Below are 144,179 nucleotides of genomic sequence, written 5' to 3' on the forward strand. Positions count from 1 at the left end.
TTGTGTTAATAGTTTCAAGAAAAATACAAGTTCCCTGGTCAACTCTGTATCAGATACAGTATCTTGCTACAAAAATCTACATTTTCCCACTTGAACACCTCTACTGAATAACACCAATATTGAATAATTGGTGCTGGTATTACTGCCTTTCCAGTCCTAGTTATTATTAATTCTCTATTACTTTACTATTAAGAAGGGAAAGCTGCTTCCAATGAATATCTTACAATAGCTTAAATAATTTAAATCCATTAAAAATTTTATAGCTTTATAATTATCACTTATAAATTAAGTGATGCAATTAGTGAGCAATATAAATAGTCTTACCCTCTACAGGTGCCAGCCCAAAGAAATTTGCATAGAGCAGAACATCATATGGTTTGTCACTAAGGCAGTTTTGAGCTGGTAACTCCTGCTAGGTGCTCCAGTGGTGCTGCAGGTAAACAGCTGGGTGTCAGCCTTTTTCCCCACTGTGCTGGGAAGTAATGTCTTCCTGGATGACCTTTCCTACCCTGAGGAAAATGTTCAAGATTTTGGACACTGGAAAGACTGAGGTTCATAGCCCTAACTGAATGAAGGCTGAGGTGATGTGTAAAACCTAGGAAAGAATTCAGTTAACTAGTGTGGGTGGCAAATTAATCTGAGAACTGTTGGTACAGGCTACTTGTGGATATTGGACTTTTCCTTTATTCTGTAGAGAGGCATTTGGTAGTCCCAGTGGATGGTCAGACAATAAAATACTGGGAATGCTGTGTGCCAGAGCACTTCTAAGTAAAGGAAGTGCTATTTTGAAAAAAATCCTTGCCTTAGAAGACTATACACACACACACACACACACACACACACACAGACACATGTATATATATATATATCCCAGATATCTCTCAGGGGAACAGTGATAGTGTGATAGTTTCTACAGCTAAACATTTTGCATCTTCTCTGTTCTCTTTGACTGAACTGATTTGATAATTTGTATTCTCTAGTAGTCACTGCCATGTGGAAAAGATCTGCTTCTACTGACATTTTTCTGCACATCAACCGTGAGAAATGGCAAGTGCTCCCTTGTCCGTGACAAGTGTTTTGATTTTGCTCAATTATTTGAGAGGACAAGAGGAGTAGGGTCTGAGGACTAAGACCATCCAAGTTACTTGGACAATCATTTTGGTTACTTGGACGTAACCAAGTTCAGCTTTCTTTTAGGCTTACAGTCAACTGGTCATTTCCAGAATTCCAGGCAGTTTGTATGGAGCTCTTCCAAGTCCAAAGCCCCTGCACTGAAGTCCTTTTTCGAATGACCTGTCATGTGACAACCCAAAGACAAGTGTACACTGCTTCTCGTCTCTCCAGGTGTGCCAGATCCAGCACACAGATTCCAGCAAAGTGCTGGAATTTGACCTGCCTTTGCTCTGATGCACCATGCAATATGGAGCACTATAGAGGGGGATCCCTGCTGAAAGAAGTGCACCAGCTTTTTGGCCCAGGCCTGTCCTGCATCTCCAGTCCAGCTGTAATTCCCTCTGAACAGAAACAAGTGTCTCACACATCTTCCCTGGTACACAGAGGCTATCACCTTGTCCTTTTCATTCCCTAAAGCAAAAAGTATGTATAATATGATTCTAGGGTTTAAACTGTAATTTTTGACATTTCACAGAGCATTAAAATGCCACATTTCTAAGCAGTAAGCAATAATTACATATTAAGGCAACATAGAGAATAGCTTTAATAATGTGCAAACATGTACCCATGGCAATGAATAGGAATTTTTAACTTTAATGGGTCAAATTGTGCAGCTGAAATCTCATCACAACTACATTTTGGCTGAAAAAATACACATTTGGATGAAAAATAGGCATTTGCTCTGGCCCCTTGAGGGCCAGGGAGCTCTGATGACGCCACTGGACTGATCATGTCTTAAAGCATTTGGATTGCTTGACAATTATTTTTCCATCACAGTAGTTTCTGGGTATATTTACAGTACAACTGCTGGAAACTTTTATTGAACATATGATAAGGGGTGAGTTACTTTCAGGTGATTTGGCTGTGAGGAAAATTTTTACTTTGCAAATTTAATTCAGATCTGCCCTGCTTGACTAGTTCACTATCACAAAGACAGCTGCTTACTATAGTTGTCTCAACTCCATTTGCATGTTTTGTCTGCTCAAGCAGTAGGTCTTTGGAAAAGCAAAGAAGGAAACAATGGATAGAGAGGGAAAATGTTCCAGCTGAAATTCAGATTTATTTTCCCACAACTCCTAAATCAGGGGCCTATCAATAAAGCATACAAAACATGTAACTACTTCTCTCTTGAGTTGTGCATAGCTTCAGACATTACCCATCTTTTGGACTGTCTGCTGCTTACTTTCAGGTCACCACACTTCTCCTCTGAACACTACATAATCCAAAGGCAGTTTTTTGGGGTTGCTACACTTTGAAAAAGACAAGTAGTTTTGTTTTATTTTGGTAGTGCACCTGGTTAATCTTAACTGTCTTCAGGGATTAAAATACAGCAGTCTCAATCTCTGGTGTGTCTGTAGGACATGTAGAAGACAGTCTGCTGTTTAATGAAAATCAAATGGAGATGGTTTAGCAGGTGTCATAGAGCATGGTTTTCCCAAGCTACTTGTTATCAGCAAAAACGCCTAGGCAGGAATGTTCTCACCCTTTCTTGAGCTGGGCCTTTTACTCAGATGTAAGCACCACAACAGGGTCCAGAGAGCACCAGAAAGGCAAAGCCTGCCTGCACCTCTCCTGAGACAGGACAGCATAGTGGTATGTGGCTTCTAAAGTTTTCAGTCAGATACCTTTGCCAATGCTTGCTTTTGGTGACTGTCAGCAGCCACACACAGCACTGCTTATGTCTTGCACACACCATCTCTCTTGCCATCTCACATGTTCACTCTGCTTTTTCGGGAACCACATGTGTTGTTGACACAAATTCTGTCTTTTCCAGCTGACAAACCCCCCTGCCAAGCACATTTTTTTAAAATTAAATAATGCTTGGTGGTGTATACAAGCAAACAATTACCCACACAAATTTGGTGCAAGCAAGTGTAAGACTACAGCAACAGAGCAGAGGAAGTTGGGTTTAATCATTAAAATGTGTCAAGTGCGGGTTCAGCAATTGTTTTTGTTCAACAAACCATGCTATATTATTGTGTGGTTAGCTTTTCTGGGCTATGGATTGAGCCTAAATCAAGCTTTAATAAAACACCCAGCTTTTGTGACAAAATGGAGGACCATCTCACTGTCACTACTCTCCCCCCTGCTCTGACCTTTTCTCGCAGATGAGGGCTGAATGACCTACCATTTTGAGACTTCACTGCGTTGCAGACACAGACAACACTGTATTGAGGACCAAATACAGTTATCAAGGAGGTTTTGTGTCTTCCCAAATACAGCAGCAAATAGGTTAAGGAAATTAAGTTTGGCCCTCCAGCTCTTGAGGTTGTTTTGCATTCTGTCACTTCAGATGCTTCTGCATGTACCATTCTCACCTGGTCCTACTACTTCACCCAGCTGCTGGCCATTGCAATCCGCTTGATTAACTTTTAGCTACAGCAGTGTTCCTGGGATTTTGATTATGACTTAATTCCCATGCAAAAAGTAAAACAAGGAAAAATTTACCCATGGTAATTTGAGAAGCAGTCCTGCATCTAAATGAAGTCATACCAATGCTGATGAAAGAGCACTTGAAACCAAAGGGTAACCAAATGCCTCAGGCCATTTCATCATCTGAGCTACACAGGAGTAAATATGAAAGGCCTCTGATGTCGATTAATAGGCATCACAGGTATGTAAATGATATCTCAATTTGGCATGCTATAACTTACTTGCTCTTAGATCTTAAAATACTCTAAAGTGTAACTTTATAACACAAGAAAACTGTTCTTAATTCCCTACAAATACTCCATGTAAATTTAAAATTAAGTTAATTGGAAAAGAAACCTTTTATAAAGAAAATAAATACTTTAAACTATATATTAAAGATCAGAGATTACTTGGGGGAAAAAAAAATCTTGCTTCAGGTTTCACTACAAATTAGAAATACTATCAGAAAAAACCCCAAAAATCTAAAACATGAGTTTCTGTTCTCATTTTTCCTACTCTGCACTAATGCCATCCTACAGCTTCCAGGCATCATAGTCTGGTTTACCAAAGCATGTGTGCCTTCACTTACTACTTCCTTGTGGTAACTCCAGTTCCTTCAAAAAGAATGGCAAACAAGGCTCCAAACTTTCAAAAATAACTGGCTAGAATTGTATGTTGGCAATTCAACTAATTTTTACAACCTCTAATATGCTGAACACAGGTTGTCTTATGCCCAAGGGCTTCATCCCTTTGTCTTTACTAGGGAAATCTTCCCCACTCTAGCCACACACAAGCTTATGGGCACAGCCTTGACAGCTCTCTAAACTCGCATGAAAAAGATTCTCAGTGTTTTGACAGCAGGTTTCCAAAACAAGGACTCTCCCCCCTAAAAGAGTTATTGAATTACACAACTCATAATCTGCAAGGCACCGTCCCCACACCCCACAGAGAAAAAAAAAAACAAACTGCAATAAGCAGGATGCTGCAGATAATTTTCTGAGATTGTGCTTTACCTATCTAGAAGTTGCTTATACACACATGCACAGATGGATTCACACTGAGACTTTACACGTCTCTTGGCCTTGTCACTGTCTGGCTGTAAGTTAATGGGTGTGAGAACAATGCCAGTATGTGCCATTTTAAGAACAGCCTTTTATGTAACCCAGATTAAAATTTAACTGGCCTGTTTCACTATTCAGTATGTGCAGCTTTTTCAATGGGATCTGATAAAGATCAGTTTTGCCAGAACTTGTTTTCATAGCACTTAAAAAAACAGCTTCCCTGCCACTGGCACTTGAAGCAAAACAAGCTGCATTTGAGAATGAAGTAACAAGTTTAGTATGGTTTTACATGTCCAATAACTATAAGGCCAAATAGAGGCTGGAATTATTTCCAGTACAGTGTCAGTTGCCAGTCTTGCTTTAGTTGCACTGTCACACTAGTTCACCTCCTAGTCCTGTAGGCTTTACTGGCCTGGCAACTGCAAATAGCTGTCAACTACTAAAGGATGCCTGAAGCAGCCTAAAAGTGTGACAGAGAACCTTACTCAGCTCCATCCTCGCATTATGGCCTCTTATCACTAAGGAAGTTCAGCTCTCCAAGCTGAAGTTGAGGAACTGGCGTGGGAGGAAACAGGAGAGCTGCAAAATCTTCATTTAAATTGTGGAGAAACAGATGATCAACCTTCAGTTCCGTTAAATTTCTTATCTTGTTTAAACATGTGCCTCTCACATACTGTCAAGAAAAGGTGAATTTATAGAAACTGGTAGGTAATGATATTCTGGGTGTGCTGCAAGTGCAAGCAAGCCTCAAAGACAGTCCATGCATCTCCTGATAACAGGCTGTCATTTCTGCAAGAAACAGTTCACTGGCTGAATGAGTTCACATATGCATCAGCCCAGTCCACTGGGAACTCTTGTGAGCCCGTATCGATGACAGCCAAGACTGAGGTGCTTGAAGTCCCCATTCCTAAGATGAAGCACACCTATAGCAAACAAGCCCCAATACAGTTGCACAGTTTGATATCAGTCTGTTTAACGTACTTCAGAAGCACGGCACAGGTGGTAGATGCCCTGAGCTGATTATGAATCTCTCCTTCAAGACAAAAATTTAGGACACATTACTCTAGGAGTTCAAGACCATCAAACTTCAGATTTTAGATCCTTGTGAAAAACTCTTAAGACATTATCACGGGAGGATGTGGCATTTGGTATAAAGCCCCTGTTAATAAATAACAGAAGAATTTGTGATTACTTTGAAGTTACTTTGAAACTGAATTGAGGAATGCAGTTTTTGGAGGAGACACAAAGTTCTTACCTCAAACTGCACCTACAGCACCATGCATACCTGTGGGTATTCCTCAAGACTGCCACAAAAAACTTTATGAATGTGCAAAACAAAATTACCTACGTGCATTAAGTACATAGTTTGCAAAGCGGACTGCAAAACCTATGAAAATGCACTGTAGATGCAGGCAGAAACCCATGCATTTCTCCTAAAACCTTTATGCCTTTCCTAACCCAGGTTCATATGGGACTTCTTGAAAGGCTATCAGCAAGGAAATCGAAGCAGTACCTTTATAGCTTTCATAGCAGAAATGAGAAAGATCAGTCCCTGCATTCTCATAGAGGTCATCAGTAAAGATTTCTTCAAGATCCTAAACTATACTTGAAAAAGTAAAAGTGATGAATAATTTTGCAAGGTACAAACTTAGAGACAGTGACAGACTTTTTATTCTCTCTGCAAATAAACTGAGGATTTTTTTGTTGCGTATTTTTGGAAAGCATAATATCCCTATAGATACTTTTAGAGGTGTTTTTATTTTAAAGCATTCATTTTGTGATGCCCAGTGTTGAACATTTTGTATTAAATGCATATTTTGTTGAAGCTTGTGGTTTTCAATAAAGTTCAAAAGCATTAAAGCCAGGGTCAGAATAGGGCAACTGTTGAACCTACTACTGTGTGGTTTTCTGTTTGGAAATATATCAGTGTAGGCATTTTAAATACACCAGAAGGTAAAATAACATTCACCTGACTGAATAATTTTCATTAGGCTGCTGATATGAGCTGAACACCAACAACAGGCTCCAGTGGTTGTTTGTTTTGGAGTGCTTGTGTTTGCTTACATCTCTGCAACCCATGCAGTTTGAGATTTACCTTGATTCTCTAGTGCTATCTAGTGGCTATTACTGAAAATTATTAATGTCTATGAAAGTAGCAAAATACAAGTCAGCTTTTGTCAATCGATCTAGGTCCTTCTTACAGGGTTTATGCATACATATGACTTCAAAGTATGCATATGGGGCTGTGCAGTAGAGCCAAATAGCCTCTCCCACAAAGCTTCAGCACCTGGAGCTCCCAGGCTAAGTGCACAAGCTGAAACCAGCCGCTGACTGCAGAAACACTTTGCTTGTTGGTTTTTTAATACAAGAGAAACACTCATGGAGCCATCTCCATGCCTATTTGTTCTTAAATAAGTGAGCACTTCCCCTTTCCTGCTACACCTTAATTTAACTTACCCCTCTCCTGTTAACTCAAGTCACTTTTGAATTGGATGTTCATACTATGGCAGTTCTAGCCCTCTTTCAAAACAGAGAAACTACATGGGCTGCCAGATGTCAGTAAATACCTTTGTCTCCTTGCTGCTGGCTGCCCAGCATTTCTGTTTGGTTCACCTCCTCCCTGACACTTAGAATGAAACCAACACAGTTCAGGTTGCCACTTCTGGCTTGATCAGAGATTTGTTAGTTTGGCCAACAGATTCAAGGTTTACACTCAAGTGAGAGTCCAAAATACATGTACATTGAGTTCAAGCCACCAGTAAAGTAAAACTGAGTATAATTCCTGTATATAAAAGGAACAATTCTATGAATGTGAGGTCTTCCACATGGGCCTAAACAGAGGGCTTCTCTGAGTGATGAACTGTGAAGTGTATTCATACTTGTTGAGGTGATTTTAGCCCCAGAAACATAGCATCAATATCCCAGACCCAAACATTTCTCAGCTTCAAATAGGACTTCATTGTCCTGAAAGCAGAACCTGGAATGTGTTCCATTGTTAAACTTACCGGACTAACAGAAAAGATGTACATTCACCTTAGAAAAAGGTTCACTGGAAATCACAAAATCACAAAGAAGAAACAGATAATGCCTCTGCTGCAGTTTTTTTCTGACATTAAATAGAGATTCATTCCCTTTCTAAAAAACCTTTGAGAACATATATATATTAAATAGGATTAGACTACCAATTTAAATTTCTTCTGTAAGGAAAAAACCCCAAACATATGTGGTAGGAAATATCTGCAGGCCAGTAGTTAGCACTTACACAGTACTATTCCCAGATCTACACATGCACACACGTGCACGAGCACACACAGAGCCTTTGACATCCTCCCCTCACACATAATTTCCTCCCCCTCCCACCCCAGCCCAGTGCACACACTCCAATCAAAAGAAATGGGAGCAGGAGAAGTGCCGACAACAATGGTTTGGCTGCTGGCATAATAGCGTGCTTTGAACAGACTCAGAGTGGAAAGTAGAGAACATATTGCAGCAAACAAACTGTTAATGAGCTATTTCTACTAAATGTTAATATTCCATAAATCTGCACTTAAAGCAAAGGTGTATTCTTTTTCTTCCTGCTCTAGCAACTACAATAGAAGAAAAGCTTTTTTTCAGAGGGAGACAGTATACACAGAATTCTGATGGTCAGGTTCAATTGGAAACAAACAAAAGCCCAGTTGTTCCTAGGAAGATAAGGGACAGATTGAAGAGACCATGCTCAGTCACAATAGGAAAATCAGCTCAGATCAGGAGGTTCCTACCTTGTCTTCAGCAATTCTCCTTCCTGCCCAGATTTGTCCTTATTGCAAAGGTTTCGTTAATTTAGCAAAAAGGCAATCACTATTGTCATTCAGTGTTGTGAAAGAGGCTGTAAAACTCTTATCATGAGAGTGTGTCCATAAACATTTTTGTGAAATAATCAACATACATATTTAGTTAGAACAACCTCTAGGTCTACATTAACAATAAATTCAAGTGCAGTACTTTTCCTTATGTATATGCTTAAAAAGGGTATGAAGTAAATATATTATGAGGTAAATATGAATACTGGCATTTTTACCCTTCTGGTCTCGGTGACAGTAACAAAGGTTAATGCTTTTCCCATATGACAATCTTTTACTATCACCTATCCTCAGTGGTCTATCACAAACAGGAATTCCAGTGAACATCTGCTGCCTTAACAGTTAGGACTGTATTGAGGGCTGGCTATCTATCTGTCTGTCTATCTATCTATCTATCTATCTATCTATCTATCTATCTATCTATCTATCTCTCTCTCTCTCTCTCTATCTCTCTCTCTATCTCTCTATCTCTCTATCTCTCTATCTCTCTCATTTGCAATACTGGTCTTTCTGCTTTCAACAGACATATTCAAATTTAACAGCAAGTAATGAATATATTTTTTTCAGTCAAAACTGTATATGTTTTTGACAGTTTTTGATAAATATTCCCCTAAAAAGAGAGTACAGCTTATTACCTATTAACTACCCAAGGTGCTGCTCCCAAAGCTTTTGTAAAATTCCCAATAATATGAAACCTTGAACTGTTGGACACAGTGGCTTTGGCATCCCTGTGATGACAAGGCATTTCAATGTTACAGCCTGAAAAGACCCTTCATGTGCCTCAGCTTAGGTGCCTGTGTGAGGTGCCCAAACTAGAAACTTCATTACCTCTAACTGGTGTGCAGTAGTGGAAACCCGATAATGCATCATTTAAATGTACCCATGCCCTCAGTTCTCTGAGCCCTGGTATCATTCTGTGGCTGCAGACAGTGAGGAGCATGAACAAAACACTATGACAACGCACCAAACTGACACTCTTGTTGAACAGTGCTGCACAGAACTCAAAAAGTCAACTGACATCCCACAAAAATACTCGAGAAGAGCACTCACTCTCTTTTAGGTATAACATCTACCTTGGTCAGTCAAAGCATAGTTTTAATTAAACTGAATTCACTTAATGAAGTGCAATCGTAACTAATAAAATACCAAAGGCTGAAATACCAGAAAATACTAACAAGTGTTAACAAATTCAAAGCCTCTCCTTTTAAACAAAAAGCTGTCTCTTGTCTGCCTATGGACAAACTGGACATCTAATTGCAAGCACTTAAAAAATCCGTGTAGTACTGGCAGTCACAAAAACAACTTACCTGTTTTTATATTTGATTCCAACACTCCTTTGATGTAATAAAAAAATATTTGTTATGTAATTTATGCATTTAAGCCACCTATATGAAGATCAAAAACAATGGACTGAACAGAAAGTAGTCTGAAGTGAAATAGTAAGTGAAAACCTGCTTGGCTCACTTTCATAAACCAACTTGCTGCTGTAACTAAAGAAAAAAATCTTCAGTTGCAAACTAATTAATTTAGTTTGGAAAATTCTGTTGTTTTCAGCTCAGGTATATGCAGCTTTTAGAATTAATATCTTACCAGAATTTAATCTCCTTTCTACTGAGACATGAGAAGCAGTATGTACATTTTTTCCACCCATTTCAAACAATCATTTTCACAGAGTAGAAAGCTTAGGAAGATTTTATGTCAGGAGAATAAGAACACAGGAACCTCAATCTACTTGGGCATAATTTTCTACTAGGTGTATTCTTCTCAAGTGTTTGAATTGGATCTTCTTACCTGTCATGGTTGCCACTTCCAAGAATACAGGTGGCCAAACTTCACAAGTAAATGCATTACCCTGCAACACCGGCTACGGACTAAAACACATTATATTAAAGATCTACACGTCTGTTGAGAAGCATGCATGATGAGGACTAAAACACATTATATTAAAGATCTACACGTCTGTTGAGAAGCATGCATGATGACCAGTTACAAAAGAAAAATCCACACTGCAGGTATTGAATATTTTCCTGTATTCAAAACAGGAAAATACTGTTTACTATTAAAAATATTTACCATTTTAATAAAATTTGTAAAGAATGTGAAAACTTTATTTTAAGTAGCTTCAGTTGGAGCTTAAAAGAGAAGTGCCCTCTACACAGAAATATTTTAGATGCTTCAAACTATTTGTTTTAAAAAGCAAGAAAAAGTGTGTGTAGAAATCTTACAAATGCCCCTTTCCCGTGTCACTCCCATCTTCAGGCAAGGCTTTCTTTGCAAATCACTATTAAATGACCTAAGTACTTCCACATTACTTGCAAGTGTCTGTCACCAAAACAAAACATTCTGACGCTTAACAACAAGGATGACACTCTCTTCTTCTTCTAGGTCTGTAGAATATAGAGTTTCTTTTTTTCCTTATAAAAAAAGACTGAATAGATTGAAGGAAAGGGGATCAGCAATAGCTATTAAATTCCAACCCTTCTCTCAGCTGAGAATTAACAATACTACTGCTACCATAAAGCTAACCCAGAAATAAAATCTAACAGAAGAATGAACAGAAAAGCAGCCATGCCAACAATACCTCCTCACTGTCAAGAAATGAAATATGTGCATTCCTATGAATCAGCTTTGTTCAGACCCATACTTTCAAAAAGTGACAGTCCCTTTCATTAATACCACTCTAAAATTAAAGTTTTTCATTAATACCACTCTGATTACCTCTCAGCAATACATAGTTGAGAGTTAAAAAAAGGGCTGGATATCTGCCCAGACAATGGGATGGAGCCTTTAAGATGCCAGACCCTTCCAAACCTGTAACATGGTAAAATGGAAAAAATGTAACCAAAACCATAAAACTCGGCAGAACTGCCCCACAGCACCTTAGAGGACTCACTCCTGTGACTGGAAAGTTGCATTGAAAACAAAATGATACAGAAAACCAAACATCCTAAGCCTGAAAAGTCTATTACTACATGGTCTAGTGCATGGCAGCCACTAAATAGTGGTCATGCAACAATTTCCTGGCAAGGGGCTTGGGGGAGAGCCTGTTCTCTGAGCCCCAAGCTCCATGGCCCACTATTTTTGTCCCTCATGGCAGATCCCATGCCTGAAGGAATGGTTTTTTTAACAATAATTAACGCTCTGTTACAAAAAAGCAAGACAGCTTCACAGTTTCATGAATTTGCTAAGAGTTTGCACGTGAAGATAACATCTTTAAAAAAAATCAATTTTGAGAAGACGCTTTAAGGTTTACATCAAGAGTAATGCCTTTTTTCAACTATTAAATTGTTTTGAAATAATCTTTTGCAACAGAATGAATAATGCAAGCATGCTATTATAAAGCAACTAGTAACAAATCCAGCACTTCACTTCATCAAGACAGTTTGAAATTTATTAATTTAAATCCCCCATTGTGACACAAGAGCAGTAACAAAATAGCTGTACACTACTTCTGTTACAAATATAGATACTATTTAAAGTGACTTTACATACTCTAACATAGGCATTTCTCACTCTATGCAAGGAATAAGTACAAAAGCAATTCAATAACAGTAGCATCCAGCAATGGTACCATCTAGTTTACTGCATCTTAGCCTACCACAATGTAACTACTAGAATAGGTAAAAAGACAAAGGGTGGGTTTTTTTGTTAATTCACTTACACATAGGTATCAATTTGTTAATACTATTTGACAGACATGCCTAATACTGCTTTTGTGACCCACTAAAATGAATGCCAGTCTTTTGTATTATCCCCTAATAATAGCCTGACCATTGCCTGCATTTTCAGTTCATATTTCTTGTAAATGGTAGTTGAAATAACGGCCTTCTTGCAAAAATTCCATTTTTGCTAATTAACACAAAGCATCCTCCTGCTAAATATCATACTAGTTTGACAGGTGTCTTCCTCTCTCAAAAGACTCAGCTAAATCTTTCTGCAGGAAAATAAATCAAGGGAGAAGCATGCTTTATCTGTCAGATACCTAAGAGCATGGCAGGCAAGGGCAAGCAGGTTACAATCAGCTAAGTGTTTCATTGAGTGCAGTTTTTAGATAAAGTTTAGGTAACGAGAAAGTGATGCATTTATTGACCATGCTGCTGATCAAAGAAAGCTCCACAGTTGCACTGTACTTACTAGATGCTTTTATCCGTGCCTCTAAAATTAATATCCCCAAAATAATAGTTGTAGCTGTCAAAGCTCCTCTTCTGCTTATTACTGATGCAAAACCTCACTACTGTCTTACTACTCACCTCCACTGTGAGGCATTTTCAGGTCTTTACCCAACCTGAACCCATCACTCCTGGCTGTATGCCTCCTCAGTTCAAGGAGGACTCTACCTTTGCTGCTAGTGATAATGGCAGCAACACCATTAATGTCAATTCCTTCCACACTGGCAATATCCAGACATCCGCTGGCAGCTAAGCAGAGCTGCTCTGAGAGTTTTGTTCAAGGCTCTGAAGCAAACAGCTTGCAGAAATATCTGCACTGACCCTGTACATGGTGTTGCACATTGGAAGAGGACAACCTTTGCTTACAGACACTTCATATCAGAAAATTTGTTTTCACCCATAAGGACTATAAAATATTCCTACTTTAAAAATATAGTTCTTCTAATACTGCAGTTGCTGGGCATTCTCAATCACCAGGAAGTTTCCACTAGTAACGGATTTTTCAGCCCTGAGCACAAGTCCCACAAAACCCACAAACAAAACAAACAAACAAAAAACAAAACCATCATCACCACTACCAACAGACCCCCCTGACACCAAAATAATGAAACCTTCAAACCTAAGCCAAGTGAAACACAGCGTTCTTTTTTTTTTTTTTTTCAGATACACCATGACTTATAAAAATTTAAACACACAAAAAGACAAGCAAAAAAATCCACCCAGGTCACCAAACTAGTTTCTCCTATTGAGCATTGTGAAATAATATGGTCATTGGACAGTCTGGGTTGAAAGGAACCTTAAAAATTGTCTAGTTCCAAAGAACCATCTAGTCTATTAACCATCTGCCTCCAGACTACATACATTTCCCCTTATCTCCCAAATCTCTGATTTAGTAATATTTTCTTTCTTCAATAAACTTATTCCTGTTTTCTGCCTACTGCTACCCCTGCAACCTCCATGCTGACTTGGTGAATTTATCATTTTTCCAACATTATTTAAATATGCAGCCTCTGCTTCTCAACTTTCTTGTGTGGTTATTAATGGCAACATTTTTTTTTTGTGGTGAATTACTAATAGGAAAAATATCCATGTGTTTTCATTGTCAACATAATTTCATTCCAGTGGTTTGACAGGAAGAGAAGTACTTCTAATGTATACAAAACAATGGTTAAATGTTATTTTTCTTCAGTGTTGTAACACAGTCCTGTGAAGCTGAAAGAGCAAGAAGACTATCCAAACATTTCCATTTCTTTACTATGTGGAAAGTAAACAATATTGTCTTATTGACCCAAGCCTGTCAGGCAGCCAGTTCATGACAACACAGTCAAAGTGACTGTTCCTTTGGTCCTTTTCAGAATAGCAACTGCTTCCTCGTGAGTCACCCCTTCTAAACTCTGCCCATTCACAGCAATGATTTGGTCTCCCCTCTTGAGGCGTCCGTCTTCTGCTGCTGCACCCTGGAATGATAAAACAAGTAACTGCAGACTCACACATTTCTTTTTCTCCCTGACACACAGTCCTGAAAACAGTCCTGCAACATTTTTCTTTTTCAGGGATACGGACAAAACCAATTGCTGAGAAGACTGCCAATTTTGCAATACACTCTGCCCAGTCTAAGTTCCACATGTAGAAATTGGAACTACATGATTGTTTGGTTCCCTCAACCCTGTTTTTCCAGTTAGTGTAAGATTAAAACCCTAGTATTATAAAAGTAACATTTTCAAGACCTGAGAACTTTTCACCAAATAGTGCAAAAAGACAGCTTTATAGTTTGATATACCTTAAAAATTTAGCATTCGTGATTCCAGTTTTCTCTGACTCTTTGTTGTTTCCTAGAGCCATCCAAATTACCAAATCCAGGTCAGCATCTGAACTTCTCTGAAGGTCCAGTCTGAGTTCAATAAAACACTTTCGTCTACTACCTGAAGTAAACATACTCTAAATATAAGGCAAGGGAGCTTTTCTTCCTAAGTATTACACAATTCAAGTCGCTACAGGCGGACAAGACTCTGCTGATAGGTTGAATCATGTATATTTGGATATTCTCAATCTTTTGAAGACTACAGCCATCAAATGCTGCAAGCACATTTTGATCAGCCTTTGCACTAAAGAGGGAAAGCTGTGAGAAACTGTAACAATCTTTTGACTGCAAAACCAGGACAAGATTTACAATAACTGCAGTGAACTAATAAATAGATTGATTGGACAAATTTCCACCTACCTTTGCAAACACTGTCTTCACATAAATGGGTAAGTCTCCATGGGGACTGCCATAGCCACCCACAATACTGAAGCCAAGGCCATCTGGTCCTCTGTCCAGAGTAATGGTCTTGTACTGAGGAGGTCTAAGAAAAAGGAAAAGAGTATTTTGTCTGAACTTCGGATTTAACACATATAATATTCAACAAAAAACATTACTCCTTCTAAGCTAACCAATATATTTTTCTTTCCACTACAACTACAAATAATTTTGTTATAAAGAACTGGCTATTGCAGTTAATGTAAAACTCTGTAAACTACCTAATGCCCACATTATTATAAGAAAGCAGCTATTTCAATACACAGCTCAGGGCATAGTTATGGCTGCTATGTGCCACTAATAGTGGTTACTAGTGAACTAGAGAATTATTACCAGTATCTCCAGATTCCCTAACATCTACTTTAAAAAGCCTGTAAAGCCTAAAGTAAGCTCAAATAGCTTATGCTATTAAGGTTGAATTGCTTCTCTCCTAATAGACGACTGTGTATTTGTATATATGTGTTTATTATATAGATCATTTATAGGTGTATTTCCACACATATATTTTGATAGTAACAAATTTTGGAATTCTACTTTTCAAAGTAGGTATGTGTGGCTAAAGAATACTTCTTCTCTTTCCCTTTTCCTAAAAGAAAGAATGCCTCAGATTTATGACAGAGTTTGACACAAAACTTGTTTACATAATGCACTTTGCAGAATACCAGAAGCAGTATACCTTGTGTACCAGAAACATCTGACACTCCTGATTGCACAGCACTAGAGAGCACAATACAGAAACACAGATACAACAGTGGAAAAAGAATTTCTGGGCATATCAATTAATCCTAGCTACCCAGCCTCAGTGAAACAATAGAGGCTGTAGAAGAAATCAGATCACACAAGTCTACAGAGAGTCAAAAAAATTTGCATCACAGCAAATTTCATCATGAAAAACACAGAAGAGGACCTATGGCCCACAGGTCTTATGTATACCAAACATGTTAATCATGATTAAGCCAAAAATGCCACCCACTATTAGGTAGATTTGTAAGGTTTATAGGTTGATTATCATCCAAAGTAACAGGCTACAGAGGCTGTACATTCTATAGTTACTGACCCTAAATCATCCTGAAAAATGCCAGTTGAAGTTAGGCCTGAAAACGAAAGACTGGGCGTAGGTGGATCCTGCTGCTGACCAGTTATGACACTCACTTCTCCTCCAGCTACAACCTAGGAATAGACGTTGGAAATCAGTGGCATAAGAATGCTGACACTAAAATAGTTCAATGTAGCAGCTGGCAAAACAGTACTCAGAAAATATTCAAAATGTCACTGAGGATTTTTTACCTGCAACTCAATAGTGCCTGAAGCATTTTTTAAGATATTAACAGCTTGGGAATGAGTCATGCCCTCAGTAGATGTTCCACAGATGCTAACAATCCTGTCCCCAACCTACAGAAGAAAATGTAGAAAATCTAACTTAGTTACATAGATTTATTTGTCACTTTCAACAACAGCAGAACTACAAATGGCCCAGTATGAAGGCACGTAATTCAACATTAGAATTAGCAAATTACACTGGTTTAGTGTAATCAGTGTAAAATGTACTGATGCTTTACAGAACTGATCCTAAAACTGTAGAAATATATGTTAAAAAAAAGAGATGCATTTTGCATGTCACCTAAAGACAGGCAGACTGATGTAGCAAATTATCATCAGAGATTCTGTCTGACTTCATCTTGAAATAACATTTTCTAAGAAACCTGAGCCAGGTTTTGGTGCAGACTGGATACAGCATGCATTTAAGTACAGCTTAAAAATCTTTAACTCAGAGCCTAAAATGTACTCTCTCTATCCTAAGCATAGAAAACACAAGAGATAAAACAGACTGCACACCTACATTTGCAGGAACGATCACTACACTCAGCAATGGCACTTGTTTATAGAATGCATGCTTCTGAACCACTTTCTATGCTTTTAACTTTCACAAGCTGACAAACTCTAAGATCCAAGACTGCTTTAGGACCCCCTTTCTTAAGTTAGCACATGTCAGCAATTACACTTTCCCATGCCACCAATCTGAGTTCCTTTTTCATCAATCCAAACAGCAAGAATTCTTTGCACAGCCAGAAGCACTTATGACTGTATCACTGAACTGCTAGTTTACTGCCTGTCTAGAGTAATCACATTACCCATGCAATCTTTACAGCCTTCTTAATAATTAACTTACTCTTAATTTCTGAGTCTGAGCTGCAACTCCATTCGGGTGCATCATGGCAATAAATATAGGAACATCTCCAAGAGGACTTCCTACACCTCCAGCAATGCTCACGCCCAGTGAATCTGTAGGGTTCTGTTACAGTAATGAAAAAAAGATTAATTTTTCTGGAAAGAAAAACACAGAGAACGGCAGGCTTACCTCAAAAGATGGCTAAACTCCCTATTTTATGAAGATTAGAATTCCTGTGTCAAGCCAGTTTTTAAGCTTACACACTTTGCATTACATCAAGAAAGCAGAGAGACCAGAATGGATATTTCTTTCTCTCAGTGGTAGGAGAAAATTTGCTGATTTAGTTGTGTGTTTTATCATAACCAAACTAAATAATTACAGAATTCAGCACCTGACTCTTAATGTCAGCACAGAGGTTTGAGTAAGGAAAACCAACGAGATGGCATTGCTGTCCTTAGTACTGTCTATATGAATATCCTGTTATGAATCTCCTGAAGACTAGAATTAATCTTTATGCTCCCCCTAGTGCCCAAATGATGAAGGATGAAACCAGCTGCCTACCCCTGTACCACACCCAAATACCTCACTGGAAAAATTGCTATTGCAAACTGCTATTTGCAGATTCTACTATTAAAAGAATGACTGAATACAATCCATGTAATCAAGTGAACTAGATGCCAACCAAAAACATATAAATATTTTGGAAAAAAAGATGCAGTCTGTGACTAAGCACACATGCATAATGAAGGTGACTGAAGTTCACACTTGAAAATCTGGCAGCTGTCATGCAAGAACCTACTAATTAAAAATATGTGTGAAGAAAAATATCAAATATCAAAAAACAGTCTTCCAACTTTGGTACAATTCCCCTGACTTTACCACAACAGAATCTGCACTTAACTCAATCTGGTAACAATAAAACTAGGTCCCAGTATCTCTTCCTTCATTTACTTTCAACACAACTCACAAAACATGATACCATAAGTCACACTACTTTACATAAAAATATAGGCAGTGCAGATTGTACAGTCCCAAACTGAAAAGACAGACAAATTAATGTCCTGTTCCTTTCCTAAAACAATGAATAGGCCTAGACTTACAGCATGCTGTAAAGACACCTATTAAAAACATCTACAACCTATTCCTGATATGTGCCACTGCATGCTACAACTTACCTTTTTTATTTCAACTGTTCTTAGTCCCTGTATTTCAGGAGCTGCTGTCAAATGAATTAAGATAAATTAAAAAAACAGTTAAACAAGCATTCCTAGAAAACCTTTTTAATAAAGTCATACAAATCACTATGATGATTCTTTCTGCTTGTTTGTTATATACATTTTAATCTGATTTTTATAGTGACCATCATTACAATAATTGGATTGAAATACTTCTAGAATAGATGAAAGAATCAATAATTTTCTCCGTTTAAATAATTTTTGGAATAAGACTGCTAAGCTCAAATGGAATAGAAAAACCCATTATTTTCTAGCAATACTATGATCAGAAATAACTTTGTTCTAAATTTAAGCATCACATAGTTATAACATAACTACAACAGAAAGATCTTGGCTACCAGTTCACATGTATAAAATACTGAAAGCACCAAAAAACTCTACAACTTACTGGTATGCCTCTTCAGGCCACTTTCAAAGACCTCAGGTGCACCAGACCCAGACACTGGGAAACTGAAGGATGAGAGACTTCCACTTCCTTCACTGACCTACACACAATGTTAGAGTGGGATTAGAGACAAGCTTCACTGACCCAGGTACTAAAAGTAAAACTGTAACTCACTGTATTAATTTTATTTTCTGCAGTATTTTATTTTTTTTTGTGTCCAGTTAAAACTGAGTCAGAGAACAACACAAATTTTTTTGGTCACTGCAGATAGCTCTTTTCTGAAGCATCATTGGGTCAAGAGAGATTGTACTTCTACAACCCCATGCAAATCTTTGAAGCGCTTCTTCTGAGGGCCAACAAGGTCCTGGTATTTGCACCTTCTATCACCTTATAGAGATCTTCTACTGCAAGTTAGCTACAAGTACCACAGTAAGGACAGAATACAAAAGACAGATATCAGTACGTCCTCATGTGGGCTCTCAAATGTTCAGCTACTGCATCAGCTGCAGCTAAAATTAGGCTCTCCACTCAACTTGACCTGCACAATTTCCAGGATGATTTTCACTACACTTGAAGGGCAAGTAAAGGAACAACATGGTTCCCAGTAAGAATAGTCCACTGACTGTGACACACTTTTCAAAACATTCAACATTGTGAACTTCATCTTAGAATAAGATCAGCCAGAGTCTGCACGTTTTCAAACTATTTAGCAATACTTATTCTGAAGATAGCCTAAAATGTCAGTCCTATCTAAACTACTCACTTAAATTTTAATTATGTCTTAAAACTATTTATATTTAATACATGATAATTTTCATCCCCAGTTCACAATCAAGGGAAGCTATTAAGGTAATTTGTGAGCTTTCAGAACCATAGTTCCTACTGGATAGAATCACAGTACAAGCTGTTATACCATAGAAGATGCTTTCAAATACAGAAATTGATTTGAGATTGTAACAACTCACCATCAGACCAACAATAAAATAAAGAGAAGTCTGACGGAAAGTGCACATGTTTCCTGCTTCTGGCAGGCAAGATTACAGTAAGGACATGCAAGGAATGGAGAAATTCCCTATGCTTACTGAAGCAAAACTCCACTGCATGCCAACTACTCAGACGAGTTTAAAGTTGATTCTAACTTCTTCTGGTATTAATGAGAACTGGAGTTCTCCATGCTTCCAAGCTGGAGTCTGGAGCAAAGTCATTTCTGGATTATATTTTTCGCTGGATCGTGTCTATAACAGATACAATTTGCTAAACTGAACATAAAATGGCTACTGAAGAGCTGCAAAATTTTTCCATCTCGGATCTTGCATGTAAAAAATAATTGTCATAATAAAACAGATCTTTCTATTTAACATTATTCTTTATTTTATTCTTTATTCTTTAATTATTTATTATCTTTACTCTTTCATTATTTAACATTATTTCTCCTAAATTAACCAGTTTTATAGTTACAGTTTTATAGTTACATACCTGGCTGCTCTGGGATGTTCTCCTTTCAGAGTGAAATGGCCCAGCTTTTATTCTTCCAACCTCTAGTCTTACTGTACCTAAGGAACACTAAAGAAACAGTTACCTGTAACATATCTCTCCTCTTTACAAGAGTAAAAACTACAATATTTAAGTGACTTTCTAGAAAGTCGAGGAAGAAAAAAAAACACATGGACAGGTGGAAAAAAAACCCCATGGACTAGCAATCCTGAAATGAGTGCTTTGCAGACAGAGTTCATGGCAGGACCAGTGACACACACAAAGCACACCAAGGTACTCAATAACAAGCACTGTATTTTTTAATACTGGATTAATCAGTATTACAACGCAGAGATGAAAATCACACAAGAGGAATAATTCTATTACATTGCACTTAATAAGGAATAGCTTCTGAACTGAAATGTCAACATATAATTTTTACAATAAAAAGTAAAACCATTGCATCAAAGTCTTAATCATTGTTTATCTTAATATGACTGAGAACATGGTAATTGAACTGGAAGTTACTCATCTCTCTCTAACTTTTGAAATTATCTGTTACTCTGGATAGACACCAATATAACAAAGAAATTTTGGGCAGAAAATTTCCTAAATATCTATAGTTTAAGTGAATTTTCTGCCTGCATCTGACTCCCAGCAATAAGCTGGGTGATATGGATTGATTACACATCGGAAGTCCTTTCACTAGCCTTTAAGATCTTAACTACTCTATTGAGTATTCACACATCTACATAAATGCATGGCTCAGAAGAAAACTCACCCTTCAATTAAATATTTCAAATCAGGACATTATTTTGAAAAAACAGAAAAGTTGTTACCACAAGGCTAAGAAAATGAGACTTTCAACATAATACAAGTAGTGTCAAGAGAAGACGTCGATCTGCAATGTATTAATAAAGAAATTTCAGTTTTGCTGCTATTTTGATTTTTTTCTTTCACTGGGAAGTTGTAAGAGGAAACTTCTGCATTCAATTAATTTAATAATACATGAGGTTGCCTTTATTTGCCATGATTTAACTTTATTACCCTAAAAGTGATTCATGCATTTGTCAGAAAAATCCATAGTACTAGGCCAATATATCAAAACCAACCAGACATATCCATTCAAACAAAGTTTCAATACCTCATATCCTGTTGCTATTCTCTTAGGAATGACACTAAAAAAGATTTATTACTAAATTGCTTTTTATTTTATAAATAATGTTGATTTCTCAATGTCCTGGAAAAGACCTGATCAAAGCTCAGGCAAAACCATTCTTCTCCGCTTGTATGAATTTAGTCACATTAAACCATATGGACAACTCTTATTCAAAGTGGAAAATGGAGGAAATATGTACCTAAAATTACCACATCCTCACGAATACACAAACCCGCAAATGAGATTTTAGAATTGTGTAAAACTAGGAGCTAATACTTTCCAATGGGACTCCTGAATAAATCAATTCACATTTAGTTTTACTACACCTTTCTCCCTCTTCCTAAATTCTCCCATTTGATAGATCCAGTAAGTTTAGTGAGAGGAAAAGCTGATAGTTTTTTTACATACTTTAGGGGATACTTCAAAAGAAACACTGCAAGAACAGACAGAATTCTCAGACCGATGACACATTCTATTTGTATCATTCTACTTAAAATACACAGGAATTTTCCAAAGATTATGAAATAATTTTCTAGCAAAATACATTTTAGGTAGTTCACGACAATTCACTCTAGATCCTACCCTCACGAATGAAAACCTAATGGACAGCTGAACAGGAAACAGTGACTGCCTACATGTGAGTGACCATGTTTTATTCCACTTACACTACGTGAATGAAACAATTATTAACAATAATATGTCTAAGGAATTTTAAAAGCCCATTCCTCAGGGCTATGACAATTAACTACAAGTACTACTACTGACCAATGATGAAGTACTTAAAACTTGAATATATGAATGGTAAGTGGAATCAATTATATACTTCAAAATGCTTGTCAAAATGAAACAAATTTCCCACACATAAAGGCATTTTTATTCAGAGGAGAGGTACAGCATGTGAAGAAGAAATGCTGTGTTCTTAAATAAAAATCTATCGTGTAAGAAAGGCAAAGTACTATAACCAAATAAGAGTACACTAACAAGTTCAGTGTCACAACATAGATCCTGTTCCGGCATTCTCACTAATGGACGCAGACTGAAAATACAGAAGTTCTCATACCTCACTTTCTGACCATTGCTCTCCCCTAGGACCCCTGCTCCCCAATAAATCCAAAATCTCAAGGACCAGCTCAAGATCTGAAAAAATATACCTTTGAATCTGAGTGTTAAGAAGCATGACCATGTGCCTATGTATCCAAGAGACAGCTACAACTAGCAACCGGTAATTTTTTTCCAGTGAAACAAGTTTTCCACTGAAAATGTTGACTCAGTGGAATCCTTACCATGCAGCATGTCTCAAAACTCTGGACTGACAAACAGACAAGATGGTTAACCAGCTGGATTTCTTGGCAGACTACAGGAAATATTGTAAATCTGACTTCATTCTGATTTGCAAATAGAGGAAGGACATCCGAAAAAAAATTATCAAGAATAGGTTGGCTCCAAGAGCTGCAGGTAGTTACTTCAGCAAACTCTGAGAAAGCAGTTTCTTACACCAAAAGCTTGGTAACTGAAAAATGCATTGTAGAATTTAATGGATGTAAGGTGGTACAAAACAAACACAATAAATAAAAAAGATTCATGTCTCCTAGTAGACCAAGTTATTCAGAGCCCCATCCAACGTGGTCTTGTACACTTACAGCGACGGGGCATCCACAGCTCCTCTGGACATTCTATTCCAGTGCCTCACCATCCTCGTTTCATCTCCCTCCTCATTTCTTTCATTAAAGAATTTAGGCCTAACAACTAATTAAACTTACTCTTTTGGTGTAAAACCGTTTCCTCTTGTCCTGTCACTACAGGGCCTTGTAAATAAGCTATGAAAGTAGTCATTTCTAGCGCAACTACTCTGCTGAATTCTCCATCATTCAAAGTCAGTTCTGCATATCTTTCTGAAAATGCAAAACAGTTAACCAGCTATCAGTGTGTTCGACAGAACACAGTGTTTTCAGCTGTTCTAGGAAATTATATTCTATAAAGGTCGTCTATCAGCCCCTTGTTCATTAATATATGACTTTCTGCATCACCACTACTCCCAGTTTTATCAGGCAAAGTATCAAAATCTGAGTGCTCTAGATTTCAGGAAGCTTAAAGATGGATCCCCAAGTCATCTCACTGACATCTCAGTAACAGTCTCATCTCAGTCTAAATAAAGTTAAAGCTTTCACAAAACCTGAATCTCAGTTTTTCACTCTTATCCATCTTCTCTTTTCCCCAGTACCTTTAGCAAAGCTGCAACAGCCTCCTGGTTAGCATTTCGGACATCTTCTCCATTCACTGTCAATATCTGGTCTCCTTGCATCAATCTCCCATCTGTATCTGCTATTCCTCCTTTGACGATGTCTGACACAAACACACCTGTGTCATTTCTGCAAGTACACACATGAATTTTATATTAAAGTATTGTTTGATGGCAATGATTATGGCTTGCTATTGGGAACACAAATAAACATTGTCTCATTTTTCTCTTGAATAACACTGGCTTAGTTCCTCCAGGGAAGACTGGTTAGCTTAAGCACAAAAACAAGATGCATGGCCTTCAAGCCCACAGGATTCTGAGCACCAAACCACAATGAAACATGATAAGCAAGTTCCAGACACTGAATCTCCAGGTACATTACATACCTCTTCCCAACAATACTCAGCCCAAGGCCTTTACCAGGCTTCTTCTGGAGCTCTATATTCAGCACATCATACATGTCTTCTTCCTTGTACTGGGCTTCATCTCTGTACACAGTCAGGCGAACTTTTTGGGGTGTCTGACGAAGGACATTAATGGCCTCATCATGTGTGGCATTCCTGAGGTCAATTCCATTCACCTGCAATGAAAGTGTACAATGGCAAATCATGCAGCACCTTCCAGCAGACAAATACAAAAGGCTTAGCCAGCAATGAAAACAAAAACAACCAAAGAAATCACCATGCCTCTAGTATCTGATCACCAGCCCACAGTCGTCCGTCTTTAGATGCTGCTCCTTCTTCATATACCTCATGGATAATGATTGCTCCCTGACAACAAAAACAACATCAAAATTTCATGTTGAAAGAACAGCCACCATTTTGAACCAAAAGTAACTGAAAATTGCTACTATAATTCATCAGGTAAAAAGTCATGGAATGAAAGTCAGATGTATGATGAAAAATGACTAAAATATTTATGAAGCTCATTTTTACCTTTAATTTTAGAAAGGGTTTTTTCTTGGTTTTGTTTCTTTTGTGTCTTTCTATAAATACTTTAGAAACAAATGACAAAAAATCTCTTCTATCAGACTTTATTTTCATTACTGTTATTTCACATGAGTGACACATATTTTTCCAACCAACCAGCAAAGTGTCTGCTCCTCCAACAATGCTCAGACCAAGACCAGTCCTTCCTTTGGAGATATCAATGGTTGTTTCACATCCAGGAATGATGGGACAAGTAGCTGGGTCAGAGGTTAACATGGCTGGAGTTGAAGACCTGCTTGTGTCTAAAACAACAATGAAACACCCTGGTTACAGTAACAGCATTTTTCAGAGTTCACTGTCAGCTGTATAGTAGTAACTGAACACCTGATCCACAGAGAATGATGCTCCCAATTCTCCCTCCTCAGAGAAATACTATCCTGTAGTTTTATTTGCCATGCCTCCTGTAGTTTTTATGCCTTCAAGTACTTGGATTATAGTCCTGACAGCCAAGGCAGATATTCTACACAGCATACTCTATTTAGGATAGAACTTAATTTAAACATCTATATGATGAGTGCATTACTTGAATTATTATTAACTTTGAAATGTCTTGCTTAACCAATGACTATCATCCATCAGAAACATCTTGATTCTCCACTCTGAAGGAGAAGAGCCAAATGTGGCTAGTCATAAATGGCAAGACATTCTCAACCATCCTTTTTTTTTTGCAAAAATTGACATGACTTTTCTCCCTCACCTAAAGGAATGCCTTTCACTTAGTTCTAGACAACCATGGCAGAGACACCTGCTGCATAACTGAGATGGAGGAGAAAATCTTTCATCCTCCTGCCTCTACAACAGGAAGCCAAGAGGTAGGTCTTCAGTATGGGGGCACAATGCTTTATTTATACATACATGAGTATGTAATCTGGAAATACCAGAAAATGCAGGAGACAACTCAGTGCACACAAAAAGGGAAAACTTACAAGCTGGGTCTTTGTTTTTATGTTACAACCCCAGTTGTAATAGACACACATAGGTATACACAAGGAAATACACACATAGGAATACACAAGGAAAACAATACTTTTGACTGCTTCTGGTTCTGGTGAGCTGGAAGTTGGGACAGCTGCTGCAAGTTGCATATTCCTCTTCTCTGCTGGGACAGTGCTGGGAAGGGCTGGTGCTGTGGTCAGGTTATCTGTCTCTGCTGGGTTGATTGTAAGCCTCACCACAGATTTGGATGTCTTCAGGAGACCAATAAACTGAATGATAAAGAGAAAAGCCTATGAAAACTGTAACTGGATTGTTCAGTTGCAAACCAAAAATAAAGTAGAGTAACAGTTCTGCAAACTAGAGCTACTTGTCACAATCTTGCAGGTTTTCTCATAAGGAACAAACACAAATATTGATGTTTTTTCTAAGAAAACTTTTTCCATGAAACTTTGCCAAACTACAGTAGATGACAAAATGGCAGTCTTTCAACTGTTTCTCTAGATAAAATACTGTATTGTATAGCAATCATGGGAGAAACAGAAGTGTTGCCTTTTAATGCTGGGTGGAGCCCAATTCTGATCTCACAGAAGTCAATGCCGAAATATCTAGTGAACTAAAGAAATGTTCAACTGTCATTCTGGAAGAAAAACCTGAAAATACTACCTGAACTATGGAAGGGAGAGATAGACACCAAGGTGTAAGGGAAAATCTAGTTCAAAGAGATACTGAAGACCCTCCAAAATCAATTGCCATCTTACAGAACAGACACCAAATCCTCTTGAGACTTTACATTTCAGTAGAGATATTTTCAGAAATTACTTACTCAATCTCTGTTCTTACAAAGCTTATCTACCCCTACCTCCTTACAGGCAACTTCACTATTTCTTACTTATTTACTGCCTCAGAGATAGCAGCACACCAAAGAGTAAGATTGATGCTCTCCTAATTGCCCTTTAACAAACAGAAATAATCTGCTCATGCCTAAAGAATCACTTTTCTTGGTAGCAAGGTGGGTGCAAGAAAAACAGCCTCCTTGATTTACTACAGAACACAAATTGAGTTTGCAGAGCTAGAAGCTAGAAATAAATCTTGTTATTTAGGAATGGAGATATTTTTCTACAAAGGTTTGAAATACCATGCTTGGAATATAATGAGACTGTTACTACAGACAGTTCCCATGGATAAGCACAGTTTATGACTTGATTTACCACTGAAACAACTCACTCATGCAAATTTACACATATTAGTTTTACTGGTTCTAACACCTTTAAAGTGGACTAGCTATGCAGAGTCATTACTGAGCAATAATTCATGGCTTTTATCACACTACTAAGTCTCTCAGTCATCAGATCTGAACTACAGGGAAAATAAAATCACATTCGAAGCAGAGATAGGAGGATTCATGTAGTGCATTAATGTAAAATAACAGCTGAGCTATAAATTTATTAGGCTTTAGCTTATTTCGCAGTAGTTTTCTTTTCCAGACAGTGCCTGCAGATCTTTGATTTTTTTAGTCAGGTTTGAAAATTAAGTATAGTCATGAGAACCTCACTAATTTAAGACACAATCACCTCCTACATTAAGCAGTGTGCTTTCTGTAACACTCCTGACACTTTAGAAGCACCTTTTCAACAGGATATCCCACAACAATTTCATCATCCACTGCCAGAATCACATCTCCAACTTTTATACGTCCATCCTGGAAAAACATTAAAAAAAAATATGAACTATGAATGCTACTCCAAAAAACATTCTTCATTCCCTTATTAGATTTTAAATGTATCTCACACCTTTGCAGCTGCACCATGATCTGTTAAGCTTTTAATAACTACTCCATTAGTTGTGTCTTCTTCACTAATGGCAATTCCAAAGCCTCCTTGATCCTGGGGCAAACAGAAAATGCAAATGGTTAAATACTGTGACATCAAAATGTTAGAATACAATCACTAAAGACTAGTGAAGCCTGCTGATATATCAAGTCTGAGGTTCCACAATGCACCAATATTTTTGTTTTAAACAATTTCTGGAATAGGTTCTGCCAAACAAACAGTATACCGACTACCAAGATAAATCTGAAATACTTCTAAATTCAAATCCATTCCTTTGAAATCTACAAGGTAAACTGTTATTCACTTTTTACCTTGAACAATTAAGGCATTGATTTCACCTGAGGAACCATCAGTAGAGATGGTTATAAGAAGTTGGGCAAATAGAACAAAAGAATACTTCTTCCAGAGACACAAAGCAATTAGCAAATCAAAAACAATCTTTCTGTGAGGAAAACTTTGAGATCCATTCCCAAACAGGAAGAGTAGATCTCTAGAAATCTCTTTTCCAGCTTCTAGTAACTGAGAGTCTGTTTGCTGTAAGAGGGACAGCACTACAAAATTGAATGGCTATTGACTGATGTAAATTAAGTACATACCTTAGGAAGTTCCACATACTGAATGTTTTTACATGAACTTAAGTCAGAAAATGCACTCGGGTTTGCAACACTGATGTCAATCTAAGAGAAAAATAAAATGCAGCTGTAAGTGACTATATCCAACATTTTGCACTAAAACAAAGTAGTGCGCAAATATTTAAAGCGAGTCTGCTCATTTTCTAGTTCCACCTAAGCTTCTAAAACTCTATTGATGGGAATATTAGACTTACTTCATAGTATGGAAGAATATAAAATGAAACAAAATTTATGACAGCTGTATTAAATTTAGCAACTTTACTAAAATCTCACTTGTTTTTCTATGAGTTTCCTTTTCTTTTACTGTATTTTCTAAGCAGACAGAATCCTCCTCAATCCAGAACAATGTTAGTATTTTGGTCAAATAAGAAAAACAAATATTTACTTTACCTCTTGATGTCGAAGTGTCCCTGAAGTACACTGTGAAGCCTCTACTGACTTTGCAGGGCAAACAGCCATCTGATTTACTGCATCCTTGTTTCTGCAATATATTCAGTTAAAGGATGTAATAAGAAGGTAATAGTACTGCCCCATATTTCTTAGGACAAGTTTAAGTCCGGTTCTTAATTTCTCGCACTCACAGTACAAATATCAAAACAGAAAACTACAAGACATATTTAACAAGTAGTAAGATTGTCTTCAAAAGTACATCTATGTTACCAAAATTAAAAATAACAAACGCTATGTGCAACGTGAGCACATTAAAAATTAAACCCTTTCAGCCAAATCTTTAACCAGAACTTACCTGATAAAGATTACTTTAACTTTAGATGGCGCGCATTTGATTATTGAAGAAGCATTCTGATGAGTCCTTCCATAAAGGATTTGGCCATTAATCTAGATAAGGAAAAGCAGCAATTATTTATCAAAATACTTTAATTCCTTACACTTAAACTAATTTTTTAGCCTTAAAAAAATCCGTATCACTGACTAAACAGCAACTGTATAAAAATAAGAGTTATGTTATATCTTACTTTCACTCCCTTTTTTCAGTAAAAATATTCACCATGGTTTGACTTCAGACTAACACTTTCACAGTGCTAAAAATGTCATTCTCTGAGTTATATTGGGTTGACCTGGCACATGATCTATTTTCACTTGCCATTGATCACTTCATGACTGATGAGGTGATTAAGCAGGGCCATGGGAAATTCTAACCATAACAAATAAATGAATTGCTTACATCCTGCAATGAGATTGCTATTCTTTATTGAATCTCGGGCACTTCAAATCCCTGAGCCAGGCACTTTATACACAGAAGTCTGAACACTGGTACATTTAGCAGAGTTCTAAACAAGATTTGAGGAAGAGGGAAGGGGATGTACTAAGGAGGCTTCTTCTCATAAAGTGAAGAGGTTGATAATCCAGCTTAAGTGCCTCTACACCAATATGGGCAGCATGGGTAACAAGCAAGAGGAAATGAAACCTGTTCCTCAATTGCACCAGAATCATGCAATTCAAATCTAGCTAGACTCATAGATACCTAGTGGGATGAATCACACAACTGGAACATTTCAATGCAGGGCTACAACCTTCTCAGAAGAAAGAGGCTGGGAAGAAGGGGCAGCTCAGGAGCTTGTGGGTAAAAATTAAGGACAGCATCAGTGAGGGACACCTTGTGGCTGGGGTCTACCACAGAGTGCCTGATATCTGCAAGTCTGTTGACTTCTTGCTTGAGATACAGAAATCATCATGCTTGCATGCTTTCATCCTGATGGGGGATTTCAACCACCTGCATGTCTGCTGGGAAAGTGGTACAGCTGACTGCAAGCAATCCAGAAGACTGCTGGAGTGCTCTGAGGACAACTTTCTGGTCCCGGTATTGGCCAAACCAACCAGAGAGGCAGTGTTACTGGACCTGGTGCTCACCAGTGCAGATGACCTTGTTAGAAAGATTGAAATGGAGGCAGCCTTGGCTGTGGTGACCATGCCCTGCTTAAATTACTGATCGCAAGGAACATGGGCTTAGAAAAAAGGCAGAGTCAGAATTGACTCTTATCTTTAGAATAATGGACTTCCATCTGTTAAAAGAATTAGTGGATGAGATTCCCTTAGAAACTGTCCTTAGGGACAGAGGACTCACCAGCGCTAGTAGCTTTTTGAGGATTCTCCATCCCCATGTGTAAGAAATCAACTTAGGCAAGCTGGAAACCAACATGGCTAAACAAGGATCTGCTCCTCAAATTAAGGAGTAAGAAAGAAATGAATGGCCAGTGGAACTAGGGACAGATGATCTGGGAAGAGTACATAGATATGGTTTGGATGGGTTTAGAGATGGGTTTAGGAATATTAAGGCACAGAAGAAAGAGGCTTTGGCAAGGGATGCGAAGACAAATCAGAAGGGGTTCTGTAAGCAGAAGTCAGAAAAGAAAGACAAAGGAGACTGTACCTGCCTAACGATTAAGAATGGACAGTTGGTGACAATGGATATGGAGAAGGGTGAGGAACTCCTATAGTTCTTCACCTCAGTCTTCAATGACAGTCTGGCTTCTAACATCTCTCAAGTTACTGAACCTCTAGGTGGAGGTTGGGAGAAGCAAAGTCTCTCCCACTGTAAGCAAAAAAAGCAAGTTGAGACCACTTGATGAAACTGAATACAAGTCAATGGGGTTTGAGGATCTGCAATCCAAGTTCCTGAGGGAACTGCCTGACGTAGTTGCCAAGGCACTCTCCATCCTACTTAAGAAGTCAGAGAGGTCAGATAAAGTCCCCAGTGACTAGAAAAAAGAAAATATCACTCATTTCTTGAAAGTGGAGAAAGGAACCTCCAGGAAACCACGGACCATTGAGCCCCATCTCTGTACCTGGAAACATCCTGAAGCAGATCCTCATGGAAGCAATGTTAAGGCACATAGAAGACAAGGAGATGATCTCAGCCAGCACAGCCAGTGACACCTGCTTAATCCTCTACAAGGCCTTTGACAAAGGTCCACACAATGTCCCTATCTTCAAATTAGAGAGATTTGAAGGGTAGACTATTTGGTGGATAACGAACTGGCTGGATGGAGGCAGTCACAGAGTTGTGAACAATGGCTTTGTGTCCAGCTGGAGGCTTGTGACAAGTCAGGACTCTGTGCTGGATGGGCTCTTTAATATCTTTACCAATGAAACAGATTAAGAGATCAAGTACACCCTCATCAGATTTGCAGATGACATGAAGATGAGTGGTGTAGCTGACACAATACAAAGATGGGGTGCCATCTGGAGAGACCTAGCCACACTTGTCAAATGGACCTGTGGGAATCTCATGAGGTGCAACAAGTCCAATTACAATTGGGTTGGGACAATCCAAAAGAAGAGTATGGACTGGGAAGGCCAATGTCATCCTGGGCTGCATCCAAAGAGTTGTGACTAGAAGGTCAAGGAATCTGTACTCTGCCCACGTGAGACCCCACCTCAAGTACTGCATCCAGTTATGGAGTTCTTAGCACAAGAAAGATGTGGATCTGTCAGTGCAGCTCCACAGGAGGGCCAGGAATATCATCAGAGGGCGGAGCACCTGTCCTGTCAAGATAGGCTGAGAGAGTTGTGGTTGTTTAGCCTGGAGAAGAGAAAACTCTGGAGATACATTACTGCAGCCTTTCAGAACTTAAAAGGGGCTTAGAAGAAAGAGGAAGAGTAACTTTTTATGCAGCGTGATAGGGTTATGACAAAGGACAATGGTTTTCAACTGAAAGAAGGAAGTTTTAGATTAGATGTCAGGAAAAAACTCTTTACCCAGACAATAGTGAGGTCCTGGAACAGGTTGCCCAGAGAAGCTGTGGATGCTCCACCCCTGGAAGTGTTCAAGGCCAGACTGAATGGGACCAGAGCAACTTGATCTCATGGCTGGCAATTCAGGCCATTGAGGAAAACTTGCAAGTAGACGACCCTTAAGGTCCCTTCCAACCCAAGCCATTCTAGACTCTACACTTGTTATCTGAAGATGTGACCTGGCAATCTCTTTTCCATTTGGTAGAACAGATTAGTCACTGTAACACCTTGAAATGTCTACAATTCAGACAGGAGATGAGCTATCAGTGTGAATTTGCAGATTAAGGCCATTATCTGTTTCCATTTTATTAGTTGCATTTTTTTCCTGAAAAAATGAAAAAAAATGTCTCAGTGCTGAAGTTAACTGAAGAAAAGAGAAATTATTGAAATGGGACAGTCTGGACCTACACAAAGGGAAAGTAATAAAATGTATATAGGTAGCACTAACAGAAGCAAAGACACAGCAAAGCAACAGATGCAAGACACTGTACTGTGGGATGAGCATAACACCAACCACCTCCTATGCAGGGTGCGTGCATCAGACACGGTTACAGGGATTCCAAGTCCTGTCCCTTACACTGGAGTTCACAACCCAAATGCAGCACTCCCTCCGGTGTTTGCCGTATGAAAAATACATGGTCAGGCTGCCAAGTGGGGGGGGATGGGACATGGCCCTCAATGTTGGCCCTATATTCCCAAGCAGCTGACAAACAACTACTTGGGAATATAGGGAGCAAGCTCAGATGTCTCCTCTCAGAAGAGGTTGACGCAATTTCTTAGGAGCAGTCTGCAAGTTTATAGCGTGGACAGTACCCAAGAAATCACAAGATGATAGCTTCAGACAGACATGTGTCAACATGTTTTCAGAATATTCCACCTCTTTCACTTTCGGATTTTAAAAACAGATGCTTCAAGTGAACTGTCTCACAATACTGGAATCTGAAACAAAGTTCCCTCCATTAGACTTGGTCCACAGCGCCAAAAATCTCTTAATTTTTTTTATAGTCTGCAAATTTCAGCCAATGTTATTTACTTTCTCAATGTCTCCCTAAGCTGTTCCCACCATTCCCACTCTGTACCACTTTGCCAGTACATCCCCAAACACTTCCACATAGAGCTTTGAAGTTACACAAAGCAATTCGGTGAGGGTAATGTTACCTACTGCTATTAGAAAGAATGGGAAAAGCTATAGTAGAGAATGCATCTCCGAGTACCATCAACTGGGCTGTGGGAATATAGAAACAAATTATGCTCACACATGTACTTGAAATGTTAGTTGCATGTTTAGTGGTTCAGTCACTCTACTCCACTAGAAAACAGCACCCAAACATATAATGAGTTAGAAGTTTATAATAAAAATAGATCTGTTCCTGTTCCCCCATTTTAATTTCCACATTCCGTGTTACACAATATAAAAATATTCTGCTATTATCACACTTCTAGTAAACAGGGAAGTAATTAGAAAGTCTAGAATACTGCACAGATGGATTGGAGGACTTCAATATTTTTAATGGCCTGCAATTCACTGCCATTCCATACAGCTCAGTAACTCAGAAACAGCTGTCGTCCCACATTTCTATTCAACACACCTTCATTCATAATTGCAGAATCTTCTGAGCTGGAAGGGACCCACATGGATCATTGAGTCCAACTCTTAAGTGAATGGGGCATACAGGGATCTAACCCATAACTTGGTGTAATTATAACCAGGAAAAAATCCACTACACCTATTTGGCATAGATCAAAAGGAAAATCTTATAGCATAGTGATATGAACTTGGATAAACTTGGGATTTCAAAGTCTACTGAAAAACTTACGCATTTCAGCAAGAATCTGGTATTTGAAGTCAGTACATTTGGGCTTCAGTACATATTGCAAAAACTCACCTCCAGCAACTCATCTGCAATCTGCAACCTGCCATCTTTTCCAGCTGCTCCATTTGGATCAATTCCCACTATAAAGACACTCATCCTGGATCGGTCTTTGTTACCAGCAAGACTAAGTCCCAGACCTGTCTTTCCTTTTTCCAGCTCAATCATGTGTAGCTCCCCTGGTAGATTTCCATAGCGCTGCACGATCTTTTCTAAATGTAGAAGTGTAGGGTTAGATTTACATTAGAAAGTTTCACAAGTTACCTAGAATCAAGATCAGTGCTCAGTGTGCAGTATCTGAAGAAGTAGCCCAAAATGGATGATAAATTTTCAGTGTAAAGGACACACTCTTTTAAACTAAGCCTTAGGTGATTTATAATAATATTTCTAGCTTCTTGTTTTCCTTATACCTTCAGAAAATATTTTAAGTTTTCTTTAAAAAAATTCATACACAACGGAAGTAATCTTCTCTCCAGTAACACTTTCAGGTAATATATACTACCATATTGATCACTGCCAAACTGTTACCTGTAGTACACTGAAATTCTTCAAGTCGTCCTACATTGAACTGGAACCAGGGACAAAATCTTTTTTTTTTTTTCTACATGCATCTGACCAAGCACAACTAAAATAGCAACCTTAGCACCCAAACCACAATGCACATGAGAAAGAAACAGTTCAAACTGGATGCCCCCAGACCTGTGTCTTTTACAGTACAATTTTAATACTTAGCATTTAAAATATTATCACAGGAAAAACTTACTCCAGCTGTAACTGTACTCATCCTCCTTCTCCACATCTTCTGGGACTCTGATAGAAGATGACTGTGCAACATCAGAGCTCATTCCTGAAAATGTTGAAGGAGGGGGCAGAGGCAAGTTACAAAGCGAAGTCTTTTCTGGCTCCGTATCAGACTGACCAAATGCCTGTGGAGAATAAGAAAAATGAAATGGTAAAGAAGACGCAGACTCTCTGTAGGGCAAACTAGTACACAAAAATGTCAAAATGGCAATGACTATGGCTTCAAAGTTTCAATACCAAGCAGCTGAAACTCTAAATTAATAACAGCGCACAGAAAGGCAGAGAGATCAAAGACAGAAACAAACACCAGGCAAGGTAAGAAAAAAACATCACTCCAAAATGTATCTGGAAGCAAACAACTCACAGTAAAAGCCCAATTCAGTAAAGTTTTATGTGCCACTTCATGTTTCAGAAAAAGCCTCTAACAAAGACTCAAGTGCTTTTGTTTTAATGCCAGATTTGTAAAAGATTTATAACCAATTTTAAGAGTCATCACATATAATTTCCTCCCACCATATGCTTAGGAAGCCAAATATGAGGAAAGAGAAAGCAAAAAAAAAAACAAACTGGGAACTTTCAAAAATACCTACAGGAAAAAAACCGCAATTGGCATATTAACAGAAAGGAGTGTTAAAAACCAAAATTAAACAGAAGAAATCCATAGTGACTGGATCTTTTCAGTCTCATTTACTAGTTTCTTATAAGCTGCACAGACAAGATCAAATAAATGAGGATACAGGTTAAATCACAAGAGACAGATACTTGATGTGTTCTATTCATATTCACACAAAGTTAAGAGGTATAAACACACTACTACTGCAATATAATGGTTAAATGCCCAAATCCACAGCCTTGAAAGCTTCCATTCAAGACAGATTTCTTGAGGAATATAGACTCTGATAAGGAATTTCGCTATGAGAAATTTGTATAATTTTTCCTTGCTTAAAGTAAACATGCAAGCAAGAAACCTCTCTCTGAATATCATCAGTCTTTACTTATGTACGCCCAAGAGACCTTGATACTTGGCAGATCAGCTACTGAAGTAAACAAGAATATTAAATAAAAACCAAGTTTTTACAGCACTCAAGTTTTCAGGTGTGTTGCCCTCACTTCATAACCCTATTCTCATAATTTCAATTCTCACTACTTTCATCATAAAATTTGAACACAGTACATCCGATTGTGCCTTTAGGTGGCAAAATCACTTAGGTAATAATCTCTTCATCAGAGGCAACAGTGAAATGAATAACAACATACACCTTGAAAAACTTCATCAGTTTTCAAATTGAAGGTGTTGAGAAACCTGGGAAGTTACCAGTTTAGTTTATTTTGAAATTTAAGAAAGGTCCCATGTCTAAACAAAAATTACTTATCTTCACTCTTAACTCCAAAAGATAAAGATATTGAAAATGCCATATTTCAGGTCTCTCATTCTGCTTCTGCTTGAGAAAGAAGAAAGGGGTTCCTTTCATTTAGGAACTTCTTAGAGAAACTTAACTAAGAAGTCACTAAATCTCAAAAGTGTGGGAAGTGACCCCAAAGCAAATAATTTATCTAAGACAATGTCATCCTCCTAAGATGATACCTAACATTCCTAAGCTGAAGCAACAAAATTCTAGCACAGACATTGTCACCTACCAGAATCAGAGAACAATAGAAACACTGCCTAGTAACATTAAATGTTATTTTTCACAATCAAAAATTCATGTGTGCACAAAAAGAAAAGTTGGTAATACCTCCACATTGAGAAGGGGTAAAAGGGAGAATTCTAGAAAAATTCATTTTTCAGAGATCTTTCTAGAGTTTTACTAAAGCTAAATAATATCCTGGGAAAATGAGGAAACATGGTGTCACAGTGGGTTTACCCTGTCTGAAGGCTAGGTGCCCACCAAAGCTGCTCTATCACTTCCTTCTTCAGCTGGACAAAGGAGAAAAAATATTACGAAAGTCACCCCCCAAAGCCTCCCCAACTACCATTATCTTGCAACACAAATCCAGTACCAGTGTGAGATCAAACCAGATCAGCAAACTTTAGTTTTTATATTTTAAAACCAAAATTAATATTTTACTTTAGAGGTACTGTTTGTAAGTGACAGTGTCGAAGAAAAGCTAAACTTAATGAAACCAAAAAAGGAGCAATATATTGGTGTAAAGGATCTCTGGAAGACTTGCAAGGTGTGGATGTAGGGCTACATCCTGACAGATTAGCACTTATTAACTGCTGCCACCATAATATGACTGACCAAAAAAAAGCATCTTTTTGTACCATTGTGAATGTATAACAACATAACATAATCTAAACATTTTTGAGGTTTAAGAAAATGCTGAAATGAAAGTAAAAGCAAAGGTCCCTTGTAGGAGAGTAAAAACTGCGCTACAATGCCATTTGGGGGAATGGAACATGTCCTACCTGCAGAACTCAGCCTGACACATTTGAACAGCCAAAAGCAGAAGCCAGTTCCCACAGTTTACACACACATAAGACTTTTGCTCCCTGAATCGGGCAACACACAGAAACCTAAAAGGCTTTAACTCATGAAATACTTTCAGTGTGCCACACCACAGTATTTCATTTAAAATGCAAAGCACCCAACAGCTGCCGAACCCATTTAGCTACCAGGGCCACTCTGATCACAGCCAAGCAAATACTGAAAATTGCAGCAAGTCTGGAACTTGAAAAGATGAAGGCACAGGCAGAAAAAGAAGCAGTAGTCCAGAAGTTATCACAGTCCATGTACAAATGTACAGCACACATACAGTAGGACCAACTGATGGGAATTAAGACAAACCTTGAATGGTGTGGGAGCAAAAGGGTTAGTTGGGGAACAACGGAAGGTAACCCTAACTGGATTCGATACCTCCTACAGTAACAGAAAACAGCAATCCACATGTTATAGCATCTTTGGATATACACATTAATATTAACCAATATCTTATTTTCAATTACGGATTCATTTTGCTAACTGCAACAACTTTATTAACTTTATTTATAAATGGACAAAAGTATTTGAGGGGTTACTAAGGACGCTGATTCATCAAAGTTTCTCACTACACATGAACCTGAGTTCAGAAAAGGAGAGATGACAAAAGGCCATTCTTAGATCAACGCTAAGAAAGGAATTATGCATAAACTACAGGATCATCAGGTTTTCTCTTAAAATGCATGCAATGTTTTTTCAGAAATACTTTTAAAAATATAGAAAACATAAGTCATCATTTACGTTACATGTCTACTCCCTTTCCTCAGAACTGTAACAAACACAAAAAGATATTTCAAAACACACATGCAATTACACACCACATATCATAAGTGTTTGTTGCACATGCAATATTTTCAACAACATGAGAAAATAGACAAAGGGCACAATCACTTGCAAGATGCAAAACCAGCTATAAATTATTTTATTAAATCAAAAATGCATGCATATTAGGATAAAGTATTTTATTAGAGATAATGCTGTTCCTATCGTGAATTACATGCAGTAAGTATGCACTAGCCACAAAAAAAAGAGTCTAACTTTTTTTTTATTTCCAAAGACTTCAGCATCCTAATCATGGTGCATGAAAAGAATTTTCAAGAAGCAGAGGGAAAATATTTTCATGAAGCATCATTAAAAAAAACCTGCAAGTTTGGTGGTTTTTTAATGCAAAAATAAAAGAGAAATATCAAAGCTGGAATGTTATAACCACAAAAAACCAAAAAGAAGTACACAGCAGCAAAAGACCTTACACTGATGAGTTACACTTAGATATTTTAAAATATACATCAGGGACTGATCTTAAAATTGCAAACCTATTCCTTCGGTAGCTCTGAATAGATCAGCTTTAGTGGTTATGATTAATGGAGCTGGCATTTTTTAACTTCTCCATAACTTTTCTATGTAAATGCATGTCTGTGTCTTTAAATTCACTACATAGAGTTCTCAAGCTCATCAGCACAGCACATAACTCAAACTAGTATAAAAGAATTTAAATGCAGAGAGACACCAATGGGAAAAAAGCACACACAGGATGTTTGGTGAGTGAAAAGATAGTGTGTCATCATCCAACCTTAGCAGTGTTGAACTGAGAAGAATCAGCAAATGGGTTAGTGCTGCTGAAGACAGCTGGCCTACTGAAAACACTGTTCTGCAGAAAAGGCAGGGAAGGGTTCTAAAAGGAAAGCATAATAGAAACTAAGCAAAAAAAAAAAGTTTTAAACCAACCCTTTTTAATCATGAACCAAAACATATTCATTTTGTTGTCTGGGCTAACCGAACAAGGTCCAAGTTCTGCACTTGCCAAAGATATGTGAAATTGGGCAAAAGTGTATTTGCCCTGTTTTTCTGATGCTCTCTCAGCAGGCTAATCCTCACACCTGTTCTAGACCATGAAGTACATCAAGTGCAGAATTACGCTGCATTTATGTGCTGTTGCTGTGATATTTGAAATTTTTTTCCAAACATATGGGACACTCTTACACATTAATTAATTGTGGATTTCTGGGTTAGGATTAACACAAATATCTGTAATAATGCAATAGCTTTAGTCTTATTTTGAAAACCGCAGATTCTCATAATTTGATTTAACTTCTGTGGTAATACATTCACTGTTTATTTTGTAAAAGTGAGGGCTTAGTAATATTAGGCATCACTAAGCAGATTTCATATCTAATAATAAATTTCACAGAACACTTTGTATATGCACATATGCATGTGTAACTGCCTGAATTTATAGTTTCTTGAAACAAAATACTCCGGTCTTCCCCTGAAGCAAGGTACTCTCTCATTACTATTTACCAGAAAAAGAGTTTACACATTTAGACCAGATAAAAGGATATAATTTGACCATTTATATTCCTTATGCAGTTTTTGTACTGTATTCTGAGATCAGAATCTGCTTAATAAGGAGGAAACAGCTTTGATTTCACATCGTATGTTAGAAATATACTGTATATACTTAGAAGTAATTTCTACACTGGCTGTATCCATCTGGCAATTACCTGTAAGTCTAAGGGCTGTAAATTTAACACTGCTGGAAAATAGTACAGACAGGAATGTGAAAACCTTCCAGGATCATTCCTGAGTGATCATACCAGGATCATACCAAGAGTAATTTAATCAAAAGTTACAGTGCTATTTAAAAAAATTCTTAAAGCATTTGTTTTTTTAAATGCTCCTGAAAATAGTAAACACATCCCTAAACATTTCTTTTCAAATACCATGTTGCAAAAAAGTAATTCCATTTGGTAAGACAGCAAATGTCTTGGCTCTACTGTATCTTCAGCAGTGACAAAGTAATGCCATGAATGACCAAGGTTTCTTTACTGGCAAGTCATTCAAAGTCAACAGGCTGTTTCCCTAGGGTATAATATTTTCTGTATATGTGATCCCCATTTGATTTTTAATACTATAAAGAAAGGTTTGTGAAAAGTAAATTGTTACTGTAATCACCCTATTACACTTTAAAATTACATGTCCTCTGCATAGAAATTTAAAATACATCTTGTTGAAATTGTAGGCAATTAAAATAAGTATCACAAACACTTCATATATCAACAGTACAATCCTAGTAAAACAACAAAAGTTCGGCTACAGTCATTCAAATTCTTGCCTTTTTAATTTTGTCATGATGTCCTAAAATACTAGCCCTAATACTAATCCATGCAACAGCATTGTATTAATATGAACTGACTATTATGATAAAATATGGGGCATTTGAATTTGCCTGAACAGTTCAGTTTAGCATACTTTTTGTGCAGTCTAGGACAAGAGAAGCAAATGCTAAATAAAGGGAGTTCTCTGTTTAACTATCTTTTAAAATTCAAAACACAGCCTAATGTAACAGGATGTTTTCTTTCCGTTATTACCTTTTTTCAACTAACTTCCATTCAGAATTTTATCCATGTGTCCAAGATGCTAAGTTATCAGAAACTAGCTAGCATTTCAAACAGCATAATGCTGTAACACTACTATGGGACCATAATCACAGTGATACATTGTTTCTTACTTGGAAATACACAGAGGGCTATAGGTATGAAACACAGACTTGATGGGTAACTCGCCATTAACAAAACTATCACAATCTTTTCACAGGCCACTTGCATTATTCAGGCTGTTCTGGAGTACACACAGGCTCTCTCTTAACTACTAAACCTTGCATGAAACAAAACAGAAGAACTGGACTCCTTAACCACATGCCACTTAAAACCAACTGCCTGGTTAAATACACAGTGGTACCATAATAATTATAGCTCATGTGTGCAGGCAGCTAGCTATGTGGGTGACTGGACACGAACGAAAGCAGGAAATTCTTATAATGTAGCAGGATCTTACTAAGTACAAATGCAAGCTTCAAAACATGAAAATAATAAACATAATGCCATTTATGATGATCACAACACAATGTATGAGTACAGGAAGAGCATTTGCAATGTTTCTGCTTACAGAGAAACAAGAGTTTGTTAGTACAGTCAAGAAATAACCAACAAGCTTAATTTGAAAATAAAGAATAAAGAACTACAATCAAAAATAGCAAAGGAACATTCTCAAAATAAAAGTAGTGATATAGTAATGGCATCATTTCCATCCCAAATCAGCCTAAACACTCAGTAGCTGCAATTCTGTTCACATCACAGCAAATACAAAAGCATTACTTTAGTAGTTTGGGTGTCAATAATCAACATTCAACAGAGCTTTTGCATGCAACTTTACCTTAGATGACTGACGATAAAATGGGTTAGTAGTTTTCTGCCCACAGGGAGCAGAAGCTGAAGAAGGGCTATAAAGAGACTCTGGCTGGGGAACAAGAGTTATGAGACAACTAGTAAATAAACATGCAGCTTACACAGACTCTAAAAAGAGGAAGTTTAGTTTCTAGTGATGCAAGCAATTTATATTAAAGCACTGTAGTTTTTTTCTGCAATGTCCATGCAGCTTAGTGACGGAAAACTTCCGTGTACTTCTAGGTCCTTTCATTAATGTCCACAGAATTTTTTAACAGGTGCTGTATTTCTGCATGCGCTCCTCAGACATGCTGTCAATCTCTAACAGATGGTTTTAATTAGACTCCTACTCTGCCCCCCAACAAATTATCTTTCTTGAGGCTTTTCAAAATAGTTTGAGGACGGCGTGCTGGAGGGTATTTCCAAATCCAAATCGATTTCATTCTAAATGGAAATAATACTTAAATCAAATCTTTGTTCCTAAAATAGTTGAGATGGCACTTTCAGGATTAAATATCCCATTCCCAAATACCACCATCTTGAACATTTGCTTCATCTATTACTATGTATTACATCTCTTTTCACATTCTTTATGCTTACCCTTGGTCTGCTTATAATGCTCTGTACCATAAAGACTACAGGATTGCCTGCCTTCCGTATGGCTTCCACAGCTTGTTCGTGGCTGGCATCTCTGAGGTCAATTCCATCCACCTGTAATTGGAAGGCCTCATCTTAACATTGCAAGAAGCTACAAGAGTCATGAGTCAATTCTGAGTTTTGGTTAGGAAACTTTGACTAAAACCAGACCAACCCTCTGTTTTTAATGGACTTTTCTACAGATTTGGCCTGAGGTCCTTCAAACACAGGTTTGGGATTTCCAAGAGCACGAATAGAACATCAAATAAATATTCTCTTATTCCTCTGTTTTAAAAATGTTTTCCAACATTTTTAGTTGACACTCCGTAAGTTTTCCCACAAGCAATGTAACAGAAGAGAGATGATAATCTGAAGAGAGTAGGAGTGTTTACCAAATACTGCTTCTGCAAATCCCACCTTAAGAAAAAATGATTACCCAGGACTTTATGAGACTTTAAAACTGAAACTTGTTAGGTGCTGAAAAGCCTTTCATACAGTGTACTTTTTTCTTTTACCTTCTTTTTTTTTGTTTTTTTCTAAAGCAAGATAAGATTAACTTTAGCTACGAGACACTTTCTTCAGAAGTTAAATTTTTAGAGCTGGAAAGCTTTCTGTCTTCCAGAAGAATGCATGCACACACAGGATGGCTAAGGACAAATTTGCACCTGGTTGTTTTTTTTTTTCATGTCCGTATATGTATGGGTGTGTAAAACATTTTGTCCGGTTATCCAAGTAAGAACAATGTTATGGTGAGGTTAGCATCAGTAAAGTATTGTCACAATGACCACAATAAAAGCTAGAAGCTAACACAAAAAAGTTATTTGTTAGTGGCAATTCTAGCACACAAACTTATATGATGAGGATTACCCTGAAAACTTTTCAATAGTCTAACTCTACCTTAAACTTTATCATCCAATGCAAATAAGAGAGCACAAAAACAATCTGAGAAAAATTCTAAACCTGTGAGGAACTGAACAAAAACAATAATGCTCTCCAACTTCCCATGTCTGAAAAACTGTATGCACTGCAGAGATGGAGGTTTACATATGCCACAACTTAAGAAACTGAAACCGCTCATTCAGAAACAGTCACATTAACATAACATTTTGTTTTCACTCACCCATTCCAGTTTCTGCAAGCATCACTCTCAGAGACAATTGCACTCACAAAAATCCAGTTATTCCGGTGAAATGAATGTTTTTAACTTTGTGGCCTTCAAGCAAAATTCCACCTCCCAACTTCTTATACACTGCAAACTGTTCCTGTTATAGAAAGTACCACCTATACTAAGGTATTATTTCCTCAATATCAGTACTGTAGCTAACAGCAAACTGCAGTTTTAGTACCACCATTAGTCAAGCCCAGTGTGAGCCAGAATTACCAACTCCATCACTCTGCTTGTAGGGCTTCTTACTGATGGACAGTCAGCTAAGGACATTCAGTAGGGTTACATGGAGGCAGTTTCTATTAGCCTGACACTGGAGACAGGGCAATGTCTGACAGGAAAGATCTGTTCCCTTCAGTATGTTCATTCTGCAGTATCTTTAAGCGACAAAAGCAGAAGTGGCTGCATGAGCACAGGACTAGCGAAGTAGAAGAGAAATGAAGATAAATTCTACCCTGCAATACCACTGGCTACATTATACTGAGGAATGGGCAAAATGTTCTTCATGTCTCAAGTATCAAACACAGATTTCTTCATGTCAGGAGAAAAAAAGTGCCTCCCTTTACTCTTGCACAAGATGCATAAGAACTATTTCAATCAGTTAAGACTTCTGATGGAAATATTCCTGGCATTCATTTTACATGGTTTGCACTGGCTGTTTCTATTGCTACCCAGTGAAAAGGTGCAAAAGGTGAAAAATCTTTTCGTTTCACCAAACTTAAGCTTTTTCCTACACATGCTGGTTTTCAAATAGGCAAGTCAAACTGCTGGCTTTGTAGACCCCTGCTCACACAGTCAGTCATATGTTTCACATTGAATATTCAACTTAACAGGCAGTTGTTTGTACACAAACATCAGCAGATGGTACTACAGTCTGTGTGGTTCAAGTGGTATCAGCTGCGGCAATTGCACAGCTGTCAGCCCACCATACATCCATCTCAGTGACTCCTGAGATGCTGGGGGAATTGCAACAAAAGGCATTCAGATGGTACCTCTACAATCCGATCTCCAGTTTTCAGTGTTCCATTTTTGCCAGCTGGGCTGTCTTCCAGGATGTGTTTGATAAAAATCCCTCTCATCACTTCTCCATTGCTGAGGCGGCTTCCCATCCCTCGTCCTCCAACAATGCTGATGCCCAATGACTTGCTAGGCTCTCTCCAGAGTTCAACCCTTTTGCGATAAAAAAAGGACCAATCTAAATTAAAATCTGTTGTCATTATGACAAAGACGCACACTGAAGACACCTGGATTTGCACAATTATTGTGAAAAATTCTTTTGAAAAATTATTTGAAAATAACTCTTCCTTGCAAAGTTTTGTCTTTCAGTGGAAGTTATCTACTAGTTGATCAGAAATTCTGTAACTGAGTCTAGTATTAGTCAGCATGTTTTGAGTTCTAATAGAAACTTTGAATCTTTCTCTTCTTCTTTTTTGACTTGATCCCTGCAAGTCAGCTTGGAATAAGTAGAGATAAATTACTATGACAATCAAGACACTTATAGACTGCAGGGATTTAGCCCAATGGCAGTAAAAGTCAATCATTAATTACTCCAGCAATGCACAACATACATAAGTGCAGCAGTTCCGTTGTTTTTTACTTTTCTCAAAATATGTTTTGGAATTTTTGAATTTCAGATAACATTTTATAATGTGCAAAATCTGCACTTACTTTCTGGGCTGGTTCCAGTTACTTAAAGCTGCATTTTGAAGTTCACTTTCTTCTCCCTCCCCCTCTTCACGTTCTGGAAGCTCTGGAAGTTCCCTGATGACAAACACAATCATGCAATTGATTTCTAAACAATCCACATAATCACTAGATTTTTCTGAAAAATTTCATATATTGAGTAACCCTGACAGTTTCAGAATTTGTACATTGGATTCAGGTAAGGAACTTCTTTTTCTGATGTCTTTTAGAATACATACGGTGTTCAGGGATTCCCTATCCACTTCTTATCTGCAATGAAGTTTCTATCCACAACACAAAACAACGAAGTGCAATTTGGAACTACAACCAAAACAAAGCTAAAGGGAATTTACTGTTTTCAAAATGGAAGAAATTACAACAGCAGCATTCAACTAAATTTACTGCTTTTGGAGATAAATTGCGAAAATCCAATTATTAATCTCTTTGAAAGTTTGGACAGTAACTGCAATGAATTTTTGAAACTGAAGGAAAAGAATGACACAACTTATTCTTTCCAGTTATGTTCCGGAATAACCATTGATACCAAAGTCTTACGTTGGAAGCACTTCAGTATTTGTGGCAATCCATAAATCTGATTGCATAGTATTTAAGAGAAATCTAGGATAAGAAAGAACTCAATCTCCTTTTTGGACAGATCAAACAGACTTGTAAAAATACTTAACAATTTGCTAGTCAAAACAAAAAACTCTATTTTTAATAGCTTTTTACTGTTTTTGCTGCCGGTCTGAAGAAAATAATCCATCTTTCACCCCTTCTAAAATAAAGTTTATACTTCCAAAATGTGCAAGGTGTATGGAAAGCGAGCTATTTGGGAGAAAGCTGCATGCCTTTCGACTCACCTGACAATATGTGAAGGAAAAAGTTCAAGTGGCACTGTTCCCTCTGTCTGTTGTCCCAGACTGACCCTGTACTCGTCTAAATTTTCTGCTGGCACATATGTAATACTGCAATAAAATGGGACATGATTAAACTACCATAGGGAACGCCAGTCCTCCCTTGAGTGGGTGTGAGTTATGGATATGAGGAAGCCACTCAAGACTAGTTTGTCTGACTTCAAAGCAACAGTGCTGGTATGCAGGGAATAAGCACTCACACAAATCCTTTGCAACTTTCAACAAGTATACATCTATAGTCAAATTATGTAGCTGAACAGCACATAATTTTTTCTAATTAAAGTAAATGGTGCTTGAACAGTGACAGTAACAAGAGACAATCCAGCTTTATTCAAAACATAGATTCCCCATGCAAAGAGAAACATTGAAGGATCTGTGAGGTTTGAGGCACAATTATCACCCTTAATGACTGCTGAAAATGTTTCTGAAAGTTGGCCTGTAGGAGGTTTTGTGCTTTTATGGGTGGTTTTGTATTTATTTTAGATTTCTATGCTTTTGGTGAAGAATGCTTCATAGGTTTGGACATAAAAATGTGTTACAGCACACCACCTATGCCACAGGGACCAACTCCCTGCTCAACTCCTTCCCTCAGATCTTCATGCACTTCTAACCAGTTTAGAATAGTCAGACAGTTGTGCTTCATCAGAAAAATGGTGTACAGACTCCACTTGATGTTTGAATGACAGAAACAGTCCAATAAACTGAGGACAGTGAAACAAAGAGGGGAAAAAAGATTAAGACATGGAGAATATTTCTTGAAAAGCTTCCATCTGGCAGGCAAAAGGATACCACAGTACCTTGCACAATATAAGCACCGCTACTTAGGTAGCCCTCCTTTAATGATGCTTTGAGTTCTAAAAAACTACAGCTTAGCTATCATACTAAAGTCTATCAAGAAGTAAGGCTGATGGAAAAATGGCAGGAAAAATGTCTGTTTTGCTATACATCACATTGTTCAAAGAAAAAAATAACATAATTGTCGCAGACATCTTTTATGAAAAATCCTTTCCTTAGGATTTTTCCTCCTGAGAAGTTTAGAGGCCTCAGGAACAAAATGTAAACATTGATTATTTGCTGCTGTGGAATGCAATAGGTGGATCTTTGATTGACTCATGCTGGATGCTTGTAATTAATGGCCAATCACAGCCCAGCTGGCTCGGACAGAGAGTTGAGCCACAAACTTTTGTTATCATTCCTTCCTATTCCTTCCTATTCTTAGCTAACCTTCTGATTAAATCCTTTTTTCTTTTCTTTTAGTATAGTTTTAATGTAATATATATAATAAAATAATAAATCAAGCCTTCTGAAACACCAAGTCAGATCCTCATCTCTTCCCTCATCCAAGAACCCCTGTGAACACCATCACACATATTTCCCCATAGAAGAGACAGGGCTAAATCAAAAATAAAAGGCCTTGGCCACTTCACGAGGATATGTAAGCTGCTGGGAAGAGATCCTTTCAAGTCTGAGGCTTTCATATGGAGCTGTCTCTTGTCCATCATTCCTGAGTGATGCCATCTTTGTCACACCCTGATTACCACTGATTCCCCCATGTCAGTAGTTTTCTGCTGAATACATCAAGCTTCAGAACAAATGCAAATAAAATTTTATCTGACTAATGCCGTCAGTCTAAAACACTACCAAAAACTATTATAAGGGTCACCTTAATTTGTCCATCTGTGTATGTGTCCAAGCATGTTCCCTACCTTCTCTCACACTTACCGTATCTAGAAAAGTGAAAAGAAGTGTCTAGGGTGCTGAACAGAAGGAACTTCCTAGTTCTTTTAATGGAAATTTCTAAAACCATATAATCCATATAAATCTCCCTGTTCTGCATTGGCCTTTTTTCAAACATGTAAGTAAGTCTTACTCCACCTGACACAACATATTTTCATTTTGGAGTGCTGAGAAATTAACATACACTTTGAAACAAACTTTAAGCACTACTGGCTTTCCTGAGGGCATTCTAGCACTGCAAAATGCTAAAGACATGCAGCATCTATTCTGCGAAGACCCAGCAGTAAAACAGGAAGAAGTAAGAGAGAAAAGAATTTTGGAGAATAATGACTAATATTTCTCAGCCATCTCCAACTCCAAGTGCACTGAGCTACAGCAAACTACTAGTATTACGCTTACAAAACTCTCATGGGTCAGATGCAGCAGCTTCACCCAACGGGTCCACAAGAATACCTTGCCTCTACAAAAACTCTAAGACCTCTAAGATACATTTCAATGTAAGAAAATGTAACATTTGTTCAGTTATATTCATCACTTATAAAAATAAGTAGGAAATAATGTAGCTACAGAAAGATACAGTAAAGAAACCAGAACTTCTGGCTAGAACACCTGGACAATCTCCTTTGTGCTAAACTGAAGCAGGAAGCCATAAGTATGAAAAGGAGAATGGGACAGTCCTACCAAGGAAATAGGTTATCCCAGATTCAGCCTGAATATATATAGCAGAGTGAGATCTCTGATAGTACAGTGGCCATTATATATCAACTCTTGTCTAGTCCTTTTCTGCAAGGAGCACAAGGCAAGCAATTATGCAGACTGCCAAGGTCCAATGACAGCAGTAGTCCTTACCCTATGCATGAGTACTTGGGTTCAGCTGATCTCAAGGGGGAGGCAAACCATATGCATTCCAACTTAATACCCTACTGTGTTTTGTTATACGATTAAATAACTGCCATTGTGCTGAATCATTAAAAAGGTACAACTCAAAGGATGCTCTCCAAGAGTTTTAAATGCTACTTAGACACATCTCTGTAAAGCTGCCTTAGCTTCCTTTTCTGTGTACAGCACTGGAATTATAAAGAAAATAGGGTTGTTCTACCATTTTTTAAAAATGGATCTAAAACTGAACATCTGAATTATCCTAATTGATTTCCACAGATGGAATAAAATTTAGATAATCTCACTGGCACCTGTTACATTTTAGTTCTTTGGAAAAAACACATTAATTATATTCTAGTGCTTAACTACAGCCTAATAGCCTAGTATAAAGCACTCAAATGAACATTCAGTATGTTTTTAACAGCTCATTCTTATCTACATGTTCATTCCTACCTAGGTCTCTGTAACACTTCAGTTGTTTTACAAACATAAACCAGAACACTTGCATTTTGCAAAAAAAATAACATACAAAAAAGAAAAACAAATTACATGGATCAAATACATGAGGAGTTATATTCTGTTTGGAGTTCATCTTTGTATCTCGCTAATGATTTCTAAAGTCCAGTTAACAGCAGAGGTTTCCCTAACTGCTCTTATTACCTGTATTACTGACATGACTGTCCTCCTACTCTCTCTGTTCTGCATGTTATTATTGAAATGAAAGAGTATTGCCCTGCTTAGTGCTCATGGGCAGACACCTCACATTTATCAAATCCATCACTTGCTGGATTGCTGCTGGAGCTCACTTGGAGGTCAAAGTGAGGTCTGAAGACATTCAGCATCATCCTGAACAGCTCAGCCAGTGGCTAGGATCATGAGGGGCACAGAACAAGAAGTGTTTTTGCCTCCTCTGGCCAATTCTGTTGAACTTTGTGCTGTAAAGCAGAAATAAAACCCTACCAAGGCACCAGTTCATCTGCAAAACAGACTGGTAATAGTCTTAATACAGCTACAGGGAAGAATGTAAGAAAAACAAAGGCCAGAAAACAGATATGAAGGCAGAGAAAACAAAATAAATAAATGTACACTCCACTTCTGTGTCATATTTCTTTGCTGCAAGAGAAATTAAAGTTCAACAATTTCAAAGAAAAGTATATGCATGGTTTAACCATCTTCTTCTCTTTTGTAGCTGTACAGCTTGAAAGAAAAGTGTTCTGGTTTTCTTTCTTAAAAGCTATCACCACTTCTCCTACCCCCAGAAATATGCACTAGCAACTAGAGCAGTGACAATGGAAACACCAATGGTTTTACTTATTAAAGTATCTTGTAAACACAACACTGCATGCAGTACAGAGGAACATTTATCACATGCTTGACTGAACAGCCACACAAAACCTTGAAACACCAACAAATAAATTACAAAGTATGGAAAATGCTTAGGACAAATTACTGTAATTAACAATTAAGGTTCAATTTGAACCTTTGCATATATGAAGGAAGTAAAATGTAAGTGCCACAGAAAATATGACACTGAGATTAATCCAGATATCAGTACATTGTACTCATGCCAATTCTAGAAGTGAACCATGTACACATACACACAACATGCACACGTGCTCTGAGCACATCTTGGGTGGCTGTCACAGATGAAATTTAAATATATTAGCAATATTTTTTTTCTGTTATTTTAATTCCAGACTTAGAAAGCATGTTCCAATCTTCAAGTTTAAGGCCACATATAAATATATTATACAATTATACACACACAGTTGTATCTTTCTTAATTAAAAAATATATATACACATCCACATGTGCAGCCACATGTGCATGCACACACAAATACACATGAGATGAAAGAGAATATGTACCTATATCTGGATATATCCCTGACATTACTATTGATGTCATAAAAGCATGGAATGATTTTTACAGACAAGTTGCAACACAGAGCCATAATGAGTTTCTGAATTGCCAATACTCACACATAACACAGGGCCTGATCATCAGCAGGTGCTGGAGAAGATCTAGAATGTGAAGCATACGATGCAGCATCTTTTTACAATGGTGTTAATTAATATCAATGTCTCATGCTGAATGCGAGAGGCATACTTATGTATGTAGAAGTGTGAGCTGTTTTTTTTTTCTTTTCTTTTTTTTCTCCTGTTCCACCTCCACTTCATCTAAATCTAACCCAGAAAACATCTGCTCTTTATTATTGTCTATAGCACTGATTATTACGAGGCATGGAAAATGGAATTGCAATCTCTCACATTTCTTGATCAGGAATTCATCCCCCCCATTCAGTCAGGTGAATTCTAATTCAGCTTTATAATTATCTGACAGATGCTACAAACCTCCGCTGCTGAGCACAAAACACTGGCTTTATTACAGAAATACAAGAGTTTCTGGCAAGGTAGAGTGAGAAGTGAAACGCAATACATTCACTTTTCTACACACAGAGGAGAAAAAAATTAAATATGCAACTCTGAAACTCAGGCTGCTTGTTCTTGAACTATTCAAAATCAAATATCATTTAACAGAATTAAAGAATGCCTTTACATGGCCGGTAAAAACAGCTTTGCGTTTTATCTGCAAACACTATTTGAAATACAGCTTTGGGAGCAAAACACTTCTGCTTAATCACTTTTTTGGGCCACCCAACTACCCAAAAAATGCTCAATCTACAAGGGGCAAATTTTGAAGTAAGGACTAAGAGGAATGATATCTAGATGGTCACGTCTGAGTGCTAGCATACCCTTGTTCTCCAAGGAAGACACCAAAGAGATTCAACTTAAATCTTTAAAATTATGACCCTTAAATCAAAAATGCTGCAAGGTGATGCACCACATCAGCTCCAAATTGACAAATATGGGAGGGGAATGGGGGAGGAGTGTGTATCCTTCTCAGCAAACAGAAAGAACTATCTTAACGTGAAGCTCCTCATCTCCAAATTTCTGACTTGGGGTGCTAGCCTCATGTTTGTATCATAATATTTTTCTGGGATCCTCTACTGCTCCTTCAAGTTAAAAATTAAACAAAAGTTTTATGCTGAATAGTACTACAGCAAAACTATGTAGTCACAAAAATACTGTCATTTTTCTTGCAAGACTCCTTTAGAAGCTACCAATGGATTTAGTCTTTCTGTTTCTAAAGTGGAGAAAAAATACTTTCTAAAGTGAAGGGAAAAACCTCTGAAACTTGTCACAGGAATGCAAAAAAGAACAATACAAAACAAAAGACAAAAATCTTGAGTAAGAATATGAATAGCAATTGCTCCTTTTTTGCAATATCTTTCAGAAATGGGATGCATTTTTCTCTGGAAAATCTGAATATCCACACCTTAGGCAAGATTTTACATAACATAACTGCAAAAGTATAAGACTTTCTAACATAACTGCAAAAGTATAAGACTACAAAACAAAATTTGTAGTCACACAGCATAAAATAGAGCAGTTATAAAAGCATAAGCACAAATAGTGAACATACTATGTAGTACTATGACTACTAACTATAGCATGAAAAAAGACTCCTCACAGAAGAATAGTGCTGCAGCATTTGTGTCTCTAAGCGGATACACACACACATGCATGTGCACATACAACTGACTTCAATCATGACAACTGGGAGTCACCGTTTGGAACCCTACAGTAATAATCAATGTCAGACTTGATCTACACTGACTCGCTTATATTCCTGAGAGCATTAACAATAATGTAATTCATTTTATGAGCATATTCCTTTATTTAAACAGGCTTACATTAAACCATAATCTTAACAGCTATGGGGCAGGCAAGTAACCCCAGTAGCCATTGTGAAGGTACTCTGCCCACCTGTTCCCAAAACACTAGACCTCTTCCAAGCTAGAATACTTCTGGGCAAGTATGGAATGCCCTGCTGTCCATTCTGAACCCAGTTCTAACCTCAGTTACACCCGTAACCACACTAGGACTGGACCGATTCTTTCAAGGACACCCTTACCAATAAGTAGAGGCTTCTATTACCAACAACTCCATTAATCCCTTTCCATATCTGACCCAATAAATCCTACAACATGCTAAACAGAGAAAATAGTCACTAGGTTTTGAAGCTGGAAACTCAGCATTGGTGTGCCTACAGTTCCACCCACATCTTCAGGAACAGCCTCATTTCCAGATGCTTCTTGTAGGCAAAGTTAATTCCACAACCACAGCAACTAGAAAGAATTGTACTTTATGGCAATTTAAATTTTGTAATTTTGTGAACCTGAGGAAAAGAAACTTTCTCCTCAAAAGGGATTCTCAAAACTTATATTAACTATTGGAAATTTGAAACTACTACTACCAAGAGCAGACAGTTATGCGCAAGAGCAACAGCTCATTCATATGTACTAATAAAAAATTGCAAGTGCCTACAGAAAACAGTGATTCTAATGTTTGTCATAGACGTACTGAAATGTTTTAAGCATTAATGTTCTGCACTGACATCATATTTCACACTTGCTGTCTGGCACCCAAAACCAAAAGCCATGAAAAAAACTAGATGAAATTACTTGTGCAATGGCTGGGAGAGTTCACCTTCAAGAACCACAAACATCTTGAGAAAATTGTAACTTTCCTCAGAAGAGTCATACTATAAATGCAAAATTCTGTCTAATCCCATTCTTTCTGTAAAACTAGGCAGGACAGTAATAATGATGATTCTCATGACAGTGATTTCTAAGAGTATCTGAAGCCTCTCACTTAAATGATCTCATCTTTGAAATCCATGGAAATGTGATCTGTAGGTGAAATATCCATCTGACGCTGCAACTTAAATTGATGTGTAATAACAAAATTTGCATTTAAAATACTTGTGTAAATTATAAAAAAAAAACCAAACTGATTATCAGCTTTTTCCTACCATAACTCATCATCTAGTTTTACCTACTTTATGTCTGGTCCAATGAGCGAATGTCGTCTCAGCATAGCGCGGGCTTGTGCATTGGTTAAGTTAGTGGTTGACTCTTCATTAATGGACAGGATGCAGTCCCCCACACCAATCCGTCCATCGCGACTTATTGAGCCTCCATGGATGACACTGCGAACTATCATTCCCAAACCATCTTTATTGGAACTTACTGTCATCCCTATAGTAAAAACATATGAAACAGTTAATGTCTTTGAGCCACAGCTCTGGGTGCCAAGATAAAGAAATGGGGCACAGGGAAAGGAAAAGTCAGCCAGCCAACCTGCCAATGACAGCAACTACAAATCACAGTCACAATATCTTGTCACAGTCACTTTATCTTGTTATCAGTTCACATACTCAGTTCAATACAAGAAAAATTAAGACAGTGGAATATTTAAGCAAAAAATAAGAAAGATAATGAAATTGCTTAAAAACCATTTAAAATCACCACTCTTCTAATGGTTCACTGAGTTTATACATATTTACTTTTGTTTACTGTCCGGTTATCTCGGCTGTTTGAGGGGCCTGGAAAGGCCCGGGGTGGCCTTGGGGCAGCCCGCGTATCGAAGGACGAGAAGAGGCTTCAGTTCTTCTTTCGGTTTTTATGTTTATTAATTGTTTATCTAAAAGATGTTCTTTCAGCCGAACAGAGATCTGCTCAGCAGTCAGCCATGAGCACACTGTCTGCCCTCCCGGGCAGCCACGTATCTTTATACCCATTGTTACGTGTACAATATTTATCATTTTTCCCCAATACCATCTATTCTTATAACTCGGTGCACTCTCAGTAATAACCAATCCAAAGGTGCAACCGTGGCCAAAGAAGATGGAGGAGAAGAGGAAGAAGAAGGAGGACAGGACACACCCCAATTCCTCCATCTTACTCCTCTAAACCCCCCTGTACATAAATCCTAAACCCTGTGTCTCACCCTCTAATTAGCTAATCTTTTCGCCATTCACCCGGTGAAGCCCTCATCCTTGTCGTCTCCTGTGTAGGACTAAAGTCCAGCTACCAGACACTTCTGGCAACATTCCAGGACTCCCGAGCCCCCCAAGGTGGTCTCGGAGGCTCAGCATCTCAGGACTGAGATCTTGAGATCCGACAGTTTACGACAACTCTATTTGGAAAGGTGGAATGATTAAACAGGTAATTAATAGCTGAAAACAAATACACACTTATTTTCAACAGAAAGCATGAATCTGATCCCACTGAGATGCTGGTTGTCTTCCTGCTCTCCTAGGTGGGCCTTAGCTCAGACCCAGAAGAGCATTCTGACATCTTTGAAAGTCTGCATATTGCTAATGGATACAGCCCAATATTCTACCTGAAACAGAAGGATACTGCTTCTGAATATTTATACCCTTTAACTTCACTTTCTTTCCAGTAATGGGAATAAGACGGATATCCTCTTGGCCTCTCCTCTCCCATGGGGAACGTATAGGGACTGACTTATGATGGCCCTCATGCATCAGTGTGACTGTTCTTACACACATGAGTTGTCACTGTTATCTTCAGGGCAGCTGGTGCTCATGAAACAGACCCTAGTAACAGTTTCAGGAAAAACTCAGTTCTTCACTAAGGCAGTGGGAAATGCAGGGCTGGAACCCTGAAGTCCACTCAGTGCACTTCCACTATCTTAATAATGCTTAATAAACACTTTTTATTTTTTCAAAATGTTGTTTGAAATTCTGAACCTAACCTTGCTGTTTGGCTAAAATAGTAACAGACATTACTGAGGGTAGTGTAACACCACTTTAGGAAAACATCACACATACAACAGACACCCCCTCCCTTTTTCTATGCTGACACCATCATTACAGATCTGAAAGCCTGATGTCACACTTTGGAAACCTACAGTTTCAGATTAAAAATGCAAATTCCACTATAAAGTTGCCAAACTTTTTTCAGGACAATGGCATTTCAGCCCTTCTGCATTTGGGTGCTTCTCATCTTTTAAAAAATCACAGTCAAAATGTTAGAGCTCCAGTAGCGGCTGGCATTAAAGAGCTGCTCCAAAATACGGGTGACATTATTTGAAAGGAAAAAAGAAGTGCCAGCTCCTAATCCTCAATTATTTAATCAATGCAGCTGCAGCTTGCAACATCATTCACAGTTCTTGACTTAGCTGCTTTTTCAAAAATCAAGGGTAAAAGCAGTGCAGCCATGTGCTTAAACTGGTCATTGTGCTGAAGCTGCTTCCCAGGCCAGAGCACACTCAGACTAGAAGAAAAAGGCTTCAGTCAAAAGCCAGAAGAAAGCAATATTCACACTCATATTTTGTACATATCAAGACCAGTCTTATTTTTTATGCATAAAATGTCTGCCAATATGGACCCTGCTGAAGTTTGTATTTTCATGCCGTATCAAGCTTGAGATGAAATTTGCTTTGATGTTCACTGCACTTAAAATATTCATTCATAAATGAAAACCTACTCCACTGAATGAAGAGTTTATTGCAAAGAAAACATTTTTTTACAAAATCTGGTTGCTTTGAAATGCATTGTGACCTACACTTCATACTGCCTGGCAATGAGGCTGTATGAAGTGTAGGTAGTAGTAGTTAACCAAGCCTCTTACACCAACAAAAGATGAACCTTACACCCACATCACCCTTTCCTACATCTTTTTATTTTTCAGATCCTGATTTTAAACCAGATCCATTTTGAAGGATGGCTGTTTCATGAAGGTGGTATGTGGCAGACTGAGCATCCAGCCATCAGGAAGCAGTTTATTCCAGGTCAAGATGCCCACCGAAAGACAGCATCACAGCTGTAAAAAACTGACACCCACCTCTGCACAGCAAGGAAGTCCTGACTTGGGATTGTTTATAAACATCCAATTCTGTGGACAGCCCATTTTAAACGTCTGCAGAGTTATTAGCCAGCACCTACACAAAGTCCTGCCCTACCAATCCCAAAGAGTCTTCAAGATTATGCAGTTGGCTGGAAGAAGCAATACTAGGAACCTAAATGAAACCAAATAAACAAACAAGCCACTAACAGGAGGCATACATCACTTCCTTTCAACACAAAGCCTTCCCTTTCAACACAAAGCATGGGCTCTCAGAGGGTTCTATTCCTGTTCTCCTCCTCACACTGTCCAGGGCCACACCTGAGAGTTGGATAGGACAATGAAAAACATTATCATCTGTTGTGTGCGCGCTCTCCAAAATAAGTTTCTAGTCAGTATGCTCAGGAAGTTGCAGATATCAAAAAACTTAGAACTTCACTACGAAAGGATAACATTATTAAGCCAAAAATACTGCCTATTAAATTTATCAATGACATGATTTTTAAAAACATTGAGGCACTTTGGATTCAAACTTGAGGCAAGGAAGCAAGCAGCTTGTTTAGTCCCATCTGACCATCCTCAGGAAGCAAGATCATTTTGTGTTTACAAATATTTGAAAGCTTCATCTTTAGCTCTTTGACCACAGTGTTCCTCTACAGCATTCCTTGGCTATACCATGGTTTTCCACTACATTAGTACATTGAAAAATGATGCATTAAAATTGTTCTGTAAACATTTAGGAAACACTAAACTCCTTTATGGGAGAACAGATTGTCAGCTAGACTGCACATTTCACTTCTGTGTTCACAATGACAGCAAATGGATCCAGTGCCACCACTGTCAAACAGGGAAAGAGCAGCAAAGAATGAATGTCCTGTTCCCACTAAATGGAAAATACTTATTTTTTACTAATTAAACATGGAACGTACAAGAGAAACCAATAGCCATATTCCTGAAGAGTTTACAAAAAAAGTTCACTAACTTACCTAGGCTTGAATTGCCTTTTGCAATAGTGATAGTCTTCTCATACATGTTTTTGACTGAATTTTGGGGTGTGGAATTTCCCTCCAAAGATACTGGGCATCTCTTTTCCGTTAAAAGCAATTGATCCTAACATAAGGGAAAATAACACCAGCTCAGTTTACCAAGATAAAAAAGATTGGTCACACTGATCTCAACTACTTTTGCCTTACACAAAACCCATGCACATAAATAAGTCAGATTCCTTTTACAGACAGAAAAGTCAGTTCACCAAAGATCAATATTTTCATTAAATATTATAAATTCTGTTTTCATTCAGGCAATGTACCATATCTATCACAAAGCATGCTTTTAATTTAGACGTATCAAAATTAGTATAATGAATTCAAGGGCTTCACATTCATTTACCAGAGATGTCTAACATTTTGCCAGTACAAAGTAACAAATCCTGTAAGAAATTGCAGCTCTTTTAAGCATTTCTTAATAAATCACTGAATGGAATAAATAAGAAACACATGTCACAGTGACTGTCATATAAAGGAAAATTATGTTCGCACACTGCACTATCACAGATCAGTTTGTGAGCTGAACTGCACAGGTTTACAAGAACAGCATGATGCAAGATATTCACACCACCCCTCCTTGCCTTCCTAGGCCCAATTCAAGCTGTGCACCTCCTACGTGCACTCATGTCCCTGCGAAGGTTAACAAGGGCTAAGACAACTCCCATCCTGTCCAGGAGGTGCCAAGCAGTGTCAATGATGCAAGGTCTGAGAAGACTTGTATATACCCCTGTACCGCCAGCCTCTGAGAAAATACTGTCTTGATGACAGTAAAATAAATTCTGTCTTGTTTTGTAAAGGACCATGTCCTAAAGTTTTGACGTGAGCTAACATATTCAAAGGAAATTAATAATCAAAGAAATATACATGGCTATTGGCTTGTGACAATTCCCGCAGGAAATTCTTTGGTCTAATTACAGCCTCTCTGAATGTTTTTTAAATGATTGTTAAAAAAAAAAAAAAAAAGGCAAAAGACTTTACTTTTTCATTGGGATCAAGCTGTGTAGTAGTAGCAAGGCTTGTATTTAGTACAACTTCTGATGCTGTCTGAGATGTTGCCCATGTTGCTGTATTTTCACTTTCATTCTGGTTGATATCTGAAACCTCCAGAGTCAGAAGATCTATTTTAGTAAAATCACTTGCAGCTTCCAGGCTACTATCCACTACAGATTTTTCATCTCTCAGTCTCTGATTCAGATTCATGTTGTACAGACTCTTCTCAGATACATGGAAATCACCTGTAGCATTTGGGCATTCCTCTCCAACAGACTGTTCAACACAGGAGACAATGAACAATCACTATTCATTTGTAGTATAATTCAAAACCACATTTCATGCTAAAACCTTAAACAAAAATTAATCTCATAGAATTTAAACATATTGCTGTGAGATCAGCAAGACCAACCTTATCTGCAGTTCCCTACAGGCATTCATTCTACTATAAAGTGAACTTGATTTCTTAGACCATTTCTTTTGCTTTACAACACCAGAAATCAGTGCAAGTTACTAACTCTGACTTGAATAACTCCATTAATTTTTTAAAATTCAAGCATACAGTTGTTTTTCTTAGGTGAAAGAATTCTGCAATACTTTCAGCACGCTTAGCAAGCAAAGAGGAATTTCAAGCAGCTCAGACAATAAGAATGTACGGTTATCTTCCATTTAACTGAGCAGAAACTTTCAGACTTCTCTTCCTTTAGAGAGTGACAAGTAAAAACTGGGTCAAACCTCAGCAAAACGTGAATATGGGGGATTTTAAATGTGACAACAATGAAATACAATAATGCAATTGTAGAAGCTGACTAGTTAATAATTATTGCAAATCTACCAATTATGGCTGCAGTACTAGGACTAAGTTCCCTACACATTTGTTTAGACTTCCAAAATTCTGAGGCCATGACTTTGAAATGTTTCAAGGGATTCCAACAATCACAACATTCTGGAAAAAAAAAAAAAGAACCAAAACTTAAAATATTCTCTATCTGACCTTTTAAAGTAAGTTATTTTAAAAATAGTTAGGCCATTAGATTTTAAAAAGATATATCAAGGACTCAGAAATTAGACTTAGAGGCTCTATATCAATATTTGAGATTTTTTTCTGAAATGCAATAAGAGAGCTCAAAATCAACTGCCTCTATCTGTCTTGTAATCCACCAGTCCTATTAATTCTTCTATTGCTTCTCCAAAAAGCTGGGGAGATGTGCTTGGGGATATTTTGCAACATTTTGTCTCAAGAGTCCTAGAATTCATTTTTGTCAACTTTCATGAAGTACATACAGGCTTGTTCTGCCCCCAGACAAGAATCAAAAAAGGCTTACCAGTAAATAAGTGGTTTAAGTAATAGCTGAGAAGATAATTGAGTAGAGCCTAAATACAACTAATCTGCATGATACAATCAATGACATAATTTCCTACCTTTTTGAGAACAGAACACAATACTACAATCTATTTAAATTATTTTACAAGGTTTCAAATGCAGGTGGGACATCTTAAGCTTGTTTCATATCCATTTCCAATTCAGTGAAAACAAGCATCAAATCATACTCAACATTTATTTGATGATACAATTTTTTAGGACAAATGATACAATTTTTTAGGACAAACACAATTCCAGGAATTCGTAACTATAGTAACATGTGGCCTCACTAGAGCACCTGCATTATTTAAAATAGGTTTTTCAACACCTATTTTAAATGCGACACCAAAGTGACCTGGCCGAATCTGCCAACTGCCCTGTAGCCAGAAATAACTGAAATATCTTTGCATTCCTCACAGCATCAAACAGTGCTGTTTTAATTTTTACTGCATTTTCCATGTTTCAACAGTCTTCATCAGACAGATCTTCCCACTATGTTTGTGTTTTGAATCATGAATAGGCTGCTTGATGAGAACTTAGTACTCACTTCATACTAGTCTACAGAGATGGACACTGTAAAGTCAGGACCATGGTATTTTAATAGAGTATGTAAAGCAAAGCTATTTTTAAGTCAATAAAATAACTAAAGTCTTTCTAGAGCCTCAATGTGATATCTAATGTAAATCCAGTCTCTATCTCACAAAATGCTCCTAAGCATGTAAAATGCATAATCCATTTAAGTAACAATTACGGAGTTAAACAATGCAAGCTGTCCCACTGGCACAGCAGAAAATGTGCTCTTCTGTGGATTAGGAGAAACCATTAGAAGATTAATCTTGCTTTCTAACCAGCATCTCATAAGAGCTAAACATATTCCAGAAAGGTTAATGGGAGTTACTGCAGCTCAGGTGTGGCAGAAAAAGCAGCAGCTATTCTATTCAAGACCACAGACTGCAAACCCAGTGGTTTTCAATGAAGACTGCTAGGAGAATGGAATTGGAAAGCTCTAGGTTAGTGATATTAAAACCTAAATATTAAAAAAACCATGAAAAACTATGGAAAGAAAGATAACGCAATCAGGTCATTATGGGTATGTGACTAAGAACCAAAAAAGCTATTATCTTCTTATTACTCTGAAATAAATCTTCATTTATTGCTTTACATAAAAACTATTAACAGAGTTTGGACATACACAGATTTGCTTTTCATGACAGCATCACTATGAAAATTTCATTCAAAACCACAGAAACAAACAAATTATGAAGGATAAAAGTAAAAATAAGGATGAAAATTTACTCTTGCTTTTCATACTAAAATACAGAGCAACAGAGTAATTTTGTGTTACCACTCTTTACTATACTTTGAATGACAACTATTATTTTCTAGCAGACTGCTCACCACACCTTTAATACTACAAACAGTTCACCATACTCTGGCTAAATCATGCTTTATCTAGCAAAAATCCAAGCTTTGTGCCTACTATGTGCCTCTCTCTTCAACAAAGACATCTGCAAGATATCAGCACTACTTTAAAACAAATTTTTCCCTGCTAGCAAATAGAGCATTTTGAACCAGGATGACACAAAACGTTTCTATCTGATCATACATCCTGCTCACACTTAAAATCAAAGTTTGCCATCAATAAAACCATCCTCAATTTTACCTTGGGAGTTGATAATGGAAGAGAGAAGCTGTCGTTCACCTCACCGCTACAGGCACTGTCGTGCAGAGCTGTCACTGAGTCCTGGAAGACGTCTCTCTCCAGAGAATACTGTGATTCTAAGGTGGACTCATCCGCTAGATCTGCCTCGCCAGAGTCCACCTAATAACAAAAGCAATTCAATCAGCCAGGCTGTTGCCATCACACCACATAAGCCTCAAACACATGCACACCAGCCACTACATACTGATACTTTTCTTCTTTTTCTGTTTCATTCCATGTTTTAGATTGAAATTACATTTGCACAGTGCAGTAGAAAAATTTTCTGCTTCCAGTAAATCTGTGTTACTACTTCTTCAAAGGTTGCAAAGAATATCTGAAGTAATGCAAGAGTCTGAACCAGAATAAGTTGCGGGGCTGAGGCACGCTCATGCCCTTAATGGAAGTACAAAGTGTTGGGAGAATTCCACTGTACTTTTTGGTGTCTATATTTTGATTTGTTTACAGCTCTTTTTCGTTTTTCTTTTTAATTTTTTTCAGCATGGAAAAGATAGTAAACTTCACTTGGTAACACATGCCAGGAATGTTCTCTTCACTCAACTTCTTAGGATCAGTTATTTTAAAACTCTCTTAAAAACAATTTTGAAAACTACAGAGCTTTAAAGTGCATTTATATGAAAAAATCTTTATGTGATTTTTTTTAACAGATTTTAAATTATTTTGCTTTTGACAACAAAATTACAATAAGGATTTGTATATTTCTATTATGCTTACATGAGAAAATTTTTAGAAGTTTCAGACATTGACATGGGTAGTATTTTTGTCTTTTTTAAAAAATGAAACATATTTTTTTCAAATACTCATATTCTTTTAAATACAAGAATAAAATTAAACTCTAAAACCCCTAATTTATGGTGCTTTGTACAGTACACTTTGATTATTATTTCATCTCCCTGGCAGAGCTCAAGAACATATTGTAGGCCAACAAAATGATCACTGGATTAAAAGCCATGCTCGTATGATAAACTTGTATGAAGCAGATGAGTGCACCTGAGATGGGATCTAACTTGTTTTTCAGCCCCTGTGGTTAACCATATTATGAATCCATTATAGCAGTAGCAACAATCTGCAGTAATTCAACACACTGATTCCTTTTCAGGGTAAAAAAGATTTTTTTTTTTTTATTATTTCAAGCCTACAGACTTAACTGCTAATCCAAACTGCTTCTTTGCTGCAACTTACTCCCAGCTCATCTTCTTGAAAAAGCATATTCATTTTACCAAAGCTATGTCCTAAAAAATTCTGTGAAAATTCAGAACATATCTGTAAAATCTGAGTACTGATCTGTCTATGAAAAACAGTATCTCATATGTGCACTCTCAAAACATATCTTCAGCTGGGCGACTGCACATTTAGTTTCCCATTTTGCACATTTAATTAAGACAACTGACAAACTTGACTGACAATTTTATTATGTCATGTATTTTCATTGCTTTTTTCACAAGTTTTTTTTTGTTGGAAGCACAGGTTGAAGTCAAATATTTTAGACAGTTTTAATTTGATCATTTCAACACATATTCAATTAAAGGTTATTTAGAATACAAAATTCGTGCTTCTTCTAAATTAATGGAGCAAGAAAAATACGGTTACCTAACTGCTAAAGGTAACAAACTGAAGAATTAAAAACAGAAGTCTTCTTTAAAAGCAAGCTGTTAATCAGCTGCCATACACAAATGTGAAAAAACAGCAAACCTGCTGGAAGCAGTAATGCAGAGATTTTTTCCTTGGCAGGATGTATTTCAGATTTTTGTTCAATTTTGACTTTTTCTCTAATGAACTAAGTTCTCATGTTTAGAAGCTGCTTCCCTGCTCAGGTCCCCAGAAAATGAGGGCCTAATAATTTCAATATCAGACCCAGAACAAACAACCATGAGAATACACACTTAGAATACATACATATACATGTGTATTCTGGGTTGTTGCTTCATTGTTTTTTTCATTTTATTTTGTGGGAGGAGAGGTTGGGGGATTTTTTGCTGTGCCCTAGGTCCTGTGTCTTTTTAATCTGAGATCTTATTGGCAACTTCTGGGCTATGTAAGGCACTGAATGCTCAGGTAAGCCGCATTGTTCGTACAAGTGAAGACCTTTTGACCTTGTAAATCTCATAATCACTGATTGATGTTGAAGGCCGAAGAATATTACTAAGGGGAAGTATTTGCAGCTTTTGAAGACAGAGTATTCCTTGTAAGGCTGGATTACATGCAAAAAGGGAATATCAAAAACCTTCCACAGTAGAAAAGTGATGTATTACGATACATGGAAAAATAAGCACAGGAAAAGGTGCACATCTGAAAAGATGAGATTTCCAAAGGGCTGCTCAATGCATGCAAGGACAAGTGGATAGCCATGCACTTTTGAAAACATCAGCAAAATACTATTTTTTTCCCTAGCATTGAACATATCAGAGGCCAGATTCACAGCTCATGCAAAAAGACGAAGTCTCTAGACACCAGTTTCTACAAAGTCAGAATCCATCCCACCTACGGTGGATGAGTAATGTGGAGACAGTGAACACTAAAAAATAAGCATGGACAGTGACAAGGCAACTCCTTTCACTACAAAATGCAAAGATTGAAGAAATCTGTGGTAAGTTGGGCCACTAACCAGAGCCAGCTCAGCATGGAAGAGGGCTGCATCAGCTGGCCCCTCTTCCTCAAGTGACTGGGCAGTGTAGAAAAAGCAATCTTCCTTAGCAGAGACATAGCCCTCCTCAGGTGAAAGCTGCAGAAAGAACAAAGCTCTGAGTCGGATGAGTGGCCTGGACACAGCAGGTGCAGTGTGCATTCTGCGAGAGGGGCAGGGGGCTGTTTAGAAAGGCAAATGGATTCCAAATGCAGCAAAGAGATCATTTTAAACACAGTCACAGTATTCAGGTTTTTTTTTTTTTTCAAATTTACCTGAATTGATTCAGCTTCACACCTCATTCTAAAACCCCAAATAATGAAAAAGGTCTGTCCAGGTATATCACAGAGCCCACAGCTTAAGTCTAGGCTCATTTTCAGTTTCTGGTCCTAATAAAGATATACTAAAACTGCCATCACAGCTGCCAACAGAGAAAGAGCCTAACAGCAAAGGTCTTTATAATCTTGCTAGCCACAGAGTAATCTTGCTTGCAGGCAGGAAGACTTCATCTACTCTCTGTGTTTCACAATTGCATCTGTCAGCCTCTAGAGGACAAAATGTAACTCTGACTACAAACCAAGACCTTTTTCCAACATAACTTGATAGTAGGTGCATTTGTCCAGTACTGCAAAAGAAGCAGGGATTATTTGCAACATTTAATCACTTGGCAAACTTAATACATGAAATATTGAAGTGCAAATGCTGTATATTTACAACTTTAGGGAAACAAAACCCCCATGCATTTTCTCTTTTAGAGTGGCATCTTCTAGAGTATGAAATTTCAATTGCAATTAATATGGAGTCTCCAATTTCAAAAAGTTAATTTAGCAGAGCAAGTTAAAATGTATTCTCTTACTACAAAAAGCAAGGTTTCTGGGAACTTAAACAACAGACATTCCCTCCCACTATGTCCACAAAGATCCACTAAGAATGAAAATTTGGTATCTACATCCATAAGGGTTACAAGATTATAAATTTATGAAAAACAAAAATGAACCCCTTAAACTGTACTTGCACTTACTAATATAGAGAAAGGTATCTTCCTTGTATGTATGAACTAATGCCATTCTCCTGATTTGAACTTAACCCACCAGGGATGCTCGTTCACTAGCATTCTTACTGCTATACTATCTCAGTGACCATGGGTAATCTTTAACTACCTTAACTAGACTAACAGACTACCTTATAAAACCAAACCTGAAATAACAAGTTAGATGTATACAAACTGAAGACGACACAATATAACATAAACAAAGTGTGCTGTTTAAATTCAAAGATTGCATAGATACTTGTGAGGGGCTGGAATGTTAATGGTAAATGCAACAAACATTTGCCGAAGGAGCAGGCACTTTGCTGACCAAGCACAAAGTAACCACCCAGCTACAGAGGGGGTGCACACCCACTACCCAAGGTTACAAGCTGGGTTTTGAGCCAGATAAGGGAAGAGGCTGGTAAAAATCAAATCCTGCAAGGTGCCATAGGGCTTTTTATCATGTCCATGTCCATACACAAGTGGCTCAGGTGTGAAAACTCCCCTCTAGAGACCTACCAGGACACTCACATGAAGCCTGAAGGTGTTCATGCCTTCTCATGGGCTATAATTGGCTCCATCATGCTAACCTGAGAGGAAGCTGTAACATCTTAGGTGCCCTAAACCATCAGAGAAATGCCCTGTGATCTATGGTGTTACATAAGACAGTGTAAAACTCGCCACCTCACGGGAGGTAGTTGGGCATTCTCACCTAGCCTGAGTGTGGATTAACTAATTGAACTTTGTGTTTCATGGGTTTCCCCCATCCCCAGTGGATCAAGACTGTGACCAGCACTTTGAAGGGGTACTGAAATTGCAACAATCAAGTCATGTCACTGGATCCATGGGTAGTGACTATATACCTTTCTACCCTTATCCCTTCTTTTTCTCTCTTTTCCCTTATACATTTTCTGAACTGTTATTTTTTTTGCTTTTATGCTGTTGCATTTCTAACTAAAATACCTATATTTTAAAATTTGCCAAGTATTATTCTACCTTAATGTTCTTAAGCTTACAAGTAGAAATTTGTTATTGAACCTCTTGAATGTTTTCTTGTTTCTCTCACACAACACCCAGAATAAATGAAACAACCTCCCCAAGCAGAATAGCAGCTGTAATAATACTATACCTTGCAAAGCAAAGGAATCGGTAAATTCCACACAAATCAAAACCAACTTTATGTCACCATCTCACACATTCAGATCACTATGTAAAGTGTGCAATATTATGGCAACTTTCAGCCCTGAAAGATTCTGCTGTTTGCAAGGTGCTTTGTGTTTTTTCATCTGCAAGACAGATCCTGCAATCACTACACCAGCAATATACTACCCAGGCAACTCCTACATGTGAGATAATAGTTGGGCCACCCAACTGTACCTCAAAACACACAAAATGTATGGAGAGGTCAGGATCAGCATGTACCAGCTTCAATTATATGAAAAATACACACTGAATTCCCAAATCCTTACAGGCAATGGTTTGGCAACTCCTATTTTAACTGTTCCTGTTGGGGCTCCTTTCAGCGCTTGCACCGCTTCCTCCAGGCTGCCATTTTCCAAGTTGATATCGTTGACAAACATAAGCCGATCTCCAGGAAGAAGTCTGCCATCTTGCTCAGCCACACCCCCGGGAACTAATGAGCGAATTACAATTACAGTGTTTGCTGGATCAACAGGATCCTAATTAAATAAAAGGGAACAAAAATATTTAACTGTTTTTACTCTTTTATATCTTGAGAGGACAATTTTTATTCATGACCTTTTATTGACTAGAGTTGTGTTATTAAGAAGTGTTGTTCTCCTTTAGATGAACCTTCAGTAGGAGCAAACCATCCTGTCTGTACTGTCCATACACTTAGACCTCCATTAATTTCAATTCTTAAATGTGAAAATTATTACTCCTGTCTAGGTGATGTTCCATCATATATCTCCAATATAAAATACTACTATATGTGCACAGTGTCATCCATGCACATCAGAAACTCATACTCATAGACTTCCTACTGTAACAACAGTGTTGCAAATTTCATCCTCCCTTGCACTCAGAGGACGCAGGTGGGGAATGTACATGGGGGGGGGGGGCAAATGTAACAGATGCACTCCAGTGGAATGAATTACTTATTTTCAATAACTGACTTATACTTTATGATATTGCTAAAATGAGAAAGCATTTTCAAGAGGCAAGGTCTTGTGCATGCCTAATTAAATGCTTACATGAGAGAAGAACATACCGATATAAGACTAATCAACAAGACAAATCAAAGTGATGTTTGCTTTTAAGAAAGAAAACTCTTTTTAAGTGACCATCCTCCAATATACTGAATTTTATTAAAAAAAAACCAGCATCAAATAATATTAACAGGAATATATAATTCTTCTATAACAATTATCACACATGCAAAAAATTGCTGCAATTCTTACAGAACTACATTCACAAAGAACATCATGTTAATACTTCCAACATGCAGTTCACTTAAGAGCATGAACAGAAAAAAAACCCCAAAAAATGCAACCCTGTAACAGTTTTACTAAAAGTAAAAGTAGAGAAAAGCAAACATCTACAAACCAGCATACAGCTGTAACAAGTTTTCATGTCAAGATGTACATCTGAAAGGACAGACACCATCAAAGCAACATGAAAATGCCACAGGAATACAGAGACTGCTGAAAGCTGGTGTGAGAGAGAAGTGTTGATGGAGGGAGCGGAGGGAGGGAGCAGAGGGAGGGAGGGAGTGAAGGAAAGAAGGAAGGAAATCGAGAAGACTTAGCACTTGATGACAGTAAAAAAAAAATGCCATGGAGCAATAAAACACTTCCCAAGTCAAAATATAACTAGCAGTGCTGCTGAGCATTGACATCTTCCTTACTATTTTAACAGCAAATACTTACACTGTCACTTTAGATGGCACTGCATGACACATATTTGGGAAAAAAAAAGAAACAAGCCTCTGTGGTCTATGTCACAGTCCTCTTTAGGGTTAGAAATTATGCAGACCTTCCTACAGGCCTGCCATTGCACAAAACATAAGGAATGCATTAGTATGAGCATAATTCTCCTGAAATTTAGTTCACCCTTCACTGAAAATCAATTGAGAATTTGATGGAAACAGAAAAATTGAAATGTAAATCTCCCTGTAAATTTACTGTTCACAGTCTTATAAGAAAGCAAAACTTTGGTGACAAAGTGGAATTTTTAATGCACATAAAAAGAGAGAACATATGACAGTACCCAAATATTACAACATGAAAAAAAACCTAAGTGTCAGAAAGTTGAGTAAAGCTGGAAGACTAACTTCTATTTGAAAAATATAAGTTATACCACCTTATATTTGAAAAATACATTAACCAACTTAAGGCACTTCCCACAAGCCTTTGGTACTATTATTCATTATCCATAAACAAAATTCAGTCACTAACCACATATACACCCACCATTTGTGTTAATGTTCAGAAGAGGCTGAAGCAAAAATACTTCTACTGCGTGCTGACATGGACTTAAACACTCAGGCTAATCTGTGATGTCTCACTGCAGAGCATCATGAGCAACACTTTAAAGATTAGTCAGTGCTCAGCATTCATAAAGACACTTTACTATGCCTTTATCCTTCACATTATTACACTACACTGCTCTTCACTTTATCAGTGTGCAAATGCAAAATCTAAGCCACAGCTTAATTGTAAAGAGTGCCCTGGGGCCATAATTTCCCCCTGGAAGTTATCTCCAGATGTAAATGCATTTCTATGGACAAGATTGAGCGGAAACCTGGAAAGAGATGTGATCCCCATGGCACCACAGAAGAGCTCGGCAAAAGCCTACATTGACCTCAGGGAGAAATTACTTGATATTCAATTAAAAATTATTCACTGGAAAACTGGGAACAGGAGGAATATTTGTTCTGGCATCCTTACCAAGTGAAAGCAAGAGACAGGCAGTGAGCTGTTGACTGGGACACACCAAGAAACATATTTTAGGTATCCAGGAATTCTGAAGTCAAACACAAAATGAATGGGGATGTTTAAGCATGTCCCTGACAGACAGCAGCTAAGCAAGGGATTTCAGAATTACAGTTCTGGATTTTAGTAAATCCTGCTTTAAGCATTTAAGTCCTTTATTGGATCTTGCCCTAAACACCTCACTGCAGGTGCAAAATACATGGCTAAATGCCTAAATATACTGGCTACATAATTTGTTGTCCTTGGGTCGCTAGAAGACAGGTTTCTGAAAACCCTAGCATATAATGGATTATTTGTTTTTCTGAACCAGTATTACTATCATTAGAAACTGTAGTCTTAATACAATGAGAGAAATATGTAATATAATTACTGAAATGCCTACCAGCTATGATTAGTTCTACTCTATTGCTTGGTTTCAATTAATGTTGACCCTTAAAATGCATAGAACATACTGCAAGATTCAAACAATACGAAGTATTTAGTCCTGCATCCAAAGAAGTGCAGAAATTACCTGATAGTCCAATATGCTAAATCCAAGCCCCATACTCCCTTTCTCCAGCTCAATGTGCTGTATTTCTGTTTCCCACATTGCCAGAGATGAGCTTTGCACCTCTTCCATACTCTGACCCTCATCAGCTGTTTCCAAAGTTGTTCCCTCTGTGTCTGAAGAGCCAACGAATCCAAGTTCTATGTGACCCTGAGAAAAACAGTAAATGTTCATCAATAAAATGTAAACACTTGAGAATCTTTAGAGACAAAAACCTAATTACAAAAAAAAGATAAAACCTAAGCAATATCTCTAAACACAGAAGAAGTGCAAGCACTCAGGACATTTAACAAACACTGATAAACCTCACACAAAATTCAATTATCCTTCATAGCCAAGCTGCAAGTATATTAAACTACTCACAAAAAAAAATATTTACAAAATTCTGTCAAATGAAAATCTTCAAAAAATTTTTTTAGTATATGCATTAAAATATTGGGAAATATATGTTATTAAATATTATATCTAAAATATGCCTTCATTAAATGTAATCATACTGATAGTAGCCAGAATATTTAATAAAAGTAAAAACAAACAAATATGTACATACATATGTACACAGACTTTTCTTCACTTGGTTTCATAGAGAAGTTTAGAAACTATAAGGTGAATTTGGTGCCTTGCTCAGAACTCAGAGTTAACTGTTTCTCTTTTCATACAAATGCTACTGCTTTGTAAACTACACCCTAGGCCATTCCTACATGTTTAGTTCACCAGGCTGCCCAGAGCTGTGCACTTGCAAGTGAAAGAAGTGTCAGTCAAGGCAATCAAACGCTGCTATGTGCAATGCAAAGCCAGGTAGCAAAGTTCAAAACTAGATTAAATACATTCAGATTCTAAAGAACCCAAGGTCAATTTGCTATATTCCTATATCTTGCCTACAGAACAAGAAGCATAGTACTTAGAGAAAGCCCCACATCCTAGAATATTTTGCCTATGACCAGCCAGGATTCATATCCTCTGAGGGCCTAAAAATAGCATATAAACATTATTTGCTGTTTCCTATTAGACTGGCTCCAATTCCAAAAATATTAAAATATATTTCTAATCATATAGAAGAACTTAATATTTTTTTTCTCAAGGAAACTGTCATTTTCAGTGATTGTTTAAAGACAAAATACCTTTTCTGTGAGCTGAACTTCAGACAGGCTTAGACTCTCTAGTATTTCTGGTTGAGTAACAGGTGGAGCTACTGGACGACAGCACACCATTGTCACCTTAATAGGCAGCTCTTTCAAGATACTGACCACATCCTTGTGGTTTTCTCCAAGCAGAGAGATGTCATTCACCTCAATAAATAAAGAATACACACTGATTAGAACTAGAGTATATTTGAAGCACAATAACAAAAATGAGTAAAAAAAAACCCAAGCCAACCCCAACTCACTAATCACCTCATTAAAAAAAAGGTAAAATAAAAGCAACAAAAATCCCCATGCTAATAGACACCTCCAACCCTTAATTTCTACTCAATTTGGTTCTCAGTACCAAGATACATATTGAAATAAATGTATGTATGGTCTTTTAAAATGCATGACACTGCCCTACAAACACCATATACAACAAACTTTCATGTTTCTTGCATTAACATAAACCAAATTCACATCTTAATTCTAAAAGAATAATTTAGAAAAGTAATTAGATATTTAGTCCATTCACTGAGTTGGGATAATCCTATTAAATCTTAATACTTTCGCTACATATCTTCTTCGGTGACTGCCTTGGTTTCAGCTGGGATAGGATTAACTTATTCTCACTAGTTGCACAGTGGTGTGTTTTGGATTCAATTTTGGATTAAATAACACACCAATGTTTTGGCTGCTGCTAAGCTGAATCAAGGAGTTTTTGATGTTTCATGCTCTGCCTGTGAGGAGGTACAAAAAAGGAAAAAAGCTATGAAGGAACACAAAAGGGATAAATGACCCAAATTGGCCAAAGGGATATTCCACACTCAAGAGCGTCATGTCCCCAGTATATAACTGGGGAGTTAACTGGAAAGTGCACTGATCAGAGCTCAGGGACAGGGTCTGGCATTGGTCAGCAGGTGGTGAACACTTCCATTGTGCATCACTTGAAGATTTTTCTTCTTTCTACTAATATTTCTAATATTACTATTATTATTATTATTATACTTTGTTTCTATTATTAAACTGCCGTTATCTCAGCTTAAAAGGTCTTACTTTTGATTCTCCTCCTCATCCCAGCAGACTAGGGGTGAGCAGGGTAGGTGAGCAAGCGGCTGCATGGTGCTTACTGGCCAGCTGAGCTTAGACTATGCAAGAGACCTTGGACTACCAAAAAATCAGCTGCCAGCAGAGAAATGTATGTAAGCACATGTACTCACATAAATATATGTAAGTACATATGAAGTGACTACTCAACCACTAACTGGCATGCTGTAAGGCATACATCACTCCCATGGTCACAGCCTATGAGAAGAAACTTACTGCTCAAAAACCTTTCTAAATGCAGACTAAGAAAAAGCAGTACTTATTCTTACTTCTAGCAGTTCATCTCCACTGAACAGCTTGCCACTTCGTCCGACTGGCCCTTCAGGTAAGATAGATCTGATAAAATGATGACCCACTGTAGCTTCAAGGCTTATCCCTAACCCACTGCTTTCACTAAATTTGTTAACCACAGCCACCTAAAATAAGATGAAGAAATGGTTACATTTGTCATATTTACAGCCAGATCTGTTACTTTCCACTTCAATTTACATGCAATTAGGTCAAAATTCCAGAAGTGAGAAACCAGAAGTACTATCATGTAAAATGGGGAGTCAGGTAAAAAGTGACTCGTTGATCACCACTTTGCAATACACAAGTGGGAACTGCTTATGACAACAATGTATCTAATAATACATAGTTCTGCAGACACTACATCTGTGACATGTGATCTCCTAAAATGAGATACTACTTTTCTTCTGTATCTACAGTACATGTTCTATACATTATTTAGATCTTTACGTGAAATCATTTATTCAGTATGCAGAATGAGAATGAAGGTTCAAGTCCTAGCTAATGAAGTGAGCTTTGAAGTTCACATTAAATATTTTTTCTCTAAACACATTTATTCTCCTGTAACTAGAAAATAAGTGAAACAATGGTCAGGGGCACAGTAATCATCCAAGTCTCCTATGGTTTTGATAAAATACAGAAAAATACATATCTATATTCAAAATCTATAATTAGAATAATCTTCAAGATACTAAGGAGCATATGTGTTATTTTCATACATGAAGGAACAAATGCAATACAAACATATTTCTATCCATATGTTGTCAACATAATAGATTCACAGATGAAAGAGATGCATAATTAACAAGAGTAAACAAAATTTACCTACCACTATTTCATAATTCGAACCCATAATCCTCTGCCATTTTATCTTTGCAGCTGCTTCTTCTGTACAAGTTAGCTGGAAATCTAAAATTCATATTTAAGATTATTGTGACAAAAAATTTAAAAAACTAGTCAACTCCTACAACTGATAAAGTATATGGAACATGCACAACAACACAATCATTCCCATGATGCCAGAACTCTCCTAGATATGACTAAAAACTTGGCATGTTTAGTCTCACCAAGCTTGGGGTTACCACAGCAAAAACTCGCAAAGCAATATAAGGATTCTAATCGTGAAAAACTAACTGTGTATTTTGAAAGACATGAAGTTCAGTCAAATAGTTTGGTGGCTGGGAAAAAGACACATACTAGCCTCAGAGTTGAGTCAACTATTTGCAATTTTTCAAGATAACAGACACAAAGGAAATGAAAACGTTGTATTCAAGCCCTATGTTAAATCAGACTACATGTGTGCTGATCAGATTATTTTAGGGGGAGGGCTAAAATACTTAAAAATGCACACTGACCCTTTTGGACAGACCCTGTATTTTACAGAGAAGGTCCAAAACACACAATCTGGAGATCTTTTTTTTATTATTTTTAAAACCATGAGCACAACTGTGAAAGACCTTTCTGAAACTGTAAGCCCTAAAGGTCAGTAACAGAATGCAAAAGTCCAAGTTCTTTGCTTTTTTTAAAAAAATATTTTAATAGCAAAAGAACAGTAACAAACTTGGAAAGGAAGGAAGCGGGAGAAGTACAGTCATACAGTGACAGGCTAGGTAGAAAACTGTGGCAAATCTTAATTTGACTGAAGGTTTATTTGACTGTTTATTTTGACTGAAGGTTTAAAAAACAGAGAAATGCTTTCTTTCTGCTCATTTCCTCTTCATTCACATTGTCTAGGCTCTATGGCAGAAACCAATAAAAAGCAGTATTTGGATACAGCAGCCAGCAAACACAGCAAGTTTAACAGGATCCTACATACTCAAGGTCCATGGTCTAGGCTGTGTCTACAGGAAATATCAAAATAAACTCTTCAGAGTGAATGCTCATCACAAGCAAGGAGAAGAATCTTCATTACAAAGTTCTCAAAGTGATTTTTGTAAGAATAGAAAATGACTAGGAGCCTCAGACTGTGTTTTAAGTCTAGTCATTGCCCAGAGACATTACTAAATAAATATAAAGTCAGATGTTGCATTGTATTCAAAGAGGACAATACTTTCCCCAAAGCCAAGATACAGCAGTATCTGAAGGGAAGAAGTTAAAAAGAAATTCCTTTAGCTATCCAAGAAAATCAGAAAGCATGAGTTATGAAAAAATATATATCGCAGAACTTTTCAGTTCCTCCCTTTACTTCAGAAGCACAAAAAAGTTCCACAACAAGTTGACCCATCAAGTTATGTCTAAATCTGAAAAGCATATCATCACACAGGACTTCTGAAAATGCTGAACAGTGGTCTAGGAGATCAAGCAGGAAAAACATACACAGTAGAAAATAGGAATTTTGACAAAAAGTATGGGAAAATTTGGAGAGTATCAGTAAACCAGAACTGACTGAATTTTAGACATTACCAGAGAATACTAAATGAAATGTAAGCTCAAGAATTTGGGAAAAGAAAATTCATCAGAAGATGCAGAAGTGCTGGAATGTAGTTGCACAGCTGCAGACAACTGGAAAGATAACAGGGAATGGGAAAGAAACATTTTTTTTTCTAGGCTACACTAAGAGTAAATATGCAAAACTAGACTAGAGTTGAGCAAGTAGCCAAAGCTGCTTCATGTGATACCTTCAGCATATAATTATTTTCAGTCACATACAGTAGTCCTGTTCCGACAAAACTTACAATTAAGAGCCCATGATTAAATGTATGACTACTTTGACTTTCTAGTTCTGCCTCAGCTACAGAGCTTGCAGAAGATGGAAAGACACACAAAACACCTGATCTTTGTGTAAGCATATAGAAGGGCATTTTCACAGAATAAAATGTTAAACCTTGAGAACCTGTTTCCTGTTGTTTCATGTCATCTCCAATATTTACCACACTGGCACTGCAAGGCAGTGATGGGGATCCCTGTTCTGTTTCATTGTTATCTGAAAAAAAGAATAAATCTTTTCAGATATTTAGCTATTTTATATGTCATAATACTTATCAAGCTCACAGGTATACTCTGGGACACCAACTCTCTCCTTCACTGGACTTCAGAGTACTCATATTTGGCGAATGGAATCTGGCATCTGTGGCCCAAAAAAACATCACATTTCAAAGACATTGTCTTCTGTTAATGCATTGCCTTCTCCAGTGAGTTCATCCGACAAAAAAAAACCACCACAATCATCAGTACCTGCATTTCTATGAGTGACTAAAAATACATCTAAATATAACATTCTTTAACACTCTTGTATTAATTTCTTTTTTTTCCTTTGGGGAATTCAGAAAGCTGACATTGAAAACAAAAATGCTTCAGCCTTGGAGAGCTGCATACCTGGCACACTTTTGATACATAGGAAACCTATCTTACTACCAAATTCTGTTATGTCTGTTGTGACCTGTCAGATGTCTTGAATACTTGCTGGCTGGAGAAACAGCATCCTGAACACTGGCCTATACCTTTTGTTAATGGTGAGAGTGGGAGAATGAAATACAGGTAAGATACTACTGGCTCTTTGAAAATCTTGTGCAAGATGGAGATTAAGCCTCTGTTGACTACTTGTGACATATTTTCACTGACATCAAACTATAACACAAGCAGCTATTTTGTGCTTCCAGCCCCTGTGCAGATAGATAACTTTCATTCAAACACTGACTTTCAAGACACGGCACATATACTTAAATATGTGCAGAGTATGTAAGATAAAGTGCACTAATCTCAGCAGCAGCAGCAAAATTACTACTGGTCTTTGGCATCTGAACATTTTACACATGCATTGTCAATATCCTATCAGGCCCTAAATACAGGCTACTACTCTCATTCCTCTACCTTGTAACAAGCAAGAGTAAAAGGGGATGAGATTGATTATGCCCATCAACGAGGGCCTTGCTCTGATTGCTTTTGAATGCAGCTCTCACTCCTGAGTATGAATAAAACATTTGCTGCCTTCTTACCATTCAAAGATTTGCAGGATCAAAGGCTTGAAGCAATTCAGCCAGAAGTGCAATGCAGGAAAGAACTTTCAACACTCACTTTGAAAATGTAGCAAATAATACCACTGTGTCTAAAAGATTAATCAAACCACTGCAGACAAAACTCCACCCTCATGTACAGCAGCTACCCATTACCATCTGTAATGGCTACCCAGAATGAATCTGGCCCATTTTACTTACAGTTTGCAATTGAAAAGAAACATGCTTCAAGCCAACTTAACAGCAAAGCCAGTTTTAATTACCTTTGGCTGTGGTACTATCCCTTGTTTGGAATAATAAGTCCTGCTCAACAGGAGCACTGAAGTCTTCCTGGGGTGGAATACGATTTTCCTGTTTAAGACCTCTTCTGATCAAAGTTAGTCGAACCGTTTGTCCCGTGTGCCGCAAAACATCAACTGCTTGCTGGTTAGTAAAACCCTGAAGATTTGTTCCATCCACCTGCAGGATCAAGCAGCTTTTCAGCTCACCCACAGAGAAAAAGTTCAGGGCAAAACAATGCAGTGAGCTCTAAGCATTTGTTAGCCTAAGCAAAAAGCAAGTGGAGGGGCAAGAACAAAACCTATACAGTTTTACGCAATTGGATATGCTAAGCACACCCACTGGAGTAGCCCAGAGCTAGGTGACAACCAGCACCACAGCAAAGATGGGAGGAGCACCCACCATGGTGCAGCCAGGCAGATCTGCTCTGCAAGGTGGGAGAGGGTATAGCATGTGCTGTGCAGGGCATATTGTATAGCCTGTCACTCAGCCACTTCAGCCATCCCTACCTCTGAGGGATAATACTGGGTGAATAAACAACACAGCCATGGCTAGGAGTTCTGGAGAAACAACAAGGAGACACACATCGATTCACCAGGGCAGAAAGATCTACAGAGTGCAGTCGTTCTGAGGTCAGCTAAACTTAGATACAGAGAAGTCTACCAATGAACACCATGAATCCCAATTTACAAACAGAACACTGTTGCAAACAAGTAGACATTATCGCTAGTTCATCATTTTAAGAGTTTAAAGAATAAAATTTTGGCCTCCTCTGTTTGAAATTATTTTATTATCTCATTAACTTGAGTTTTTTTCTGAAATTCAAAACTTTGACATTTCTCAGTTCTATCCCATTACCCCTACCTAGCATCCACCATATTTTATTCTTCTTCTCCCTGCAAACTCCATTATATTCTATTATTTCTACATCTACCTCACAGTGCCTTAAATTTCTCAAATACTTCTTACAATACTATGCTCTGTGACTCCTATATTTGTTTCTGCCTATCGACACAATCTTCATTATTTTAAGTCCTCCTAAATGAAGAATAAATCTCCTGGACCCTTAGTCAATTTTTGTCCCTCTCTGAAATTCTTCTAAAGTAACTAAAAATCAGGGGTGACTACTTAATTTTGCCTCCACACTTAAACCATATTTAAAAACCATTTTTTATGCTTCAGTGTCTGGGATTACTCAAATAGTTTTCTCCTTCTGCAGCTGCAGTAGAAGAAGAAAACAAACTTTGGAATAATCCATTTTAGCCATTTGTATTCAGCATGCAAATAATTAGAAAAAATATATGTACTTCCACAAACAAACATGCAGGCACTTCTGGAGAGAGATCATAATCTGTTCTTAAGAGCTGTTTTCACACAAATGCAAGGACAGATTTATGAGAGACACAAAAATGCATTCCTTGCATTCAGGACCTGATTTCCGCCACAAAACCAACAGTTTATGGATGAAAATATGTTCTTATTTCTCTGAACACCTAAAACTTTTGGACACAACTTCCTAAAATAATTTTGAAAACAGTTGCCCAATTTGAATCAGACTTTGAAATTTCACACTTACCAACCTTGTACTGATAAGGAGGATATATAATGATATAGTCTCACATACAAGATTTTTTTTTTAAGAATTACAAGTTACATGCAGGTAGCATAATCAGAAAACTTGTGGTGAGATACTCTGTCAGGAAAGGACTCAGAACTGCAACACTGATCCTGAGTATTTTAAATAAGTACTTCATGAGCTTTTCTTTGCAACATAAAGAAGCAGAGTCTTGTAGACAAGCGATCTCAGTTCATCCCGCTTTTACTTACAGCTATAATTTGATCTCCCACATGGATTCTGCCATCATGTTCAACAGCACTGCCTTTTGTAATGCTTTTCACAAAGATACCAGAAGGTTCTGGGATAAAAAAAAAACCAGGGAAAATTAAATTAACTGATTTATTTAGAAACAATTTAAATAATGCAACTAAAGGCACCAATCAAAAAAGGGATAAAAAAGAAAAAATTCTCTAAGAAAGATAATAAAAGAATCATAAAGAAGGCAAAGATTTAGAAAAACATATATATTATTATCATCTTAAACAATGAGCCAGATTGTCTGTCTGCATTGGATCAGATTTAATTCAAAACCTTACAATGCCAAATACACAATTCCTGATGCAAAACAAGAAATATTCTTGATGCAAAACAAGAAATATTCTAACTTCATTTAATCTAAACATTGAAACCAGCATAGACAAAAAACATATTTCTGACTTTTGCGGATTTGGACAGAAAATTCAGCTGGAGTACACTAATCTGGTAATTTCTGAATTTTCTATGTACCTAATAACAGCTTTAAAAAAATGCACGTTTGGATTGCCATATTGATAAAATTATAAATGAACAGGAACACAACTTTTTAACTGCCGCTATCACTATTTGATAAAAAGGTTAAAAAGTTTTAAAAATTCAAACAGAACAACAAAATTAAACAAAAAAACACCCATCAAAAACATTTTAGTTACTTACTAGTTACTACTTTTGAATCAAAAGGAAAATAATACATAAAAAACACCTACAGAAGGGACATTTTACTAAAAGAAAACATTTCAAGAAAAACACACTTGCTTTGAAACAACTTCAACAGCTCAATAAAATACAAATATATGGAGTTCCTACATGCACATTTTGCAGAGCTTACATTAAATCAGGAAAAATAACATCATAAAAAGGCATGAAATCACTCTGATGGTCTCAGGTCTGTAACACTGGTATCAGAAATCTTAACAGCATCTACTTTTTCTCAACAAATGTTCTCAGTCTGTTAAATGAATATGCTTGATGTGAACATAATACACTACAAAATGTATTTTGAAAGCTGTCACACCCTTTGCAGACCTCAAGCTATCTTTTTACTGGCCCTCAATATGACAAAAGTTATAAAGAAGGAGGGTTAATGACTCAACTCAGCTTAGGAAAAATAAGATTACATATATACTCAAGTCACCTCATTGACAAGTCTCTCTATTTGTGTCAGGTTTTGGGTTTTTTTGGAGGGGGGGCAGGGGATTGGGGTGGGGATTTGTTGCCCAGGCTTTGTGCATAATTACATGGCTGGTCCTCCTAACTTCCAAGCATTCTTATATCCTGTAACAGCTGTAAGATAACATGACAAGTTATTTGTCACTTATAAAAAATACAGAAATGTTATTTGTTGTCCAGTAGCTTTATTGCTCCTTCTCTGACAGCCAAGTTCTTCCACAACTGTTATGCCACAAAATTGAGTTACCTAAGTAGTTCCTGAGACACGGATATTCTCTAACATAGCTACATGCAACACAATAATTTCAAACCGAAGACCAATGACACCCAAACACTAAATCAGTCAAGATGTGCTCTCAGATCTATACATGTTCTACATCTCAATTTGTCTTTTGAAATTCAACTGGAAGCTGCTAAAGAGTGGACTTTCATGAACTCTGACTGTCTTGTCCCATGGAAGTCCAGTTATCTCTCATCCAAAAAATTATAGCTAGAGCTGCCAAGAATATGGAATGTACCATAATCCATACATTTTTCAAACAACATACAAATCAAAGCAACAGCTCTTTGAGAAGTTTTATGACACATTCAAAAGACATCCCTTCCTAGCATTACTGAATTTGCCAAATTTCCCCTAAGGAAGCTTAAGAGAGTTCTGGATTATTTTTGTGAAAAATGTAGTGGAAATTACAAAGTAAAAATAAGCAACTGTCCATGAACATGTCTGCATTTATTTCTTTAAATAAACTTATTTATTGTCTGCCACAGCACACAGATGAAGAAATATTTATTACATCCAGAAGTCAGTAAAGAATTTGTGATGCACAAGCAGCATTATGCACATTGTTTAAAAATTAATAACAATCCCTAAAAACTACTCAGAATGTGTTGCCTTGTAAGAAGGCTACTTCTAACACAAAGGGCTCAAACTATTTTACCATTGCTTTTCAAAAACACGCAACTACGAGTTTAGACAAAAGTGAAGATAAAAAGAGATTTAAAAATACTGAGGTGTGATTTTTTAATAATATCAATTGCTTTTATTCTGAACATAATTTTTACAAAATTAAAACCATTCTTTCTCCTTTTCAAATTTCAAATATATTTTAAATGGTTAAGGGTTCTTTTACGAGAAGTTATATCAAAATTAAGTCATTGATGCACATATACCATAGTATGCAATAGACTGCATAATAAAGTGCAGGAATCAACAATTACCTGATGTCTTGTCTCCAATGTAACCAGCAATAGTTATTCCTAAGCCCTGGTTGTTTTTAGTGAGTTCAACATTGAATTTCTCTCCATCCTCAGAGCTATCAACAGAAGCATCATCCTAAAAAGAAAAGGGGGATTAGAAAGGAAGCTCTTTTCCTTTAAAGATTCACCACATTCTTTAATGTCAGTAACTCATAAATTAGATAAAACCACAAAAAAGGAAGTATGAAATTTGGTTCTGTTCTTATTTGCTGTTCATCTGTCAAGCAAGAGTAGGTAACATTCCTCACAGTAAAGCAATGCAGGGCAGGTCATGTCCTCCTTCACCCCACTGTTCTGGGATATTACTTTCAACCTATCAAATCATTATTTAATTAATAAAATGATTGGCAAAATTTGCCCAAATTGAACAATTCATTTCTTGTACCGCAAGTTACATATATATGTATATGAATATGTAGCTTGCCGATTTTCTGGGACCTCCTCAGAACTAGCTTTAGACTGCTGTGTTTTTAAAAAGAAGAAAAAAAACCAAATTGTATTTTCTATTCTACTTGTCTAAATTTCTGTTCATTAACTATAGGTGTCTTTTTAAAACTTGCTAATTTAAAATATGCTAAAAGATATCATGGGTCAGGCAATTATATTTTTTGCTTTTGAAAGGCTTAAAAATTTCATTTTAGCACATAACAATTATATTTCCAGCTAGCTAAATAACTACAATCTTCATTAATACCTGCTATAACTCTGAATTTCAGTACCAATGGATTTTGGGTCTATTTAATTACTTGTCATTAATGAAAGTGGAATATGTATTAAAATCCTATTTTAACAATGGGGGGTTGTATCAAAAGTTTTTATTCTGCCCCTTCTGCATGCCAAATAGCAGTTAATTTTTTTTTAAGTGGAAATATGGAAACCAGGCAGATATTAACTAAAGCCAGTTTGACTAGGTAAGCATGCGCCAAAAAAGATTTCAGGAGAGCTATGATGCAACTTCCCAACAGAATCTGACTTTAGCTCTTTATCCAAGCAACTCCACCAGAAACCAAACTGAACACAAGAAAAAAAATAAATTTCTAATGTATTAATCATCCCTCTCATTGATGATTAACTATTTAGGCCACAAATAATGCCACTAAAAAAAGATCCAATTCCTGTAGCCTCCTGAATTTATACAAGATAGACATCTGCAGGTAACATGAGAAGAAGTGCCCATTTTGCAAAGCCATTCTGGTCCCAATAATAGTTTTAAGAGCATCATGAAGACTTCACCTACATCGCATCTGATAGGAAGAAACTAAAAATCAAGCTGTTTGAATCATCATCTTCACTCCAGACCCAAATCAATGAGTTTTGCATGACTGCTAACAGGGGTGCTCCTTCCAAGAACGTGACTTTGCATACGCAGGAGCAGTTTAAAAACAGCCTGCCTCCTGCCAAGAAAGAAGTGCCAGGAAAAAGGTTTTGAAAAGTATGAAAATTGGGAAGGTGGCAAAAACCTCAAATTGTGCCCCTTTGCTATTTTGTCAATATTAGAAATCACGTATATTCTGCAGCTGCAGATAGATCTTTAAACATTGCATCATATAACCTCAAAAAGGCAAATACTGCAGAAATAATGCACAGATTAAATTATCAAATTCAGCTTTTATTTTGAGAGATGCATTTCAGACAAGTAATACTAGCGCTAAATATTAATCTCTTTATCTAAAATGCAGAAAGATTTTACATCTCTGGGCTGTAAAGACACAAAAGTACTAGTTTGTTTCTTATCTTTGATGGTCAGAAATCTCAATGTTAAAATTAACTTTCTTTGCCTTATAGCCACAAAACAAGGGATGAATATATGTTAATTTTTCACAGATATTACTACAATGGACAGAGACAAAAGGATGGTAACACCATCTAAATTGTAACATAATATTCATGCATAAATTGCAAGGACTTCTCTTCATATGTGACTTGACTCAAATCTACATTGGAACTGAAGAAAATGTCCAGAAAAACAACAGGAAAAAGTAAAACAAAAAATTCTATCTAAGGATAGGCTCAAAAGCAACAAACCTTTTCTTCTCTCATTAATTTACTTGAAATATTTACATTTAAATGTATCTGGTCATAGCAATATGTAGCAAAACAGTACTGTTTCTGAATCCCATGAAACCAGACTTTGTTACAAACATGCAAATTACCTATTTTGTAGAGGTTTTGAGCTGACAAGTCATGATAATATTTACAGCATTTTTTAAGTGGCTGACACTTGTAGAGGAGTAAAGATTCAAAGTACAATCATCAGCAGGGGAGTAAGGGCAGCAGCTGGCCTACTTTTTTTAGAAAATATCTAGCAAATGACCAGTGACAGATGATGTAGGAAAGGATTAGCATCTGTGTGCTGCTTGGCACAGGGAGAAAAGTTCTGATGAACAGATGAAATTATATGGAAAAAAGGCAGACAGAGAAATGCTAAAGACTGAGCTAGCTCAGTCCTGAAGAAAAGACTGCGTTGCTTCAGTTGTCCCAATGTAATAACATACCCTTACAAGCAACTCAGAACAAGTTGTTAATCAGATTATACTTATTGAAGTCCTAAACCTTAATCCCAAAAGTCTTCAAGAATACAGTTCCTTGCACTGTGGACTCATTACATTTAAATTCTCCCAGAATTGCGCTACTAGGGAAGAAAATCCTAGCTTCTGAAAACATTAACACAAAAGACATTCGAAGAGCAGTTAAAAAGAAAGGAAGTTTGCAATGGGTTACATATGTTCATTGCTGCTTACCTGTTTCTCTGGTGTAGAGGTGGGTACTGGTGTTCCTGGAGGAACTGCGGGTAGAAGGGGTTCCTCAACAGGACCTCTTGCAATTACCAATTTCACTCTATTTCCACACTGCCTTAGAACTTGTGCCACCTGCTCACTGCTCATTCCAGCTAGGTCTGTATCACCAATTTTCAAGATGTGATCTCCACTACACAGTCTTCCATGCTGAAGGAAAAATAATGATGAAAAAATGCCATTTCTCCCATGTACTATTCAACTAGAAAAATAGCACATAGCTTTAGTCACTTCTGACAGATGAATCAGCTGACTTTTTGGATGCCAAGTCAATATCCTGATAACACGGAGAAGAAAAGAAGGCTGCCTAATGGCACACAAGGTTTATTAGGAATTTCCCCAGAGATATCCAGGAGATCCTTTGTCAAGACACCATCCAAGCACAGAGAAAAAAATGTGCTTAGCTACAAAAAATGTGCTACAGCTACCAGCTCCTACTGGTATTTAACAATTGCATGTAGATTGCAGAACTTTGGGTTCCATTTTCAAGCACACATCCAAAAAACAGAATACAAATGCCTATTCAGGTTTGCACTGATACTTAAAAGGTACTACTAGTAGTAACAGGATTAACCATGACTTCAAAATAAAATTCATTTCTCTCTTCCTGTGATCCAGCTATATAAACTGATTTACACTTGTTTATTCTCTTACTGATTAACCTTTAATTAATAAAAAAGCTTCATATGAATTTAGAATATATGATGAGTGTTAAAAAGACAAGTTTGTAAAAGGAACCTATCTACCTGTTCAGGGTAAGGAGGACAGCAGTAAATGCTGTCCATGCCCCTCCAGGCCCTGTTATCAGGCCACTACTACTATTGTTGGAAGACTGACCAGTCTCTGTGCCTACTCAATCCTTAACCATCATAAATGCAGCCCAAGGTACCTGTCCAATGGACAAGCTTGAAATGAGGTGTGATAACCAAATTCAATTCACATGACCCCTTCAGGCAAGAGCAGAGCCCGTGTCTTGAAGCAGACACACGAAGCCACATACCTGCTACAAACTTCAGTAAGCTCAGCAGAGAAAAGCAGATGCTCTTAGCTATTAGGGCACAGAAAGTCAATCTTTGGAATCCTCACCACCCCTGATTACAACCTCGTATACTCGTGAAAGTACACTCGTGAAAGAATTAAGACTGTAAATGCACACAACATTTATAATGTTACTAGATTTGAAAATGCAATTTAGAACCTAATTAATCTTTAGATTTCAAATGCAGACTCCTGCATTAAAGCCACTTTTATAGAGGAAAATTTTCCATGATTACTGTTTCTTTTTCTTCATTTATTTGGATAAAAGCTACTACTATTTGATCTGATCATAAAAGTAATGAGTAACTTCATACCTTACTGAACACCTTACTGAACAGTAACAGAGAGGTAGGTTGAACTTACCTGATCAGCCACCCCTCCCGGAAGGATGGTTTTAACAATCACGCCAGTTGACTTTCCTCCCACTATCCCAAATCCCAGACCTGAGCCATCATTGACCAACTCTATGGTCTCCACATGCTGCCAGTGAACCTAAAAGGAATAAATAAAAGCTTGCAAATGATTAAAAACATAGCATCATAGAATAGTTCAGGTGTAAAAAGGCCTTTACAATTATCAAGTCAAACTATTAATACATATATAGGAATTTGCAGCATATTTTCTCTTATTTCTTGAGTATGTTTTTAATAATGGAAAGTTGGAGGAAGATTTACATATAATACCTTTTTAACATTTACTATTAGGTGTGATATTATATAATATTTAATCAGTAAATAACTAATTCTATAACAGGTGGAACTTCTCTGATACAAATCAGAGTTGAATAATGAGTCAGAACTTCCAAGAACTCGTTAAATGAATACAGGCAGCAACCCAGCACTGTCCACCTTCATGCCCCTTTGTAGTCAGTAAATACTGCTTCTAGAAAATCACACAGGACTGGAAATTAAAATTTTCAGGTCTGTTCTTCAGGCATGTTCACATCAGCCATTACAACAAAGCAAAAGAGAAACCAAAATCCCAATTTAGTACTTCTAAGGCTGAAAGCAGAACCAAATATTGTGAGGCAGGTAGTAAGAGAAATGCCCCATGTAGTATTCTTCTGGGTTGTCTGATGGCAACAGCACGAGAATGAAGTCATTCTGATGGCAGACTGTGTTCTGAGAGGCGGAAAACTGCTCTGAAAGAAAGGCAAATCCTATCTCACTCGCACGGGGCACTCCTTGAAGGGACAGCTGGAAGCTCATGGTACTCTTTCTTCTGAACAAGAACTCCTACAGTAAACTCACCTGAAACTTAAAAGCACAGCTGGTGCTACACCAGGTATAATCTTAAAATAAGCTTTTCTTTTGAATAATCAAGGTATTGCAAACTCAAAGGCCTGTGGTACCTGTTTGGAAATCCAGTCTTAACATAAAGCAAATATAATAAAGCAAAGCCTGAAGGAAAAAGAATGGCTCCTAGTATGTTGCATTTGAAAGCAAAGAGAACACAAAAACTGGGAAAGGTATGCTAAACAAACCAGAAGCAGCTATGGAACGTTTGTAAAGAACATCTTTTCATGCAAGGGAAGCTGTTCAGCGAATACAGAGGCAATAACATAGATAATTTTGCCACAGCAATACTGGAAAAGAGCAGGCTTCCCGTATGTGCTGGCAGGAAAAGTTAGGTCAGTCAGCTGCCCTCCTGTACACAGATATAAAGAACATTTCTGACATTCCTCCACTAAAGGCTTTATACTAATGATTAAAAAACCAGTTCCTTTTTCCAGAATGATTGCTCTCTACACTTCTGGTAATTGACTTCCTTAAAGAAGGGTCACAGAAGACTGAACTTGAATATAAAAAAATTGAATATAGGCTGTTTCATCTCAGGACAATCCATTACATGAGCGAGGTAAGAGGAAGAGAAACTACAGTTTATATCAGCCTGGTACCACCATGTTTCTGAACTGTGCTGTCTACACCTAGATGTGCAAAAGCTCTCATAAGAAAGGAATTGTAGCAGAGCTGCTTTTTAGGGAGTCCTTAAGCTCATCTTGTAATTTCACTGGTGCTCCCATGCTAACAGATAACAGAGAAACAAACACAAAAGGACCCATCCAGCTGGTGGTGCAGATCAGATTACAAAGCCTCAAAAATTGTTTGCTTAAGCAGAATGCAAAGAAAAAATATCCTGTTTAGTGCAACCTCAAAATAAAGCTTCATCAAGTAAGGTAAACATGCTGCATTTGCACTGGTGGATACAGATAATTTGGCAGATGGGACCAGAGAATACATCCAAGATTAAGATTTTTCCCCCAGCAAGCAAGAATATTTTCTAGTCTTGAAAGGGAAAAGGTATAATAAAGATAAATAGAAGAAAAACCTCAAGAATTGTGAAGAAATGTACATACAAGTTACAAAAAATTACTCAAAAGACTATATGCAGTAAGTACATGCACATCCAGGAATGAATACACAGATGTTTGAGCTATACTCACCGGGTTGGAATGGGCTGAAACTGTGCTAGCAGCAGATGGAGACCGGGAAACTACAGGACTGATGATCTGAGGAAAAGTGCCTCTAGCCACAACTAGCTGGACATTATCTTTTGCCTTCTGCAAAATGCTGATAGCCTGTTGATGTGTAATTGTCTGATCAAGAGCTTGTCCGTTAATAGCAAGGATTTGATCTCCTTCCTTCAGCTTTCCATCTCTGTCACACAGGTGTAAACAGATGACAAAATAAACAAATAAGAAAAACCAAGGAAGCATTGACACAGAATTTGCAATATTTTGACAATATTACAGGATTTTTAATAACCTCAATTCCCTCTACTTTTTTAATCCCCCCTGCAGTGCTGCTGAAAGGAGCTGATGTGGCACCCTGGTGATGGCTCCCTTTGAAGCTAATCCCACTGCTACTTTCCCCTGGTGACTACCCCCTAGCCAGCTTTCTCTCCCTGAACCCCCATGCGAGACTAAGCATATTAATCTCAGTTGCTCCCAACCACAGGCTGGGAATTTATGTTTATCCTTGACTTTGACAAGCCTCTTGTTTTACAGACCAAGTGCTCCACTTTGTTCAGTGCACCCATTCTGAATATTCATCAAACCATGGAGTGGAACACACTTTCATCAGTATGTTACAGAAACAAATTTTGTTTTGCTGAAAAACAAGGTGGGGGGGGGGGAGGAAAAGAATAAATGAAAAAAAAAGGACAAAGAAAGAAACCAACCAAAAGCCCTGAACAAATTAAAAAAACCTCTTCACTTTCTGACAAAGAAAGCATCACTGTAAAATCACATACTGAGTCCTTCCTCAGATCTACTCCAAAGGAAGTGTATGAAGCTGAATTACCCTCTCTTTCTTCCACTACTTCTTTGCATCCCAAAGTGGGAATGCTTTGATAAAAAGGGGCAGCAAGGAAAACAAGAATCTCTATTACAACAGCCTTTGTGAGCCCCCACACTCAAGAAACCCAAGTAGAGCACCAAGGTAGGGAAAAACTATTTAGCTTCAACTTACAAGAAACAAGCAAACAGAAAAAAACAACCAAAAAACAAACAAACAAAAAAAAGCCACCTCACCTAAACCAAAAGAAAAGAAAAGAAAACAAAAAGAGAAAGTGGAAATTGAGGAGACTAAAAAATATCGTAGGGTATAAAGCAAGCTGCATTTTATACCTGATTAACTACAATTAAGTCTCTATACCATGTTCTTGTCTCTCTTGCCCATGTTCTTATTAGATGTACAGTGAATATTCAGATCACAAAAAATTCAAAAATATCTCCCTAAAGCAAAGTGAGAAGCAGCACCAACATGACTCAACCTCTCCACACAACATACAGAGTACACCACAAAGCAGCTTGGACCAGTAACACACTTTACTAGCCTGCAGTGAATGAGTGCTGCTGCCATTTACCTTTGAGTTTGTGTGGTTCCTCAGCAGTTCTCTCAACATTAGCTGTGGAATCTGAGTTTAAGTCTGAAGCATAATTTCAGCAAGGCATTATTGCTGAGCTTCTGTAATATCAGCTGACTATCTATGTGAATATCCCTGACTTTAGGTCAAGACTTGCCTGATGTCAAATCTGGGTTTCACACCTGCTCTATGGGACTCTACCTAACAAATAACACTAACTTTTTTGCACCAAATTGTTCTTCAGTGCATTCAACGATGGCAAAATATGTATTCCTACTTTAAAAGACATGACACCGAACAGTAGCTTCCGCTTTTTCCCTATTTAAAAATCCCAGGGAAAGTCATCTGTAATTTCTGTAAAATAAGAACAGTTCATATGATGCCTGTTTCAACATCATATCAATTGTGGCAAGTAATTTTACCTCTGTGATGATGCTCAGAATATGAAGAGAGAAACATGTAAACATGTCCTTGTACCAGAAGGTCAAAAATAACAAAACAACAAAAATAACAGCAGTAACACAACTGAACTGCAGCGTCACATATACACTTGGTATAGTAAAATATTCAGTAGTAATGTTACCTATGTGCCACACTTCCCTCCTGGATTTCTTGCACAAATATTCCTAGTTCTCCTCTGTTTTCACTCTTGAGTCCCACAACACTGAAGCCCAGACCACCACTTAGAGGTTTAATAAGGTCAATTGTCTCAACAAGACGACCCTGTTCAGCAAAAGTTAAAAAATGGGTACAAATGTTAAAAGGTTAAAAATGAACAAAGGATAAATATGTTGAAAAGCAGCAACAATAAACGTGGCAAACAACTGGAAATTAATTTTTGAAACAAATAAATTGTCACTAATTAATGCCAACTATAGCTGAGCAAAACTGTACAAGCTAATAACTGAAACACAGTTGTTCCTTTCCAATTTCTTGCTATCATACAGAAAATGTTTGAGAAATAAATATTATTATAGCCCAGAGGAGGAAACCAGGGAAAAATGATAAATATATAAAGTTTTGGTTTAGTAGTGACTGAATAGTATACATATATAGTATATATACTATATATATACTAATTAATATATATATATATATATTTTAGAGGGTACAGGACCACAGGACCACTTTCAAGCAAAACCAGAAATAGATGAATTTCAGACAGATGAAAAAAAATTTGGACTATACAAAAAGGCTCTCCTGTACACCACTAGGCTTCTCCTATCCTGCTCTCTTACAGATTAAATTGATAAATCCTAGAAAATATGCTTGGGCTCTCCCAGCTCCAGCCACTGAAGGGACTCGTGCACCACTTCTGCCTACTACAGAAAAGTAGTAAGATTAGAGAACAATGCACAGCAAGGTCAAAATTTTCCATTTTATTTCCAAGAAACACATAGATTTTGCTAATTATGCATACAAGAGCAGGCTCTGACAAAGTATCTCCCTCATGCACAGAGCAGCAGTTCTACAATGAGCATGAAAAAAAAACGGCATGCTGATCTGTAATACACACACTGGTCAGCTAAGGACAGTAGCTCATGAGTGACTATGTCAGGGCTAGTTTTTAAACTGCTTTCTCATTTACTAATTGTTTCTCAAACTTAAAGGTTACTTTTATTTATACATAAATGGTATTGTGGTTCGTACAGTAACTCAATTGCTTTTAAATAAATATACGTGTACCTTAATCTTCATATAATCAGTAATCCATATTTTGTAGTTATTATATGATAGGGTTACCTGGGACATGTTTCTGATCAGCTGCTCAAAGTCATCACTGGAGAATTTCCCATTAAGCTGAGGAGTAATGGACGTCATTGATGTTTCTAACACATTAGCTGGGTTGCCATTCTGCTGAGCCAACAAATATGACTCATTAAGTGGAAAGGACCCCATGTTCACACCATGATGGAGAAGCTGAGGGAATTCACCACTGGAATGTATGGAAGGAGTAATATTTACCTGTAAAAGATTGAAAGCAACACAGATTTATAGACACAGCAGAAACCTCCTTAGGTAAGGACATTATCATAAGCCAAGTGACCATCAAAAGTACATGAAATTTCAATTTGCAATTTTAAACAGATATTTTAAGGAGAAAAATTACTTTCAATATTTATACCCAACTGAGTACAACTGAGTTGCACACTACAACCACAATACAAATTGATTTGAATAACTTAAAATTATTTTCCATACTCTGTCTAAAATTCATTTGTTCCCATCATGATAACATCTTGAAGTACTCCATCACTATGCTAGAGGTAAACAAGAACAAAGGTTTCCTACAACATCAGTATTTAAGGAAAAAAACAAAAACAAACAAACAAACAAAAAAAAAAACCACAAAAAAAAACCCCAAAAAATGTTATCACTTGTTTTACAATTTTAAAAAGAAGCATCCACAAATTGATGAAAAAATAAATAAATCACACAGCTACATAGAGAACAAATTTCACTGGTCAGGGTTTCTGCATCACTATGTACTACACCTACCAGTGTTACTATCTGCATGAGCATGAGCTAGGATTAAATACAAGATTAGTCAACAAGTCTGAAATCACCAGGTTGATCTGTAAGTCACAATCATACATTTACACAGACTTTACAGCCACTTTTCTCAGAACAGAAAAGAAAAAAACCTCTGTTTTGCACAGCCATAGTAAATCACCTCTTCCCAGCTATCTGTGCCAACCAATCTAATAGCTACTGGCGATATAAAGCTCAGGTAAAGCAGAAACCCTCATTTGTCTTTTGTCCCACATGTCTGTTGACTTTCAATTGGTACTGCTTTACTTCAGATAAATTTGCTTCCTACTGGCCTGGCATACTAACTATTATATTGCAACTTCAAATACTTTTCATAGTTTTACAATGCACACTTTCTAGCATTTTGCATCACAGTACAGAAACCTAAGGTTCCCCTTCCTTAAAGTCGTACTTTATACTTCAAGTATCAATAAAAATTTCAAAGCAGTAAATATATTCTAAAATATCTACTGCACCAGTCTCAATTTTTCAAGCATTTTACATCTATTGGGTTTATCATATCAGTTCTCCAACAGTCCAGTTGTTAAAAGGTCAATATTGTTCTCCATCATACAATTCCATCTCATCTGAGTGTTTAGGAAAATGCAATAAAACAAACATAATTTGTTGAATAACTCATATGGCTGGGAAGGCCTCAAGTTAAAGAAAAAATACCACAAGTCAGCATTGATAGCTTTTCTAAGTCAGCTCTGACCTAAAAAAACTGTAAAGAAGAAAATTTGGATGTTTGGAACTCAGTGATTTTTATATCCCAATAATTATGTTCTTTATCCATACTTCTGAGGAATCATTTGGGTTATGTTTCAAACAAATTGTAACACCTAAAATGTGCACATATGCACTTTCTTTGATTGCATACATTCGTGTTGGAAAGCTTGTAATGCACAGATAAATAAGCCTTGTTTCACAGTTCATCACACGTAACAAAACGCAGAGATTTAATCAAATTCTACCCTTTTGAGAATGTAAGACTTCCCCTTCCATTATATGAATGGATTTGAAACTAGTAAAGTCTACAACATACTTGTGTTTCTTATCTGCATAAGGCCATATAATAGGTTAATTCACTTCCACCTTCACAGTGTTGTCCATTTCAATGTATAAAACTGTATAGCTGAACTTGGTCAGTTATGTGCTTTATTTCTTATTCTCCTCCATCTTCAAATCTTCTTACAGAGCCTGTTGCTATGCTTCTTCCCACAAAATTTGGTCATTGGTGAAATCATTAATCCTAGGAGTATCTAAAATTATGGCAACTAACCATTCATACGAAACAGCCTAAGAGTATATGAGATACACACCGAACTACCTTTCATGTGCACCTAAAGGCCATAGTATACAGATTTGGTATCACAAATGTTAGTAAGTCATAGATTCAAGTTCTCTTTCTGAATTGCAGTGGTCATTGCAGAAAATAGCGCAGAGTTACCCTTTCTGCTGTAAGTTACCATCCTCAGAGCACTCTTGGTCAAAGCAGTCCCTAGAGAACTTATCACCTGCTCTGGCAAAGCCAACAAAGTTAGCCTAAACAAAGAACAGAACAGCACGAATAAAAACGACCAATTTTATCCAATGTCCATTAGTGAGGGCTCACTAAACTACTTTGGTGCAGCTTTTGGAGTGGTAACTTCAAACTAAGTGAGCCGGGCTCAGCAGCTGAGCATGGTAATGACTTCAATCAGTATGATTACACCTAGAGAAAAATACATTAAATGTCTGCAATTTCATTTAGCACAGTTCTAACTGCATTATTCTGTCCTGAGGGCTCCTTCATCCAGGAGCTTCTGGATGTTTCACATTTCAGGGTGGCAGAAGTAGAAAGTCATTGGTATTACTGATAGTCTTATAAAACCCAACTGTGTGCAAATTCCCTACTTTGAGTAGAGTGGGTAGTCAGTTTCTAAGACAAAAAAAGGAAAATTCTGTAACAATGCTAAAAGCAAAATTTGAAATGTACAGAAAACTAGAGCAGCTTCTACTTTACAAAAAACAAGCCACGTTGGCCAAAAAGGAGAGAAACAGAATTTTATGTCACAGAAACTGACTGCAGCTGAGACCCCCCTGCTTTGAATTTATTCTAGGACACCACACAATGTTTCAGACTGCTAATGCAGAGACAGTCCCAGTTTGTGAAACCTCTCTTGGCATAAAAAGCCTATGTTCCTCATGTATCTAAAGTACTTCTTTACACACAAATGTGTAGGGAGCAAATTGCGCTAGAAAAATCATACATAAAAATCTACATCAAACCACAGTGAACAAAATTATGTCCGTTTTACAATAGTATGGATGTTATAAATGGTGTTTGCATTATGATACAGTTTTTCTCTAGTATACTATAAAAGACTCTCTGTATCTATAATCACCAAAGAACAAATGGAACTACACATCAAAAATAAAACGTTTTAGAGTATGACATATTGCCATTATGACTAGTATTACATGCTTAATCTGAATCCAAAATACTACTTGTACCACTCAAACTTGTACTGTGATTTAAGTATGTTCTCCTAGTACTATGGACAGTGGATTGATTGCTTTAGGTAGCTCACTGCACTGTTTACAGTGTTCTAAGAGCAGAGTAATCATGATGGGCACTTCAACTTCCACCTGAATATCTATCCAGTATCACCATGCTTTTCTCTACTCAGGTTTGAAGGACTTTTTCAAAAAAGGTAGGGCAATGTCTTTAGGGAATTCTGGATTTCTCCCTGGTAGAGAATTTGCACATTCTCATGCTGAAACAGTAGTTGTTTCACGCCAATGATTTTTTTTAGTTTCTACATTGTATGTTTTCACTGACCAAGTCCTGTTCAAACTGGCAAATACAGTGGCTATTTCCTCCATTTGAAAGTTCATCCTTTCTCCATACTTTTCTGAGTATATAGATATACAGGAATAGATATATAGGAATAGACTGACTTTTCCCATTGTCTTTCAAAGCAAAAGATGGAAACTGTTCTTGTTTTTCTAATACACATAATGCAGTAACAACTCCACTATTCTGAAAAAACTGGATTATATTTATTTGCACAATGGTTAAAATACCACTGAAAGGAAGTCTTGCATACTATATACATTGCAGGAAAAGGAAAAAATAACCTTCCAGTTCAGACCAGGTTAACTAGAACTTTTAAACCTTCTCCTCAAAATTTCAGTACAACAGCAGAGCTACAACACAATATTGAACATAGTCACATCAATAGCAACTGACAGCAACATCTCATTTTCATTACACCCTTTTTAAACAAACGCAGCTCATATTTAATGGAAAATGTGCTTAGTGCATGAAGCCAGCCTCACATAAAATTTGATCTGACCTCTAAAACTCCAAGAAACAATTAAACTAAAAAAAAAGTTAAACTGTTAACAGAATAAAGTTTTCTGTGTGTGTGTGCAAAAACCTCACATTTCACATCTCATCTTTGGAAACAGACATGGTTACAGCTTAAAAACTATAAAAACATTTATAGTGATATTTACGGTAGTTCTTAATGTAGAAGTTCGGAATTCCAAGACATATTTATAAGCAGAAATGTGATGACCACTCTCTTCCACATGCCCCACGAAATCCAGGTTTATCGCACGAAAAACTAGAGCGCAACTGCTATATATTCTTGGTAACCACAGCAGTATAGGTCATTCCAGGGGGAGCAATAAACCTCAAGCGCAAATCTTAAAATGATATCTTTTTCTTAACTTACAAATTGCACTACTTTCTTAATTTACATATTGGACTACTTTTGCAAACTACCATAATTCCATTAAAAAGTAGCTTTATAGCCCCTTGACTGTATAATTACGGAATGAGACATTACTGCTTTGTTTTATAAGCTTGCTTATGCTGCTTTTCCTTGATTGGCTTTCTCCTTATGGTATAAACATCTCCAGCATGGACAAAATTTGCATAAGATAAAAAGGAAAAATCATAAATACCACTTAGTATGACAAAATATATGTTTCAGTCACACAGACAGACACAGAATATAATCAAGTAGTGCTTACAGGCAGTAGCTCAAAATACTTTAACAAAAATGCAACACAATCCATGTCTGTACTGTATCAAAACTTAAAGCAATGTCCTCAACATCTCTAGGTCTCAACTTATTCAACAAAAAGAAATTTTCAGTATTTTTGCACTGCAGCCACTGAGCAGCAACCCTGGACACCCCAAGAAGCACAAGACTGATTGCAAGATTCCTGAGTAGCAAGAAGGCCAGCTGCAACTGCAATCACACTGGAAGTGAGGAAGCACAAGCCAGAGAACATGCACAACAGCAGGAAAGGGCCCTGAGCTGCCAGGAACAGGAACTGGCACCAGCACCACTCTGCTTGCTGCACCTTTATGGCTCTATCCACAGAGCAGATGAAGTAGATCCCAAATTAGCATTTCTTGTTATCACTTCATTTAAAAGCGCAAACAGTATTGTTGCCAAGAGGAGCTCAAAACATGAACTAAAAATCTCTAGTTGTCCAAAATACAGAGTTGAGTTAACAATGTTAAGTGTTCACCAACAATAGAAAAAGACAGTATCCCACTTCTTCCCTACATCCTCCCTTGTACAGACATCCAGCTGCTACCCACCACTACATTGTGAAGAAAAAACTATGGTCAAACTCACAAGTAAAACAAAAAAAAAACAAAACCAAAAAACACAACAGAAAAAAAAAAGAAAATCCAAAACAAACAAAAACCCAACAAAACAAAACAAACTATCAAACAAAAAAAACCTCCAAAACTGAGAAATGCAGCCCTGCCATCTGAACCAACCACTAGATATTTTGTTCTTTGTTCTGGCACAGTTCTGAGTGGAAAGGAGACAGGACAAGGTGTAGAGGAGGAGGTGAACAACTGAGAGACAAAAAGAAATAGAAAAGAAGCAGGACAGGGATGCTAACATAGTCCAATAATTTTCTTTAAAATATTTCATAAAGAAAATAAAATAATATTAAGATATTTTAAACACCACAATCTCTATTTTTCTTCTCTGTCTCAACTTCAAACAACAAGACTGCTCTTCAACATCAGAAAACAAGCATTAACTGAAGAACAAGGACAGAAAGAGACAAGAAAAAAATAGTTTTTTTCTTCAGTGCTCCCCAGTTCAATAGACTTCTGAAGTCAAAACAGTAATTCACAAAAAAAACATCCCTTTGTTGTGCTTAGACCTTTCCACTTCAGTTAACTTCACAATGACAGTTTAGCAGTACAAACAAATCCTGTTCACTCATTTAGAGAAAAAAAATACTCCTCAACATTAAAGCCTACTAATGAGAATCAAGGCATCAGATTTTCTGACTTTAGACCATGCCTCAAGATAAAGCAACATACCACCCAGTCCACAAACTGCCCAAATAGAGGGCAGGACTTTCACTATCATCTCTGTGCTTTCAAGACACAATGCCTCAAGCCAGGAATACATCTTTACCTTGAAATTTATTGATGACCATAGAGGTCCACAATGAAGTCTCACGGGTTGACCTACATCTGCTGGGATACTTGCAAAGAATCTGTTTGACTTGTAAAGTAAATTGCCATTCTGTCTTCCCTGCTCCCTTCCCCTCTTTCAAACTACACTGTCCTAAAAGATGACCTCCTCAAGAATTTTGCAGTAGTCTTGTAGCTGTTTAAAAACTCATTGAAAAGAGAGGGGCAGTTAAACAGACTGTCACACTTCACCTCGAAAAGAAGCAACTTCCCATTAAACTGTCACTGCAGCTCATCATTAAACATAAAAAAATTAGCCATCCTTTTCTCCAGTGGGTAGAAGCTGCAACATCTTGTCATGGCACAAGCCAGCACCATTTGTCATCCTGTCTCGAACAGGGCTCTGACTGCAACTGTAGGGATACAACTTTTCTCCTTATTCTGACACAGCTTGGCCAAAAAAACCTGGTCACTACTCACACGCCTTGCAGTTTTCATCAACCTGTTGCTTAAGAGCTTCAAGAGCACAATACCCTTACAGTTGTGAAAAGGGTGTCTTTGAGTGGTGTCCTCAAAAGTGCACCTATGAAAACACAGGTTTTTTAACATAATTACCTATTTTATGCTTTTATTCTGTGTCCTGTTTCAGTATGCCTTGTAAATATTTACCACAAAATAAAAACAAATAATCTCATGTCATATTGTAGGGAAGAAATTCTACAGAAAAAATATAAGATGAAGAACTGACAAAATATAAGAATGCTGGAAACATATACTTACATGTGTAAGTGTTCATATAAGCACACATTAAAAAAAGGGAATTCACATCCAAATAGCTCCCCTGTCAAACAGAACAGGGTACATACCATGCAACATGCACAGGGCACTAAAATTACTTCACAGACAAACCTGCAGTCAGGACAGAAAGTGAAATAATTATTTGCTTTTTAAAAAATACATGCCTTAAATTACCCATCCTAGCATCTCCTGCTTCATTTTCTAATTTAGAAAAGTGTATTTAAAAAGATAGCCATCCTTTAATTTCATAGCTAATGTCCAAAAGTGAAAATATAATTTGCCATTTAAAAAATATTCATTAATGTTTCAGGCATACTTTTACTTCTTACTACATGTTCCTAGGGTCTTTGCCATGTAATTCACACAATTTCTGGATGTCACTGTTAAATTCTCATTTCCAAATGGCAGTGCAAACAAACCCTCAGGACAGCTTTTTTTCCCTGAGATTTTTTAAAATTACTCCAATATCATTAAGTCTCTAAATACTAAACAGACAAAATTTGAAAACCATTGTGATGAGTACAACATAGACACCATTCTAATTTACTTCTTGTCTGTGCAAAATAGCATCAAGATGATCCACAAGAAGCAATAAAGGGCTACAGTGCATTCTTGTGCCACACAGCTGAAGTACTGTGAGGATTGTGAGGAATCCGTCTCATCATAGTCTGGTCAGAGACCAGATGAGACTCCACACTGATGATAAGGTCCATGTGCAGAGTCTGCTCCCTCCCACCAGCAATTCTGCATACCCGACAGAGCTGGCCACCTTGGAGGAGTCAACAGGAATGACAATTTGCAAAGCCAGATACATAGTTTGGTCCTAATTCAGTTACTGAACTACTTTCTATATTCTTCAAATTCTTATTCTGTTGACCAGAAAATTATAGCAACAAATAAAGTCAATCTAGCCAAGTTGCTGGCCCTTTTCTCAAGCTCATTGAAAACATGCAGAAAATTAATACTTAATATCCTGAGCAAGCAAAAAGGAGGCAAAAGCTCTGGCTTCTCTTTGATCTTTTATTCCTATACAAAGTACAAAATGGATCTTCGTTTCCTTCAGAAGTCAACCATTCTACAGCTTCCCTCTACATCCTTATTTTAGCAGGGTAAGACACAAAGGAGCAATAAAAGGCTCCTAGGAAACAAGTTCTAGACCTCATAGAAAACATGCTCCTTTTGAAGGTCAGAGAAAAAAAGCTTTATGTTACCCCCCCACCCATATCACCATTTCCCTACCCTGCACATTTTAAGTAAGAAGCATACACAAAAAAATCACATATACATGAAAATCACATACACAAAACATAGCTTCCCAAAAAGTCCATGCGGTATGTCCCCAAACCTTTGGATCAGATATTTAGTTTAAGCTATTTCACTGTTCAAAAAGCAGAAACACAAACATATTTGCATTACCTTAGCAAGTTTCCCCTTGCACTTGCAGGACTACTTTTCCTACCTGATCTCTCAGTTGTTGAACAGAAGTCTGAAGGCTCAGAATTTGATTAAAAAGAGGACTCTGCAGCACTGATTTTAATAGGCTCAGTTTCTCCTCATTTGCAATGTCACCTCGATCCCGAAGTTTTGTCTGTAAGCGCTCCATGGCCTGGAGGGCCCGATGAGTATCTGTAGCAATAATCATTCCTAGTCAGCACCAGTTTCTAGACTGCATAAATCAGAGGCCAATGAAAATTGTATTTTTGCCCATCAAGAAGTGAGTTACAAAATGAAAGAGCCTTCATTGAAATTCAGTTACAGGAACTGTGGCTACAGTCCACTGCAAGTAAATAGGAGCATAAATAGTCATAATAGAAAACATCTTTCTTTTCCATGCAAATTTTTAATTCAAGAAAAGATTAAAACTATGAAATCCAGACAACAGGCTCAAATTCAAATACATTAAACATATGATTGTACAAATTTTGTTTTCAAATACAAAAACTCAAACACAACAGCATTTCTAAGCACAGTATATTATTTTTTTTCAAAATCTCTCTCAGCAGTATACACCTATATCCCAAATCTATCACACACACTCAATGTGGCCACAAAAATATTGTGATACAAATGAAAAAAAATTACCAATTGTTTCCAACATGTTCTCTGCTTCTCAGCTTCTATTTCAAAACTGGAAAGAGACTGTAAATACTTCCCTGAAAAGTAACAGAAGAAAAAAAAGGTCACATGTATAGAAATACTAAGCTCTGAAGGGAAAGAAAAAAGGTTGACTTTTGAAAGCAATAAACTGCAAAATAACAATCCACAAAAAAACCATCTTCACAGATAATTAAAATAACCTCAACGTCAAACTCTGACTCACTTTGGTGCTCAAAATCTTCCTGAAAATTGCTTTAGGAATATACTTTGTAATTTATTTGCATTTCCATATCAAAGTAGCTGTCTGCATACTGTTGCACAACATGTCCTGCACTGCTTTAATCAGACACTATGAATCATAGCTGCCACTGAAATTTTACAGTTCCATTGCTTTCCTTTTCAGCGATTCACAAAAGACATTCCCCGCGGGATCAGTTTTCAAGCTCTGTGTTGACAATTTCAGGCGCATGAGCCACAGCACACTTTTTACAGTCACCTTTGAAAGAAAAGTCACATAAACCACAAGGCTACAAGCTTGTAGGATACTCACACTAGAGCCTCCACTATTAATATCTAATGCAATTGACACTCAGATGTGGATGATACCTGAGTTTTTATCAGTGTGGGTTTCCAGGAAGGAAATTCCACACTGGGAGGAAGAAATTCTGAAATTGCTTTGCTTATTCTTTTTTGCTGTTTTTTGGGGTTGTTTGGGGCTTTTTAAAAATGTACATCTGCAATTGCTAAAAAATTTGCAGTGACAGAACATGTTTGATGGAGATGGATAGGTGAGAAGTGAGGAGCTCACATATCATTGCAGGTGTATGAACTGTTGATTTTATCTTTCATAGTTTGTTTTCTTTATAGTAGGAAAAAAAACAGTACAGCATCCCCACTTGAATCTGGAGAACCTAAAAATATGCAGAACTGTGATCTCAAAGCACTCAAGAAAAGTAATTCTTTCTTGAGACATTGGATAAAAAGAGGAAAAGGAATGACATTGACAGATCACTAGATAAGACAGCCTAACAGGATCATTAGTTATAGAATCTGATCATTTTGTCAAGCCGATACTGTTTGCAGTTAGTGCAGAAAAAGCAAACCAAATGGATTTAAAATGGTTTCAAGTTCCATCGGTATGACTTCCCTACTTTCAATATGCCTGAAGCTTCCTAGTTCCAACCTTGCCAAGGGCAGAGAACTTTCCACTAGATGTGGTTACTCAGAGCCCAGTCCAGCCCAGTAAAAGAATGGGGAGTACATAACCTCTCTGAAGACTGCATTTGAATTTGACAATACATCGATACAGAATCATTGATCATCCTTTTTAGGATTATTATTAAACCCCTTAACCTGACTTTGTCAAAGTAATGTTACTCCATGGTCCAAATTATGCTTTAAAATAAAAATAAGCCTTTATAATTTTTTTTCTTACTTCGCAAGCAAAATCCCAAAATGTGATTACCAGATCTGAAAAACGACCCAAATATCTTGTTTTTTCACCTTGTCACTCTATAAAACAGGACGAAACAAAGTCTATTTTACATGGGAAGGGCTGGATGAGATTTAAATGTTATGAAGGAAGCTGACTTCCCCAAACCCTTATCACCCACAGCTTTTCTTTCTAGATTAAAAACTACTATCACTTCTATTCATAGCCACTATTTAAAATCAGAGGTATTTACACCATGCTTGTAGATGTTTTCCTCAGTACCAATGCAAATCAAAGCAGTTCTTTCCTGTGTCACTGTTCCGTTTCTTTCTCAATACCTACCCTTGGGGCTGTGTAGTGGATGGAACCAGAGAGCTGTGCAAAAAATCAGAAATTTAGTATTTTTTCAGTTATTTTATTTATCACAGCACTATATGCACAAGCATATGACATCTTATGTTCAACAGATGAAACTATTCAGGAAAAAATAGAAGGTTACTGTTCTGCTTTAGTTTTGCAAAAAATCAACCCAAGATGAGATGCAGTTGTAAAATGTCTCTACCTTTTGCGGTAGCTGGATATTGTTTCATTTTATGACTCAATTTGACTAAAATTTCATTCTTCTTGTGCTGAGAAATCTAAATTTTACAAGTGACAGTACCCACAATCATCTTTGTGTTGATGTAATTCTGAAGATATGAACTCTAACAACTTATAGCAGAGGATTCTACAAGCAGACACAAGTCCTAAACGTATCTGTAGGTTGAGATTATGTAATTTGCAATGAAAAGGAGTCCTTCGCTCTGCAAAGACACTCATTACTTACTTTCTATTTATCTCATGCTTTAGAGAGGAGTGAATACTGCTCTAGTGCCATGCTAGTATCAGTAAATCTATTTTGAACTCTCCGTTTATTCACTTTATTTGGGTTTCTATTAGTAGGGAATCCCTTCCCAGCTGGCCAGCTTAATGCTTTTGTCAAAGTCAGCAATAAGCATGAGACAGACCAAAACTGTCATCAGAATGTTTTCCCTCAGACACCTCCTCTGAGGCAGATGCAATGCACTGAGGGACACTCATGTTTGCCTCTACAGTGTTGCAGGCCAAGCTGACCCCTGTTTGCTCCACCTGCACTCTGAAAGGACAAATGGACACACGACTGCTCCTGCTGTGCCACATCAATGTTAACAAGTGGGATCTGCCAGCACCAGCTTAATGGCACATTAACATAGTGAAGTATTGGAGAAGCAACCACACATCTCTCCAAAATACACTGCAGAGACATATCCATAAACACCACCACCCACTACAGGACACACTGGCCCTTAAACCAGCTTGCTTCTAAGTAGCAACAATGTGCTAGTGAGAAGTAGAGTGGAATGCATGATCACTTGTTGAAAGGCCTAATTCTATTATACTGAATACTTTCATAATGGTATTGTAGATTTCTAGATGGAGAGTTTAGTTCTAGTGGGGAGTTTAGTTCTGACTGTAGATTTCTAGATGGGGAGTTTGTAGATTTCTAATGGGGAGTTTAGTTCTGATTTCCTCATTTTGCAATCTCCTGGCAGTCTGTATCACAGGAACCTGATGCCAAAACCAACCCTTCTATACAGGATACAACAACCTTCACATCTCAAAGAGCTTAGTAGCTTAGCTCAAAGTAGATTTAACTATTTTTGTATTTCAGTGCTGAAGTTCATTAATCTCTTCACAGTAATAAGAACACAGGCTGTCTGAGTCAAGACTTTATAGGCAAATTGAAGAAAGACAGTAAACAAATAGCAAGTTAAATTTATGTTCAAGTTCAAAACACACAGGTAGCTGAAAGCTATGATGTAAACAAAAAAAAACCAGCCAAACAAACAAAAAAGAAAAAAATAAGGGAAAAATCAAACCTCATCATCTTCTCTCACTTTCCTGCTCTTTTAGAACATTAGAATAGAAAACACAAGGAATTTTAGACAGGTATAAGGTGACAAACACACCATATTCACTCTAAGAACAAACCAAAGTTAAAGATGATCCCTTTCAAGCTTGCACTTTTGAAATTTGATTCTTCCAACGCTAACGAACAAAAATGGGGTTTTTTGCCACTCTTCATGCTACCCTTCTTGGATAACATTGGTTGCCACAAAACAGCCGGCATGTTGCAGCTCTGGTTTCTATCTGTCCACTTCTGAAACACTAAAATGCACAGGTGGCAGAATTTTTTTTAACTTCTGAAATTTATTTGATCACCTCCTTTCCACTACAATTGCAGAAGGCATTTAGCCAAACAGACAAAAGATTTGTGAAAATAGTAAGGCGACCCATTGATCATTCTTTCATATCTATCACTTAGTTTCTACAAGGAAACCTACTCTGTTTCATTGACGGATACTCCATCTACTGCTTCACAAAGCCATTTCAGATAATACGTTGGAAACTAATGCTCATAACATGGATTAGGAAACATGCAATGCCAAAGATAGAAAACACAGTAATAGGCTTTGCCCCATAGCTCCTGCATTACTTGAAATACTCTGAGCACACAGAAGAAATGCCTATCTTAAGAGCGATCTCTAGGCCCAAACTCTGGCTTGGAGATGCATTAGATTAAAATTAAATCTATTTCAATTAAGATGCAAGGTAACCACAACATGCATTTTATAGCTGCTAAAGAGAGTATTTCAGAACTTCTAATCCAACACTTTGGCCTGTGTTTGTGTGGGCTAGAGATATCCTTTTGTACATGATTTTTATCCCATGCCATCTTCCTCCCCAGTTTTCAGGCTATCACTCAAATAGGCATATCATGTTAGCACCCGTGCAGTGCAGGAACAGCGACCAAACCACACAGGAAGTGGAAGATGCTCATTACTGCTTAACTTTCTGCCTTGCCTGCAGATTCTAAGAGCTCCTTATTTTTCCCACTTACCTCCTTAAAGATGGCTACTAACCCCAGGAGGAAAACTGAGGTGGATCCCCGGACACTGAGCAGTCTTGTGAAAATTAAGGCAGTGGAAACTATTCACAGTAAATTCAAAGATCTCATGCTTTTCTGTTTTTTTTCTAGCTACTTTTCTACCAATGCAATTTTGCTGTTGCATACAGTACTTTTTTAAGCACACAAAGGGTGTGAAAATAAATGCAAGACAGAAATCACTAATGGGGAAAAAGAGAACAAAAAGAAAAAACAAAATTAATGTGCACTGTTCCACAAGGAACAAAGCAGATTTCCATCAACTACCTGGAATGTAACAAGCAAACAAGAGATGTCTGACATCTACATTTGACAGCTATGCTAATGAAAATTGTTCTGAAACATTCAGAGCAGAAAAAAAAGGCCGTATTGCACAGCCTATATTAAGACTCTAAGCACTTTGAAAAAGCATTACTAGCCTCTTTGAATTTAGCAAAATGCCGAATGCATCAAAAATACATATAGAGGTAGTGGTTCTGTATGTTGAAGAAAAGTTCTGTGAGAGAGCTGATGAACAACACCATATACTTTGAATCAATTACGAAAACAGAATTTTGAATATTCAGCTATTTTTAATCTTCTGTATGCATCACTCTAATGTATTAAAGAAACTTAAAATCCTTTTCCATGAACCGGCAATCTGTTCCCTGTGTATAATTAATAATTTTCTGTAACATGTAAGAAGCCCTACATCAGCATAAGATATAATATCCATGGTAACTGACATGCTAATAATTGCAACCGGGAAATAAACTATCCATGATGATTGCACCTACTGATAAATGTGTGTGATATAGTGTATTTAAAACTGATTTGCAAAGAGCATTTCAAAAAGAATAGCATAGAAGGTAGGGTGTTTCTGGTGGGGTCTGTTGGGGATTTTTTTGTTAATGAAACAAACGGATCATCTTTTTAAAATTTTTTTTTTTCAGTAAATATCTTAAATTTAGATCAATTGGCATCCTTTCACATTAGCTTCAGGAAGTGAAAAGCAACTTTTAGCATATACAGAATATAGGGGATGCCAGTGAATATACTGAATTGATGAAATACAAGCATGGTTAATATTGGCTCTTTTATGTTTTCAAGCATAGGCAAATGATAACCATATTCATTAAATTCAATTAAACCTGATGAAGCACAGATTTTACAACAGTTGCACCTCAATGTATATTGGATTTTCACAGAGGTGACACAGCATACATAAATGAATAAATACAAAGCCTCTCCAAACAGCTGCTAGTAAGCATCAACAAAAAGTCATCATTTTCCCTACAAACTGAAAACCGAAGTTTCTCTTTGTGACAATAACAAGTGACTTATACAGAAAACCATAACACTGTTTAACAAGACCACTGTGCGAGGGGTTTCAGATATAAGGACAGGGTCTAAAAAGCCTACAAAAAAAATACGTTATTATTGCCAAGGCAAAAATAGCACATTTTCCTATTGACTTGTCAGGAACACCAGCAGTGAAACAAGACTGTCCTTATCAACGGTAATATAGTATTCTCCCAGCATGGCATTATACTAGCCAAAACTGCTTCACCAGGATGCTCAAATATAAAGCCAATTAGAAAGTATACTGGATGCACTTCACAAAATTTTAATTTTTTCTTTTTGTGCTGGAAACATGGAGCAGAGATTTAAAAGGTCTTTACAATAGTTTTCAATATGCTGAATTAAGTGCTACTTGTTAAAACAAAACCATCTACAGCTATCTGCATGACTGAGAAGATCTAAGGCATTCTTGCCTGAAGAATTCACAGACCAGGGCCCCACCAGGGCCAGGCGGAATGAAAAGATCCATTAGTATCTATGTAGTGCATCTCTCTTTCCGTAGTGCTGACAGCTATCTAACTTTCCTAGCGCACTTCTGCACGAAGGGGGGAGAATGTATCCAGTTCCTCGTGAAAGCCTCTTCAAAGCACTAACGAAACCATTAGAAACACCACAGCTAATCAGTAAATGTTACATGCAAGTTACTGTTAACAAGATAGGAGACATAAAAATAGGCAACTAAAAATTGATAAAATTTTTTTCTAAATTATGTTCTCTTTCTAATAATGCTGCTTGTTAAGGTGGATATGTCCTTAGTTATTTTCCACTTGCATTCTTTTCTTCTAGTGTTACAACTACTTTCAATTTCCACAGAAGCATCAAGTAACACTCCCAAAAAGTATTTTACCACTTTCCCCTTTTCCAGTTTATTCCTCCCTACCAAGGAGTTGCTGTTTCCTTGGGAAACGCAGAAGTGATACGGAAACCACAGAACATCACACAATACAAGTTCCGCAAATGCAGAATTCAGACCCTTCCTCTTTATCTCAGTAAATCCCTGCTTTCCTACTGCGACAGACTCCCAACACCCTTTCAGGGACCAAAGCCAGTAAGGACGTTTCCTATCCAACAGTTTTAATTAAAAAAAAAATCTTCTACACGTATTAGGACACAAAAATATAGCTGGACGATGCAGTGTTTATAAAATCAAAAGGAAAATCAAGAAAAAGGAAAAAAATTATAACCAACGTTTTTCTGCCAAACGGCACATCAAACCTCTTAAATGCTGTACACGGAGTTCAAAAGGTCGGCTTTGTGAGTTTTTCTTTTTCTTTCTTTCCTCCTAATACTCTTTCCAGTAACACAGGGAGAGGTGCTGGCAGCAAGGGGGAACACGAAGAAAGAACCATCCCTCTCCTTTGCGCACCCAGACTCATCCAAGAGCACATCTCCGTTTCCACCCAGCCAAAGCTGTTACCGGGGAGCTGCTGGCGGGGTCTGACCTGCGGGCAGCGCCGACACCCGCACGGCAACAGGTCCCGAAGAACCGCAGTCACCGCCCCGCCTGGAGCCCGAGGACACGGCCAGCGTCGCCGGGGCCTCCGGTCCGGCTCTGGCTGCGAGCGAGAGCCAACGCCGCCGCCCACAAGTGCCGGCCGCGGGCCGCGGCCGCTAGCAAGGTCGGCGGCAGCGGGGGCCGATGAGGAGACCGCCTCCCGTCATGAAATGCCCGCGGGGGATAAATAAAGAATGCGTGAATGGGCAGCAGGGCTCCCTGCAGATGTCAGGGGAGGTTCGGCTTTTGTTTACGTGAGGACGACGCCCCGCCAGGCCGCCAGAGCCCGCGAACCGCCCGCCCGCCGCAGGCCAGAGCCCCGGCCCAGCCCGGCCCCCACAGCCGCTCCGGCCGCCCGCGGTCGGCTGAGGCGGAGGAAGAGGGGATGTGCCGGGACACAGCAACAGGCTCAGCCCCCCCGCCCGCGGCTCCACGGCCTCTCTCCTCCTCCAGCCCCCCGCCTCCCCCCGGCAAAACCCTTCGGATCAAATGAACAATACTAAAACTTCGAGAGGCAAACGCGTTTTAAATAGTCGCTCGAACTCCAGCGACGCGGCATACCCTCCCCGCCCTTCCCGGCCCGCATCCCCGCGGGACGACTCGGGCGAGCTCACCCCGCTCCCCGCCGCCCGGCCCAGCAGCACCCTGCTTACCCCAGCGGCTCGGTGGGCCCCGCCGCCCGCCCGGCCCGGCTTTCCGCCCTCCCCGCCCCCGAGTAGCGGCGCCGAGCGAGCCTCGCCGCGGGGGCAGCGCGCTCGGGCACGCCCCAGCGGCCTGAAACCTAATCCGGCAGCCCCCGCCCGCGGGTCTCACCGGGACGGGCTGGGCGGCCGCCCGCAGCGACGGGGGGCGGGGGTGTCCGGGGGATAGCGGGGCACGCTCGGGGTGCCCGGTCCCGTCCCTGCCGGCCTGCAGCCTCGCGGCCCTTCCCGCCGAGTGTGTCTCCCCGCGGCTGCCGGAGTGCACGCCGTGCCGGGATGACACCGAGAGGCCGGGCTGCTCCAGCTTAGCTCTCCAGTTCGCCTGCGAAGTGAAGGCGGCGGCAGGCTGGCCCCTGCCTCTCTCCAGCGGTGCGGTGCCGCCTGCGGCCGGGCCTGGCCCCGCTTGCTGCCAGCCCAGCCACCGCCGTACCCCTTCTGGTGCAACAAGATGAGCCTGGCCTGGAACGGAGGAAAATGGGAAATGTTTGGAAATGTTTAAAAAAACAAAACAACCAAGATCACCAAGCAACACATGATGAAGTTGGACAAAATGATTTATAAAGTCTTAGAATTTATAAAGGGATGACTTTTCCCTCAATGCAGCAGCTGGTAATTGTGTTAACTAGAAGTAAGGAAGATGCTATGTGTTTCACATATATATGTCTAAGACTGAAGGACATAATGATGCAGAGATGTTTGCAGCAACCACAAAATACCCAAAAACATAAGCTCAGCTAAAGGTGATATTATTTTAGTATTTGTTGACATTGCTTCTACTAATATTATCAGGGTCATGGTTTCCCCTGTTCCTTTACATAAGACTATTTTTTGGTGTCAATGCTCTCAGGCAGCTCAACTGAGGTAAAGCCCCTGCAGATGGACCACGGCTGCTCCACTGGGCGTGTTGGCTGTTCCTCTGCCTCTGCAGAGGCTCCATGAGCTTTTTATCTGCTTCTTGCCTTCTGGCGTGGTTTGGTTCTTTTTCCAAACAGAGGTTAACCTTAAGTGTCATCATAAGTTCCAGTAGTTTGTGGCTGAGGGGTGGTGGTGGTGTTTGGTTGATGGGCTTCTTTGAGTGTTTGGTGGTTTGGGGTTTTTTTGGTTTCTTTTTTTTTTTTGCTCATACAAAAATTTTAAAGAAACCTAATGTTATGAAGCTAGAATGGAGTACTGCCCTATCTATTTTCGATAGTATCAATAAATGCAATCCCAGTACCAACACTTTCTTATGCAGACCACTTTACATGTTAACTTTAAGAAACACAGGTCTTTGTACATTGTATGCTTTGGTTGTTTTTATTTTTATTATTTTATTTGGAAAACTAAATTCTGAGAAAAGGTTGAATCACTAAGGAATATTTCTCTTGCTTGCTAATATTAACATTCTGATATATTTCATTTCTCAGGTCAATTTATAATATAGTCATGGTCAAATCAATATTGGATGAGACGCCTGCCTTGCTGATTTACTTAAATACATAAAATATTAATATTAATGATTCACTGCTTAGATTTTTTGGAAAACATGAAGGAGAAGTAAACTGAGAAAAGAAGTCTTTACAGATATAACAGGGTCACCAGAAACAAGGCTATGTGTCCATTAAATCATTCATAAGGCTGCTGTTGGGGATGCAGCCTTTTAAAATAGTAATGGGAACAGGATCTAGCCAATGCAATAAGAGTCTGATTCTGCTCTGAGTCACAAGTACTAACTTTACTTTGAGAAGATTTTGCCAAATGAAACACATTTGGTTACATTTATGACACAGAACTATTTATTCCCTAAAAAAAAGTGTTCATAACAATAATTGTTTAGTTTCATGACTGTGTGTATCATATTTGGTATGGGCATTGTTATTGCATGCTCCACTGCAGAATGGGTAGAATAAATATTTTAGGGACCTAGAAGTACCCTGAGAGGAAGGACTCAGGAATATTTGTAATTTTTTTATCTATGCTTGAAGTATTCCATCCCTGAACTTAGAAATGAACCTGAAAAGGGACCAATAAACGCTTTTCTATAAGTACTACCTTGATTAAAAATTGTATGTACTTCTCTTTTATAGCCTTGCTCTTCAATATTACAGGATAATTTTCTTAATGTATATTCATATGTATATATGCATACCTAGACACAATATTATACTTTTCATTACAGCATTTGCTTAAATTTCAAGTTAAAAAACACTAATTACCATTTTTCTTTTTAGAGAATGGTAATAATTTATTATAGATCAAATTTTATTCCTGACTCTATAAAGCAAGAGTAATCCATTGCATTAAGTGGAATTAATTAGTTGTAAAGAAAACCAATCTGAGATCAAAGGTAACTATGATCCTAACTGTTATAGCTGCTAATCTAAATATATTAAGTATGTGGTTATGCATTTTGTCTTTATCCAAACAAGGATGGATCACCATCTTTTTTCATGGAGCTCTTAAGAGTAGAATAAGTTATATTAGTAGAAGCATTCAGTATTACATATAACGCTCTTCTTCATTTCAACATAGAAGTTACACTTTGAAAGTCAGATGGTGTAACTACACAGTTACTTCTGTTACTGGAGGTAGCACCATGTATGTTGTTATACAGAGCTAAAATTGGAAACTTTCTCATAACTTCTGTTTGAAATTTACAGGTTTTGGATTATTATGCTGCAAGTAGCAAATATTAGTTTCACTTACAGAAGCATGCATGTTGGCAAGAATGGTGCATAGATTTACATTTTAAAGATTCTTTGGGAAATGGTCTTCCCTGCGGATATACTTTGTAGGTGTTATTATTGCTATTGGAGGTTACACATACAAATAGAAGGGGAAGTATGCTGTGTAAGGTAAAACAGAGTAAAAAAATCATAGAAGGTACATTAATTATTTATAACTACAAAACAAAATACTTGCAATTATGACAGATTAAAAAGGCATTTATTTACACACAAATAGGATTGTTTAAAGCCACAGGCCTTCCCCATAGAGGAGAAGTGAAGCCAAATAAGTGACAAAGCATATTGACCTTATCATAATTCTTCAGACACATAATACCTACAAGGAGTGTCTGGTTTTGTCAGATTATGGTGGTTTTGGCTTTTTAAAAAGGTTGTATTTTGCTAGAGATTGCCACATATTTGACAGACCCCACTCTCAGACAATCTAATTTTAAAAGCTTTCCTCAGAAGTCTTTCAAGGGATGTTGTCCAGAGCAACATGTGCTCTGGTATACTTGTCAATGCAACAGTTGTTCCAATATTTGAAAAGATAGAGCAATATCTTATTAGCAATTCTTGTGTTAGCAATATTGGGAGGTCCTGTATGACATATACTTTAGAGTTAAAAAAATTAGAATGGAAGGAACCTGACATGTCTAGTTCAGGAGTTTATAGACAGATGAATTGGTAAAACTAAAGTAAAGCACAGCAATACGTACAGAATGATTTGTTGTATGGCTCTGCAGTTTATCATTGTCCAAATAGTATTTACCTTTGCGTGCACTATTTAACCAATCAAAGTATCTGGTATCTTGCCATGTTCAGTGTACAATGCGGATTGCATTCAAGTCTCTGCTTCTGATCCAAATGTGAAATTGAAGAAAAGTTTTGCTTTCAATGATGTTCAGAGTTGAAATCTTAAGAAAAAGTACATCTCTGAATTTGCAGTCTTAGGTCTTTTGTTCCCAGAAAGATTCATGATATTACCCATTTTGGATAAATAGTTCTCTGCATATTGGACCATGACTTAGGTTGAAAGATTTAGCTGAGCTGTACATTTGCCATCTGGTAGAAGTGAGGCGGTTATCTTCTGTTCATTAGGCAGTTTTCTTTATCTCTTTCACCAACAATCCTACCTCCAAGAAATATCTTCTGTTAATGGGCCATTGAGTCTCACTGCATGACTGATAAAATCGCATCATCCCACTGTGAGATACTCCCCCCAGGGGGAGGAGCCACGCACTCCTACCTGGATAGAACCTCATATTTAGAGCAGTCTTTTCCCACTAGATTTGCAGAAGAACAGCTGTCTTCTCCACTAGATTCCCAGAAGAAAACCAGGCCCATCTACACCACCACCAGAACTTCAGAAGAAAACTACAGCCTTCTACAAAATCACTGCTTCAACAAAACCACATCTGTCACTCCAAAAAGATTACTACCACCATTTAATCAAAAGTTGACCATTTAATCCAACCTATCAACCACCATTTTATCAAAACCTATCAACACCCTGACCAACAGGGTGTCAGGCCATATTCAGACTCTGTCAGTAGTTTGTTTTCTTGGGGTTTTTTTTTGTATTATTACATTTGTATTTTTAGTTTTCTTAGTAAAGCACTGTTATTCCTATTCCCGTATATTTTCCTAAGAGCCCCTTAATTTAAAAATAATTATAATTCAGAGGGAAGGGTTTTAAATTTTCCATTTCAAGGAAGACTTCTGCCTTTCTTAGCAGACACCTGTCCTTTCAAACCAAAGTGGTATCAATGTGGTATCACTACAGTGTCCCAGTAATGGACTAGTATTGGAGCTGTAGTCTGTTTGAAAAAGCAATAAAGTTTTACAGTTAGCTTTGCCAACTCATTGTCTGTACAGAGAGATCATTGCTTTTCTGAAGGACCTGACTCCGCATGGCTCTGCATGTTCTTAGTTTTAATTTACATGTAGAGAAGAGGCAGAAACGTACATCTCTGTCCTTTCATCTTGTTTGTGGAATAGGTGAGCTTTGGGTCAGAAGTAAAGCTATTAGTATTTACCACTATTATTAACCGCCATTCATACCATTGCATAGTTGCATTGAAATTGTAATTACTACAGTCTACGAATTACCAGCATTAAACAAACACCAGTGTTTTGGTGTTTTGGACTCTAAGTACGGAGAGTCCAGAATCTAAACATGCAAAGAATATATCCATCTGCCTGTGAACTTGAAAACTAAATATTGCTCATTCACACCAGCCAAGTCATTTATGGATGGCAGATGACATGTCCAAGGAAGGCCACTCTGCTTTTTTGAAGAACTTCCCAGGAAAAAGGGTTTATTAGCTATTATACCTGTGCTTCTATACCAAAACTATTTTGTCTAGTAAGATTAGCACCTGTAAAAAGAAGAAGAGTGGGGAGAACCTCTCTGTTATTGAGGATATCTCCTATTCAGCTGGATGGATGTAAGGAGGAAACTTCTGATGCAATGTGCTACAGACTATGGGCCGAGATATAAGTAAGCATGTCTATAACTGGCCAAAGCTTTTGGAGTTTCAGTAAGGTTGACTGATATAAATTCCTTACAGTTTGCTTCGATACATTGAAGGTCTTTCCTTCCTCTGTGCGTACTCAAGTGCTGCAAAGGAGTTCACCATTCCTACAAGCCACCAGAAAGTACTAAGAACACTATGAAAAAACACAGAGAGAAAAGAGCTTTCAGCAGACCAGAAGATGTAAAAAAGGTTGGTGTTTCTGGAATAAGCTTATTAATACAAATATCTGACAAATGGAAGTTTCATTTTAGTTGTTCTTAAATAGGAATTTAACACTAAGTGAAAATCATTCTAGCAAATGAAACAATTTAGATTTAGTCCAACTGCAACATTACAAAGCTCTGTTAGAGAAGGGAACTATTTCAGTAAATGCCTTTTTTCTGTTAAAATACACTTTGGTTTAGGTCAGCTGCTTCTCCTACAGATAAAGGTTCCTTCTCGTAGTGATATTGTCATAAGGAGGTCTTAAAAACTTTGAAATTCAATGAGCAAATTTGCCCTCATCTGGTCATTAAGTGCCTTAATGCCTTTTTTCTGTTAAAATACACTTTGGTTTAGGTCAGCTGCTTCTCCTACAGATAAAGGTTCCTTCTCGTAGTGATATTGTCATAAGGAGGTCTTAAAAACTTTGAAATTCAATGAGCAAATTTGCCCTCATCTGGTCATTAAGTGCCAGAAACTGGCAATATAAGTAAAAATAAGAATCAATACTCCATCCAAGCCACCCAGTCCCTTATTTTCAGGAGTTAATCAGTTACCTATCAGTACTCAAAACCTTGTATGCAAAATATAGTTTGTTTTCTAACTAGATGGTGTAGCTGTCCTTATTGGCTAGGTATCGCTTTTTTTGTTGTTTTCTCTAGCCTTTGAAGTATTCATACAATGTGCAGAGCACAGGGTGAGATCTCAAGCCTATAATAGACTTCCTTCAGTTTTATAACTTGAGACAACATTTGCCTATATCCAGTCAGAATCTCAAAATGCGTTATGCAAAGACTGGCTCAGATGAGCTGCAATTTGTTTTTTTCATTATATGGTTGTCCTTTAATTTTTGTTGCCAAGGGGACAAGCCAAGAGGAAATGGATTAAACAACTGCAAAGTAATGAATTTTAAGTCTCTTCTTAATAATATTTGAACTCTGAATCTAATTTGTATGTAGGAGGAATGAATAATAATAATGTCTTTTCCAAAAATAAACAGCTAAGCAAAAAATCACTCTTTTCCTTTCATGCTTTTCTTTTTCATGCCCCTATTATTTGAGTACTAGAGCTTCAGAAAACAAATTATAAATGCCCAGGCAACTACAGAAAGACATGAAGGTAAAGAAAACAGAAACATTAAACCTATTTTGACTCACAATCCAGTGCTGCCTTAGCATATATACACCTTCTTGAACATGAAGAATGCACAATGCATGATAAACACTGGTTTGTAAATGCTACTCAAACAGCTAAAAGGAGCTGCTTCCAACAAGAGAAATGTTTCTACACCTCCCTATCTGTCTTGTAAGCTGGATGTAAGGAGGAAACATCACTAGAAAAATGCTCATAGTTTTTAGGACTTTTCTCTGCATAAACTAGCTGTACACAAACTTAGATCCGCTAGTTTTTGTATAACCCCCTGCCCTGCAACACAGAGTGAATCATTACACTCATGAGGCTACAGTCAGCCTCTCTCCTTCTCTCTTCCGGGTCGTTGTATGTGTCCTCCTTTTCTAGAATCTTAATGCATGACAACTCATGTGGACTTCATGGCAAGAACATTTCTGGGGCTCTCAGACATCCATGCCTGCAAGGTCACCCATACTGCAGATGACTTCTGCAGGTGCTTTTACTTATAACGTCACTCTCCATTCCAGTGTAATGAAATAAATTATGGACCTGCATATTAAAACTATCCTCAGAAAAGTTAGAAAGAAAGAATTCTTTTAGAATTAATTCAAGCTGGAGAGATTCAAAAGTCTTTCTTCAGATCTCTGTGAGTACCTAGAGAAGGCTACCAGTATTGCCTCACCCAATACCCAGCCCCATCCAAGTCTGGTGCCTGAGTTTTCACACATTAAGAGCCATCAGCGTTATATGTGGGATATTAACTTTACCTAGATGAGTCCATTTTTATTTCCTCATATATTTTTTGTCTACCCTTAGGTAAATCCTGCTAGAATTCATAAACTATATGTTTTTCTATCTGATTTCGGAGACTGTACCCAAACTTCTCTGGGTAGAAGATAGGTTCCTGTACAGGTACCACAAGGACCAAACAGAATCCTATGTGTTCATTTTTGAGAAAGAATTTAGCACAGGCAAATTAATTGACATCCCTCTTTGAAGGGGTTAAAACTTAAATTTCTTGAAAAATTAACCTATATTATCCTATTGTTAGGCTGATTTGGGCGCAGTTCATGCATTTGATACCAAGACTATTTGATATCATACTCCTCATACATGGCATTATGAACATCTGAATGTAAAAGTCTTTTACCTAACTCCTTCTAGGGACATCACAGTAGAGTTCTTGATCAAGAGAAGTTTCAGTTGTATCAAGAAGGGGAAATATAATTGATCGAGTCTGCTACACTCCAGCTGGAGAGTCTGCCCATGAAGCTAATCTGTGTATATGTGGATGCCTTCTCCACACAAAAATGAACAAGCCTTTATTTCAGGGATTAAATAACCAGAGAATTTTGTAATATATAAATCTGAAGTAATAGGAAATGCCTTGAACCAGCAAGCGAGAAAGATCTGAGTAATCTTGTCTATGTTCTTCCTTGCAAAGGCTGCTTTAGGGCCCGCACCATTTTCCAAGAAAACAAATGACCTCTGCCTATACCTCAGTACTTCTGTGAAGACCTTGAAAGCCATAGCAAGGTCATAGACATCTAGCATACTTGAAAACCTGTAAGAAACTGAATCAATTGTATTTGCTCTGGATGCAACTTTACAGTCATTACGTTGGTTTTTTTGGAAAAACCGAGTGGACTTTTATTTCTCACTATGCTCGCAATTTTGGGAAAATGAGATTAGCTCAGTTGGTATAATGTTAATATTTATGATGGTAACAATATCAAGATCCTGGATTTGGTCCCTATATGGGCCATTCACTTTTGCATTGGACTTGATGGTCCTTGTCAGTCCCATCCAACTCAGAATATTCTGTTATTAGTTAGAAAAGAGCATCTTTAACATGTTTGTTTGATTTTTTGTGTGAATTATAAAGAAAATCCTTGAAATTATTTAACAGGAAAAGTAATCTTCTGAATAATGTAATAAGACTTATTTTGCCTCTCCAATTTTATTCAAAAACTGTATTTTTATATCTAGTTATAATCAGCTTTGAGAAAAAATGCCAGTTTTGTCTTTTGACTGTCAGCTGCCTCAGGCTTTCATTAAGCCATAAGCATCAGCAGTCTGATTGTAGCTTGCTCTCCAAGTGCAGCACTGACAGGCATGCCTTGCTTGTACGTGTACTTTTCTTACATGAGTGGCAAAACATAAGTGATTTTTCAGCCTTGATGAGAGATTTGCGAAATCCAATTTCCTGTGGGAACAAAAGTGCCTTGTAATCCAGAGGTACTGAAGACACTTGCTAAAACTGGGGTGTGGGGGGGAAATGCAAACTCTTAGGAATTTGAACACCTCTTAAATCTCAGTAAGCATTTTCCCAAGGAGTGAAAAAATAAATCTGATAGACTTTTGGCATACAAACTTGAAAAAATTTTAAAAAACAGATTTATGCTACAAATTAATTTGGCAGATGGCTTAGATAAGGGTTTCTTAATTTCTATTCAAACTTTTAAAAAAATGAGATGGACACCCAAGAGAAGCTAGGAGTCAAGGAATACATTTAACAGGTGTCAGATAAAGAGTGGCATTAAACGTTATTGTATCCATCACAGCAGCTTGGTGAATCAATTAAAAGTCTGTAGAGCAGGAAGGAATTCAGGTCCCTAGTGGTCTCTCTGCAGAGCTTGTCTCCATGGTGGCTCAAGCTGCCGCCGTGATCAGTCCTGACTCCTTGCTGCTATCTAGCACTTCAGATATGCCCGCATGCCAGGGTGCACTGCTCTGCAGAGACAGCCCATCTTCAGGTATTCAGAGATGGCTGAGATACCATGTGGAATTTGCAGGGAACCCCAACAAAGGAAGAGGTGAGAATCTTGACTCCATGTTTCAGAAGGCTAATTTATTATTTTATGGTATATATTATAATAAAAGAAAATTATATACTAAAATTATACTAAAGAAAGAGAAAGGAGACATCAGAAGGCTAGCAATGAAAGGAATGAAAAAAAAAAAATCTTGTAACTTCTCACAGCCACGACACCGCTGGCTGTCACTGGTCATCAAGTAAAAACAATTCACATGCTGGGTAAACAATTCTCTAAATCACATTCCAAAGTAGCAAAACATGAAGAAGATTAAATTTCCCAGCTTCTCAGGAGAATAGATCCTAGCGAAAGGATTTTTCAGAAAATATGTCTGTGACAATACCAGAGACATTAGTTGCACAGTAGTGTAGCATCAAGCATGCCAGCGTTCAAGAATCATTTGGGCAATGGTTTCAGAGATATGTTTTGGATCTTGGGGATCTCTATAGGGCTAAAAGTTGGACTTGATGATCCTTGTGGGTCTCTCCCAAACCAAGATATTCTATGATTCTATAATTCTATGACTCAGCTAGTTAGCTCTGAGCAATGGAGCATTTTAGCCCAGGTTAGACACTGTGCTAATGTACATTAGACATTGTGCTAATGTAATGATCCTGCTCCTGATACCCATGTGGTTGCATAATGTAAACACACAGAACTATGAAATATGTGCTGCAAGGAATGAAAAATTCATATCACTGTTTTACAATGCTGTAAATTACATTGTCATGTTTGTAACGAAAATTCTTGAAATTGTAAATGTACAAATTAGTTGACTGGTGCAATGTTTCTTGCAATAGGTGCTGTAATAGTGGCTTCAGTTTTTGCATACAGGGAGCCAACACTGATTGAGGAACACTATAGAGCAGAAGAGGATAAAAAGGGAAAGTGGAAAACAAAAGTTCATGGCCTCTTCGATTGCAAGTACTAGCGCACATGGAATGAAACTGGAAGTCATGACTTCTCTAGACAGCTTGTTCTAGTGTCCTATTATCCTTATAAATAATTTATTCCTCATGCCCAAACAAAACATAATCTCTGTCAGTTTTAAACTCTTGAACCTTGTCTTTTCACTACAGGCCCGATTAAAAAAACCCTTTCTATCTTGCCGAGCAACTCTACTTTCAGTATTAGAAGGCTGCGCTAAGAGCCCTTTCTTCTCCAGGATGAACAATCACTCAGGCTTTCTTCAGAGCAAAAATATCCAGCCCTTTGATCAATTTTGTGGCCCTCCTCTGGACCCATTCTAAAAGATCTAAAATCTGACACCTCAGATTACAGAAAAAGTTGGGCTATCTTCCCAAGGATTACCTTCACAACATCAGTGATTTGACAAGGGTTCATGCTGGAAGCCTTGCTTTGATTACTGAAAGTCCATCAAATGTGGTTATCAAGTCTACTGTGATAAAGTCATGGTAGGTTTGGCCACAGGGGGCAAAATTTTCCAATACATAAGGCATGTGATGGAAAATTATTAATTTAGATATTTGAATGTTGTATCTAGTGATATGAAGTTTCTAAAAGCATTTGTACTAACTTACCACTATTCTCACTTTTGTCTCCTTGCGAAAAGAGCGTGGTCTGTCTCTGTACAATTGCAGCTGGAAAATACAAGATCTCTAGGTCTGTTTAGACTAGACTAAACTCTAAATCTAAGTCTAAATTAATAAAGTCTCATTTTCAAATATTTAGGCTTTCTAGTTACACCAGCATTTCCATAATACCTTGTGGAGGGATAGAATGTAGGAAAATAAAGATAGTGCAGAAGGTAGTCTCACACCTGAGGAATTTCAGCTGTACTAATCACCAAGGTTGGGCAGGCCTGTCCTTAGTAGGCCACAGCTATGTCCAATGGGAAGATGAGCGCTACAAAAGAGTGGGTTAGCTGGTTGAGGAGAGAGTTGGAGTTTGTTGGCTGTACTGTGAAGAAGAAAGAGTCAGTGCTGTGAGGAACTGCCCATGCGAAATCACCAAGAAGGTATACAGCTTTTGCAATAAGATTGCAACAGTTGGTAAGCTTGACGTGATCTCACAGTAATTTGGGTAGAGAATTGTAGAGGGAGCAGTAAGGATGTGTTTCTGACATGGTCCTGTGGTGGTTTGGGAAAAAGTACTTAAATATTAAGTTATGTGATCGTAAGGTGATTCAGGAAGATGACTGCAGACCTAAGAGAAATAAGATGGTGGAGTCAGGCAGCCTGACAGCCTAAAATCCAGATGAGTTATAGCCAAGCAGACCTGAGCACCTAGAAGTCTAGACAATGTATGAGGCACCACCCCCAAGAAGAAGAATGCTGGATATGAGGAGTGGATGCTACACACTTTGCTTTTTTGGTGCTTTGGAGCAAGCCCTGTGCCCCCTGCCAGGGTATGGCTGCAGTCCAGAGGGGACGCAGCACTGTGCCAGATGCCTCCTGGATGGCAGTGTGTGCAGCCGGACACAAGTTGCGTGATAGAAGAGGCAAATGGCAAATGGCATGGCCACAGCAGCAGCCGGTGCCTCAGCAATAGCATGGCCCCTGAGGAGTACAGGGGAAGGTTTGCTAAGTCACTGCTACGTGAGCACTGTAACAAAAGCAACATGGATCTCTGAGAGGCAGAGTCAGACCTGCACAGGCAATATGTAAGAGAAGCCCTCTAAAACTGTATCTCCACAGTAACCTGATGTGATTTGGGATTGGGCTGTGGGGCAAGGTGCAGCCAGAGATGGAGCCCAGCGAAGCATTGAAAGCAGAAGGGAATGCTGCCTGGTCCGGACCTGACAGATTTTGACACCTGGGGCACAGGTGAGCCACTGGGGACACAATGGGAAATAACATATCAAGTGAAGAACAGATGGTTTCATCTACATGGAAAACAGAGCAGGGCAAGAGAGACTCGCAGTTGCCAGCTAATACTACAAAGACCTTTAAAAGGAAGAAGAGAATTATTAAAACAGCAGTTGGAGCTGGAGACAGAGTAGCTCTATCATTCAGTATGGTGTATTTGTTTGCTGATGCAACATGTGTGTTTTGTTTGTGAATTGCAACTATTAATCTTTGATTAGGTATAAGTGTAAAAGTTTTTATTCCATAAGCATGAAGTACACTTGACAGATACTGGATCAATGTTGTTCAAGTTGCATAGCTATTGATAAAATTATGTAACTGTTGATTTGTTAGTAGCCTAAAATATAGCCTTTAGCTTATTCTTGTAAGTTGCCTTATAAAATTGTACAGCCATTGATATTGTCAATATTTTAGAACTGTAGATATAAGGGTTTCTGATGATATGTATGTAAGTTGGGTAATGAATCAAGGTCAGCACACAGATGCATTCCAAAGTTAAATGGAAATTATGTAAAAGATGTTTGTACTGGGTTTACTATCTTTTGCAAAGGGCCCTGCAAAAGATAGTAAAACAACATTAGTTTATGAAAAGCCTTAGGTTGATGTTCTAGACTGTGAAAAGCAAAACTAAATCAGAATTTAGAAACGTATGTTCTTGCTGTGACTGTTGCCTGAACATTTGCATACTGTTAATCCTAAGTGAGATATGTGAATATGTTATAATATCAATTCACTCAAACATATCTTTCCAGAGATGTTGCAACTTTGTAATTAAAAGAAAAGGGGGAATTGTGGAGGGATAGAATGTAAGAAAATAGTGCAGAAGGCAATCTCACACCTGAGGAGTTGCAGCTGTACTAATCATTAAAGATTAAGAACAGGCCTGCCTTTAGCAGGGCACAGCTGTGTCCAGTGGGAAGATGAGTCCTACAAAAGAGTGGGTTAGCTGGTGGAGGAGAGAGTTGGAGATTGTTGGGTGTGATGTGAAGAAGGAGTCAGCACTATGAGGAGCTGGCCATGAGAAATCACCAAGAAGGTATGGGAGATTTACAATAAGATGACAAGAATACCTTAAATAAATTCACTATTTGCCCAGAATATCAGGGTTTTTTTCCATTACCACAGCCTTTGGGATTATGAAATTGTATGTAAGGATTATTTTGCATTGAAAATCATAAAAACAATGTAATTATCACAAATTAACACTGCAAAAGATCTATATTTTTAACTAATATTTGTGAAATATTTAGCTGGATGACCCCAACTAGAAGCTGGCTTTCATACTGTTACTATCTATAAGAAGAACAAATTAGTGTTTTACACACCTTTCCAATTATTTTTTTAAATACTTGAAAAACAATAGCAATTTAATATAAATTTACCCTCCTAATGCCTTGTTCTAATGCTACAATGAGAGCATGTAATGTCAAGATGTTTAGATTCAACCAGATTTCTTGTACTTTTCTCTAGTTTTAAAAAGCTGCACATGATAGAGGAAAAACATTTAAAGTGGGTATTGGTCAGCAGTTTCTCTGAGCAAACTCAGTGAGTTTTGTGTTCTTGTAATTACTGAAACATAAAGAATTTATTGAATCTGGTTATGATATTTAAAAGAATGTGATATCTTCACACATTCAAAATAACCTCACATTTAAAGCTACTGATAATCAACTTTCCAGCTTAGGAAGGGTGTTGAGATAGACAAATGCGTCTGAAGAAGGGCAGAAAGGCTGATGAAGAGTGTAGAACACAGGTGCTATGAGGCATGGCTAAGGGCACTGGGGTTATTTAACATGGAGAGGAGGAGGCTCAGGGGTGACCTTATTACTCTATGGTTGCCTGAAAGGAGGCTGTAGCCGGGTGAGGGTCAGTCTCTTTTTCTAGGTAACCACTGGCTGAATGAGAGGACAGAGTCTTAAGCTGCACCAGGGGAAGTTTAGACACGGCATTAGGAAAAAATTCTTCACAGAGTGATTGGGCATTGGGATGGTCTGCCCAGGGAGGTGGTGGAGTCACTGTCCCTGGAGGTGTTTAAGAAAAGACTGGATGTGGCACTTAGTGCTGTGGTTTAGTTGACAAGGTGGTGGCTGGTCATAGGTTAGGCTTGATGATCTCAAAGTCTTTTCAGTCTAGTTAATTCTATGATTCTGTGATATCTGTCAGCATTTTCACCTGCCAAAATAAGTATCTAATCACTTATCAAGATTACTGCACCTTCATCACTGACTTTTTATACTTTTGATAAGGTCCAAAACACAAGATAAAAACTATAAGTATGTTTAAGAAGTGTATAAAATTCTAGTTCCTGTGTGTCTGCAGGTAAACCATAACTCAGCCCTTTTAAGTGTTGCTCCATCCAACTTAGCATAGTCCTCCAGTCTGTTATGTTGGTCTGTTATGTGCATGTAGATTTAATGATGAACATAGAAATCAAGCAACAGCTGCTCTACAAACCTGCAACTTCACTATTAAGTGGACTATTCCACTAGTTGTTCCAAAGAATAGTAGAGAGCATTTATATGACAAAGCATATAAATTTCCTATTAAATCTCAGAGGAATTTATTTCTTAGTCTTTTTTCCCCATCTTGAACCGGCAGAGTACTCCATGTGTCTTCCTCATCCAGTCAAGACAAAAATCTTTGGTATGCAATCAGAGGGCTCAACCAAAATCAAAGACAACATTCCCAACACTGGACATTTTTAGAAATACAATGGGAAATATTGTTTAAAATGTATCCTTTCCCAGATTTTGAGGAAGGAAACATCTAAAATATAATAAATAAATCTGTTTTAAGGTTACAGATTGATGTTTAAAAGATATTAAAAACAGTGTGTCAGTCTGTCTTAAATAGCTTAGGATGCGTTCCCTTGGAAATTTTATTACATTTTAAAGTTCTGTCTTCTTGTCTTTCTGTGCTTTAAGGACATGACTTGTGAACATTCATGTATACTGTTTCCTGACTGTCAGCTTTTTAGCACGTTCATTTTTAATGGAATTCCACTCCATTTCATGGTGTGTTTGGGCAGCTGTAGATTAAAAAACTCATCTAAGAAGTGTCAAAACAACTTCAGTCAGATGTGATGGTAGGAGAGAGTTTGTTGTTTTTCTGTGCTCATGTACACACTGTGGTGCAGGATGTTTCTACTGTCAGAGTCATAATACAGAAGTTCTGATGCCATAACTAGGGCTATTTACACCTGACTTGGAAAAACCATGCCTGCTGTTAAATTTGCATTGTATAGCTGTTATGTCATTGCAATGAAATTTGTTTTTGAAATTATCCTGTGTCATCCTCATTCCCTTTCAGTGCATCACTATAGAGTGTTAAAAAAACAGCCAAATTGCTCAGTATATCAACCTACTAAAAATACCAGTCCAAGCAGCCAAATTGTGTAGTATATTTAATTATAAATCCCTAACAGATATCCATATACATCTATAACAGATATATATATATGTTTTATATTTAATTACAATCAAAATATAGATTCTTAAAATAGATTCCATTATTATTAGCAAGATGTGAGGACAATAACATAGTTCTTTTAAAAGAAAAAAAGGGCAAAGGAAATAAGTACTTGCACAAAATGATATTTTCTTACACCACAAGTAGCATTTAATTTTTTTATGTGGCTTGTAATTTTTTACCTTAAATATTACACTTCATAGTTAAAAATATTGTTTTGCCAGTAGATGTCAGTGTAACCATTGAACTCAACTATAAGAGTATATTCTTCATATTCACTACAGCAGACAAATAAAGGTATACTAATGAAAGTTACATCATGAAAAATTGTGATGGTTTGGGAAAATACTGAGTCTGGTTTTCTTACAATGTTTCATTTATAGCTTCAGAAGCTCTAAGGGATCTTTTGTTCAAAAAATGTCAGATGCATCTTCTTTACTCTCTGAACAGCAACCTTAATTCTCTAATTTTCCTTTTTTTTCTCCCCAAAACCTATTGAATGTACATTAATATGTAGCATTAACAGAAATACATATTGGGACTGGACTTCTTCCAAACACAACCTAAGATTATCCATCCAAAGGCACAGCTACAATTTATTAAAGATATGTGCGGTTTTCTCTGATTTTTCCAGGTAGAGTCCAGAGATGAGTGAACTGCATGGTGGCTAATATAGTTAGTTAATTTGGCAGGTAAGTTTAGAATACCATTAAAAATTAAAATAGCTTATCATACTGTTCTTCCTTGTTTTAAGTTTTCAAATGCCAAGGCTGTGATTCTTTCTTTTTTTCCTGCAATAGCTGATGCTAGTCATGATACTTTTAGCCGACAATTTGATTCTTCATGATCATTTAGAGGTTCGTGATGTCATTAACTGTTGACAGAGAAACACAAAACTCACTGCAAAACCCAAAGCCCATGCCAGAATGAAATCTCTGAAGATGTTTACCTGAAACCATAGAAGGAGAAGCAGAGATAAGAAAAAATATTAACAGTTAAATAGTTAGACCCGTAAAGTAACTAGTACAAGATACTATCAAATTAAATAAAGCCATTGTGGGTAAATTGCTATTTAGGTTTTTGGAAACTTGTGTTAGGACTCCCACAATAGAATAAAAAACAGAGCAAGTTGAAATGTAGAAGTTTCATCAAGCTACATGCTCCCATCTCCTCCCTGACTCCTGTTATCTCTGTCCTGTCTGTACACAAATGTCAGTTTCTTGTAATGAGGTGGAATATTTTGTGAATTGAGAAATGCACAATGCTTTATAGGATAATTTGCTAGGATAATCAGGAACAGGTCTATTATTGACTAACATACTTCTTGGCTTCATGAATCATAGATAGCTTAACATCTCTTCATCAAACTCAACAGACTGTATTACTTACAATCTCCCCAGTTCTCCTGAAGGCCAATAGTCAGTCCCACATTGCTGATTGCTACCAGACAGCTGACAGTTAAGGTGTATAAGTACATAATATGCAGAACAGGAGAATGGTTACAGAGTTTGGGATGAATATGCTTCAGTGACAATAAGTTCTCTGATTGGATATGCGAACAAGAAAGAAGAGAGATGAAATCAGGCACCCAAGACACTCTAGTTAGTACACAGCCTGGAAAATGAAGTTAGGATCAAAGTAAAGAATACTCCGTATGAAGGCACTAGTCTCTTAAAATCATCAGACCTGTGAAAGCAAATGGGACATAATACACAATACTGTAGAGCCTTTCACCCATTTCTCCAGTACTTCTATCAATCACACAGCAATGATACATGAGAAGGGCTCATCCTTGTGAAAGAGCAGCTTCCACTTGTTACTCTCTGAAGACCTAAACTCAAATTAGTCAGTGATATTTTGATAAAATTCAAGGAGAAATGTGATCCCTTCTGTACTAAAGTTGAAAAGAAAGATGCAGGTTTAGAACCATAGGCAGAAGATAAATTTCACACAATACTGCACAAGTACAGAGTTTTAGGGAGGGAAGGCTACATTTAATTAAACACTATCAGTTTTTACTTAAAAATATCTTTAAAAACTGATAGGCGGCTGCCTGTTTTCAGTTGTCAGGCTACATAGGCATTCAGACTTTGCTAATATTTTCTGGATTAATATTCATTTTGCATTGCCTGCACTGTAAGAGTAAGGTCAAGATCTTCATGCTATTATATGTGCAAGATCTTTTGATATCTTTCATAACCTTTGGTGGCTTTAATACCCCTTTGGTGGCTTGATCTCAACACTAGGTATAAAAATTTACCCCGGTAGGGAAATCATAAATTTTAATGATACTATCATACCCATCTAAGATCTCACTGTCACATGTTTCCCTTGCTCACTGCTGAAATAATGCTTTCCTTGATGCACCCTATCTGACCCAAAGATAGCTGTCCTGACCGTAGTCCTTAGAGGCACCTTTCCAGGCACATGTGAGCTGAGCTCAAACCACAGCCTTTGAAGTACCTGCTCAGCTGCTGACGAGTATCAAGATGCTATGCTGTGCAAAATGATAGCTCACCAGATGGTAGCATCACTTTAACAATGTGTGCAAGTTGGTTCATTCATTTCTTTCTGGGAACTCAGCAAGTACCAATAGCAACCTATCATAGTAATTCTTCACTGCCCTAAGATAGCAAGATTCTTCAATTTATATAGCTTTGCAATGAATACTTGACATAATTTGATGAGATATACACCACTGATAGCTTATTCAAAGGCTAAGCTAAGCAGGAGTGAATGGCTCTGCGCCTTACCCTCTATATTACTTGGTGGTGTTGCAAAAAGTAAAGGAACTGAGAAGTAGCATAAGGAAGGTAACAGCTCTTCAATTTCTTTTTCCTTCTGAAGACTGATATATCACTGCATTTACTGAAGAGGATCTTAAAGTGAGATTTTTCAGAGAAATCCGCAAATGGAATATGAAAAGCAGCCTGTCCTAATGAAGCTCTTCATAGCAACAGACATAAATGCGCCATCTGGTGTCAACAGTGGTTTTTCAATTATTTGCCTCAGTGATACAGTGGTAGAGGCAATACTTTCTTGGTACTGTTATAACAGTACCAAGGGGAAGTGGGGCAGAGACAGCACGCACCAGAGGATTCTCATGTGACAGCAGCAATCTTTATTGTTCCAGCCTAATTTATATAGAAGGTTTGAAACACCCTGGTCTAAACCACTGATTGGTCTGATCTCCTCACAGTCCAGGTTCCTGGCCAGTGAGATGTCTGCAGCTTAGGCAAGAACAAGTGGGTGAGGTCCTTGTGTAGATTTGAATTCAACCTGGATTTGAATCCCGACCTCGTCTGAGGACCTGTTTTACCTCTAGACTGGCCGAGGTTGGAGGTCTAATAGAGAGTTACTGACTGATAAGTACAGACACAACCAAATTTATTTGGCAGCTACAAGCTAGCTGCAATCGTGACAGGTACTAGGAGGAAGACACTGGAGTTCAATTCCATAAAGCATCTAGGTATCAAATTCCTAGCCCCAAAGCTTTCTTTGCTTAGATCTTCAACACTTAAGACCAGCTAAGGGGGTCCCAGTGCCCTGAGTTGGAGGACCATTACTGTGAAAAAGATAAGCACACTTAGGCCCTGTGCAGGATCTGCTGTTCCAGCTGGATCCCTCTAAGTCCATGGGGGCTCATGGGACTCATCTGAGAACACCGAAACTTCTGGCCAGTGTCATTGCAAGGTCTTTCTCAATGATTTTTGAATAATCTTGGACTCTAGAGAGATGCCAGTTGACTGACAGCTGGCGGATGTTGTCCCAGTTTCCAAGAAGGGCGAGAAGGACCATTCTGGAAACAACAGGCCTGTCAGTCTCACTTCAGTGCTTGGTAAAATTATGGAGAAGATTATTCTTCTGGGATTCATTAGAAAACACCTGAAGGACAAGCGAGTATTGATCAGAGCCAGCACAGCTTCATGAAAGGAAAGTCCTGCTTGTCAAATCTATTTCCTTTTATGACAAAGTAACATATCTAGCTAATCAAGGAGAGCCAGAACAAGTAATCTTTTAGGATTTCAGTAAAGCTTTCAATACTTTCGCAGTATCCTCCAGGAAGAACATGTCCTGGGCACATCACAATAAATGCCTCGTGAAATGGGTGAGCAACTGGCTCATGGGTTGGGCACAGGGGATTTCAGTGAATGGGGTGACAGCAGACTGGTGACCTGTCACTATTGGGGTTCCAAAGGGCTCCACCCTTGGCTCTGTGCTCTTTAACATCTTCAAAAATGATTTGGATGCAGGACTTGAGAGGATACTGAGTTTGAGTTTGCCAATGACTCCGAACTGAGAGGAGCTGTCTGACTCTCAAAGGCAGAAAGGCCCTGCAGAGACACCTTCATAAATTCAAGGGCTGAGCAAACCTCAATGACGTATTGTTTAGAAAAGAGAGTGCCAGATTCTGTATCACTGATGGGGCAACCCTGGATGTATGGACAGACTGGGGATGAGAGGCTAGAAAGTAGGGCTGTGGAAAGGGACCTGGGGGTCCTGGTTTATGGCAAATTGAACATGGGTCAGCACTGCAGCCAAGAGGGCCAACCCTGCCCTGGGGGATATCAGGCAGCCAGGTAAGGGGGGAGGGGATTGTCCTGCTCTGCTTTGAGCTGGGGCAGCCTCACCTCCAGTGCTGGGGGCTGGTATGGGCAATATAAGAAGACATTAAATTACTAGAGTATGTCCAAAGGAGGGCAATGAGGATGGTGAAGGGCCTTGAGGGGAAGTCATATGAGGAGTGGTGGAGATCACTTGGTCTCTTCAGCTTGGAGAAGACTGAGGAGAGACCTCACTACAGTCTAAAAATTCCATGTAAGGTGAAGAGGAAGGATAGGCAATGATCTTTTCTCTGTGGTGACCAGTGATAGAACCTGAGGAAAAGGCCTGAAGTTGTGTCATGGGAGGTTTATGTTGAATATCAGGAAAAGATTCTTCATCCAGAGGGTGGTTGAATACTGGAATGGACTCCACAGGGGGCTCCCCTCTTTCATGGGGGAATGAGTTCAAGAACAGTTTGGGCATCATTTTCAGATTCACAGTGATTGTTGTCCTGTACAGGGCCAGTAGTTGGACTTTGACAACCTTTGTAAGTCTCTTCCAACTCAGGATAATTTATGATTCTATTATTCTAACAGTTTGGTGAATTAAGCACTAGCCTTTATTCAGGGCAACAGAAGAAAAGCCATGTCCTCTGTCAAAAGCATAAGGACAAACAAATTGGTAGTAAATACAATGTGGAACTTGTCCTGTTGCAGCCTCCTGGTTTTATTTCTTTTCTAGCCAGTACTAGGTGCTGAACTAATAAAGATTGGCATATGCAAGAGTGAGCAAGTTTAGCTTGGTCAAAGTTCAGCGTTCACAGTTTCCTCTCATTCTCCATAGTGGTGCCCTCAGGACTGCAGTGCTATGGTCCCAAGAGCTTGGCATCAACCAAAGGTACAAACACTTTAAAATACTTAGACTTAAACATACTGAAAGTATGCATCATGAAAGTAATAGAATTGCATATGAGTGTGCATTGATGGAAGTAATAAGATGAGTTTGGCTGTTCATGTTGGCCAGACCCATTAAGAAAATACATAAAAAGAAAAAAATATACATCATCTGACTTGAAATGCAGATTATGTAGTTCACATCCATGGTAGAGCCAGTTCAGTATTTTCATTCACAAAAACATGAATAAAACATATTTTTAAAAGACAGAAAGTAGAGTCTTCATATAATTTTGACAAAAAGAGATTTTTAAAATAGAAAGTTACTGACTGATAAGTACAGATACAACCAAACATTGAAGGCATTTGGAAACCTAGCCCAAATGCAAATTTTGTCTTTGTGTCTGTAACGATCTAACTCAAAAGTAAGAAATGAACCTCACAAAGCCTGGAGGTAAGGCAGTAATAGAAATCTGGGTGTGAATCTGGGATTCTGATATGTGTCTTCACATACATACTGCTTTTGAGGGCACTCCCATCTTAATGTAAATGATGAATTCCTAAAATGTGTACCATATGATTTGCAGAATAACAACGCCCCAGTTTTGCATAAATTAAACAGCAAATCCTGATAACTAAGCTTTCCCATTTACATTATGCCTCAGTTCCAAATCCATGGGATATAAATGAGAGCAGCATATGGTCCAGAATGGGAAAGCTGTGGGACTTTCATGTATGCACCATGGGAGCAAATGGCTGTCCCACAGATGGTGCAGTATTCAGCTGCATCTCCTGTATGATGGATGCCAGCGCACAGGAGGATGAAGCCATGAGTAGCCTCTAGAGGTCCCCAATGGCAGGCATGCCTAGAACAGATGCTAGAGCTACACAAAGGGTTTGCAAGGGTAGATCTTTTTATATCTTGGCTTTCTGTTTCAGTGCTTGTCTGTATGTGGACATTTATGGCATAGCTGAATGATCTTTCCATAAAGCTGTACTATAGTTAGAATTTCTCTGTGACAGCAATAATAATAAAAATAATTTTATTTCAGATTAATCACTTCAGTTTTTACACAAGCAGTGCAGGGAACAGAGACACTTTTTGAGTTTTTTTTAAACCCTCTTGGCCTGGGACTGTGAAAAGAAATTCGTAAAGCAGAACAGATGATAAAGAAAGGTCTGAGATTCTACTTCAATATTCCAGAGACTTCCATAGGCTCAAATTATATGCCATGCCATACACATTGACAGAGGTGAATATTGAGACACAGCCAACAGGGACAATATCACTGATAGGAAAGTCAGAAAAATCTTTATGTGAAAAGTAATTCAGTCCACTGTTATATTCTTAAATATCAGGTTCAGTTATGTGGACAAGATATTGAAAAGAAAAAGAAATTTCATTTCAAAAACTGCTCTGTATTTACCTGTGAATCCATAGCCAGCTCTAAACAATAAAAAAGTTAGCCCACAGGGATCCTAGCAGACTGGTGTGTGTCCCATCAGCTATAATCAAAACACGCATATAAAGCAGCAGAAAATTGTCACAACAAACAAATAAGAAAATACTTGTGCAAAATGACACTGAACTTAGTGAAGCAAGGCACTGTGAGCATACAAAACTCCTCTCCCTGGTCTTCCTCCCACAGCTAACCATATCTCTCACACCCTGCCTGTCCTGCATGCACTTTCCTCCTCACCCCTCTCCCATTTCCTCCTGACCCCTCTCCCATTTCCTCCTCCTACAGCCTTGCTCCTTTGCCCTCCAGATGCTTTCATGAATATAGTGTTGCTGGCATCAATATTCTTACCACAGACTGGGAACTTGATATCCTTTTGAAATTGCCTACCTGGGCAGCAAGGGACAGACTTCCATATGAGTTTTGGAGAAAGCAAGTGGTGGGAGCTAGGCAGGAACAGAAAGGATTGATCCTTCTCTATTATCAGAATGAGGATTTATGGATCAGAGCCTGGCAAGCAGAAAAGATAGCAGACACATGCTAAAGTAGGCATGGGTGCAAAGATGTGGCAGCAGCAGACTGTGTGGTTAACTCCATATGGTGGGCATGATACTGTTGGGGAATGCTCCCTGCTGACTCTGCTTCAGACCCCAAAATCTTCTCCCATATGCTTCGCATGAAATATGTCTCCTCACAGTTTTGTCTCCTTACCCTTTTTTCCCCTCATTCTACAAAACAGTTTTCTTTCATAACAGAATTAGAGTCAGCAAACTTCCTTATAAGAATTCACTTCAGCCCTTCAAAAAGCTGTGCTAGCATTTTCTAAGGACAAGGGTCAAGAAAGAGCAGGGATAGATCAGGAGTTTTTTGCCCTTGTCCAGGTGTAGCTAAAATCCCAGTTCATCCATTCAGCAAATAAGAAGAATATGATGGATAGACGGAAAATTTTATAAAATCTTGCTATGTTTGACATCACAGAACAGATGTGGATCTCAGATCTCTAGCAGGTTCACTGCACTGTGGGAATCTAAAGAAAAGAGGTTTTTCTGTGTGGTCATTCTGTAAATCAAGGGCAGACAGTATGTATGTTATAAAAACTCAATCCCTGAATTCCAACCCCCCCAGCCCACTCCCTCCCCCCCCTCCTTGTCTTTCCTTTATCTATTTCTTTGATACATTTTTTTTCCAATTTGTGTTTAGAGTTAGTTTTATTAAGGACATTCGGCTTCATCCTACTTTTCTGTTCCAGACATCTGGCAGATTTTTTATTCTAATTTGCTTTTTTCTCTCTTAAATAGTGGTGAATCATTTTTCTCAGCCTTTCACTAGTCTTTTCTTCAAAGTGTTTTGAGATTTTTCAGTATTCTTCTTTTCTGTGAAGACCTTTTCCCCATTTCAATTCCATTTTTGGGAAGGGATTAGTTCAATCTCTCTCCTTCTACCTTTCACTTTTTCGTCCTGAAAGTCTCACTATATTTGGAATTAAAAAGCCCTTCTTTCACAGATTGCCATTATTGAAAACAATGCATCTACACAGACTGAAAATTACAGTCATTTGCTGGGTACAGAACTGTCATTAAGAAGCCGTTTGGTCTTCAGCAGATCCATAAACACCCATACATACTATCTAAATAAAAACATGACATGTATAATGTGATTTAGTGTTCCATATTTAAAAATTTCACAGTTAAGTGTGCATGACAGTATAAAGTCAACTGCCCTCTCCACTTCCAAAGGTGTCCCATAGGGGACTAAATGTATTCCTAAGTATTTTTCTAAGAGTCAGTGAAGTAGCACAAAAGCAAAATCTTGCAGAGAGTGTTCTGGTAGACATCAAAGACCCATAAGAGATCTAAATTTGTGAAGTATAGTGAGAGTTAAAAATAAAAAATTATTGTGTGCATAACTGGTTGCTATTTTTTTCCTAATTATAGAATTTGAATTTATATTCTCATTTTTTATTGCTACATTTACTCAGTAGAATCTTCCACTCACAAAGTTATACACACAATGCTGACAAGTTGTATTTGATACGGGTAGAGTCATGAGTCAATTTACTTAAACATTTAATCATTAGACCAAGTTTCACTTTAAAAATAAAGGATGAAAGGCTAACTAGATTTCTAGGCACTCACAATAAATTTCCAAATGAAAAATGCATAATCTTCTCAGTTACAATAGTATAGATCAAAATTATGACCCTTTTCTTCTACCAGTTTAATTGAGAAGGCAATTAATCTTAGTAATTTTTTTTCCATTTCTTTTTTTTTTGATGTAAGATCACCTAAAGTTTGATAACTTTAGTAAAGCCAGGACAAGCAACTTATTTCTTAATATAGAAAATGTCCTCTAGTAGCTAAAACACAATAGAAAAAAAATCCTTCATCATGAAAATGTAGCAAATCAGCTCACTGCATTTAAAGCCCCAAAGTTTAAATTTGGCCTGCCTATTGACATCCAAGTGAGTAATGAAGGAGTTTTATTTGGAAACACATTTGGAAAGCATTCAACCCAGTTTTGGCAGCAATAATTTCACTGCAGTTTGGGGAGAATTTCACCTTCTCGGAATGTGCAATCTGCTGGCATTAACACAGAAGTAATCTACCAGAATCTTGTGATCTTGTTCTTAAACAGATTCAATGAGCATTTTGGGAAGAGTCACTAAAAGGACACACAGTATCTCTTCTATTTCGAACATAGTTTATCATCTTTGCTCTCAAATACAGAATGTCAAAGTCTTAAGAAGGACTTTTCAACCAAGAAAGTATTTTTTTGCAATTATAATACAGAGACGACAGCATTTGGAGTTGAATTTACAATTTACTCATTGCTGCCTCTCTCACTGTAATTAATGTGGTCAGAAACAACTTCCAAAAACAATTCCGTCTCATGTAATTTTTTTTTCCACACAGTTACACCAGGTCTTAAACTTCATTTTCTTTTATTTACCAGAAACTTAAAGAAAAACTATTTTTGATTGTATTTAATTGTCTCAGTCAAAGGATCACAGGATCACAGAATGCTTTGGGTTAGAAGGGACCTTAAAGGTCACCTATTTCCAACATCTGTGCTGTGGTCAGAGGCATCTTCCAGTAGAAGGATCTTAGAAGCAAATTGGGGCTGAGGCTAGCCAGCACCCCTAGAGAGAGCCCAGTCCCACCTCTCCTTATTAGAGGCAGAGCAGAGCACCCAGGGCAGAGACAGCTGCAGCACGTTGCTCAGGAGTATGTCCAGTAGGGTTTGATTATCTCCAAAGACAGAGACGCCACAGCCTTTGTGGGCTCTTCATCAGCGTTCAACTGAGATTGTCATAAGGAAAAAAAAAAAAAAGGTTTTTTAAAACTTATGTTTAAGCAGTATTTACTGCATTTCATTTCAGTTTGTACCCATCACTTCTCATCCTGTCACTGATCAAAACTGAGAAGACTCTGTCTCCATCTTCTTTAGTGCCCCATCACACATTATATACATAGATTAGTGTCTCCTGACTCTTCCTTAGGGCAGAGAGTTTCAGAAGTCTCAGCCTGTTTTCATATGACAGATGCATCAGTACAGCAAATTTTTAGTGACCTTTCACTGTAATTTCCATATTATGTCTATTTTTTTTCTTGTACAGGAAAGCCCAGCACTGGATCCAGCATTCCAGGGATGGTCTCACATTGCTGACTGGAGAGAAAGGATCACATCACTTGGTCTGTTTGTTACACTTTTTCTAAAGTTCCAGACACTGTCAGATTTCCACATGGGAAGGGCACACTGCTGACTCATGGTCAGCGTAGTGTCTACCAGGACCCCCTTCTGCAAAGCTACCTTCCAGCTAGTTGGCTCCCAGTCTTTATTGCTGAATGGAATTGTTTCTTAACAGATGAAGACTTTGCTTTTCACTCATTTAAATTTGTGGAATTCCTTGAATCCCACTTCTGCAGTGAAGTTTCCAGGTCTCTCTAAATGGCAGCAAGTACAACTGATGTAATTAGCCACTCCTCCTGGTTTTGTATCTTCAGCAAATACTCTGAGTGTGCACTATGTCCCACCATTAAGATCATTAAAACAGGTATTAAACGCTGTTGGATCAGCTACTGACTCCTGTAGGAAACCTGTAGAGATTATCCTCTAGCTGGAGCTCCTGCTGCCCTTACATCTCTTTGTCTAGTAAAGAGATTTTGACAGCTTTCAATTCACCTCACTGTGCATTTATCTAGCCCCTACCTCCTCAGTTTGTCAGCATTTTCTGTGATAGTGGCAAAACCCTTGTTAAATCAAGCTAAATAGCATCTACTTCTTCCCCCACCCAGCCCTCGTCCATAAAGCACTTTTTATCATTGTAGAGGACTACAAGAATGATCAGACATGATCTCACTTTATATATCCAAATGGATTTCTTCAAATACCCTGCTTGTCCTGAATATGCTTTGAAAAATTTTTCAGAGTTTTTAGTACACAATCATCTCAGAGATTAAGGTGAGACTGAGCAGTGTTTCTTCAGATACTCCTTGCCCTTCTTGAAGACAGGAGTGATATTTAATTTCTTCCTATCATCAGGGATCTTTCCTGATCACCATGATCTTGGAGAGAGAACCAAGAGTCATTTCACAATGACCTGGGCCAGCTCTCTCAGCACTCGTAGGTACATTTTGTGAGGTCCCAGAACCTGTGTGTGCCCAATTATTTTAATTGTACCCTAGACAGATCCCACTCCAGCAAGAGTAAGTTTTCTTTGCTCTAGATTTATGTTTGTTGGTTTAAACTGACTGTTGCATAAATTTTAAAATATTTTTCAGAAGGGATTTGATCAAATGACTGAAGAATTTTAATAATCACCTAGACACAACACCTCCGCATCACTACTTGAAAAACTGATACTAAAACTTAGTAGTACTACTTTTGCAATTTTTGAACAGAAAAGTTAAGAAAACCATTTTTTTGGGAGGAGTAGGAACAGGCAAGTTGGCTGAATGTTAAAAGTTTTGAGAAAACTAATAGCCTAAGAAGTCCTTCATGTGGAGCTTAAATCAATTAAATCAGAATGCAGTACTGAACAAATTTGAATCAGTGACCTTTATGAAATGGACTTTTCTCAGATATCCAAGATAGGCAAAAAACTGTTAAATATCCAAAATGGATCCACAACAAGACTGTCCAAGTGAAATGAAATGCAAATGGAATTATTTTTGAAATCTGTACCTCCAGGAGCAGGTCAATACAGAGTCATGAATGTGTGTTGATCTGGCTCGCATCCACACAAGAACTTACTTGGGAAAAAGAAGACAGTGGATACTGTCATCAAAATATCATCTTCTGCCAATACTAAGATTTTTTTCTACAGAAACAAGGGCTTATTTTGAGAAAAACAATTGTCTTTTAAATATAAGAACTTGCCTAAGACAAGATTAAAAAATAAGTGCCCCAAGCTTGAAGAGTATGAAAAAACCTATCCCAAAAAAGAACAAAACATAATATGTAGAGCTTATAACAATAAAACTTCCAATAAAACAAAACTTCTGCACATCTGTTAGTGCCATAGGCATTATCCAATGTGCAATGCAGAACCATCACATTTATGCCAGACATGAAATAAAACTAGACGAATCTCTGAAAGTACAGTGCATCAGCGAAGATGAAGGATTAGATGTAACTTCACTGTCTAGATCAATCTCTGTTCTTTCTTTGCATTTAAGCACACCACTAATTGCCATATGATATGTAGCTCAAAGTAAAAGGAACAGTAAAAAAGTTTGATCCATACCAGCTGCCAATGAGTTGGTTTTATGCCAACATTAGTAGGATGTGCAGGAGCTGTGTTGGGATTTAGTGGCTCTGCAAAAATATCTGCATGCTGAAAACTTCAGCTCTATGGAGTTATCTGTTTCTGCTGGGTGTTACCTGACCGGAAACAAATGCTCACCACCCAGAAATGTACTTTACTTTGATACAATTCAGGAAGGAATGTTCTTTGGGGAGAAGGAAAGACGGAAATGATCTGGGAAACAATGATAAATGTTGAAATCAACCATCAAATCTACATACAAATATACTCAGTGTGAGATCAGGAAACAGGAAATGTGCATAGTGTTTATTACCCACACACAGCAGTGAGACCAGCTGCCTACATGTCCTGGAGTGGTCAGGATAATCCTGTAATTAACAGTGCACTTCAATAGGGAAAAAAAAAAATCTAGTCATCTCATTCTTGATGATGGATGTGTGGAGGAAGAGGGCAGCAAAGAGCATTTGAAGATCACTGTTAGGAATTTCTGAGGAGCTGATTCCATGCTGTGTTCACAGTGCAGTTTTTCTGTGCACAAGCACATCCTCGAGCAGTTCAGATACCTTCTAGAGGTCCTGTGTCAGGACATCCTGTTTCTTAACAGCAGATATACAAGCTGTATTTCTCTTAGAAGCCAAGATATGCTACTGTAGAATGTAACACTAGACCTAATTCTACTAGTACCTGGTGCCAACAGAGATATACAAGTATGATAGAGATATAAAGTTATGATTAACTCTTTTAATTTTTAAAATACTATTTTTATGCTACCACTCCTCACCATGAATAGAAAAGGATTTCTGAGATCTCAATAGCCAAAATGATGGAGTTTACTATAAGGGGAGATCCTTTTTGTAGGGATGGCCAATGTAGAATTCCTCTCTGGAAGACACAAAATTGCAAAACCATTTCATTTTTTTTTTTTTATGTGTAATGGATACTCTATTCATCCTCTATGCACTGCAACTTTCTTCAACTTTGAAATTCAATATAATGAGACAAGCCTTTTTAGAGAACAGGATTAAATCTGCAGAACCACTAGCAGGTTATATCCTTTACTCCTTCATTCACACAAACAAATATGTTGCTACTGAGAAACAGAACATCTTGGGGTTGACTGAGGACAAATAACTTCCACTGATTTTTGCTAGATATGAGAGTGAGAGTAGTTTGATGGCAGGACTGCATAAGGGAAGGCACAGGGTTCAATGATTCATCACAAGTGAGCCATACCTGCAGTATTTTAAAGTGAAAAAAATCAGTTCATGCAAAAACTGTCATACCCATGCCTGTTTTTGTAAGGCTTTTTTTTGAGTTAGCCATCTCAAAACTCACATTTTGTAAAACATATAGTAGTAATGATTATTATCTGAGAGCAGCACTACAAAAAAGCCTCACTGACTAAGCCAAGCTGTGAAAATGAGCAGGAGGGATAACATTTCTGATTTTAGGCAGAGATAGTCTTAATTCTCTCTCTACTTGGTTTTCACTTAACCCACGATGTTACCTGAGAAGAAGCGCAGCCCAGCTCTTCTGATGCTGAATAGCAGAAGAGCTAGTGTAAAGATATAACTTCCAAAAAGCACAAATCCTACCCTTTTGGGGGTAAGACTGTCAAATATTGCATTTTCCAGATACATTCCATGCATACAGTTAAAATCACTAAATGATATTTCACTTTGCTCTGACTGATGGTGGAAAACACAGAGGGCAACTTAAGTCTTTTGGGGCTCCCCTCTACTTCCTACACCCACAGAAGACATTAATGTTGCTGTTTATTCATCTACCTTGATGCTGTATTTTGTTCTAGAATTGTGTTCATGAAGTGAATGTCAAAATCATGTCATTATGACCAAAAACAAATGAACAGTGCACAAATTCTCAGTGAAGTTTAACTTATATACTGTAATGGAGACATGAACATTTAAAAATACTATGCTGTACTCTGCTCCAAGTTCCTGCTAGTGTAACAAGAGATGAAGGGTTAAAAATTTCTCCTTGTCCTTTCAAAAGTTCTTCTTGTTTTTAAGCTTAAAACAGCCTCCAGCTCATCTATGTCTCCCAAAAGGGAGCTGTTTGCAAACAGCTCTTTTCTTTTGTCGCTGTCTATAGCCCTGCCTGCACAGACCAGAGCCTTCATTCTCCCAGCCAAGCCAAATGGGTTGCAATTCCCCTTGGACTTCATCCACAAATCCCCCTAATTGGCAGGAGAGATTGCCATTGAGTGGTGTGAAGGACTCTTTCCTCCACAGGGGTTGATTGTGCTGCCTCCACAGGACTACCCGCACCTGCCAGCCGGCAGAGCAAGGAGCCAGCATTGGTCACCATCAGATACGAGCCTCCTGCCTAGTTAGAATACAATGCTTTAAAGAGCATGTAGAAGACTACATGGAGTGCACTTGAATATAGCACTATTTTTTTGTGACGAGCACTATTGCGCTTGGCACTCAAAACGAGCCAACCGTTGCAATACAATGTCCTTCGATGGACCGTGTGCACTAAATAGTGAGTATTTAATGGTACCTAAGCAGTGGTGTCATCAAGAGATTACAGCCAGAGTAAAAGCAAGGAGTAAGTGACAGTGTATCAGAGGTCAGCACTGTGTCTTCCACGTGTATCACCCATGAGAGCATCCTTTGCAGTTCTCCCAGCTCCAGGATGGTAACTGCAGGAGAAAAGGTTTGTCCATAGAGGTATATAACCATGGGGAAAAGCAAGCCAGAGAAAAATGCTCGGGAGCATCACTTTCTGAACTGGAGGGTACTTACCAGCAGTGAATGTGAAGAGCCATGTGGGTTGGCAGCAGTCAGTTCTTGCTTTCAGGACCATAATGTTCAATGCACAATAGTAACTCTTTTCAAGCTGGTGCAGCTGTTCAGCTCCATCAAGCACCTACTGAGTTGAAGGGTAAGTGCTCTATTTGAACACTGAAGTCTCCATTTCGAAAGGCAAATGAATTTCCTGAAACCTGCAAAAGCCTTAGCAAGTCATGCAAATACCATACATGAGTTGGTCATGGTAATTTGAACACTTAATTTGGATACCCGTTTTTTCAATTAAAAAAAAAAAAAGAGGAACAAGAAAAAATCCCTGTATTCCATCTGTCTCTAACTAGCTAGCCATTTTCAGTCTGTTTGTAGGTCCACAATACAGTGTGAGCTTGGAAGGCAAGTGGGCTAACCAACTTTATAAGACTAAATAGAAACAAGCAAATAGTTTGTAGAAAAACATTCATTTGGCAAATTTCTTACTTTAGCCATTCACATTTAGTCCTGCAATCATATGCATTCTGGGAAAGTTTTTCCCAAATTCCTGTGTGCAATTCTTGCTTTGCACTTCACCTGACAGAAAGTAGTTGGACCTCTATAACTTTAGCAATGTGAAATTCAAATTGTCCTGAGGAAGGTGAAGGGAGACGACCATCCGATTGATGAGCATCGAACTCCAATTTATTGATCCAGCTTACACACTTTTATAGTAGTGTTAATTAAGCTCATACATATTGCAAAACCTGAGCTCATCATTGGTTACAGATTACATGTCAACCCCTCCTTTGTTGTCAATACCTGTGGTTTCTTGTTGAGGCTAATACTTGTTTTTCTCATCCTGCTGCTGACTTGTTATTGACCATTCCCAAGGCCTCCATGTTTTTCACCACACTTTTCTCATCACTTAGCCAAGGACACGGCATTTACTGTTCAAGGGAAAAGCCTGAGAACTTGCTGCTCACAGCTCCCTTTTACTTTTTAACCAGCTGTATGTGATCATGGCCTTTCTATAAGCCATGTCTGAACAAAATTCTCCAACATTGTCCTGTTCAGGTTTTGTCAGATGTGCAGGAATTATGCTGAAGAATATCAGCTAGCTCAACTCATCCTCCAAATTCTCCATTTAAACATATTACTGGATGGCGGAAGACTAGGGCTAGCCAGCTATCACCGTCTTGAGTCTATGTGTTTGAATGGTTTCTACAAGACCACAGATCCTATTCACAGTGCAAGGGTTGTGACCGGCTTTCAGCTGCCTTGCAATTCATGCAGTAATTGTGCTAATGTCTAGCTCGGCTGTGGATGGATAATGGAAAGGAACATCTCACCTGGCAGTCAGTGCCCATGCCAGTGGCCATCAAACATCACTGCCTTAGGTGAATATCCTGTAGCAGAGGGGTTGAACTAGATGATCTCCAGAGGTCTCTTCCAACACTAACTATTCTATGATATTGTGCAGCTGCTCAAACCAATTCTTGGACTTTGATGAAGGAAGAGTTACATATTTTAAAAGTCATGTCTACTGTTCATTCTTGCATTTTGCATGTTATGCCGCATAGTCACTGATGAATATGTTAAGTCCATCTGTGTTCAACCATCACAGAAAAGATTTCACATTTGCAAGTTCAGTCTTTTTTGGTTACCTGGAGATACTCACTTAAAATGTGTAGCTTCCAGCAATAATCTGATGCAAAAAATGAGCAAGGAGTGCAAATGGAAAGCAAGGTAAAGTTGAAAACAAATTTTTGTGTAATGCTCATGGATACAGGAGAAGAATATTGGCCTTATCCCTCGTGACGACACACCACTCATTCTTGAAGCAGGAGTTAAAACTCTCAGTTCTCAAATGATGGATATTAAAGCTTCTCTTCCATGTGTGAGCAAGATCTCTTTAGGACAATTTGAAAATTAGCAGAATGCTGCTGAAGACTGTTGTGCTGTTTGACCACTCACCCCAGAAATATTACATGCAATGTAAGGTAATGTAAGGTCCCAAACAGGCTCATTGCACAAGAGAAAATTTTATCCAAAGACAATAGAAGTTATGAATGCTTGGAAGAAAAATGCTGGACTGGATGTAATTCTATAGAAATGTAGCAGTCTTGCCAAGAGAAAATTAAGGAAATCAGTTTTAGTGGGGTATTTTTTTTGTTTAATTATAAATCAGGGGACTGTTTACAGTTCTAGAATTCTATGAACATTATGTCTGAGCAAATTTTTCAGAAAAAAAATTCAAGTTGGCGCAATAGGTAACTTGAAAGATGAGGGTTCATTGTTAAATAGGATATTAGCTATTGAAAGAATTAGTTTCTAAATCTGATTTTACCAATGATACATGACTTTATTTTTCTTTTACCATAATGGCTCGTAGGAATAAAAAGGTGGAAAGAAGCATGTGGTCACAAAATCTTCCCTTGACAATTCCCAGTGATACAACTTACAGTTCCACTTCTGCAAAAACAGTCTCCCTCCATCTGCACAAATTCAGTGATGCCATTCACAGCTTATACAATTCATACTCGAATCCTCTGTATCTACATTGTATATGTCCTCACTGAGAATCAGCTGATAAGGAATCAAAAAGGAATGCAGAAACCTAGATAGTAGAAAGGAGGGAACAGATTTAGAAATGCATCTCTATTACTGCAAAGGGAGGAAACTCCTTATAAATTGACCAAGCTCCTAGCCAGAGATTTCTGTTGTGCTTAAAACACAAAAGAAGTTCACCTTTTTACACGTTGGTAAGAAATTATGTATGACAACAACAATTCAGTTGAAAATCATGGGTAATACAATAAAAACAAGAATTGTAAATCTCTCTCAAACTTCTGTTTTAATAATCCCATTATTTCTGTCTTGTCCCAGTGTTGTGTTACTGCTCAGCCCATACTTACACATCCATGCAATCTCTGATGAGGCCTTCAATCACATTTCAGGAGGCAACACTCTCATCAGTGTTTTCTTCTTAAGATGAGAAGATTAAGATAAACAGTTCATTCACGAACACAGAGTAGTGCCAGTAGTGCCACAGTTTCCTTGTAGTTTGGGGGAAATAATATACTGCACTTGTCTCAAAGGTAAAATTCTCCTTTATTAAAGACAATTGGGATTTTATTGAATATAAATCAAATATCACTTAAATAAAGCAGTTTGTCAGACTATTTCAAATCATTTTCAGGGTATAATATTTTTCAGCTACAGCAGTACTGTAGCTACAAACTCTACTGAAGATGTTTGTATATATGATAAATTACCTTTATAATCTCCTTATTAATATTTTATGAGCAGATACCCTGATTAACCTGGCAAAATTCCTTCTGAAGCTTAATAATAACAGTAATTTTATGTAGTTGTATTTAATGTTGTAGTTGTGTTTAATGCTGACTGAAATATGCAAGTTTCAGCCATCCATTGACACATTAACATCTGAAACTTTGGCTGGACTAAAACTCACTATTCAGTCCTTAAATTCTGTGTTTGATAATTCAGACTTTAATCTTTTCTTTATTCCTTTGCTACAACCACTCAAAATACCATTCAAAAAAAGGAAGGAAAAGGTTCTCTTAAATGTGAAGACAAACATTGTAAACATCTGTGAATATTTGTTGTCTTTGTCCAATTTTAACAGTTTTGACTGAATGATTAAAGGTGAAAGATTGATAGATGAGAAATTGCTTCTTTTTCTCTCCCAGTACTAGACTCCAGTTCAGCAAATCAAACTAATCTATTCATCCTGCTGTGTTACTTCTCCATTTGTTCATCAGTATGCCTGTTACTCACTATTTAAAATATTTATTGAATAAAGATCACCCTGGGCTACAGCAGTGTGTGAAAACTTCAGTCATTGAGAAAAAAAGCAGGTAGTCAAGAATTAAAAATCATATTTTTGTAACCTAAGTAAACCTCTTTAGCCCAAATTCCATCTGCTAATAACATGTAGGCAAAAAGTAGTGACTACTTCTATTGTCGTGCCAGACTCAATGGGTGGTTAATCCTAATTTGAATTTTAATTCAGTTTGAAATGAGTGTAAGGAGTGTGAAATATTGGACTAGAACAATTTATAGTGAAATAGAAACTCTGGGACAGCCTTCATCTTCATATGCTTTTATCTGGATGCAAAAAACATTTGCTCTTTATAGAACATTTTTTTTTTTACTTAATTTTTTGTCAAAATATACAGTGATTATTCTAGAATATCACAGAAGCCTTAATACACTACTACTTAAAAGAAACATGCCTGTGTCAGAAGCAGTTAAACACAAAAGTGTTTGGCGTTATTAAGCACATTTCTATTTCTGTCTTACTTTCCTGTACTTTGTGTGTGTGATTTAAAAAACAGGCACTTTGTCAGAATTGCAATTTCATGTTTATGAAAAAAGAGAAAATAAAATAAAATAAGTGGCTTTGAGTACCATGCCTTAGTACTGTAGCTGTGTGAAGGAACAGCATTCATCAGTGTGGTATCCTAATTTCTTACCTGCTGAGTTCTGAGGCATGTAAAATCATATCTGATTCTCCAAGACACAGAAGGCATAACAGTACAGTTTACAAGCTGCTTGAGAATTAAGTACTCTTTCCTAGACAGTGTCCAAAGACAGCAAACAATTATGCGCATAGCCAATGTATTTTAACTTGGTTAAACAATCTAGAGATGTTAACGACCATCTTATTCTTTGGCCATATTATTTTCAAGCAATATGGTTGTAACACAGTAAAAAAGAATAAAGTAAAAAAAATTAGTAAGAAGATGAAAAATTAATTTAAATTTTGCGGGTCTCTTCTAAAGGTAAAGGTTTGGAACAGTACCCTCCTCTGGTTTTTTTTTTTTTTTTTTTGTGCTATGGTCAATCAGACTGCAAAAGTAAATCAACCAACCAAACAATAAATATAATCTACAAATTGTATGTCTGCTTGTAAAGCAAATAAACATATAGACAAAGCCTTGCTGTTTGATGCTGTGAGAGAAGACAATATATACTTGTGCACTCTGCCTAGTTTTCAGAGCCAGCGAACATCCCATTGAAACCTGCTGCAATCCACATGAAGGAAAATTACAGGTGTCCACCCCCAATAGTGATCTGTGCTGGTAGCCTACTTCTTACTGGAAAGTATCATCAAGGTAGACCAGACGCTCATTGGGATTATAGGTAGCTCAACTTTACAGTGATGGTGTCATTTCCCTGGCAGGATTCTATACCAGCAGTTCATTGCATTGCATATGCACTCATTAGGCTAAATTTTTATGGTAGACAGCACAAAATTAAAGATGAATCTCAAGAGATCAAGAGATCCTCATAAAGGGCATGGTGCTGGGGAGCAAATGGCCTGAAAGGAAATGAAGTTGCTACTTCCTTTTTTTCTTTTTCCCTTTTTCTCTTTAAAACCAAAACCAAATCCAAACCAAAACCAACCAACAACAAACCAAACCAACCCCTCCCCCCCCCAAAAAAAGGCCTCATCTCACCAGGACAAAAATATGCAAGTTTGTTTATTATCCAGCTTCTGGCACAATGTGGCCCTTGGGAGCCAGACACAGCTGTGCTGCTCCAGACCTTGAATGCAAGCACAGTCCACCAAGTGTTATTACTTTCCAGGAGCTCTGGCAGCACAGCCATTTATAAATCTACCCCACAGCAACAGGTGTGTGTAAGGCAGGAGCATCCTGTCAGAGACATATGGGCCTTCACAGGCTGGTGATGAAACCTGGGGATGCAATGATCCCACACACAAACTGCCAAAGGGATCTGCAGGGAAACTCACCTGCACCCTGGCTTGAGCTGGATCCCACACATATCCCTCTCCTGACCCGCCTGTCCGGCCTCAGCATTTGTGCACAGGGATCTTTCTTCCCATAATTGACTTTGCTGACCTCTGCTCTTCCTTGCGGCCTGAGGACTGCCTTTGTCTCAGCTCTTATCTTGGCAGTCCCTCGTCCCTTATCCTCACACTGTAACCCACCGACTGGGATTTCCTGTTTTCCACCCCTGCACACAGCAATCTCTGCCTTATCTCCCTGCTGATTTCATTCTCAGCTCCATCTGTTCATTTGACATTTATGAACCTCATCAAGCTTTTGTTTTCAGACCCATCCAAATTTAAATACCTTCCATTGTATTTGTGCTTGCTGGGTTCTCACATTTGTCACTGGGATGATAACTGTGCTGAATAACCCAAATCTGGTTCTAAATTTTGTTCTGACTTCAGCTTCTATCCTTTTCAAAAAGCCTGCTGTGCTGTCAAAGCCTCACAATGAGGTCCCCATGGCTAAAACAGTCCTGTTTTTGCTCAGTGCCTGTCAGGCATTCTCCAGATTCATGAAACTTCTTGTGTAAGCATAGCTCCTCATCCTACCCCTGTCTTC

At 37.8% G+C, this 144,179-nt stretch overlaps 1 protein-coding gene and 1 long non-coding RNA gene across 23 annotated transcripts; one reads left to right on the top strand and one right to left on the bottom strand.

Moving 5' to 3' along the window:
* Window positions 1–11,857: 11,857 nt before the first annotated feature.
* On the bottom strand, window positions 11,858–106,959 carry MPDZ (multiple PDZ domain crumbs cell polarity complex component). 21 transcript variants are annotated; one of them, XM_064735078.1, is made up of 51 exons: window positions 106,808–106,959; window positions 98,747–98,817; window positions 98,124–98,290; window positions 89,629–89,850; window positions 88,469–88,608; window positions 86,462–86,675; window positions 84,382–84,510; window positions 82,927–83,130; window positions 80,147–80,261; window positions 77,713–77,801; window positions 75,870–76,065; window positions 74,478–74,576; window positions 72,483–72,562; window positions 71,635–71,781; window positions 70,256–70,423; window positions 69,099–69,284; window positions 66,104–66,313; window positions 63,587–63,703; window positions 60,925–61,083; window positions 57,887–58,174; window positions 56,849–56,972; window positions 53,051–53,249; window positions 50,128–50,169; window positions 45,476–45,580; window positions 44,601–44,693; window positions 43,925–44,102; window positions 41,732–41,842; window positions 41,121–41,204; window positions 38,479–38,580; window positions 37,947–37,976; window positions 37,218–37,289; window positions 34,391–34,553; window positions 33,643–33,839; window positions 28,749–28,840; window positions 28,394–28,484; window positions 27,968–28,048; window positions 27,333–27,425; window positions 27,167–27,241; window positions 25,634–25,811; window positions 24,703–24,848; window positions 24,304–24,387; window positions 24,004–24,197; window positions 23,600–23,747; window positions 20,223–20,309; window positions 18,750–18,846; window positions 18,302–18,345; window positions 17,127–17,249; window positions 16,244–16,348; window positions 16,014–16,126; window positions 14,879–15,002; window positions 11,858–14,114 (listed from the first exon to the last, which is right to left on the bottom strand). In XM_064735078.1, exons 2-51 carry the CDS (start codon window positions 98,760–98,762, stop codon window positions 13,968–13,970), a joined length of 6,468 nt encoding a protein of 2,155 aa, XP_064591148.1. In that variant the 5' UTR covers window positions 98,763–98,817; window positions 106,808–106,959; the 3' UTR covers window positions 11,858–13,967. The 21 variants fall into 21 exon arrangements, with proteins under 21 accessions (XP_064591148.1, XP_064591152.1, XP_064591151.1 ...); XM_064735082.1 differs by lacking the exon at window positions 106,808–106,959 and adding an exon at window positions 106,648–106,715 and having other exon boundaries at window positions 74,487–74,576; XM_064735081.1 differs by lacking the exon at window positions 106,808–106,959 and adding an exon at window positions 106,648–106,715 and having other exon boundaries at window positions 18,302–18,342.
* Window positions 106,960–119,860: 12,901 nt separating this feature from the next.
* Window positions 119,861–133,436, top strand: LOC135459840 (uncharacterized). Of its 2 annotated transcripts, none has more exons than XR_010443106.1 (3): window positions 119,861–119,952; window positions 123,019–123,076; window positions 132,899–133,436. It is a non-coding gene; the product is annotated as an uncharacterized LOC135459840 (long non-coding RNA). The 2 variants fall into 2 exon arrangements; XR_010443105.1 differs by lacking the exon at window positions 132,899–133,436 and adding an exon at window positions 125,232–127,166.
* The last annotated feature ends 10,743 nt before the right edge of the window (window positions 133,437–144,179 follow it).

Source organism: Zonotrichia leucophrys, chromosome Z (assembly GCF_028769735.1).
Source record: "Zonotrichia leucophrys gambelii isolate GWCS_2022_RI chromosome Z, RI_Zleu_2.0, whole genome shotgun sequence".
NCBI lineage: Eukaryota > Metazoa > Chordata > Aves > Passeriformes > Passerellidae > Zonotrichia > Zonotrichia leucophrys.

What these genes read in the sequence shown, in the direction of transcription:
- MPDZ (XM_064735078.1), bottom strand. An exon ending in GAACAGTTGAAATAAAAAAG is followed by an intron (nt 17,250 to 18,301) that starts GTAAGTTGTAGC and finishes TTACTGTAACAG; the next exon opens with AACCCTACAGATTCACTGGG. An exon ending in ATTTTTCAGGATGATTTAGG is followed by an intron (nt 15,003 to 16,013) that starts GTCAGTAACTAT and finishes CCTTTTTCTTAG; the next exon opens with ACCTCCTCAGTACAAGACCA.